Here is a 142,119-nt window from a genome sequence, read left to right as displayed (position 1 = left end):
GTGACACATGGCTCTCACACATTCCTGCGCCGGCAGGCTCGGCCGCGCTTGGCCGGCAGTCAAGGCGGGAGGGAGGGAAGGGAGGCTGGGAGGCTTGAGGGAGGCTGCGGCTGCTGTAGCTACTGATTAGCAGGTTCCGACGTTGGCACCAGCCCTGCCCGCAGAGGGAGAAGGCAGCGGTGGGGGCAGAGCCAGCCTGGGAGCTTTGTGCGGGACACACAACACTCTGGGACAGGCTCTGATCCAAGACTTCCCTGGGGGTTTGGCTCCCCTTTGTCTGCCTGGCTTTGCCCAGCCTGCGGCGCGGTGCCCAGCAGCCCACGCTCCCTGCCCGCGGCACCAGCATCTGCCCACACTGCCCCAGCAGCCCTCGTGTCCCTCGGCATTCCCCCGAGCACAGGTGGGGTGTGCATGGGGCCAGTGTTGGTGCTTGGGGGAAGCACTGGAGCCAGGAGAGCAGCACAGTTGCTCCTGCCAAACAGCAGCCTCACTTCCCAGGCAAGCTGGCCAGCTTGCCCAGCGAGCCAGGCAGGGAGTGCAGAGGATTGGCAGTGTCCCAGTGCACCGGTGGGTGCTGGGGCAGCCTGACAGAGCACCCAAAGAGGTGTCAAATGAGATCCTGGTGCAGGAAAAGAAGGGTCTTCCCACATGCTCCCCAGGATGGCAGTGGAGGAGCAGCTGCCCAGGGTCTGGGCCCTCTTTGCAGGCAATGTTTTCCCTCACATAAGCTTTTATTCACATGCATTGGGTATTTTTTCTGAATTTGTGCCGACTGCAGAACCTCATTCCACACATGAGGGAAGGCTGGGGGTCTGAGCTTCCAAGCCCATGGAAACATTTTGCAGGTTCCCAGGAGGCCCAGGCAAGCATCTCCCAGGGCTTCAGCAGTCCAGTTGCTCCCAGCCCTGCCTTGCATCCAGGAGACTGTACAGCCCCTGCCCTGGCTCAGGGAAAGGCCCCTGTGTCGGGAAGCGAGAGATGTACCCGGGTGTACCCAGCCGCTGCCAGGTGAAGGATCCGACTGTGTGCCGGGGCTGGTGATTCACAGTGTGCTGCAGCCGGCATTGGCCCCGTCTGCTGGAGCGGCCCTGGTGGTTCCCAGCCCGCCCCCGCCGGGGCCTCCATCCCGCAGAGCTGGCAGAGGGCCTGGGGCAGTGGCTGTGGGGCTGGGCTGGGGGGCTGCTCCTCACCTCCCTGCTGAGGTGAACCCTCCCTTGTGATAACATCAGTTTCCCAACCCTGCACAGGCTGCAGTGCTCATTCCCATGGAGCACCTGTGGCTTTAGTCCCTTTTATTTGGGAGCCCAAAGCAAGGACAGGCACATCCTGGTTCCTGCTGCATTCCACCCCTGCCCAGCTTGGTGGGAGGAAGGAAGAGGCTGAGGATGACCTTGCCTTTGCCTGCCACCCCTTTCCTCTGTCCTGGGGGATACTCCCAGGCTGAGGTTTAAGAAGGACTGCAGTGTTCCACATCCCAAGGTACTCTGCTTGGCAGCAAGGACAAGGACTTGAGTGAGCTGGTAGTGACACTACGCTGCCCAGATGTCTCTGCCCTACTGTCATGTCTCAAAGCCCTGCTAGGCTCCCACTGACATGGCACACTGAGCTCCCAAAAATTCCTTGGGCTCATCCAGCTCTTGCCCAGGTCCCCACAAGTTTACACAGCTGAGCCCTGAGCTTGCCCCCAGGATAAGGCAGCTGGTGGCCGTGGCCTTAACTGGGACGATGGCAGCTCCAGCTCTGCCCCACTCTGCCTGTGGGAAAGTCATCTCTTGCCTGTTTCCACTCCTGTTTTGTGTATTCAGGCCATGGGTTCTTCTCTCCAGAGCCTGGAGCAGCTCCAGCCTTAGGTGGGGTCTCAGTACTGTCATGCAAAAGCTGTGGCAATCTAAGTGCTACACCACCACAAGCAACTGAATTTACAAGTTTCCCAGTCCTCCCAAAAGTCCAAGGAGCTGGTTTCATGCCTTCCTCCCTGCCTCTTGCCTTCGCTTGCTCATTTTGTTTGATTCCGGGCTAACCATGACCTTCTCAAAGGCTGGAAAGGGCTTTTCACCAAACAGCTGGAGGCAAATCTGGGATGGCCTGGGGATTCCAGACAATGCAAACATTCTCTTTTATCTTACCTATGTATTTTTGCTCCTCCCAATTAGCTGCCTGCTCTGTCTGATCCCTATTTCCCTGCGGTTCCTTCCAGCAGCCCTGCCTCAGAAACATTTTGGCAGAGAAGCACATCCCCGGCCCTGCAGCTCTTCCAACAGCTCTCTGGTGGGTGCGGGTGCTGGCCCTACACTCAGACACCAGCGAGGCTCAGCAGGCACTGGTGCTGCAGCTCATGACAGCCTGGGCATCTCTTCTGCAGCATTCCCTGGAGGAGTTTCTTCCCCTGTCCTCATTACGGGTGACAGGAACCAAACACGTGACTGGAGGCTGCTTAGACATCCTCCAGGGAAGAAGCATTTGCTTTCAGAGCTTTGTCTCTTCTTTGTGCTCATCTTCACACAAGAAAAGCTGAGGAGAAAAGAAGTTGAGCAAGACCATGTGTCACAGTTGGCTGTAAGGACCAAGTCTCTAGCACTGATATTTGGAGTGGATAGGCTCCTCCAAGTCTTGGGGATAGAGCCCGACTTTGCATTTTTCTGTACTGGGAGGAGGGAAGATCATCCACCTCTTCTTTCAAAAGGATACATACAAAAGCAATTAAAATGTAGGCTTCAATGGCACCACTAATTGGATCTCAGAAAGGGTTTATTTGTTTGCCATGTGTGATCCCCAGGTCAGGGAAACCATAGCAAAGAAGACCACAATTTTCAAAATTCTCAAAATATTCTCAAAATTGTGAAGGAAGCAGAACAGCCTAAGACCCTTTAAAGTATTTGCTTTTACAGGAAACCAGATAGCTGGATCACTGCTATACAAGTGCTGCTGATATGTCCTCTCCCTGCACTTGGCTGTTACCTGGCCATTTTAAATATTATTTTTTGAAAACCACTTCCATAAATCAACACACACAGCCCAGCACCATCAGAACAGCCTACACGGCGGGAGAGCTGGTGGCCACCGCCAGTCACTGAAGTAGAACAAACCAGCAAGAATGCAAAAAAATGTGATTAATGAAAGACCGACCACAAAGCCTATAAAAACACATTTCTTGCTTTTATTAGACCGAAGCAACTGTATAAAAAGGGCATGTGAGCCCAAGATGCTCAGACAGAGGACAGCGAGGATTGCCACTGCCTTGTAAACTTGAGGTGTGCGGATCCTCTGCCTGCCTCTCATGCTTCCTGCTGCCCTATGGAGAGGGGGGAGAGGAGGCTCCACCACAGCATGCCTGGCTAGCAGGGACATGCATCCCTGCTGGAGCCAGCTGGGATGGGGAGTGGGTATGGAGGAGAGAGGCACAGCAGGGTGGTGGCACTCTGAAAGGATGGGTGTTGCTGAGTGTCCAGCACTGATGTGTTGGCATCACACAGCTGAGGGGAGGATGCAGCATTTCATCACTTGTCTTAAGCTCACTGGGGCCTCCCACCTGGGGAAATGTTATTTTTGCCTTCCCAGACACTTCTTTTCATGTTAAAAATAAAATGTGGAAGGGAAATATTTGTTGTCACCCCTCATTCAGCTTGGTGGAAACCGTAACAACAGTGGGAGCTCAAGGAGGAGAGCAGCATGGCATCCTCCCTTCCCAAGGAAAATAAAAGCTACTCTACATCCCTGCCACTGGCACAGCCTGGGCACAGATATTAAAAAAAAAAAAAAAAAAAAAAAAAAGAAAGAAAAAGAAAGCCCCTTTTTCTGCTCTTCAAGGCAAAATCTCCTCAGCGAGTGCTGGCAAAGAAAGGCATCTTGTTCAGGGGCTCTGAAAGGCAAGATGAAAGGGGAAACCTACATTTTTCAGCCCAGCCTGTTTCTGACATGGGAAAATAGCGCAGACAAGAATAGATAGCTTGTTGGCTCATTTTTTCCTTGACAGATTATCTGTGTGAATGCACCGTATTAAGCCGGGAGTAAGACGCCAGGACCCCCCCACTGTGGCTCTCCCCCTTCCCCAGCTACCTTGAGAGCAGCGAGGAGTGAGGAGCTGTGATTTGTGAGTGTGCAGGGCTCTGGAGGAGCACAGGGCAGCCGTCCATCACCAGCCACCTATTTTGCCACCCCTCGTGTGCTCAGCAGCCTTCTGCCCCCACACTCAGGCTCCTTCATGCCCTAAAATACAACTGCAACCTTGTCAAAAGCTAAGCTTGGGTTAGGAGGAGCTGTGCTGAGATTAATTTAGTGATGCACGGAGCAGGACATGCTGCCATGATGGGACAGGAAAGGGTGACCATGGCCATCGACAGCCCATGGGGGCCTGGGCTGGTGCCAGCGCTGCTCTGGGGTGGCACTTGACTCCCCGAGGGAGCCCGTTTTGGCTCCAAATGCTGCTGCTGCTGCCGTGGCAGCTTCCTCCCACGGTGGCTTTCGCTGCACTCTCAGTAGCTCAGAGCCATTGTTCCCGCCCCAGCACATGGGTCATTAGCTGTGGCTGGCTGTGTGACCCACCAGCACCGTGACCCATGACGGTGGCTCTCCGCTGCCAGCTACGGATTGCCAGGCACCACATCATTAAAATAAATGTGCAGGTGCCACACTTAGAGCTTGAGGGAGGCTCACGCCTGCTGTCTCCCGGCTGAATCAGGTTTGCACACTGCAAAGAAAGCAAAAATGGTTCAAGTGAGGGCTCTGTGGATGCCTGGGGGGAGGCTGGTGCTGCCTCCATGGGCAGCAGGAGCACGGCACCATCAGTCCTGCTGCTCCCATCAGTGGGGTCATGCTCTTGGCTTCTCTTTAGAAATGAATCCCTGTCAGAGGGCAGAATATGTGGCTGCTTTGCTCAGCCCTGGGCATGTGTACCAAAAAGCCTCACTTAGGTCCAAAACAACACAACAGCTAAAAGAATGCAAATAAAAGTCCTGTGCATTTTGGATCATCTTTGTCACCTTCTGAGCCATTTGAGTCCTATTTCCAGGTTTTACTCCACAGGTGGAAGAAAGAACTAGTCAAGTTATTAGACAATGATTTTCCTTTCCTCACAAGGCTCCTGTAGGGTGTGCAAGCCACCATGTCCCAGATGCAGCAAGAACGTGGTCACCAGCAGCACCAAAAAGAAGCCACTGAGGCATGACAGGATGATCAGGGAATGTGCCTGGCCAGACCATGGCTCATTGGGAAGATCTCCCCTCCTCCAGCACCTGGGATCCTGCATCCCCCTGCATTCCCCTGCATCCTGCCAGCCCTGCAGCCATGTGCATGCGTGTGCAGGTGCGTCTGCCTGGGCGTGCAGCAAGGTGCTGCCTCCTGCCCGGGCAGTGCCTGTGTGTGTGTGTGTGTGTGTGTGTGTGCACAGGGAGGCCTGTTTGCATACGAAAGTGGCCGTGTGCTCCGGAGGGCTGTATCATTTATTGTATGATCTTATCTGGCGCGTGCCTCAGCCGCCCTTTCCCACACTCTGCATGCTCTGCTGCCAAGGCCCCGGGCTTAGCCTGTCAGCATTACCCGGGCTCAGCAGGCAGGCAGTAATTCCCTGAATAAAGAAAACATTTTAAGGTTTGACAAGTCCAGCATTTGCATGTCTGTTTTCAGAGAAATAACCATCTCAGGGGATTAAGCCCTTTTTTTTCCCATCCAGCCCAAAGTATGAAAACATTCTTGACATAGTTGCCTGAAAAAAGGATTTCTATAGAGTAAAATACCTTGCATCCTGCGTGAGTCCAATGATTTGCTTTGGGCGGAAGGGAAAAAAAACAGAAAAGGAAAAAAAGAAAGAAAAGAGGCGCTCCAGTCCAATAGGTTGTTGGTTTTAAAGTGGGTGAAACGCGCCAGCAAGCACCATGGATCCCAGGCGCTGCACACCCCGGGAAGGATTTGCATCCCTCCCTCACTGCCCACCTCTTTGTGCCACACCGGCAGTGCCTGTCCACTGGGCTCCCCGTGGGGCTCAGGCCGTGCTGGAGCTCAGCATCAGCATTGCTGCTGAGCTGAATGAATCCCCCCCGCTCAGCAGACCCACAGGGGCAGGCAGCTGCCCAGGGAGGAGGGCCAGGAGCTCTGGGGGGCTCAGCTTGCTTGAGGCATGTCCCAACACAGGGACTTTGTCCGCCCTTGCCGTGTGTGTCCTGGAGAATCGCTTGCCTGCTGCCAGGTCAAGACAGGTGACATGCTGCCACAGGAAAGCACTGGTCCCTGAAGGGTTGGGAGCAGGTTATGGCAGAGGAGTGTAGCCAGGTTGGCTAAATGCCAATTTTATTTACTTAGAATAAATCGGATTTACAAAGGGCTTGTCACCCTCTGACTCCAAGGAGGAGCTCTCACTTTGCCAAATTCAGCCTCCCCAGGATTTGGCCCTCTGGTGCACTACTAGGGGTACTGGGAGAGACCAGTCTTTGCCCCAGTACTGTCTGGCAGCTCCTGTGCTGGCAGCTGCCTTTGGAGCCCTCAAGCAAGAAGGTGCATGTGGGAATTACACACACATGCCAGCCTCGGGCCCGGGCTGGTGATGAGCATCGTTCACTCCTCTGGGCTCTCCACCACGGTGCTGCTCTGCACACCCGGGATGCTCCCAGCTGTGCTGGCCGCCGGCTCCCATCCCGCCAGGGCTGGTGGTGGAGCCTGGCGCGGCTGTTTGCAATTTGTCAGGGTGCTTTGCCTTCCTCCCCCCACCTCCCCCCGCAAGCACACTGGCTTTCTTCACAGCTAAATGAGGCTTTAAACCGGGGGATAATACAGCTTTAACACGGAGAGGCTTAAAAAGCAAAAGTGAATCATTTCTCAGTTCTCCTTCCCATAATCTCTCCTGGTAACATTAATTATGAGTTTGCGCAGAGTGCCCCAAGGCAAGTGCTGCTTTCCCAGGACAATTAAAGTTACTTAATTATTAAAAACCATGTGTGCTGTTCCTGTGTGCTCCCCAAAGCACCGTGAGGCAGGCCGCCTGCCTCAGCTCACACACTTTCTCAGAGCAGCGATTGAAGCATCTGTGGGAAAGTCTGGTCCTTTGTAATTCCTCCGGCATAATCTCCGCAAATCCCACCCCAGGCCCGCGCCCTGGAGGGCGAGCGATGCCGGCGGCCAGCCCCTGCCCCCGGCCCTCGCGTGCAGGATGGCAGCACTGGGGCAGGTGGCAGGGTGCCAGGCACGGGTGCTGGCCAGGCTGCTCACTACGGGAGGAAGGGACCTTAGGGGTACTGGATTTTGGTGTGGAGCTGTGGAGGATGCTGAGCTCTCTTGCCACTGCTCCAGGGTCACAGCAGGGCTGGCCAGATAGGCAGCAAATGGCTTTGCACAAAAAAAAACCCCACTTGCCAAAGGCCAAGTGTTGCCCTGACAGATGAGTCCTGCTGCCCCAGTGCCTCCTTCTCCTTACAGGAGCACCAGGCTGTGCACCCAGCATCTGCCACCCAGATAGCCGTAACACTTCCCTATCTCTGGAAATGTTTAAGGTCAGGCTAGATGGGGCTTTGAGCAACCTGATCTAGTGGGTAACATCCCTGCCTGTGGCAGAGGAGTTGGAACTAGATGATCTTCAAGGTTCCTTCCAACCCAAACCATTGATTGTATGATCCTATGACATCACCCCAGTGTGCAATGCAGAGACAGGTTCAGCTTCTTTTTCTTCCTGACTCAAGATATTTGTCAATGTGACAGAGGAAAACTTGGTCAATCCTTGCTCATAAAAGTCAGGGAGGGGTGAAGGTGCTGCACAGTGGAGAGAGCAGTAGCAGGCAGGGCAGAATTTCTGGCTGGCAGCTCAAAGCTAGTGCGGCCCATGGAAAACAAAGCACCAGGGCGCAGCTTCCTGCCTGGCCCTTTGCATCTCAGAAAGTGCCTCTGTTTGCTCAGCTCAGCCTTATGGTCTGGTATCCTGCTTCCTTCACCCTTTTTCCAGGCCAAGAATTGCCAGCTCACAGTGCAGGAGGAGCCCCAGGCCCTGCTGTGAAGGTGGCAGGTACTGGGGGGAGCAGAGGAGCTCGGGTGTGGGTAAGCTCTGTCTCACCCACTGCTGATGTGTCAGACTGACTCAGCATCAGTGGGTGCAGCTTTCCCCACTTAGTGCTTTTGGCTGCCACCACAGCCTGTGGCCGAGGGTTTCACAGCTGGGCAGTGCCTGATGAAGGCAAAGGCTTCCTCCTCCTTGTTTTGGACATATTCTCAACATGATTTCACTGTTCCAGTTTGATGCCAGCTCTCTCTCCACCTCATACTCTGACTCCTGGGACCTTTATGACCTTCCTTCAGCTTTTCCAAGCTTATGTGACCATGACATCTGATCTTTACTGATCTTTCCTCACCATGCCTCCAGACTCTACTCCCAGGCATCCTTAAGGCCTTTCTTCATATTTCTTTATTCCCCTTATATCCTTTTTGAGAAAAAAACGCTGCACATACTACTCCAAAAGAGGATATATTTAGTTGTCCTCTCTTCTTTCCCTAATCATATATCATGCTTGCTGTCCTGACTCTCTCCCAGCATCACTGAAGAGGGGGTCAGCATTCTGCATGGCTATTGAGGGCTGCTTGTCTGTGGGTTGTTGCTTTGCCTTTATCAATACTGAATTTCATCTGCCATTTTACCAAGAAGTTTAATACTGTGTGCTCCCACTCAGCAGCCAGCTTTACTTCTGCTATCTGTAAGTCTTTTAATCAGTTGTTTTCCTGTGCAAGGCAACTGTCCCTTCAGTCCATTGGGCATTCAGGGTCTTTTGGAGAGGTGCCAAGGCAAAAATACCATTTTGGAAGTGTCACTGCTCCATGACCAGCGCATTGTTCTGCTCCCCATGCTTGGTGACCTGGCTGATTTGTGAGGCATGGCTTCCTCCTGCAAGGTGGTGTTGAGTCTCCCCTAAGTGCTGCATTGCCCCAGATCTGTTATAGATCAGTTCTCCCAAATTAAGATCCCCTGAGTCCCTCTGGCTGTGGCTCATGTTTCCTTCCCCACCCTCTGCCCTAGGCTGGCAGGAGCAGCAGGGTACCACCAACCCCAGTTGGGCTGGCATTGCCTCGTCTCACATGTGTGCCACCTGTAGCCCCTTGTTTTGTTGGAAGGTGTCTCCAGCAGGCCCCTCTGTGGGGCAGGCCCCTGGCACAGCCCTGCAGGAAGGGTGACACAGGCACTGCCTGAGCATCTTCAAGCCACCACTCAGCTTTTCTGCTGAGGCTTTGCCTTCCCTAGGTGCTCTGTTCATGCCTCCATCATCCACAACCTGCACCAGCTTGTTGGCTGGTTTCCTGCCCCTAGCATTCATGCAAATATGTTTATTTTCAGGTTTTAATACCCTAAGCAAGTTCTTCCCCAGACTTGTAAATTCCTTTTATTGTGACTTTACTTTTAACTTGCCAAGGTTTCACGTTCACTTTTAAAGGCTGTCTCCACCACTAACTGGTTTGCTTCCCTCCACAATCACTGGGCTGCTTATAGGTCCTTCCTGAGTGACCAAGTGTGCTGGAGGCTGCCCAAGCCCCAAGTGCTGCTCAGTGGCAGTGGCAGAACAGGGCAGCTGTCCCCGGGGCAGCCTCCTGCCCCGCAAACACCCGGCCACCCTCTGACTTTTGCCCTTCGTACAGCAGAGGCTCTTTCACCCCCGCCGCATGCCCAAGCACTTCTTTCTTTCCCTTCGACAAAGCCAAACGCGAAACAAAGATTTTCCCCAGCGCTGCCGGCAGCCGGTTTGACTCCTTGAAGTAATCGCTGTAATTGACCCTTGCAGGCGCCCAGGGAGCGGGGCCGCTCATCAGGCTGACGGGGTGTGAAAACCAGCAACTCTCTGGCTGGGCTGGCTCCTGCCCCGCCAGCCTCTGTCGGGCGGCCAGCGAGCCCCACGTCTGTCCTCTTCCCACGGACCCCACTCCCGGTTCAGTGGGGGCTGGAGGGGTTCCCGGGCTGCAGTAGGGAGAAAGTGAGCAGTACCCCTGTTCCCACTGGGCATCCCTATGACACGCAGGGAGCAGAGCTGAAGCACCTTTAAAAATAGCCTGCTTTCACCCAAAATCTGCCAAGTTTGGGTCAGCAACTCTGGAGCCCCAGGATGTGGGGACAGGCCCAGCTCAGTGCTGAGGCTCTGCACTACCAGCAGCATCAGAGGGTGGGGTGGCATCTCTGTGCACCATCCCTTCAGTGCACCCGCACTCGAGTCCAGGGTCGCTGCCATTCACTGTCCTGCATCTGGAGCCTGTAAGAAGCTTTTCCTTAGGCAAAGGACATCTTCAAGGCACAGAGCTGATGTCAGAGGTGACAAGCACGACACGTACCCAGTGATAAACCCCATGGGGCTGGCTGCTCCTCACCTCTGCCTCCAGTGCCTCCTCCTCCAGCTCATGGCAAGGAGCAGGCTTGTGCTCCTCTGTGAGCAGTGGTGAAATGAGGCCATGGAGACACAGTGCAAGGGATGCCTGTTCCTGCCAGTCCATGCTGGCTCATCCCTCTCACATGTGGCTCATGTTTCAACAAGCAATGAGGTTATTTTCTGACTGTGACTGCTCTGGCTGGGAGTTGCTCTGGACCCCCTTGGTCCCAGTGATCATTTCAGTCCCGTTTGTCTTGCCAGCAGTTTTGCCATTCTCTTCTAATGTTTTCTTCCTCTGACTCAGCCATGCACGTGTAGGAAGCATGTTGTCCAACCACCCACCAATGCCAGGGGACTGGGCAGGAGCTCCTGGCCCCACGCCGGCCTCCACATCTCACTTTCCTGTCTGGGGAAACACATTTTGCAAGCAAATGCTCCCTTTTTGTGTCCAAGTCACTGGTGAAAGGAGAGTATAGCCACCAGCATCCTCTTCCAACCCTCCAAGCACAACTGGCTGCCATCCTTGCTCCTGTCCCTCCCTGTGCTGCAGCTTCTCGGTGAATTCTCACACCTCCTTTTCAAGGAGCATCTTCCCACAGTGCACCAGTGCTGCCATGCATCACAGCAGGCAACAATCAGCTGGCATTGCCAGGTCTAAAAACGGTGTCTTAAAAAGCAGATCTGGATAAACAAGACAGAACCCTCCAATCCCTGTCCACCCTTCAAGCTTATTTTCCATTTACATCTCCTTTCACTACCCTTCTTTCAACAGGCATTGAATGTGTTGCATGTGAGAGAGAGTAATTTAAAGGACTGGCACATTTTGGGCTGGGATTTCATGGGATTATGGCTTCCTCCCTTCCTGTTTCTCCCAGAGACACAATATTTAGGATCTCTGGCTGTGGTGTGACTGTGGGAAGGCTGTGGGAGGAAGGCTTCAGGTGGGACCTGCCTCTTCTGACCTGTGAGTGCATCTCCTCCCAGGAGAACATCAGTTAGTGGGGCCAGCCTGGGAACTGGTGCTTGCTTTCCCTTGCTGCTTGCAGCTTCTGCTCATGGTATCCAAGTGTCCAAGACAGAGGTTATAGACCTTGGCAAATCCCTGTGTCCCAGATTCCAGTGCTAGCAGCTGCCAGCTGCAGTGCCATGTTTGCCACCCAGCATCCCAAGGCAGATGTGTGTTCTCTTCCCCTGGCTGCCAGCTGCCAGGGGGAGCCTGTCGTGCACCAAGCATGTCAGCCTGTCCTCTGCTGTCACCCTGGGAGAGATCTGCCCTCCCTGTTCTCCAGAGGCCGTTTGCTTTACAATCTGTGAACATCAGGAAGAAATGAAATAGCAGTGGAGAATTCCCTTCAGCAAAGCTTTGATGGTGAAAAATGTGCTGTTGGGTTGTCTGTTTCGTGGAATTCAGGGGAAAAAAAAAAAAAAAAAGACAAGGAAAAGAAGGAGGAAGGAAAGAGAGAAACCATCTGCTATTTTCAGAAGTCCTTCACCCACACATTCAATTGCTGCTTCCCAGAAAGGCTTTTTCTCCTCTCCCCTCCACTGCGGTGCAATCAGATAGTCCCCAAACTGCCCCTGGGTTAATTGGAACCAGAAGCTGCTGTCACTTCCAAGTGTTATGAGCACAGGGACCACAAGGAGCTCAGGTGTTTTGGAAAGGCTGATGTCAGAAGGGGCTGTGATGAAAGGCTTGCTGACAGCCTGCGAGGCGATGCCGCGGGAATGGCTGCAGGCAGGGGTTCAGCCCCTCTGTGGGTACCAGCTCTGCTCCATCAGCCACACACTGGATGTGACCAGGGCCACCCTGTGCCGCTGGCTAACCCACAACAGACATGGCAAGGCGGGACACCAGCTCAGGGACTTTGTCTGCTTTGCGCCCTCACTCCCATGCTGCCATTTTTAGGGCAAAAACAGTTAGATTTTTGTAAAGAAAAAAGACCAGAGTGAAAAAGCCTCTGGAGCCGTTCCTGACAGGGGACAGCCGGTGACAGTGTGTGCCCAGCCTCCCTCCAAAGTGCGAGTGGCTAATCTTGTCTCAATAAAACCAGCATCATGTCAGGGTAATCAGCAGATGTCAACACTTTAATGACACTGGCAGAGACCCAGCGAGGTCCGGGGGTTATCTTGGCTGCATCGTATTCCCACGGGAAAGGTAGATAGCAAGCTCCCTCCCTCAGGTACCCACCCGATGGCTGTCAGGCACGGTGGGGCAGGCGCAGCACTGCCGGCGCCTCTGCTGCAGCTCCCACTGGGCTGCTCTTGCTCTGCTGCCTGCAGCCAGCCCTCCTGGGCAACCTGCCTGTCTGCACTGGGAGGGGACAGGGTGAGACCGCATGGGATGGGGCGGGAGGGGATGGGATGCCTCGTTCACCAGTAGACAGCGTAAATCTCAGCTTCCCAGGTGGAGCAGCTCTGTAAACCACAGAGGCTTCAGCACCAGGTTTAGGCACTTACTTTTACAGCAGGCAAATTGACAGATTAGGCTGTGTACACAGATTGTGTAAACTGCTGTCGGGTGCTGCCCTGTGCCCCTCGGCGGGCGTCGGCGGGTGCCCAGTCCTCCCTGTGGGAACAAGAGGGAAACAGGGGAGACCTGCCAGCACCACAGCCCAGGGTGAGCCTGGTGTGCTCCCACATACCCTGCTCCCTCAGCTTCCAGAGCAGGCCTGGAGGAAAGCGAGAGGAGGGGGGGGGCATTGATTTAAGATGTGAGAAGGTCAGAAGTTTTCTCAAGCAGAGTTGCTATCACAACACTGAACACTTCATCCCCCTTTTTATCTGCCCCAGTATTTATTGTCCATGAGCAAATACTTGTGTTTTTATAAATTCCTTTAGAGTGAATCACCCTTCTCCTGTTTAAACCAGCAAAGACCACATCAAACAGTATCACTCCATCTAGAATTAATCATTAATTTGAAGTATTTGACAATATTTTGCCAGCATTATTTCTTCCTTTCCCCAATTAATAAAGGTTAAGCCTCAATACTGGCACTTTTGCAGGACACTTGCTACAGAGTGGTGTCACTGGGAGCTCACAGTCCCTAACCCACTGTGGGCAGCAAGGAGAGAGAGAGGCAAGTCTGCACCAGGCTTTCAGGCAGGTGGAAGTGGCCTCACTGCTGCCTACACATAGTGTGGAGCAAGCAGCTGAGCACCCCTGGGACGCTCCATGCCACACCTGGGCAGCCTACCTACATAGGGGTTGGTGTCAGAAATCTTTTCACTTGGAAAGTGCAGAAAGGCTGATCTTGTCTATAGGATTGTAGGAGGAGATGAAGACTTCCTTTGCCTGCTCTCACTGCAGCCTCTGTGAGTACAACTTCAGATCATGCCAATAACTGATGTCAGATGAATGCATGTGGCTTCTATTCACTTGAGACAGAACCCACCCTTTAAATACCACATTTTGTACTTTGGTTTTCGTTTAAGTCTCAGGCATGTGTTTTGCTAGGACACTGCATTTCATTTAAAAATTAGTTTTGACAAGGCCTTATGGTTCATGAATTCCTGCACACCAAGTCCTGCAACATGCGTCCCAGTTCTGCTGGTCTCTTCAGAGGCACCAAATTGGGGTGGTTTTGCTTCCTGCTCACAAATAAGCCATGAAACAACCTTGATTTTCCAATGTCTTTGTAACAGGGCATTTTCCTGAGACTTTTCTGCCATTCTATTGCAGTCCTTGGATGGTTTGCAATGCAGCTTGCTTGGATGCTCTGCTAAAGAGCATGGCTGGTTGGTAAGTCCAGTGGCATTGGTTCCTGCATTCAAATGGGTGGGTAAAATGTATAAACACACAATGGCACATGATGAAGGCAGAAGACAGCCTGCTAAAAACAAATAACACACAGGAGAAGGACAGATCAGGTCCTTCAGATGGTAAGCTCGCCATACTGACGCCACTCAGGCAGGCTGAAGGCGCTCTGGGTCCCTGGCATTTCATGAGCACATTTGGCTTTGAATCTGGTACTAAAGGAAGATAAACAGGAGCAGGCTTGGGACCTTTTGGCATAGTTTTCACATTGTAACACTTCACAAGCTGTTCTCCAGGTGCCTACAGAAGACCCTCCTGATCCACAGGTGTCTTCGGCTCTGAGAAAACAGGGACAAGCTCCTGGGCATGCAGCACAAGCTGTCTCTCCTAGCTCTTTCCTTGTTCTCTCCTGTCAGTGGCATCCAGGGTGTTTATATCCCAGGGGACAGGGAAGCCACCACCATGTACTGCACTCCTGGCTGCAGCTTGTGCTACTCAAGAGTGTGATCAAGATGGTGCTGGGCAAGGCAGAAGAGCTATTTTTTTACCTCTCCAGCAGCAAGATTGCAGAGGCTGGATGACCTGTCATAAAGCCAGGGGCAAGGGTTGCTTCTTGCCTTGGAGCCAGTCACCTGCCAAACACTCCCCAGATTTACACCAGAAGAACCCTCTTTTATTGTGGTGCAGCAGCAGAGAGAGCAGAGCAAAGCGCTCTGTAACAAGGGGCTGGGCCACCACAGCATCCCTGCAGGGAGCATCCCTGCCCACTCTGGCTGCTGGCATTTCTCCACCAGGTTTATCACTGTATCAGCCATGTGAATACACCTTTTTTATGGCATGAGCCTTTCAGTGGACTTTTTGAAAGACAATGATGGGCCTTTGAAGGTTTGGCCGATCCTGTTTCCTGTATGCTCCTGAGCCTTGTATACATTTAAATTTGACTTGTTAACTTTATAAGGTACTTCAGACTTGTATTGTACTGAAATTGGCTGGGATCTCAGTATCTCCCTTATTCCCACGTACTTTATTCTTAGAAATGCTTTGTAGTCATGTTATTGCTGTTGGGAGGTTAGGCTTTAACAGCCTCCAATAAAGATATGGGCCTGCAAAAGGGCACCAGTAGCCCAAGATTATTCAATATCAGCAACTGAAGCACAGGTGCCTTCTGTTTGCAGGGCCTCTTATTCTGGGCAGCAGCAGCAGCCGGCCCCGGCTCCAGCAGCATGCAGCAGGCAGGGCTCCTCACTCCCTGGAGAACAGGACACAATCCTGCACAGATTCCTGCAGCCTCTCACGGTGCAAGCAGCAGCCACTGGGCACACGTGGCCAGCAGCAGGCTGCAAAACCCCCCTTTGCTGTGTTTATTTGCTGCTGCTTCTGCTTGCATCCTCACACTGGGCCCAGGCCTCACCAGCGCCCAGGCAGCAGCACTAATGCCTCCCCTTCATCACCCATACTCCCAGCTCACCTCCTCAGGTACTCCCCAGGCTTTTCACAACCCCACAGCCATCCTGCCATCAGTTAGCACTGATGTGAAGCCTCCCAGCCTACTGTAGACGTTCCCCCATTTTTGACTCTATATTCTCTCTTTGCATTTTGTAATATTAAAAACTTGCACCTGCATAAACCTAGGTTTGATGCTCTTCTCTCTGTGTCACTCCTGGGGGATTCTTGCCTTCCCCTGTGTTCCCAGGCAGCCTGGGCACATTTCTGAGGCAGCCAATGACAACACTGCCCTTCATTGCATGGAAGGAAGGACAAGGACCTTGAAATCTCATTTCAGGATATTTCATCATGTGAGAATAAATGTCATTTCATACGACATTCTAGATTACTTATCAAATAATGATCTGCCTCTTAATGTCTGGACTTCTGGAATCTGTGCAAATTAAATGTTGTACTTACAAATGTATTTATTCATTGCAGTTAGCAATTAACACATGATTTAAGCAATTGAGCTGTAAATTATCCCCTTGTTTATAAAACAACAACATCCTCTGAAGGATAATATTTTCTATTACAACAATTAGTAACACATCAATTCTTGACTAGCTCGCAAGAGATCTCATATTAGCCCATATGAGGATGATTCTCCAGCATGATTTCTGGCACCAGGGCATGCACACAGCTCTGGACCAGCACATGTGCAGCCGTGCACAACCAAAGCAAATGGAAAATGCACAGGAGTTTTCCAAAAATCCCACCCCTTGCTAACACCTGTCAATGGCCAAAGGGCTAATGGAGAGTTTTGGCTCCAAATCAGCAAGCAGAAAAAAGAAAAATAAGGGAGAAACCACTCCATTCTAGCACACACCCTGCGCTGCTGTCAAAGTGTGCTAATTGAGGATTTCAAATCCCCTCCTCTCACTGACTGCCCAGGGCAGAAGAACAAACAGAAATCCACCGTCCTTGTGTCCCCCTGGCACGCCGCCCCGGATCACCTCACCTGCCGCCAAGGCTGAACTCTGGCGCAATTCAGGTGGCTCCCCAGGACTGCCGCAGGCAGGAGGCAGGGCAGGATCTGGCTCCACGGATCCTCCTGGCCACGCACCTTAGCACCATGCCCTGCTGCCCTACCCACGTGTGTGAAACCATGTGTCTGCATGAGGTCGCTAATCCAAATAACATGTGATCATTCTGATACTCTTGATATAGCTAAAGGACTAATTTGAGCTCTGTTGTCACCTTGAATAATGAATATTGCTTTTAGGAATACAGGATTCAAATTATGTATACATTTCAATATTAGCAAGATAAGCGAATTCTCTCCATAACGCTGTGAAACTTAAACAAAACTGAAGACACCAGGGAGATCAGGCACCAAGTGCAAATGATTCATTGTACCCTAGATTTATCAGAGTCCATCTACTTACACATCAAGAAAGACGCTGGCTCTGCAAAGGCTCTGTTCTGCAGTAGGAAAGCACTGCACCATGAAGTATCCTGTGTTTTCTTGAATAAATGGACACAGGAATAATGGAAATGGGAGGGCTGGCAAGTTGTGACCAATCCCATCTGTCAAGGGGAAATGCCTGGTGTCCCAAGGGCTCCGGGACCAGGTCAGACCAGGCAGGCTGAGACCTCTGTCCCCACCCTTGGTGGCACACAGCCCCTGGCCTGCCCGTCCTGCCCACACTGCCTTCAGCAGAGCCTCCCAGCGTGAGGCAGAGCTGCCTGTCACAGCACCTCCCAAAGGTTCCAGATATTTTCTTGCTGCATCATCGTGGTTGCCAGGGTTTTGAGGATAACATGAAGTTTACACAACACACTTCCTGCTGCCAGTTCATGGCATGAAGAGAAGAGATGGTGGTCAGCTGGTAAATTTAGCAGAAAGCGCAATGGTAGTGATCAGTCCAGGCTGCTTTCTTGGACTGATTAATACCAAGGAGAAGGAACTGTGTTGGAAAATATGATTGATCACTCTGCAGAGGAGCACAGACACTGTGGCCAAGGGCCGGCCCTGTGGGATTCATGAGTCTGCAGTCGGTGAAGGTTGAGTCCCCAGAGAGCCACATGCCAAGGCTCCCACGTGCCCTTGGCTGCAGGCACCAGGAGGGCCAGGGGAAGAGGGCAGAGGAGGCACAGAAAAGGGCTTGTGTGCTGGGAATTTGAGGGCAGGCTGACGCACCCAGCCACAGGCTCCCTGTGCTGAGGACAGCTGGCGAGATTCCCCCCTCGCCACGCTCCCACCCACGTCTTCCCACCCCCTGGCTGTGCCGAGCCAGCTGTGCACAGCTGGGCTGCAAACCGCACTGCTGGTCTGATCTGACTTAAAAGCCGTGTTCTGGAAAAGCCTGCGGGGCTTCCTGCAGCCACAGCATGTCAGGGATCCCAGTCGGCTCAGCACACCAGTGCTGCAGCCACACGGCTGGAGACTGGACTCAGGATGTGGAGCTGATGCTCCACCTTCACCTAGCTCTCAAGAGGGTTCCTTCTGCTCAGTGTTTGGGACAGGGACATCTTCTGTGCCAATGAGCCCTCATGCCTTCTCCAGCTCCACCACTGCCAAACTCACAGTATTTTCATATACGTACCCCTGCTTCATAGCTTGCAGTCTTTCTATTCCCTGCGAGCACGCAAGCACCACAGCTCCAGCACAGAGACCAGCAGCCTCAGGCAGCAACACAAGTGGGATCTTAATAAATAAATAACTCGGCTCTCACTGCCAACACCTCCCACCACAGAGGGAGAGAACGAGAGCCGTGATGCTCCTTCCCCCCTCTGGAGCATGGCAGTGACTGCGCATTTATTTCTGGTTCTCAGAGGGCTGCAGGCTCAGCTGTCTGTCCCTCTGCCTGGAGCTCCTATATCTTGCCAAGGATACTGGCTGTTGTACTGGAGTGGGACTGCCCTGTCATGGTCAGCGGACTGCAAATCAGTGGTCCGGTGAACTCTGGGCATGTTGCATGAAAAGAGCATCTCTAAAAGAAGGATATAAGGCAGCTCGCAGCCTCTGGCTGGTAGTGGCAGTGCCAGATACAGGTCCAAGCCCCACAAGCAATTTAGGGATATTCCTAGAGCTTGTTCCCAGAGCTTGTTCCCAGCTGCTTTGCCTGCCAACACCCAGCTTTGGCTGCCAGCAGAGGACCAGGCTGGAGCTGGGGCTCTAGAAAGGCATGCAGGGGAAATCTGGGGCTGCACCATCTCATGCCCATGAGCACGTGGCTGCTCTAGACAAACCAGCAACCTCTGAAGTAACGCCATGGGTATCAGGAAGGGAATTCTCATCCACATGGGTGGCATTTCACAGCTGCCAAAATGCCCTCCCCACCGGCTCCCCAGCAGCGTTTCCTTGGTTCAGCAGGATAGGAGCCTGCCAAGAGGAATCAGCTTAGCAAGAGATCCAGGTATCCTGGCTCTTGTCCCAGAGCCTTTCTCAGCACAGAGCTGTGCTACAGCCTGGGATGGGATGGGATGGGATGGGATGGGATGGGATGGGATGGGATGGGATGGGATGGGATGGGATGGGATGGGATGGGACGGGGAGGTGAAAATGGTTCTTCACTGTCTGTACTTAGTGACTCTTGAGTTTCTCAGACTGGCACTTTGCTACTCAAGCAAAGCTTTGGCCTCTTCATCCCACAGTTTCCTGCACCATTCCCAGGGATGCCTCCTTGGTTGTGGGGGAACAGAACGAAGGGTACCAGTTCCTGGAGGCCAGGATGCTCCCTCCACACAAGGGGGTGTCACTGCAGAATAGCCAGAGCTGCCCCACACACACCCAGCCTGACTCACACAGTGAGGAGTAAAATGAATAAACACTTCAGCCTCTCCTCTGCAGTGGCAGCCAGGGAACAGCTGGAAGAGCCCAGATCCTGGGGAGCAGCTGCCACACAAGCACCCCGAGGCCCATGTGACATAGCTGGGACCTTGGGTCTCAGCAGGTCTTTGGCAAATGGGTCCCCAGTGGAATAAGAGGGCAGGACCTGCCACAAAACCAGGCTGCTGCCTTAAAATGAGCTACTCCTGCCATCGAGGGGGCCAGGCAGTGACACAGCTGCACAAAAGCTGCCCTCTTTACCACAAATGCCTGGTGTGTAGGGAAGCGACATCCATGAAGGCTTTGCTTCATCTAGGGGGCTTTGTCAGGAAGTCAGTTTGAAAGTGACCTTGTTCCAAAGACCTGGCAAACGTTTATAGAGGGGAAATAAATCCTGAAACCTGCACCCAAAGCTTCTGAGATCACCCCTCCCGGGGGAGCCGGTTGGATATGGATTGCACAACAGCTTCTGGGACGGGAACTACGAGCAGAGGCATGTGTGCAGGGCTGTCCAGAGGAGACACCTGTGCCAAGGACATGTCCCTGAGACACAGCACTTGTTTTCCAGCCTTCAGGGGGGTGACAACTCTGAGCTGTGGCCAGGCTAGGTTTTCAGCCTGTGACCCAAAGAGGAAAGGCTTGGTGTGCCATTCCTGGGATCCAGCTTGCAACCCAGTTCTTACAAGCAACTTGGTTTCTATTTTCTGTATTTCCTAGGATCTTTCAAGCTTTGGATATTAAAACACTTGGATAGCTAGAAGCACATTTTGCTCATCTTGGCTGCTTCCTAAAGGACCATAGAGCAGGCACGGCCAACCCTGCCACCTCCTCACCTCCTGCGTGCTGCACCAGCAGCAGCATCCTATTTTATTCCTTCCCACCCCTGGGCCCGTGCCCAGGACTAGTCTAAATTTTCTTGCCAACACATTTTTCCTCCAAGACGTTCTGCCAGTCAGTAAAGCCCTAATGCGTCATCTAAAGGTTCTTCCCAAATCTGTTTTGGACAATTCCCAATTTGTAATCCAAGACGACTGCTGGAGCAAAGCAAAAAAACATTTTGAGAGGACTGTGGGACAAGGGACATCCCAGTCCCTGGGACAGTCCCTTATCTCAGGGTTTCACCTCCCCCTTGACACCTCTTTCACAAGAGAAGGCAGGGCTTGGAGATGCCCAGAGGATATGTTCCAGATCCTTTCAGTAGTTACAAACCCCTTCACTACCTCCTTCCAGCCTAAACCTGGCCTCAGCCATTTCATTTCCAGAGACATCCTTCCATGCAAATCCTCCCCTTCCTCTCCTGATCCCTGGGGAATTCACAAGTATATGTGCTTCCGCTTGGAGATCACAACCCTTGCACATGAAGGCATTTCACAGCAGCAGGCAGGCGGAGCAGGAGATTTGGAGCAGGGACACACCAGTGTCGCTGCCTCCCACTGCCCCGTGCAGCACTCGCTGATGGATCCAAGAAGCCTCCACCGAAGCAGACGCTTTTAGAGGCCCAGTCCCCACAGCCCGGCTCCTCACACACCCCAGAAGCCAAAGGCACCCGGCAGGCTCTGCAGTGGCCAGGGGCTGAGCTGCGGCGAGGTGGGAGCGCAGCAAGGGGAGCTGCTGCCAGGTCCCGGTGTGGGCGAGAGCTGGCAACTCCTAATGACAGCCTGTTCTTGCTGCCTGCCCCGCTCGTTCCACAGAGACACCGACCTGTTGCCGGCAATTACAGGCGGTTTACAGCTCCTCGGCTACCACAAACATAGACAGAATTGCAGCCTGTTCTCACTCCGGCCGGGAGGGACCGGGCTGCCCAGCGCTGCATTTCCTCAGCCCTTTGCAAACCCCTGCAGAAGGGAGAGCACCAGCTCAGTAATTGTCATAACTTTCTTCCCCACCAATATATGCAAATATCAGCACAAGAAGAAATAGTGACCCAGTGGAGAACTTTTTAAGCTCTCCAAAAACATACTGCAGTTTTGTGCTAATCTGTTGTCTCCAATTTCCCCACGAACATGACTGTGAAAGTGCTTTTCAGCACTGACTTCCCAGTGCAGTCTCGGTCTTTTCCTCACTCAAGTTTGTCCAGCTGCCTAGATGATTGAAACTTACATCAAATAGTGTTCATCTGAAGTTAAACCTTAACACGCTGAGGGCTGCCTTTTTTTTTTTTTTTTTTTTTTTTTAATCAAAAGACTTGTGGCTCCATCAAGGAGCTAAAAGAAAGCCTTGATTTGTACTGTTCCACAGTTTTAAACATGACACCCTCCCTTTTATTTATTTTCCTTTTTTTTAACTCTGAAGGCTCAGCAGGCAAGCCTCTGCAGGGACAAGGGCTTTGCACCGGTGAGATCTGCAAACATCTCTCTTCTTTCTTGAACTTTATTTTTCTCACGGTCTCTGAAAAGGCAAGATCGGGTGATATGTGTGGGATTGGCCCTGTACAGGTGCAGATCAGGTACAAGAGGAGGTGGAAAAACATTACTGTGTATACTCAAAAAAAAAAAAAAAGAGAGAGAGACAGAGAGAAAGAGCAAGTGAGCACATTTTTGAATAGGCCAGGTCTAGTTCTTGGCAGGATGACTCAGGCCTAGCTGGCAGACTATGGGAATACGAGTGTGAGAAAGTCAGTCAAGCGGAGGGGAGAAAAAAAGGATTCAAGTCCCCAGGCAAAATACTTTTTTTTTTTTTTTTTTTTTTTTTTTAAAGTAACCCACAAACTGTCCAAACCAGCCGGAGGTGGCAGCAGGGCGGCTGGGCCAGGGCCGAGGGACAGGCACCTCCCTCCCTGCGGTTCTGCCTGCTGTGCCCCGCGATGTCAGCGCACGCACCACCGCATCTGTGCCCGCGCCGCCAGCCTGGCGTGCGAGCCGGGGAGCAGAACCCACGGGGGCCACTGACCCCGGCCCTGCGTGTGCCACCGCGCACCTGCCCCGCGCCCCGCGCTCCTCCGGGCACCGGCCCTGCCCAGCTCCATCCACACTTGCGGGGGGCAAGGGCAGCACCACGTGGCATTGCCCGGGCGGGCGTGGAGAGAGCCGGGCGACCGGGGGGAGACGCGGTCTGCTGTGCGGAGACCGGGGTTGCCTCGGGGAGATCCGGGCGACCGCGGCAATGCTGCGGGCACCGTGGGAGGACGCAGCCACCGCGGCGCGCCCCGCGGTTCGCCGCAGCTCCCGCACACAGTAGCTCCGCTCCGGCCACCGCAGCTAGGCCCGGCCCGCCGCGACCCGCCCATCACCCCGGAGGGCCGCGGCCCCCCACAGCGCAGCCCGCCCCGAGGCCGGCAGTCCCCGAGGGGAGCGGGCGGGGCCGCGCCTGCCACGGGCGCCAATTAACCCGGTAATTAGCGCGGCGCTCCCCGCGCCACCGCCCCTCCCCGCCGCGGGCGGTGCCCAAGGGGTTAAACCGCGGCCGCCCGCCCCGCGCCATTGGCCGGCGGCCGCCGCGCGGCGTGCAGCCAATGGGCGGGCGCCGTCCACGAGCGGGGCCGCGTGCGGGCGGCGCCCATTGGCTGGGCGCGAGTGTGGGAACGGCGGCGGGGGACGTTTCACACGAGCCGCGCGCGTGCGGCGCGCGCTATATAAGTACGGGCGGCCAAGGGCGCGCGGCACCCGCGCCCCGCCGGCCCCGCCGCCGCCCGCCCCGAGCGCTCCCGCACGGCCCGGCCCGGCCCGGCCCGGCCCCTCCCTCCCTCCGTCCCTCCCTCCGTCCCTACCGCCGCCGCGGCGCCTCTTCCCGGCGGCGCACGATGCCGGCCGACCTGATGGAGAAGAGCAGCGCCTCGCCGGTGGCCGCCACCCCTGCCAGCGTCAATGCGACGCCCGACAAGCCGAAGACGGCGGCGGAGCACCGCAAGGTAAGGTCGGCCGGGACGGCACGGGACGGAACGGGCAGCGCCGTGCGGAGCCGCGCCGGACGCTGACCGCTGCCTCTCTTGCAGTCTTCCAAGCCCATTATGGAGAAGCGGCGGCGAGCGCGCATCAATGAGAGCCTGGGGCAGCTGAAGACGCTCATCCTGGATGCGCTGAAGAAGGATGTAAGCGCAGGGGGGCCGGGGCGGGGGGTGTGGGGGCAAACGGCGCTGCCGGGCCGGTCTGAGCCCCGCCTGTTCCCGCAGAGCTCCCGGCACTCCAAGCTGGAGAAGGCCGACATCCTGGAGATGACCGTCAAGCACCTGCGGAGCCTCCAGCGAGCCCAGATGACTGGTGAGTCCTGGGGGAGAACCGGAGAGGGGTGGAGCTGCCTGCGCCCCGGGGGCTGGGGACATCACACACTTTGCCTGTATGCTCGGTAGAGAGGGTAGCAGGAGCACCAGGCTCTGCACCTGCATCCCCGGGGAGTGAAGGATAGAGCGTACTGTGTTCTGTACCTGTATTCCTGGTGCCAGCAGCCCGTGGCTCTGCACCTGTATCTTGTGTACTGGAGAGTTATGGGGGACTCAGTGCTTTATCCCTGCTTCTGGGGGGTGGTGAGGGGCATCATGCTCTGTGCTTGTATCCCCAATAAGGAGATGCTGGGAGGTCACTGTGTTCTTTCTCCATCCCTGGTACTGGAGGGCACTGGGAGGACTACACTTCCATCCTGAGTTCCATGTACTAGCAGAGCTGTGCTCCCCGCATGGATCTGTTTTGGGGGTGTAAGAGGCACAAGAGCCACTGGAGGGACTGTTCCCGACCTGGGTCCCCAGTATATGGGACATAGGGGAGATTCTTGGGAATTATCTGTTCCCCACCTGAGTCCCTGGTGCTGGTGGACTTGATAGCAAAGGGGCTGTGCTCACCATCCAAATTCTTGGCACCTGGGAACACAAGACTTACTGCCAGAGGGGCTTCTTTCCCTGCCTGGATTGCTGCCTCAGAGGGACTGTAGGATGCAGTGCTGGTGGGCTGTGCACCCCTGTTCCCTGTGGAGCCTACTGACTGCCGTGTGCCTCTCTCCGCCCACAGCTGCCCTGAGTACAGACCCCACAGTACTGGGCAAGTACCGAGCTGGCTTCAGCGAGTGCATGAACGAGGTGACACGGTTCCTCTCCACCTGCGAGGGCGTCAACACTGAGGTGCGCACCCGGCTCCTGGGCCACCTGGCCAGCTGCATGACCCAGATCAACACCATGAACTACCCTGCGCCCCCCCCACCGCCCCCGCTGCCACCAGCTGCAGCCTTCGGGCCACCCCTGGTTCCTCCAGGCAGTGGTGCGGGGCCGCTCCCGGGCATGCCCTGTAAGCCGGGTGCTGATGCAGCCAAGGTGTACGGTGGTTTCCAGCTGCTGCCGGCCTCCGATGGGCAGTTTGCCTTCCTCATCCCCAGCACTGCCTTTGCTCCTGGTGGAGCTGTGCTGCCTCTGTATGGTGGCCCACCCACAGCTGCCACTGCTGCCTCGCCGCCAGGCCCGCCACCCGGCACAGCCGACTCAGTCTGGAGACCCTGGTGAGGGTGGCGGGCACCGGACTGGACTTGGCACTGCACCCCGTGCTGCTGGCACGGCTGTACATAGATTATATGTTCATATTGGATTGTGCCTTTGTACCATAGCACTCCCTTGACAGTGTTTCGTGTTTTACACGAGATCTTTTTTTTTCTTCCTGTCTTCCCCTTCCTTATGTGACACCAAAGATTGGGGGTTTGTTTTTTGGTTGGGATTTTTTTTTTTTTTTTGAATGCTCTTAAAATAAAAGTTTCCCTTCCATTTTGGAAGGCCTTTGGAGAAAGTTGGAGCTCTGGCATGTGTGCATAGCAGGGAGCCCAGTTCCTGGCTGCCTGTGGATCTTGCTGCTGCAGGGCTGCCTTGTCCTGCTCACCAGGCTGGAGCTGTCACTCAGACCCTCTGTCCCCTCCATCTTGTGAAATCACCTGGCCCCTCTCCCTGCCCTGGGGCAGGTGTAATTACTGCTTCTTTGGGAGCAGCTCAATTTATCAGACTTCTTAAAAGGAGCTTGTATTTGTAGAGTTGTTGAATGTACTGTGGGAGGCACCTCTGCTCTGTTCTGGCACCTCGGGCTGATGGAGTTGGTGTAGCCGTGGTAAAGCGAGACATTGAGCTGCCTGGGTGAGCCTCCTGCCCTGGACCCGGAGGAGCCTGCTTCCCAGGCTGTAGTGTAAACTGCAAGTGACTCAGTCAGTTGATTGAGAGAGCCGTGCCTGCCAGCTTCTCGTGTTACAAAAGCAGTGGCTCTCTGCAGGACAAGCCTGACACGAGTGCTCCTGTCTCCTGGCTGACAGGCTGCAGCAGGCGCTGGGCACCACCTCCACCTGGACTTAAAAGCATAGAGCTGTTCCCAACCCTGAGCACCAGCCAAGCTCTGCTTGATGATTAATGCTTTGCATGTGGTTTTGATAGAGTTGGGCATTTCCTCTGCTGTTATATGGAAAACACGTGGTTGAGGGAGTGATGTGGGGCTGCAAGGACTCTCTATAATCATGAGCTGAAGCTGACCCCTGTGACTTGGGGATGCCCTGTTTCCAGGCAAGATGCAAGCCTTAGATAATGGCGAGCAGCAGTCTCAGGTTACAGCTTGCATGGCCCTTCTTAACAAGTCCTAACTCAGAGCGGACAGCTTTAAGATGTGCCAGGATCCACTGGGGTTTCCATCCAAATCCTGCTGCAAGAGCTTGTTGGATTTTGTCTGGATCAGCCAGGTGCTTGACTGTATCCAGGTGCTGGGGAAATTAAAGCTGGAGAGAGTGAGACCAGATGGATTAAACCTGCTGGGGTTTGACTCCCCAGCTTTGCTCCCGGTAAAGAAACATACTCACCTGATCTGAAAATACATCCTGGGATGTATTTTGGAAGCGGGGGTGGTGTGTGCCTGGGATATCTCTCTTTGCAGGGTGTGCTGACAAGGCTGGAGGCAATGCAGCTCTTTCTTTTTTTTTTTTTTTTTTTTTTTTTTTTTTTTTTTTTTTAAAGGACCTGGTCTCCCTGGGATGAGGTTTCCCTTCTCTCCTCTAACACCTTGCTGGCCTGCCTGCATTGCCACTTTGACAGGGGCATCTCACAGCCAGGTTTCATGTGCAAGGTTTGGGACTATCACATTTGCTGTGCCAAGGCAGGTGTGTAGCTGTACAGGCTGAGCTTTCCTTCCCTTCCTCCAGCCAGAGTGTCACCTTTTAGCACTGGAGATACTGAGGGTAGGACTGAGCCTACCTTGTGATCAGAGAAGTGCTCACAGGACCTGTCTCGGAATTGCATCAGACCAACTCCTGTTGCTGGATGGCTTGTGTGGAGCTGATGTAGACCAGTAATGCATCACCTATAAGATTGAATGCTGTTCCAGCTGAGCAGAGTCTTCTTTTTCTGCTGAAGCAGTTGGTTTGGAAAGCACATTAGAAAAAAGAGACTTTGCTGTAGGCTAATGGAGAACATAGAGCAGATCCAGGAGTGAAAGACAAGATGAACCTATTTGCTAATGGAGTTTAAATAGCCTAGTATAAAGCAGATATGGCATGCTTGGACCGGTTTCTCCAAAGCTTTCTGTGTTTACTCTATCCCACAGCCTGTTGACGTGAGAGATCTGCTTGAGTTTGTGAGCTTTAAGGGGATCAGAGCAATTCCCAAGAGCTGTGCTCTTGGTGCCAGTTCACTGAGCCCGTGACAAATTGGGATGACAAATGCAGGCTGTGGGTCTGTGGATCATTGTGTGTGGGAATTCTCCTTCAGGTGCAGCAAATGCCTATGAACTGATGCTGTGGGATGAGCAGGTAAGAGAAGGGTGGGGAGTGCCAGAGAAGGTACAGGGCTGAGCTATGACCCTGCATGGGGACTATGCAGGACAGGCAGGAAAAAGGACTGGACTTAGTGCTGCCGGGTGGGATGCAGCTCCTGTTTGTTGGCTTCCCTGGGCACCTTGCTGAGCCCTGCCTTCCAGCGGAGAGGACCCTGGGAAGGGCTGGAGCCAGATCTGTCCCTCTCATGACCACTCTTGGGTTGGTCAGCGCTTTGCCACAATCCTGTGGGTGCATTTGCAGCCCGGAGGGTGCTGAGCTGGAAGGAGCAGTGCTCTACTCCCTGCCTGCAGTGCACCTGCACGGGGGTCCGTGAGCAGGGGGCTTTTCCTGCCTCCCCCAGCACCCTACCTTGCCCCCCACCCACCACGGACTTTACAGCGCCGCCTGCCCCTCGCATCCCCGCAGCTCCCTTCCATCTGCCGCTGCTGCCGTCCCGGGAAACCTGTCATTAAAGTCAATTAACTTTTCCCACACTCCTCGTGAGCGGTGCAAAAGCCCCTCCTTGCTTCCTCCTTGGCTCTTAAGTGCTACCATATGGCACAGGCCCCCGCTCCCCCCCCCCCCCCCACTCCCCCCACGCCCGCCCTGCCTTTGATTCCAGCCAGACAGCCGGAGCTTTATGATTTAAGCCGGGAGAGCCCTCGTACCAAGCCCTGGGCCGCTCTGCGGCCAAGGTGGTTTTTTTAGCAGGCAAGGCTGTTTTCTGGCAGGAAATGAATAGCTCCCAGATGAGCTCAGGAACCTGAGAGGTCGTGAGAAAGGAGCGAACCCCCGGCGCGGTGGCGGGCTGCCAGCGGTGTGGGGAGCGCGGGAGGGAGCGCGCCGCTGCCGCCGCACACGAGCGCGCCCGGCCTCCGCTGGCAGACGGCGGGGCCGGACGCCGGCAGCCCGCGGCCGCACGCCGCCCGCACGCCGCGGCCCAGACCCGGCCCCGCGGCGGCACAGCCCCCGGCCGGCTGTCCCCAGCCACCGGCCGCGCTCGTGCCAAGGGCCCGCGGCCGACGGCTGACCTTGGGCTGGCATCCAGGCGTCCGGCCCGCGGGGAGCGCGCGGTGGTGAAAAAGCAGCCTGGCAGCCGGGTTGGGATTTGGGGGAGCCAGGACGAGAGTCCCCCGGGACCAGCACGGCAAACCTGCCTGGGGCTGCGTGCAAGCGGGTTGGGGTGGCTGTGTGCTGCGGGGCCCGGGATGCTCCAGCCCCGTAGCTCCCGGCTGGGACACACAGCCCGATGGTGCGTCCAGACTTGCCAGCCCGTGGCTCTGGCTTGCACCGGCACCTCTAGGCCAGCACCCGCCTTTGCTCTGCCGCTGCCCCTGGGGCAGGCAAGGGACCTGTGATTTACAGGGGTGACATGTGTTTTACTTAAGTCAAACAAAAGCCCAGTTTGTTTTGCAGAGCACAGACTTCCTGAGGGGATCAGCCCAGACAAATGACTCCACTCCCATTTATTAAACATTTGTGGCCATGCGATCAGCTGGTGCTGGGAATGGCTGGGACAATCTTCTCCCCTTCCCAGCTCCTGCAGCAGGACTGATTTTTGACGTCTCTGCTGGAGCAGAGCTGTGCCCCAGGGCCACCGTCTCCCCATTCCAGTGCCTTGCAGGTATCCAAGGACAGTGGTACCACCCACACAGGCCATAGCCTCTGGACCGTTTTCCTGTACAGTCATGGCTCAGCCCTGCAGCAGCATCCACACTGAGTGCTGGGAGCAGGCTGGGGGCACATGTCCTTTGTGCCAGCACTGTAGTGAGGGTTACAAGGGGGCTGTGTGCCACTGAAGGGGTGCGGGGTTGGAGGGGGCCTGCTCCCCGTGTGTTTGCCAAGGGGAGTGCAGGGGCAGCAGGGCAGAAGTGCTGTTGCTGAAGGACAGCCATGGAGGTAGGGCCACCTGTAATCTGTAATGATTAGGAAGCTGCTCCCAGAAGGGGTTTATTGCCAATAGAGCTAGCTCAGCACAACTGCTGGGGCATTAACCCTTATCTGCCTGGTGCGATAAGAGCCCTGGGCTTTGCCTTCCGGCCCAAAGAGAGCAAACACACGCCACAGGGCATGGTACAGACTGCACCGTGCCCTGTCACCCTGGGGACACAGCCAACATCCTGTGTGGGTGGGACGCACCGCCCCAGCACGTGCTCCCAAAGCCCCTGGCCCCAGCTCCCCCTGCCTGCTGCCCGGCACACAGGGGTTAGCAGCAGGGGTGAAGGCTCTGTACACGAGCTCCCGAGGGGTTCAGCTGTACAAAAGCAGTATCCTGCTTAATTAAAAGCAGACCTGCTGTAATGAGCCTCCCAGCACAACTGCATGGCTCAGGCAGTGTTGCTAGAACAGAGGCTGGGATTCAGCCTCACTACAGGACTGAGACATGAGGTGGCTCAGGGGCTGGGAGCTGGGGCTGGGAGCCAGGGCTGGGTCACCCTGTGACTGCCTGCAAAGCCGTGTCTCCCTCCATGTCCTCCCAGCCCCACCAAGGAAACAGCCTGTCTGATCCAGCCTGCTGCTGCACAGCACCTCATCAAAACTCATGCCTAAAATTGCTCCTGGAGCGGGGCCTCTGCTGGGTTCTTCCCCCCAGGTGGGGGTCTCACACCATCCCTAGGCTATTGGCTCAGCTGTGCTGGTACTGGGGCCAGCAGTGATCATGCCTGCCCTGCAAGGGGGACATCCCCCAGGCTGTGCCAGGAGGAGGCTGCTCCCTGCTCGGGACTGGGATGGCACACACCACTCTGGATATGGGTGCACTGGGGTGCCTCACAAGACCCTTTCCAATGGTGACCTGCTTTTTTTCTGTTGTTGTTTTGTCAGCTTTTTCTTGCTGCTGAGGAGGTCAGAAGTGTTGAGGAACATACTTAGTGCAGGTAGCTTGGTGTGCAAGATGCAGGTTGTGCCCCACGCAGGGGTAAATGACTGGAGCCTCAGAACAGGAGGTGTGAACTGGCACCAATCCTTTGCCTAATAAAGGACATGGGAACCTGTGGCGCAGCCCAGCAGGGAGGTGGCCAGTCACCCAGGGACTCTGCAGGACCCGATGAACAGCAAGGAGACCCCAGACTAAATATCACCATTGGACCAAGAGGCACATACAGCACGGACTGTGAGGGTATAAAACCCCAGGGATTGCTGTGTTCAGGTCCCTCCCTGGCAGCACACAGCTTGACCTGTTATCATGTCACTGCACCACGATTAAATTAGGAACCAGAGGTCTGGACTCTGTTATGGTAAACATGGAGTTGAGTCAGGGAATGAAACCTGTCTGACTTTATGAGTGTGGGATGTGCAGGGAGTCAAAGCGGGTACCCATCGGCTCACGGGAGCCACCCACTGCAAAGGGGCTTTGTTCTCAGCAGTGAAAATGCAGGGTGGTGTGAGTGTGACCCCCAGAGTGGCTCCTCAATGCTCAGACAGGAATATCCCTTTAACAAGAGGGCTGTCAGCAATGACTGGAGGCTCCCACAGCTTGTCCCACTGCAGACAATGGGCTGTAGCACTGTTCTCTGGAAAACATTATGAGTTCTCGAAACCGTAAAACAATCTGGCTGGTGTTTCTCCCTCTGACGCTGGAAATCTGGACAGTGTTTGTACCAAGAGAGGGAGCAGGGTATAGAGACACATGCCGAACCTCAGTTACGTATCTTGCCTGGCTCTGGCCCTCACAGCCCTGCTGCAGCCCAGGAACAGATAAACCCCCATCTCATTTGGCTGTGCTGACACATGTGGGGCGTCTGCCAAAGAGAGGAAGTGGTACTGGGCCCCAGGACCCCCAGGCCAGCACCATCCTCACTGATGCTATGACTAGTATAAAGCAAGACCAACACAAGCTGATCCTGCCAGGCTTGGGAAACATTTGGCTTTGTTTGCATCTCCAGTATCAGGCTGAGCCTCATCCCTGCCTCCATCAGCAACAGGCTTGTGTCCGGACCTGGAAGACAACCTGCCTTTGTTCCAGCAGTGAAATGAATCCTGTTTATGGCAGGGGAGAGCAAATGGTCCATTGCACTCAGGCGTTCGACAGCAACATGTAAATGCAAAGGAATACTGGACACCTGCATGGCTGCGGAAACAGGGCCAGAACATCCTTCAGGGCTGCATCACAGTGTCTGCTGGAGGAGATGATGAGCCTGGAAGGGAAGGGGGAGCTTTGGGATGATGGTGCACCAGGACAAACCCTTCCACTAAGCAGGGTTTCCAACCAAACCAGTCCACTGCATGGTGCATGGGGAAATCAGAGCACTCATCCCTAGCTCTGCATCTGGGAGGGCTCTGGCTGGTTATCAGCTGCACAAGGGTCTCACAACAAGGACTCCGACAGGGCTGGTGGATGCTTCCCTTCTCCCTGCAGCCAAGCCTCTCTGTGGGATCAGTGCTGGTGTGTCCCACAGTACAGAGCTCTGCACTTCCCTTCCCACAGGACATTTGCTTTCAGCCATCCTTCAGCTTTTATTGTGCTTCGAAACAGAGAGGCTGGCAGCTGGACAGCCTGAGCTGGTGTTTCTGAGCAGGCTCCAAGCAGATGTTTGTGCTCACAGACGGGGCTGGCGCTCAGTGCCTTCCCCACTGGGCTCAGCTGCATGCAGGCAGGCTGCAGGCAGAGTCTGTGGGCAGCCCCCTGCCTGCAGTGCTGCTTGTTCAGGGCAGCTGCCCCCAGAGGCTTGAGAGTGGGTCTGGTGCTGAGTGGGGTCATGTCTCCTCAAAGGGACAAGGAGCTGGACCACCATGGCCACCCACTGCTGAAGTAATGGATGAGGGCTGTGGGATGAGAACCCAAAAACAGGCAAAGGGGAGAGGGGCATGGCTGAGAGCTGCCTTGTACTTGCTCAGCCAGTGTCACGGTGAGCATGAGGGTCACAGAGAACCTCTTGAGGAAGCTCCTCCTAGGCTGGGTCAGCCCACAGCACAGCCACCACTCCCTGTTCTCTCATCCTCGCCCCCACGGCAGATCTTGCATGGGGTGAGGGGTTCTCTTATCGCTCAGTGTTTGCCAATCTGGAGGAGCACAGTGTAGTTGTGGCTGGTTAACCATCACCCATGTGACAAGGACAGGAAAAAGTCTGACAGGACGGACTGTCCATGGCCTCCCATCCTTCTCAGGGGAGGCTCGGACCCAGCTGGTCCCATGTATGTGCTGGCGGCTGCAGGTTGCCCCAGCCATGGCTCTGGTGTCAGCCACATTTCACAGCTCAGAGCTGTCCCTCTTGTGTTAAAGCCTGATGAGACACCCTTCTCAAAGGAAACAGGAGCCAGTTTATGGCTTGCTGGAGTCGTTTCCCAGGAAGGTCAGGAGGGCTTTCCTTGGGACTTGAGACAGCCTGCTAAGCTCCTGCTAACGCTGAGCAAAGGTGTTACAAGAGCACCATGGACTGGGAAGAACACCACTGGGCCCTAGGGATGCCTGTAGCCTACTCTAAACCTTGGAATATAGTCCTGTTTGTCTTCTCTTGCTCTTCAGGGTGCTGTGCTCTGGGTTCCCCCTCCCACTTGTTTATGGCACCGATGCAGAAAATTGTGGTGGCTGTAATTGCCAGCGGTTTGCTGACTGCATGTTCACCTGGTTTGCTGGGCTGGAGACAAAAGACCTAAATCTCCTTCCAAGGTCTGAAGCTGTGTCATCCCAATGGGCAAGAAGGAGAAGGGAGTTACTTATGCATTTGCTTAAAGAGCATCTGGATGTAAAATAAGACTGATGCACCTCAGGGCAGGGGCAACACCAGCATCTGTGGGGACTGCCCTGTGACATCAGCTTACTGTCCCCATGTGTCTGTCCGCACCAGGGAGGCAGCTGGGCACTCCCTCATCCCCTCCAGGCTTCTTGTGCAGGAGACCAACCCCTGCACAGATCTTCTGCCACCAATCCCTCTGCAGCTCGGGCAAACTGACAGAAAGCTTTCCTCAAGGGCTCAGGCACCACGGACCCAGCTGTATGCCGGAGCCAGCCCAGCATCCCTGGGGACTGCTCCTGGCAGTGTCCCTGCTTCCAGCCAGATGCTGCCAGGAGGCTTTTGGGAAGGGGGAACCTCACCCTGAGTGTGAGACCCCAGCAGGAGGTCGGCTGCAGCTGTGGCAGGGCTGAGCAAAGCGATGCAAGATGTCTGGAGACGGCCAGCTACCGACAGGAGCATGTGGGAGAGGAGCTGCCCTCCACGGGGCTCTGCCTGCACGGGAGGGACCACACAGATGCTTTGCCATCCAGCCCTTCACAGCCTCAGGATGCCTGGAGAGAGGAGCACAGATTTTCCATCCACCTGCAAACTGGGTAACCCCTCCAGGGCTGCTCTGTCACCCCCTGGCAGGGGTCTGGGGGAGCTGTGCTTGTGCTGCTGGGTTCTGGGGTGGGTATTGGTCCCTGGGGTCACTGTGGCTGAGGAAGTTTTGCACGGGACCCCAGGGATGAGTGAATGAATACTTGGCAGAGCCCACGAGGGCAGCCTGGGGAGAAGGGCAGCCGAGCTGAGGCTGGTGTCAGCAGAACACAGTGATGGGGACACCCTGACACCTCGCTGGGTGAGCCGGGAAGTACCAACGGCTGCAGCCCTGCCAAGCCCACAGGGAAGGACCCCGTGCGCAGCCATGTCAGAGCACATTCGCACAGAAAGAGTAAAACTTCAGATGCCGGGTGTTGTTTCAACCCAGAGCCTCCTCAATAGCGAGTTGCCCTCCGGAGACCTCCCCTCCGGACACAGAATGGAAGTAGCAGCCTCAGCACTTTGTCAGGAGCAGCAAGCTTTCTGCCTCCCAGCCCTGTTGAATAGCTGCAGAATTCATTACAGCCCCGTTTCACTTCTCCCTCCAATTATCCCTCTGGACAATGGGCTGGGGCTGCAGCGGAAGGTCCCTTTCAGGAGGTGCCGGTGGCAGGACATGCTGCTGGGGCTCGGCCGCAAGCTTCTTTGCTGGGGGGCAGTGACCTGAGTCCAGAAAATGCCACTTTTTGGCCGAGGCAGTGAGCATGCACAGGGTGGCAGGGCCAGCTTAGCACCAGGGACTGCGAGATGCTCCCTGCAGGGCAGGAAGCACTTGATAACAAGAACTAGCCCCAGTCTTCGAAACACCTGCAATATGGGGGTATTTCAGTCACAAGCAATGTACTGAAGATTAATTAAGTACCAGAGTGTCATTTTATCTTTACAAACACAATGGTGATTTGTCCTATTTGGCACTTCTCTGCACCATGACTGTGAAGCCACCGAAGACCACAGGCACTGCTTGCACTGTGGCTCAAGGGGCTGGGCTCCTGCAGGTGACACCTTGTATCCAAGGTCCCGGATGTCATCCTTGCTGCACTGGCCATGCAGGTCACCACTCTGCAGCCAGGCCCATCAGCTGCTAAGGTGAAGAAACAGGCAGCAATCGCCACCAGAGCCATTGGGGTTCTCTGAGAGCCTGGGGCTCCTGTTGGGGATCACGGAATGGATGTGATACCCAGGTAAGGCCTGGCCTTCACTGGTCCATCCCTGACAGCTTGGATCATCACTTCCTGAGATGCTCAGCCCCAGCCACGCTCATTACAGCACAGCTCCCCGGAGCCTTCCTCCTGCCCGGCAGAGCAGAACTCACTGAAGGGAGATTTGAGGGGGGGTTATGCTCAGAGTAAACTTCGTTGTGTAGAAGGGTAAAAGGGGCAGATGCCCAAAGTCTTCAGGCTTCATGGGGGGATTTTCAGCTGTGCAGGCAGGGAGGTTTGTGTAGCCTTTTGTTTGTGTGTTCCTTCCTTGTTTTTATTGTTCCTTCCACTGCTGGCTCTGCAAGACTTAAGGGCTGTCTTGGAGGAGCTGACACAGGAGAGTGACTTTGCACTGACCGGTCTAATCCTGACACACTTGAAGCCATCACCAAAGCAGGCTGTGCCCAAGCTGGAGAGCCTGCAGAGAAACCCTGGGAGTTCGAGACAAGGGCTGAGGACGTTTCCGATGGAGGCAGACAGGACACTCAGCCTACTTAGTTTATCAGGAAGAAGATCAAGAGGCGGCTTGATTACAGTCACAAGGACCTTGGTGCGCAAGTATCCTGGCAGAAATAACAAACCAGGTACTTAAGAGCTCTTTAATCTAGCAGAGAAAGGCAAAACAAGGGCCAATTGCTCCACATTCCCTGCAGTCCAGGTGATTAACTCCAGAAGGTGAGGCAGGAACACAGGCTGCCCTCCCCAGGCTGCTGTGGGGCTTGCTGGGAAGTCACACCTCGGTATCACCTGAAGCAATGTATTTTACCTTAATATAAGGTACAAGAAATTTTTGGGGATGGCAGAAAGGCTCAGAGCTGGGACAGCTTTGGATGCCTCCTGCTTGGGCTGCAGGGGGCACATCTTCTCGTCTGGTGAGGTGGCCACCACTGGTCCTTGGGACAAGGCAGAGAGCTTGTGGCACTGTTCAGGAGCAGTGGATAGTGTGACCTGGGGTGCATGGTTCTAGCCAGGGAATCTGAAAAATGGTGTTTGCATTGAGATTGTAGCTTTTGGTGCCCAAGGGATCTCCAGTACTGACCTTCCAACTCCTGAGCAGAGGGACAATTGATCCTTCTCTGCAAACTCACAAACCTGACCAAAAGCTCCTGAGGCCACAGAGGACCTGGATCACCCAGCAGCCAGCAGCACCCAGAGCTGATCCTGATAATATGCTCCTGGGGTCTTCCAGTGGACACAGCTAACAGGTACTGAGCAGCTGCGTCTCCATCATGCCAAAAGCACAGTGAAGCAGATGGAGGAACAGAGACCTTATCTCATGGAGCCATTCATATTGCTCTTTAAGTCCTATTATCCCCTTATTTTTGCAACTTTTCTGGTTAAAAATCAACAGGCTGGACAAGGCCTTGTTGTAAAGCATTGGGAAGAGCCCTGGTCCGAGGTGGTGGCGTGGGACCCCGCGTGCAGTCCTGATGCCCGGCGTGCTGCCAGTGGGGCTAACAAAAGGCCAGCAGCGGGGCCAGCCCGTGCTGGGAACACAGCGGTGCCGCTGTTGAATAGCTCTTCCTGCACAGAGGAAGGCATGAAGAGGCGTAATCAAATAAGGGTATCAGCACGGTGCTCCTTGAACGATGCTCCCAGCGTGAGCCGGCGGCGGGGCCGGGTGGGGGTGACAGGTATCTTTATCCCACCACGCAGGAGAGCTCCAGCATCCCGCTGGCAGGAATTTGTCTGCAAATTTTCCCCCATTGAAAGAAGAGAGGGGGCCAGCGAGGCACGGGCTGAGATGATCGCTTGATTAAGGCCAGGGCAGGCGAGGTGGAGAGACGGGGCAGCTCCCAGGGAGCCGTGCTCCCAGTCCTTAACCTCTCCTCGGGAGACCACAAATTATATCTGTTAATGTATCAGCCCCCTGGTATCCTACAAATAAGTCGTCTGGCTAAGTGTGTGTCAGACGTTCACAGGAGGAGTTGTTACCTTTTCATCACTTAATCATTTTCATCATCATAATTTAATTTATCTTGCAATAAGCTTTAACCCGGTGAGTCCCGGGGAAGGTAGGTGAAGAGGCTTACCAAACCAGCTGGACTGTAAACACAAGCAGGAGGCACTGGCTTGCAAAGAGAGTTTGAAGAACAGAGGGAAACGGTTTTATCAGCTCTCCCATGGAAATGGGAAACCCTTTGCCATGGAGACAGGAGTATTCCCAGCCCTACTTCGCATCCTGCTCCCCTGGCAGCTTGCGACGTGGTGATGTGCAGAGCTGGGGTCCACTCTGCCGGGGACCGGGAGCGGCCGGAGGGAGGATGCTCCCCGGGTGTACTGGGACTGGGGAAGGAGGGGGGCACGTCACACACTCCCCTGGGTGCCAGAAGTGATTTACAGAGTGCACCCGAGAGCAGAGTCAATTAAGGTCACATTTCTGTGTTGCTAAACAACAGGCGGCTCTGGGTTCAGGCCCGCTGAAAAGGAAACAAAAGCCACCCCTTGAAACGGGGGCTTTGAGCGGGTTCAAAGGAGCACGGAACAAAAGGCGGGCTTTGTGGCTGCCCTCGCCCGCGCCTTCCCGGGCCCTTCCGCCACCAGAGACACCGTTCATGTGGCAAGGGGGAGCTTTTAATTGTCCGGCACAAACAATGCTGGCATATTTAGGCCGGCCTCATTACAGAGCTGTCCGAAATGCTTGAGAAGCATTCCCACCGCTTAGCATAAATAGCAGAAACACTCTTTCACCAGCAGAGCAGGTCCCATCTGCTCCCAGCCCGGTCTCACCTTGACTTGCAATGGAGAGCCCGCAGGGTCGACCCTTCTGCCCCACTGCTCCAAAACTCTGGTGCAGAAACCTGCCTCCCTGCCCTCACCCCCCCACCAAAGGGTGATCCCTGCACCCCACAGGAGCAGAGGGCAGGATCTCTAGGGATTTACAGTAAGGAGTGCTCAACTGAATTGGCTGCTGTGGCAGCCCTGGCTGAGGTTTGCTCTGCCCACCTCTCTCCAGCAGCTTGGCCATGGTTGCTGGGGGCTTGAGGGGCATAATTCACACCTCCTGACCAGAAAAGGCAGTTTGCATGTGGCCCCACTGGGTGCTGGCTGATGTCCCCCATGGGGAATGAGATAAGGAAGGTCTTGGAGGCCTTCTTCAGCTGGGCTGAGAATAACAGACATTTCCCAGAGAGACCGAAACCTGACTGAACCAGGGTCTGGGCTCTTCATGGCTATGGCTGTTTCAGGTTTACACCCCATTACACTTATCAAAGTTCCCTACCAGCTTCCCAGCTGGTGTGTGGGTGCCCTGGAGCGAGCCGCCCCAGCAGCCGCAGGCTCCCGGAGCAGGGCAGCCGGGGCAGGCAGCCTGTTTCCACAGCGTGGGTCCTGGCACAGAGCCTCGTCAGCCCACAGAGATCAAAGCAAGCAGCGTTTCCCGGCCGATACCTGATCCTGGCGCTGGAAGGGAGCCGGGAGACTGCCGAGTGCCTCCTTCACTGTTCCCACCACCACGCAGGACCAAGCGCACCGTGGGCTCCGCACCTCTGGGCTGCATTTTATGGTACCGCAGTTCCTGCCAGCTCACTCTTCCTCCTCTTTTGCCTGCCTTTTCTTGCAGGCAACCAGCTCTCCACACCCCACAGTTTATTAAAAATCCTGGGTACCTTGGAAGAGACAACACAATAGTGTACTTGTTACAGCTGCCTGGTATTAATGGACTGCCCCTTTTGATTTTAGAGTGGAACTTTTGGCAGAAAACCAGCATCCAAAAGGGAAAACTGCTGTAAAGCTCAGCAAAAAGGGGGTGGGGAGGGAGGAGAAACAGCCCCTAGCTTTGATCAGAAAAGCTTGAAGATGAATCATGGTGATGCCCAAAGCAGATTTGCTGAAGTTTGGTTGCAAAGAGGGGAGCCAGGACTGGTGTGTAGAGGGGTGGCCGGAGTGGTGATGGGGCTGGGGTGGAAGGCAGCCCTGGCAGCCAGAGGTTCAAAGGCTTCTGCAGTGAAGAGCAGAATTGGAGGATTATTCACTTTCTATATTTCCACTCCTGCAGCACACATGGGAATCTAATTGGCCAGGATGAGAAATACAGCTAGACAGCTTACAAGTGGACTTGGGAAGACAAAAATATTTGCAGCTGCAAGCCATTAAAGGCAAACGCAGCCTCACTCTTACACTTTAATTACCCTGCTGTATGCTTTCCTCTGCTTACCAGAGCTAGTGTCAGCCCAAAAACCTTTCTGATCTTAAAAGGACAAGCACAATGCCTGGCTGCACCAGGGCAGCAGCACTCCAGCACAGCAGCACTCCAGAGCAGCGAGGGCTGAACACCTCGCAAGGTGTCAGGCATCAGCTCTTGCCCACTGCTCCAGTGCAGACCCTAACACTGCCCCTGCAAGGCTGGTGGCAGCCCTGAGTCCCGTCAAAGAGATTAGCTTGGCTTTTTGCAGAGGAAGGGCATCCAGCCTTGTAGATCTGGAGTTTCCCATGCACCCTGTGCTCTGTAAAATCCACCCAAGCTCATCCCAACATTGCCTTCCTGTGACAGCAAGTGGCAAAAGCCTTGGCAGGGATCACCCCTGCCCTCCCACAGCCTTCCCAGTCCTCCCTGCTGCTGCTGTATTTCAGCTGAGATGCTAATTTCCCAGGGTCCGAAAGCACTGGCAGGGAGATTTCCCCTTTATTGGCACCTGGACCCACCCCGATGGCTGGAGGGAAAGGGTGACAGAATGACCTCATCTCCTCATCTCCACCCCAACAGCCACATGTCCAGGTGAGTCTTGGCAGTGCTCTGGGCCAGAGGGCCATGCTGCCCCTGGCCGCAGTGCAGCCACCCTGGGGTGCTGGCCGCGCAGCACTGCCTGCAGGGGGCTCTGAATTTGAGGGATGGTGCAATGACCATCGCAGCCCAGCCTGTCCGGCCACCACCGTGCTGCTCCCAGCTCTTTGACTGCTCATTTCCTTTTCCGCTCCTGCACCAACACCAAAAATGTTATTCCAGGTGCTGGCCCCAGCCCTGCTCACTCCCCCACATGCTTCGCCCTGCTTCTCCTGAAACCTGAGGAGAGCTGAACTCATTTTATGCCATTTTATTTCAATGCTCTGAGGGTTAACCTTGTGCCAGGCATTTTAGCTCTGCCATAAACACAGGAGAGGAGAGGGCCCACAACTTTACTTAATGAGCAATTTTTTACTGACTATTTTGAAGCTTTGATGCAATGTCCTTTCAAATGCATGAGCTTGGGGAGAGAGGGTGTTTGAGTCTGGGCTCATTTTAAATTGAGCCTAAAGTTGCTTGGCAGCACTGAAGGGGCATTGCAGGACATAGGCAAGGACCCCAAAAGATAAGGAAGGACCCTCAGGTGGAAGACCTGAAGTGAATATATGTTGTTTTTACTAGTTTGAGAGGTTAAACCCAGGTGCATGCATGGGACAAGGGGAAGACCTGCCTGGAAATGCTGGTGCTGGGACTGTGCACCAGGGCACAGATTGGGATTTCCCTGGTCCTGAGTCCCCACAACACCTCTGCTGGGGGGCTGAAAGAGCTGCTCTGCTCCTGACGGAGACATTTCTGGGGAAAACAAAGTCCAGCAAGGAACTGCAGGAGCAGGAGGGCCCAGGAGCCCATTGCTGCCCTGGGACATCACTGCCGGAGCCATCGTGAGAGGGGTGCACGGGGTGACACTGTGTCCCCGGCACTGCCAAAGGCTGATGGGCGCAGCACAGCAGAGCCAGGATAGAGCAGGGACAGGGACTCAGCCCTGGCAGCAGCCAGAAGGACCCAGCTTATCTCTCTACTGCCCCAACCCTGCAGAGCCCACCTGTGCCCGAGGACAGCAACAGGGCAGCCACAGCCATGAACGACAGAACGACAGCTGGGGAGGGTGAAGTGAAGGCTAAATTAGGATGCTGGGCACTGCTGGCTGCCAGCCCAGTGCCGCCTGCCAATAGCCCACTGGCAGATGAAAATCAAACCCCGATGGGAAGATGATGCCTGGGTCTGGGCTAAGGGCAAAGGAGTGATGTTAGTCCCTCCACAGGGTGCAGGCTAGTGAGGACCATTCCGGACATTGTGTCCCCAGCAGGAATTTTCTGTGAACTTCTCTCACACCTTGGTAGGGTGGAGGTTCCCTGTGACCCCCAGGAGATAACTGGCTGGGAGACACATCCTGGGGTCAGGGAGCCAAGGAGGCTGCTGCGTGCCCGGGCCAGCACTGTGCTGCTGCCGGCTCTGCCCTGTGTAGCTTCTCCCGGCCCCTGCCGAACCCTGGGGGGCAGCACAGGGGGAGCAGGGGCTCCAGATTGGAACCACATGGAAGCACATTTGCAATGAATTAGGCTGGGAGCCAGCAGCTCTTGCTTGGCTGGGTGTGCAGCCAATCTTTGGGGATTGTCAGCTCCTCCCAGGTTTCCACAGCGGATGTTCCCTGGCCAGAGTGCAGCTGGGCTCTGCGCAGAGCCGCGGCCAAGGCAGCCCAGAAGGAGATGAGCACATGCGCAGGCAGGGACCCCCGCCCACACACACAACCCCGCTGGCTCAAGTGGGCCCCCACACACTCCTGGCCTGGGCTCAGCAAGGTTTCAGGGGCTGAGGATGCTCTGGGGGCAAGGAGGTGGCGGTGCACAGGAGGGATTATTTGGCCACTTCCCAGCCTGTCAGCCCCAGGGTGAGGGGGCAGCTGCAATGGGCATCATGTCTCCCTGCCTGCCCTGGCTCACCAGCCCCTCAAGCTGCACCCAAAATTAAGCAGATGGGGAGCTCTGGCTCAGGCATTGGTGTGAAATCATGTCTCAGGATACCTGAGAAAAGGGCAGATCCAAAAGGCGGGGAAGAAAAGCTCCACCTGGCAGCCCTCTCAAGGGGTGAGAGGGTTAAGGCACTGGTGCAGAAAGGCTTTGAGTGTGCATGTCAAAGAATGACACTAACAACTCATGTGACAACCTGCCAGGAAAACTTTTCAGATCATAATTCGCACAGCGTTTGTATCATGTTCCCTTCCTGTTTAAAAAGGCAATATGGAAACCGTGCAAGGGGTTATTTGCTGGTCAGGCCGATCTGCTGGTTATGCTCCCTGTCACGCGCGTCCCTTTAGGAAGTGATGCCACCACGACAGACATAATTTCTAAAAATAACACCATCCCACACATTAGTCTCTAGTACCATTTGTTCTAATTATTCATTCCCAACTAAAGAATAATGTCTGATCATTAGCACTGGGTGCATACCAAGCCTCTGGCAGAGCAAGAAGTTGGGCTACCCCCCCCACGCCACCTGAGCATCTTCCATGGTGGCATGCCCTACTGATGGCAGAGGACATAGAGGGGACGCTGCCTTCCTGAGCTCAGCCCAGCCATTTCAGCCCTCACAAACCAGTCAGAAGCATTCCACTGACCCTGTTCCACCCATAAAGGACAAATCCAGAGTTCCTGTGCAGCCACAGAGCCACAGCATGGTGCCCAGCTGGGTGTGTGTGGGCCCCAGCAGCACTGTGGCTCTCTGATAAGGCCATGTCTGTCTCTTGTTTCGCGGGTGAGGGTATTTACGAAATGACAGGCTGCAGTGTTAATCTCTGGTTGGCAAGGGAGCACGCCAGCAGCGTGGCAGCTGGGCACAGCCAGCAAAAGCCTTTTGCTGTGTTTGAGGCAGGGAGGTGCTGGGGGAGGTTCTGGAGATCAGCCCATCTGCCAGTTGCTTTCACCTCCTGCACTTTGCATAGCCCCTGCTCCCTGACACCCCTGTTGCTTGTGCCCAGCTCCTGGTTCAGAGGGGCTGGGGCAGGAGCTGCCCATGTGTGGGCATCCCTGCTGGGTTAGCTGACCTGCAAGCCCTCCACGTGCTCCTAGAATGGCCCTGGAAAAACAGCGGCCAAAACGAGACTCCCCCTTGGATTTTTTTATCACCCACATAACACTGGTGAAGGAAGGGAGGCCACCACCGGGGAACATCTGGGCTCCATTGCTCATTGTCTGGCAATTAATGTCAGCACTGAAGACAGAAGGGACGTCAGATATTAAATAAACACGACCGCACTCTGCAGACCAAGCCAGTCCCCTGGGGAAGGCGCACATGCACCCGCACCCACACGCTCCCCCGGCACGGCCCCAGCCAGGGCCGGCACACAGGCGGCTCACCGCACACACGTGTGAGCACAGCCACAGGCTTGCCCGCTCCCACACAGCTCCGGTTTCATGTCAGCGAAGGCAGAGCAGGGTAAAAAATAGTTCTCCTTTTCCTTTTTGGTTTTCCAGCAGGCAGATTATCTGCAAGTGCAGAAATCGCCAAAAAAACTCTGTCCTGTGAAACAGGGGGATGTGTGGAAGGGGGGTCAGAGCCCCCCAAGGTTTGGGCTGGCTGGTACCCCATCCAAAGTTGCTGCTTGGGGTCCCACCCCTGGCCTGGACACATGCCTCTGGCAAGGAGCAGCTGCGTGCCAGTCCCCATGGGTGTGCACACTCCACGTGTGGGGCTGTGAGGGCTGTCTCCTACCTTTACTGGTGCACCCAGCCCCTCCCGCTGCCCCCACAGTCCCGGCACAGCCCGGTATCCCACGGGGCTCTGCATCCTGTCGGTCCAGCCAGCAGGAATGGACAGTCCCACCCTCACCTCCACCAGGCTGTAAAAGGCTGTGTTTCCCCCATTCCAACTTCTGTGGGCACCCAAAGTCTTTTCTCCTGCCCTTCCCTGCCTGTGCTCTGATGAAGAGCAAGTGTGGGAGCAGCCTGACCTCCGGAGGGCTGGGAGGCTGCCTGGCCACTGCATGCTGATGGACACATGCTGCAGGGCTGCTCCAGTGACTGCCAGCCCAGGGGCTGAGCGACCCCATGCAGAGTTTAGTTCACAGGCCAGGGCAGCTCTGCCCCACAGCCTGCCTGCTGCCAGGCACAGGATGCACAGTTGGGCCACTGGTCCAGCCCCAGCTCACAGAGCCGGGTCTGGAGCAGGACCTGGGTGCAGCATTACCCAGAGGGCAGCATTACCCTGGGGGCAGGCTGTGGCACTAAGCTGCTTTGATGTGTGTTTTTGAGTCACACCACAGCACCCACATAAGGCACAGACCAGTGCATGCCGTGCAGGTGTGCAGGATGCTCCTGATCTCTGTCCACTGCTGCTGCATTGCTGCATTGCTGAAGCCAAGTTTCCTCCATCCTGTGGCATCTTCCATCGAACAGGACACACTTCAACAAGATGCATTCACCCTGCACAAGTGCGGGGGAAAAGCAGCCCCAGCAGGCTGGTAGGTGCCCAGGCTCAGCCAGGGTGGTCTCCCATCCCTCATGACATAAAACTCGTGGGTCCTGTAAAGGGCAGCGGGGAAAGGCATGGTCAGTGAAACGTGTCCTGTCACACAGGAGCACAGCACCAGCCAAGGGCAGCACACAGGGCTTCCTGCCCCTGCATGCAGCAGGGACTCATTAGCTCAGGGCTGGCTGTGCCTACTTTATTCTCTGGCAGCTTTTGTTCCCTTACAGAAATGTAGTCTCTCTCTCCCTCGCCCTTAGCCCCTTTTAATATTAAGGTCAATAGGTTGACGATTAAGCAGGAAAAGGGCATGAAGAATCAACCAAATTAAATCTTGTGTGCAAACAGGTGGGTGTGAAATTTCAATCAATGGCTGGTGTTAGCAGGGACCCCTGGGATCACGATTTCCCAGGGGAAGACTGGGAAGCCCCAGAGGGATTTGGGTACAAAAACTCCAGACATGGGAGAATAGAAAAAAGTCTTCTCAAAAACCAATATTGACAAGGTCCCTGTGTTTGCACCCCGGCTTTCCCCGGCAGCACAAAGGGAGATGATTATCCCGGGTCCACTGGGGAGGGGATGACGGGAGCTCAAAGGTGAGCCAGGCCCCCACCTCCTGGCTCCCCTGGCCCCAGCTTCTCCACTTAATCCCCCTCTCGCCCAGGCTTTGAAGTCGCCAGAGGTCGAATATGGGATGTAAATCACGTTAGACGCAGTGTGTGATCACAACGCCGCTGCCAGACAATGCCGTGCTTCCCCCGGTGCCCGGGCATCCCGCCGAGCCGCGGCCGGCACTGGGCTATAAACATCCCCAACATCCCCGAGCTGCGGGCGACAGTGGGAACCGAGGGTGGGCTGCGGCCGGGGACACCCACTCCGGGCGGGACAGAGCCTTGCGCTGGGCCGCGGGGCCGGGAGCCGCAATGGGCACTGGCGCCCAGCGGCCGCGGGGCTGCCGAGAGCAGAAGGCTCGTCCCTGGGATTAATTAGCGAAGGCTGAGGCTGCCGAGCAATGTAAAACAAGAGCGGTTCGCTGGGCGTTGGTTCCTGGGGCTGTCCCGCAGCGCTGCACATCTTGTAAGCATTAGCATCACGTAAGGGGAGCCTGCACAGAAGGACCTGGGGTTTATTGGGCTGTAAACTGCGTTGTTCCCGTTACAGTAACGACGTTGCTGGTGAAGAAATGTGCCTTTAGCACATGAGGCTCGGGAACCAGGTGCGCCGGAAGGAAACAGAGCAGGGTTTGGAGGCTCTGCTGTCACCACTGGGATAATAGAGAAACAAAGCAGACGTGGGAGGAAGCAAGGGGAGGCACCAAGGATAAGCTACCCCTGCCCCCAGGGCTGCTGTGCTTTTCAGCCCTTTGCATCTATCTGCCCCAGACCCGACTGGCCGGTGCTCGGCTTGCCTGCTCCCCGACATGGGGCTGCACACCCTGCCCTCCACCTGGGAAGTTCAGACCCGGGTGCGAGGGGTGACAGGGAGACAGCAAGTGACGGCTGGCTTCTTGGTTCTGTTTTGATGGACTTCGCTCTGCCTTGCTCCAGCACTTCCTCTGCCTCCTGTGGCACCCGGGATGATGCGACACGTACAGTTTGCTGCCCAGAGCAGAACAAGGGCACTGTTGCCCATCGGAGCAGGCCTGAGCACCAAGAGCTTCCTTGCCCTGTGGAAAAACCAACAGGTGCCTGGCAGGAAACATAGAACCTGTCATTCTCCCCACCCGGTGACAAGTGACAGAGAGGGTGATGGTTGATGCCAGGGGCCTGAACACCATGGCATCAAACCTCTGCACATACCCACTAACAGCAGCCAGGCGCAGGTACCAACCCAGCTCACCCTCCCACCCCCAGGCTCCCCTCTGCTGCTCCATCCCTGCTCACTGCTGCAGTGCCCAAGCACACACCCTGGCAGTCAAAAACTATCTGATTTCAAAGCCTTTTTTGTTTCTTCTTAACTGGGAGACCGGACGATTTTTTTTAACAAAAATATGTTGTTATTGTGGAAAATATCTGCTTTCCACAGAAAATGCCTTGCATTTGTTGTACACGTTGTGGACCATACCAGAAAACATCTGATGTGCTTCCAAAACCGCTGGGACATTTCTTTTCTTATTAGAGTGGAAATTTTCTTCAGGAAACAAGTTTTACCTAGTTTGCACTGACATTTGCTGCAGAAGAAAACAAGCAGCCCTGTCCCCATGTCACCCCTTCATCTCCAGGAGGTGGCATCATAGGGGCATCGTGGTGTGACCAAAACCTGCAGCACAAACCCTGGCATCGATTCAAGATTTTCCCTAAGTCCTGTAAGCCACCAACCACCAGCAGCCAACCAGGCTGGCCCAAGGGGGAACCACAGTTTCCTGGGGCAAGATGATATCTGTGTGAGAAACACTGAGGAAAACACATTATTTCACTGGTTTCTGGCTTTCAGTTAGTGTTGATGCTGTACAGTTGTACTGGCTAATGTTAAATAGATGTTTATCAAGCAAAGTCAAATCCAAACATTGACATTTCAGTTTAGTATTTTCTATGATTATTCTACAGAAAAGAAAAAAAAAAGAGAAAAAACATGCAATATTTCGTTCATGTCTTTCAAATTCATCTGTGATTAATGTAGATGTTAGGATGGTGATTACAACAACTCCACCCATTGGTTTTCCCACTGTGACCACAGCACAAGGTGGGATGCACCTGAGGACAACTGTTATGATCCCTCCACAACTGCTCTGGCTGGGTCTGAGTCTGACTCTGCACGATTTCCAGCTGGGGACTACTCCTTAATTCTCTTTCCCCCAACAAAGCTTCTGGACACAGCAAAGAGAATTGCCTGTGCCTCCTCACCTGAAACCTGCCTTACCAACCACTCCCCACCAAGTGTTTTTAGCTTCAACCCCCAGTGGCTCCCCTTGCACCCTGGAGAGCCTGGGGCTCCTTAGGCAAGGGCTCCCTTCTCCAGAGACCAACCCAGGAAGCTGCTGGTGGTGCTGGGAGGCGCCGTGTGACACAGCCAGCCGGGACACAACCATATTCTCCGTTTCTTTCTTTTTTTTCCAAACAGATTTCTGAGAAAACATCTGCTGTGCCCCAAGCCCGCACCGGATCTGAAGATCAAAATAAAGGACTTTTGTCTTTTTATTAAGCATTTTAGCAAACGTGACTATTACATTCATATTATATTTCCCTGTTTTGTACAAACACGTTTAAGTCAGCACTAAGAGGATTAAGTTTATGGCACACCAATCTCTGCTCAAATGGGTTGACTAAAGAAACTCTTGTTAAACAGTATTTTCTCTAATGCCTGTTGCTTTTCTTCCTTGCTTTAGTGCTCAGACGTCTATCCAGGCTCCCTAAATCCACCCTCCCCATAAGCTTTCAGATCAAGACTCTTCCCCCCTCTGCCCCCCTCCACACTCTTTAATACAGCTGAAGATGAACATTAGTGCTTGGTTCAACTGCACTGGAAAGGGAAAGGGCAGATTCATCAAAATCTTTATACCTCCATAGAAAAATGTAGCCTTTTGCCTTTCCTCGAGTGAATGTCTTCTCTAGAGGGTATTCATTAGGGGTTTGGTCTGTTTTTGCAGACAGCTCCACAGATGTTGACATTTTTTTTCTTCACTGGGTTAAGACGCCTTCTATAGGCTTTCAGTCTTCATTTGTTACTTCTTTATTATCCAAGAGGGGTTTTTCTTTTTTTTTTTCCCCTTCTTTTTTTCTTTCCTTTCTTCCCAAGGAGTTGACTCAGTTTTCTGAAGAGAGCAGTGGTAGTCAGGCTCATTATTATCTCGGGCCCTTTTTCATCGCCCCGGCAGGCCGGCCGGGGCCGCAGGGCCATTGTGGCAGAGCAGCAGGTAGCTGTGGCACGGCGGGGTCAGTGCTCCGGCCGGCGCAGCGCCTTTGTGTGCCCGCCTCGTGCTGCTGGCTCCGTTTGTCCGGCGGTGGGAAAGGTCAGGAGCATGCTGCTGCTCCGTACCTGAGGTTTTGTCTCCAGCCGCTGCTGAGAACTTATGTAAATAATTCATTGGAAAGCAATCGCCGGACGCGGGGGGAGGGAACAGAGGGAAGGGGTGGAGATGTGATGTGCTGGCAGGGTGGTACCAGAGGTACCTGGCCCATCAAACACACTTACCAGAGTCTTGGCCAGAGCTGCTGTGTGCTCAGGAAGCCATGGGCTTGCCACGTTCCATGAGGCTTCAAATCATCACTTCTGTGCACCAAGATAGCTGGTTTCCCACTACAAACTTTGCCAAGAGACCCATTTGACTTGGTGTGGAGGCTTAAAGCACGATGCAGGCTGCAACCTGCACTGAAATCCCCATCTCTGAGACCCAGTGCACCGCAGTTTGCCCAGGACTCATTACCCTTGCCTGCAGACATACACCATCCAAATACTCATCTCACTGCCAGTACCTCTACCTCAGCTCCCACAGAAAATTTGCTGTGTATCTCAAGATTTTTCCACAAAAAAGATTGGCAGTACAGACATGGGGACTGGAAAAGGCATCATAATTCAAGTGGTGCTTCAGGACCTGCTGTAACAGAACCCCTAGGGAAGGACTCCAGCTAATTCACAGCAGGGCTCAGTGCCACCCCGTCAATGTGGGCCATGCATTATCTCAGGGAAAGCTAAAGCCTTCCTGCTCCTCCTGGGAGCCCTCCCAACCCATTCCCACACTGCCTGGAGTCTCCAGCCCCGTGGAGAGCATGGAGCTCCCCAGCCGTGCTCCCAGCATGAGTCGGTGTTGGGGACAGGGCAGAGGTGACAGGTATCTTTATCCCACCATGCAGGAGAGCTTGAACGTCCTGCTGGCAGGAATTTGTTTGCAAATTTTCCCCCATTGAAAGGAGTGAAGGGGCTGATATGACTGCTTGATTATGGCAGGGGCAGGCAAGGCAAAGGGATGGGACAGCTCCTGGGGAGCCGTGCTCCCAGTCCTTAACCTCTCTTCCACAGCTGGATGATTTAGTACCTTAGTGGGGCATGTTGGCTTCAGCCATGGGGCAGGGGGTGGGCATTAAGGGTGATGTGGTCCCAGTTAGCAGTCACTGTCTGAAAGACACCACCTGTGGTTGGGAAGGAAGGTGCCTGGCCAGCAGGCATGGCTCCCTCCTGCCCTGGAGAGCTGCAGGACTGTACCAATGCTGGGTGCCCACACTGGGTGCCCAAGCACTCCCCAGCTGCCCTTGCCCAGCCAAAAGTGGAGCAGGAGGGGAGCAGCTCCCCCCTGCCTGCTGCAGCCCCATGCCCAGCCTAGGTCACTGAGCTTGACTGGAGTCCACATGAGAATATTGATGGGGAGGCCAAAATCCATCACATTCAGCCCCCACCAGTATGCTAAAAGCTCTTGCCATTTTCTCTTTTTATCATAGCTTTAGCAGGAGAGCTCCCATTAGCTTTACACATCAGCCCTGGGGAAAGAGTGCTGATAGATGTGTGAGATCAGGCAGGTGGATTTTCTTTTCATCATGTGCGCTGGAAAAGCCTTCCACTGCTAAAAGCAAGAGGAGACTGAGCCAGCTCTTGCAGACTGCTAATGATTCACCTGGAGGGTCATGGCTGTATTTCAGGCCCCTTGCTCTGCGCTGGTGCCTGGGTGCTGCCTGGCCAAGCAGGTAGGGCAGGATCTGGCCTAGAACAGCACTGACTCAGGAGGACTTTCCTTTCAGCTGGACCCCCCATTTTCCCCTGAATGGAGACTGGTCCTCTCCCAGCACAGCATTTCACCCCAGCAAATTCCCAGCACAACCACAGGCTGAAAGCAGCTTTTCTATAACAGTGGAGTGATGGCATCTCTGGCAGTGCCTGCCCTTTCTCACTCTGCTCTGTTTGTGCTGACCATTGCTCCTCCTGAACACGCCAAACTCGGTGGTGCTCACTCTGCATCAGGGATACGAAGGAGCCCTGGGCACAGGATCCCCAGCAGCTTCTGCATGAACATTACAAGTGCTGAGGTTTATAACCCAGAAAATCTGGGCTCTGAAGGGCTCTATCTGGTGGGGCGGGAGGTGTGCCGCCCTGCCCAGAGCCACTTTTATGCCATTGTGCCTTTTCAGCACTGCATTAAGGCAGCCAAAGAAGGGGGATTTTTAATGGTTCCAGGGGAACAAAGTGGAAACATTTGACCCAACTTCTTTACAGAATCATCTGAAATGCTTGAGGAACGTTTCCCACTAATTATCATAAATAGCCGAAAAAAATCTTTCCCTCCCAAAGCAGGTTCTAGCTGCCCCTCTGTGTTTTCTCACCTCCACTTCCAATAGCCTGACCCTGCCCCTGCACAAAGGGGAGACCCCATCTCTTCTCCCCCCACAATCAGGGGCTCTAAAGAAATACAAACAGGCAGCAGATTAACAGCACTTGTTTGCACCTTAAACAAACAGGAATTTCCTCCCCTCCAGGCTCTCTCACTCCCCAAGGGAGGATACACCAGCTTGTTTTTCTTGCTCTTGCTCTCATGCCCTGCCCAAACCCTGGAGAAAAGCCTGGACAGCCCAAAGCATGAGGCAGGCAGGATGAGAACACCAGGGGTGTCAGCCCCCCATCTGCTTGAGCTTCGTCCCCCATGCTGTGTGTCCTCTTGCTGCCCCATCTGTCCCTGGGGCAGTCAGGCCTCTGCTGCAGTAGGGTTGTGAGATGCCAGGGGCAAAGCAGATGTAGGAATGTCCCAGATCAGCTCTTGCCCCATGTGTGTCACAGGGTTCCTTGCAAGAGGCAGCCTGACGTGGCTGGACAGGTACTGTGAGTGGGTGTGGAGAGGGATGCTGAAGGTGAAGGATGGAGAGGGAGAGAAAAACCACACACAGAGGAGTGGTGCTGGTGTTCAAAACCACCACCAGCATCGAGGGGGCACAGCAGCACACTGAGCAATGACTGCCAGCCCACAAGCCGTCTCTGCTGACTGCAGTAGGGGATGGATGAGTGCTGCACATGTGCAGCCAGGCCTGGGGCTGATCCTAGCAGCTGCCTCCTCTGCCAGGGAGCTGCCCCAGCTCGGGTCCTCAACCTGCAGGTCCTGTGTCACCCATCCCACCTCTCCAGTGGCATTGCCAGCATCTCTCTGCTCCTACAGGACCGGGTGCCAAACCAGCCCCTTCTTGCTCTGCCCACAGCGCACAGAGCTGTCAGCCCCCAGCTCACCATGCCTCTCAAACCACACCAGCAGCTGGTGAGACACTGCTCCCAGCACAGTTCTGCACATGTCTGGGACTGGCACACGAGGCAGGCACACAGGGAGGAAGCTGTGGCAGCGCGGCCACGAGCTGGGACAGATTCCCATCACAAGCCAGCAGTGAGACTTGCCCAGCAGAGGCCCAGGCTTGCTCCTTGCCCGGGTTATTGTGCAAATCCCCTCATGCAGGTGTTCATTGCCCCCCTACCCATGAGCCACAAAAAAGAGCTTTGCTTGCAAACCCCCTTCCTGCCCATGAGGTGCCCCAGAGACAGGAAAGGGAACTGAGGCAAGTGGCAGGGACAGGCCACCACACTCGCAGCATGGGTGGCTCCCAGCAGGGCTGACAAGCAGAGGGTTACAGGTCAGTGCTGCAGCATGAGTGACAGTGCTGTGGGAACTGCTTCTCACCTGCACAGGGCAGGAAGAGAGCCAGCAGCAGCTGCAGGACTCCCAGGCCATGCTGGAGACCTCTGGTTCCAGCACTACTCAAGGACACGTGTATGGTGTCCTGTCTCTGCTTCCAACAGCTGGCCACCTGAGGCTGTGAGGACCTCAGGCAGCTACAGCAACTGGAAAGAGGTGCAGAGTGTCACAAGCAGCCTGGAGACACCACATAGGGACGCTCAACTTTTTTTTTCCAAAGCAAGAACCAGGGGCATCCTGTTAAGGGAGCAGCAAGCAGAGGAAGACCAAAGCGAGGTGATGTCTCATTCAGTGCATGGGCAATCCTGGGCACTCCTCACCACATGGTGCTGTGAATGCTAAAATCTTACCTGAGTTCAGAGAAACCAGAGAAATTCACAGACTAAAAACTACCAACCACTACCCAGTGCAGCAGCGTGCTGCTAAGGGATGCCTGGGCTGCCCACAGAGGAGTGGAGAGGGTGTGCTGGGGACTGTGCACTCTACAGCACCTGCCCCAGCCACTCACCTTCATTGCAGTGAGCTGGAGCCCTGAAGCAGCAAACATAGATCTCCCTGGTGCAGATCCCTCATGCTCTGCCCCATCTCCATGAGCTCTCCAGCTGCTCTTGCTCAGCAAGCAGGAAACCCCAGGGTGCTGCCCTGCAGGCTGCTCAGGCACATCGCCCCCAGGACGATGCATCCCTCTCAGCTCCTTCCCTCCTGGTGTACGCTGGAGCCAACAGGGGCAAATGGGAACAGCTGCTAATTCCTCCCAGCCCAGCCGTAATCCTCCAAGGATCGGCCCTAAAGTGGTGCAGGGAGCCGAGCCTTGCCTGTGAGCCAGCTGCACCAGCCTGGCCCTGGGAACACGCACGCTGTATTTTCATTGCAAATTACAAATCGATCATAGCAGGAAATTCCCGTGCTGAGAACACCCTTGGCTGTTATTATTTTACAGCACTCTGAGGCACTTAGAGGTGTTCTGGGCACTTAGAAAGACGTGGCCCTTTCAGGGTATTATGGGGCAAATTAGTTTTAAAAGCAGCTGTAGGAATGTTGGCCATTTGGCTTCCAGAGCCGGATGGGCACAGGTGGAGGCTGTGGGGCTTTGTGCTGCTTTCGGATACAGCACCGCCCTGCAAAGCGGGAACCAGCGCGCTCCGGAGCGAACACCTCACGCCTGACCCCAGCTTTATTAATAACCAGTAATTAATAGGAGAGCGGACGTGCCTTGTGTCTCTGAAGACCTTTTAAGATGTGATTATGTTGTGCTAATCTCACCCCGAAGTACTTCCCTGTTTAGACTGTGCTGGGCCATTAAATATCTGAAAAGCCAGCAGAGACCCCCCCTCATCACCTCGGGAAGTGCTCGGGGTCTGTTCCCCAGCAGCCAGGCCCCGCTTTCAAACTCTCTAAATCAAGTATTAAGCCGAGTCCATCTGGATTGCCAGAAAAAACACTCCCTCTCCCTCATCTGTATCTCATTACCTGCTGTGCCAGCCCTGGCCCTGGAGCAGCTTGCTCCATCCCGCCCAGATATGCTGCCCCACGCTCGCCTCCCGTATTTCACAGCCGTCAGCAGCACTTCAAGGAGTAGCTGAAGGGCCTGTAACACTGCGCAGGTTCTTAGCAAGGATGTATATCCTGCTCCCTAATGCATAGCTGCAGGCACGCACTCTAGCACAAAGCCCCTTTCCCCCTCCCCTGCTCTTGCACCAGGCAGGGGAGCTGGGGAGCTCAGGGCTCACTAGCTAGGAGGTTTCTGAGTTGCTTTCCCACTTTTCCTTGTGAAACACATGTCCAAACTATTGCTTTTCAGGGACTCTTTCCTTGGGACACCTCCAAGCCAGGCAGCCCCTATGCCACATAACTGGGGAAGGCCACCCAAAGGCAGGACAAGACAGAGCAGGCGCCAGCCTGCAATGGCAAGGAGTTGAAGACAGACACCTGCAACCCTGTAGAAAATGGGATCCAATTTGGGACCAGCTTACCTTGCACAGGGCAAAATTAAGACTGAACCTAAAGCAAAAAAAAGGTACCCAGAGACCTGAATCAAAGAACAACCCTTGTGTTCATCAGCTCCAATTCTCCAGGAATAAAGCTTCCCAGGGAAGGTTTCAACACTTTTTGTGATGGCAGAAGCTGCAGAGGAATGGCTGCCTTTGTTTAAGTTTGGCATTTCCCTGGGCCTGGCAGGAGCCCAAGACCGCAGAGGTGAAGGCTCACATCAACCCTTCCTCCCAAGCTCTCCAAGAGACCTGCAGCCAGGTCTCAGCATCAGGTGAGATTTAAGAGTGGGAAGAAAAGCTTATCTATTGTCTTACAGTGCCACTGCCTGCGGAGAGTCAGCCCTTGTCCTACACCAGTCCCTAATGGCCAGCACTGACTGGGGACCCCACAGTCCAGCAAGCAACAGGAATCCTCAAAAGCAGGTCACGGCAAGAAAAGCCCCAGGATGGAAACAGTCTTCTCACCAGCCCATCAGACATGCGGTGAGGGGGGGCTTTAATATCAGGGAGGAGGAAAGGGAGAGGGAGAGGGGAAGAGATCTGTGTATGATGGTGGTACAGACACATCCCATAACGTGGCACAGGGAGGAAGACAGGGTTCGGGGCAGGGAGCCTTGCGATATCTTTCCCCAAGAACTACAAGCACCTTCCAGGAATGGGAGGAGATTCGGGTAGCGGCTCCTGACCCTACGAGCAAAGAGCGGCCATGTCCGCGGTGCGGCGGGGTCGCGGCCGGCGGGTGCGGGGGCTCCGGCGTTTCGGTGGCCGCGGTCAGGCGGTGGCAGCCACTGCCTGTGTCGGGATGCCATCTAGTGTCCCTTGGCAGGAGGGCCGTCAGGCAGCGAGGCTTGCAGGCTCCCAGCACCGCCAGGAGTCAGCCGGAAAGCATCCCAAAACAGCCTGGGTGCTGGGACTGCTACATTGGGATCGGCCTGGGTGCCGGGACCCCCATCCGAGGGACAGCGCACCCTGCGGCCAGCACGGCTGCAGACCCCAAAGGAGGACAGCTGGCACAGCCCAGGTCATACAGGGGCAGCAAAGCTCATGGCAGTGCTAAGGCTGGCTCGGGCATCCCCGGAGCAGCCAGGGCCTGAAGACTCAGCAGCCTCACAGGTGGCCTGGGGTGGTGGCGGGTGTCCTGGTGAAGGAGAAGGACGACCACCCCCCCCAGCAGTGTGCAGGCTGCCTGCAGCGCCAGCGCAGCCAGCCCTAGGGCCAGGGACACCCGGCACTGCCATGGGCTGGTCCACAGGGACAAGCCCCAGCCACGATGACCACTGGGGTCCAGGGGTGGGGAGGCTGGACAGGGGCTCGTGCAGTCTGATGGTGGGGGGACAGGAGGTGTGGGGAGCAGGACAGTGCCTGCCGGGGCAGGAGCGTGTTGGGGGGCACTGGGGGTGGGCGGGGCACCAGCTGTGGACAAGTCACGTGTGGTGGAATGGTCCCATTCCCTGTCTGGTGCAGGAGCATGGTGCGATGGTGAATGTGAGGCCAGCGGGACTGTGCCCAAAGCAGCAGTCCTGGGGAATGGCCAGAGTGCCACCGAGGAAGCTGAGACAAGGGAGGTTACGGGTGTTCCCTGTGGGGTGGTGGCTGGCCTCTCCCTCGGCACTGAAAGAGCAGGAGGCTCTTGTCTGGTGGTGACTGCCAGTGAGCTTGCTGGCACCGGTGTGGTGGCAGAAGCTAGAGTGGGTGGCACAGGTTCTGGGTGGCTGGCCCCAGGAGACTGTAGCCTTACGATGGCTGAAGTTGAAACAGCTGGTGATGGGGTGGTGATGGAAGCCTTAGGCATCTCAGCTGATGATGATGGTGTGGCAGTGGAGGCCTTTGGCAGCACAGCTGGTGATGAGATGGTGATGGAGGTCTCTGGCAGCACAGCTGGTGATGAGGTGGTGATGAAGGCTTTTGGCAGCATAGTTGTTGATGGTGTGGTGATGAAGGACCTGGGCACACTGGTTGTTGATGGTGTGGTGATGGAGGCCTTTGGCAGCACAGTTGTTGATGGTATGGTGATGGAGGTCTTGGGCTTATTGTTTGTTGATGGGCTGGTGATGAGGACCTTCTGCAGAACAGCTGGTGGTGGGGTGGTGACAAAGGCCTTAGATGGCTTGGTTGGTGACAGAGTGGTGAAGGCAGCCTCCACTGGCATGGTTGGCAACACGGCAGAGGTGACCACAGGTAAAAGAGTGGTTGGCAGTGTCCTGATGGGAAAGGCTGCCAATGACAGGATGGTTGGTGCTGCTGGGGACACAGCTCCACGTGACAGCAGTGTTGACATCCTTTGTGATGGTGTGGTGTTAAACGGTAGAGTACCTGGGCAAGTCAGGTGTTCGTCCCTCAGCAATGTTACTGCTTGCCCTGCCAGGTGGGGTGGGCTCTTGCAGGAGACTTGGGTGGACAATTTGACCTTCTCCCTGTTGGCCAGGATCCAGCAGTGCAGGTAGCAGAGGTTGCAGTCACATCTCCATGGGTTACCACTCAGATACACTGAGCTGAGCTTCTTCAGGGGGTCTAGGAGCCCACGGGGAACACTCTCCAGCTGGTTCTTTCGAAGGTTCAGGGTTTTCAGATTTGGGAGAGAGGCAAAGACCCCTTCATCGAGAGCAGAGAGCTGATTTGTGTCCATCTGGAGATCCAAGAGCTTGCTGAGCCCAGTGAAGACTCCTCTTGGCAGGGCTGATAGCTGGTTGTGGGACAAGATGAGTTTGCCAAGGGATGTGAGGTTGACAAAGATGCCATCTGGAAGTGTGGCCAAACTGTTCCTACTCAGATCCAGCTCCCGCAAGTGTGGCATGGTGTCAAAAAGGCAGCAGGGGAGCTCCGTAATATGGTTTGAACCCAGAGTCAGCAACTTCAGTTTGTTTAAACCAAAAAAGCCCTGAAGTGGGAGAACCCTGATGAGGTTGTTGTCCAAGAGGAGTTTCTCCAGGTGAGGCAGGCTCCTCAGAAGCATAGGTGGCAGTGCCCTGAGCCTGTTCCTCTGGAGGCTGAGCTCCAGCAGTTCCAGCTGACTGTCTAGCAGTGCCTCTGGGAGGTCCTGCAACTCATTTTCATACAGCCGGAGGACCTGCAGCTGGGTGAGTTTGCTAAAGGCATTCACAGGAAGAGTTGTGATCCTGTTTCTAGACAGGTCCAAAAAAGTTAGATTGACAAGAGAATCAAAAATGCCTTCTGGAAGAGAAGGGATTGCATTGATGTGCAGGGAGAGCTCTCTCAAACTTTCCAGCCCATCAAACAGGCCTTTGGGGATGGATCTGAGCTGGCTGTCTCTCAGCTCCAGTCTCTGTAAGCTTGGGAGGTTTTGGAAAGTGTCCACAGACAGTTCTTCTAAAGAGGCACCAGAGATGTCCAAGTCCCTTAGCTTGTCCAAATTATCAAAGGCTCCAGGTTCGACAGTCTTGATTTTGTTGCCAATAAACAAAATCTTGATCAGGTTGGGCATGTAGCTGAAGGCACCTTTCCTTATAGCAGTGATGCTGGTTTGCACAAAGATCATCTCAGAAACAAAGGGTTTTGCAATCTTTGGGATCTCTTTGACATCATTTTTTGTCCCTCTGTAGACCTCCTGGTGGTCTTTGGGCATTTCATATGGATCTTCACCCAGGATTTGATCTTGGCATTTATAGGGATTGAAGGAGAGGAGGAGAAGGAAAAGGAAATGCCAGTACATCATCCTGAAAAAAAAAGTTTCAAAAATCAGTTATGAAGAACAAGAAATCTCTGTCCACAGCTCATGAACTGTGGTATCACACTGTTGTTCAGCTCTCAGGACTCTTCTATTCATGTATCATGACTCATTTCATCAGAAAAGAGAGACTGGACAAGCAAAGATACACTGCATTGACACGAGTTCACTGCTGTTGGTACCAAGGGATGGAGAGGCGAAGCAAGCCAGCTCATGGCTTGCCCTGGGAGATGCTCCAGGAGGGACAAGGGCTGGACAGCCTGTTCTCTGGCCCTCCTTCTCACATGTTTGAACTGTAGGCTCAGTCTGCCTGGGTGAAGAAGGCAAAGTGCTGCTGCCCATTAGTGCTGCCCCAGTGGGTCCAGTTAGTCAGCAGGGCAACAGGCCATTCATGAAACAACAGAAGCAGTCAGCTCTGCCCTTGCTAATGAGGGATCAGCAAGGCTCCCAGGAGCCAGCCAAGACCAGAGGACATTGTGTCCTCAGAATTTCCACACTGTGCTGGGTAGACTTGCTATTTCATTGCTGCTTCTTTGAGTTCAGGGGGCTGATTTAAAACATGGTTTCTAAGCATCTCTTTTTCAGGGCTCTTGCTGATTGCACCGTATTTTGGCCTGGTTATACAGCTCTGTCAGACAGAAATAGTTAACCTGTGAACAGCAACCAAGCTTAAGAGCAAGGCTCATTGAAACCTTGGAATGTCCACAGATTAACTCTTTAATACCTAACATTTGGGGCTCTGATCTTGCGGGTAGGAAGTGAAGTCACTGATGCACACCTAGCAGAGCCCACTACTTCCATGGAAACATTTGGAAACACTCAGCTAACACATTAACTGGGGTTTAACTGCCATGACCGTATTTCCAACTTTTGATTCACAGACCTGGGTGGGAGCAGGGAAAAGACATATGGGTTTCTTCTTGGGTGTCCATCAAAGCTGACCATGCAAAAAAACTCATTCTGGGAGGGTAAATTTGCTATGAAAAGTTATTTTTTTTAAATGTTGAGATGTCAGCAAATACAGGAGAATAAAAGCCACTGAGTTTGAAGAAAAATGGATGGGAGGTGACATCGGTTGTGCAGGCTGCCCCCATGGTTCCCAGGGCAGAAGCCACTGCTGATCCCTGCCTATCCTCTCCCCAGGGAGACTCAGATGGAGGAGCTGAGGCTGTGGTTGTAGAAGTGCCTGCTTCACTTCTGCTGCAGGGGCAGTGCAGTGGGTGAAATGTGCAGGTGGAAACATCTGGGTGTGTGGAGATGAAAATAGACAGTTTTGAATTGCAAAGCCCTTTTAAAACCCTCACTGTGGTCCCTTGTTTGTCCCCCAATCCAGCCAGGCAGAGTCATGGAGGGATGGTCCCAGTTCATGGCACTGCATCCTCCCCTGCTCCTTGCTGCAAGGAAACAACCAACAGCCCTCCACACCACCCCTCACAGAACATTTTATAGAGCAAACAAAAGCATTTTGCATCACTTACCTGGTTGAGCACTTGCAAACGAGTTCAGCCACTGGAGTGAGCCATGCCATGCGAGGAGTGAGGACACTGGATGGGGGTCTCATCACCTGGCCAGCCCTTTATCCACGTCCCAGGCACAGGGCTCGGTTTCACGTGAGGTCAGGACACAGGCCTGTGTGGAGAGATAAGGGACGGCCAGGGAGCCAACGGAGGAGCTGTGTCCCCAGTGCAGGGGGCCACGGCAGAAACCCCTTGGAGGGGACGCAGTCACGTACTCCCCAGGCGTTATCTGCTGGCACCACTTGACTCGTAACATCCAGGGAAACCTGAAGATCTCCAGGCCAGCCTGTTTTGCAGGCAATGGTCTCTGTGGTCCCATATCTCCACCAGGGTAACTCCCCAGTTTCACAAACACCACCCCCATCGACACAACAGACAGCTGTTTTGTTCCTCAGTATTCGCCTTATGCAGCTAAAAGAGCAGTTCTGAAACCATTTTTTAATGCTTATAAACAGTGAAACATCTGTGGCTGGACAGATAAGACAACACCTGAGCTCTGTGCTCAGCCCCACAGCTCCGCACCTTGCTGGCCCTGGTGTTGTGTGCTGCACCCCAGCGCAAGCCAAAGACCCTCCCACGGTGACACCCAGAGCTCCTGGCTGGTGCAGGGCATCTTGTGGGATGCTCTTTTTGATGCAAAGACTTAAACTGACAGGATATTGCTTCCCCATGGGTAATTGCACTGATTGCATTTAAACATCTTCTGTTTTCCTGCTCCTGCAAAAGCTCAGCTTCTGCTTGCTGGGTTTCATTGCACTTTTCCTGGCAAATCTGAAAACGAACTACTGCACATTTTCAGCAGCCTTACCTCTTTCCAACATCAACGTCGGACGCACCCATGTCCCCACCGGGTGCTCCCCCGGCTCTGCCGGGCCCGTGGAGCTCTGTCCCGATGGCCACGAGATGGTGCCGCAACACCGCCGCACCAACACGCACGGACACAGACAGACACAGGGACACTCACAGACATACGTGGGCACGGACAGACACAGGGACACTCACAGACATGCACGGACAGACACACGGACACTCACAGACACACGTGGGCACAGACAGGGGGACACTCACAGACATGCACGGACAGACACAGGGACACTCAGACACACGTGGGCACGGACAGACACACACGGACACGGACAGACACAGGGACACTCACAGACATGCACGGACAGACACAGGGACACTCACAGACACAGGGACACTCAGAGACATGCATGGACAGACACAGGGACACTCACAGACATATGGGCACAGACACAGGGACACTCACAGACATGCACGGACAGACACAGGGACACTCACAGACACAGGGACACTCACAGACATGAACGGACAGACACAGGGACACTCACAGACATATGGACACAGACACAGGGACACTCACAGACATGCATGGACATGGACAGACACGGACAGGCACACACTGACACACAGAGACACAGGGACGCTGACAGGCACACACAGACACGGACAGGCACACACAGACACGGACAGACACACGTATACGCTTACACCCCCGGGTGTGCACCCACACTCACCCTGCCAGGGGAGCACACGCCTTACCTGTCACCCCCTGGGTGGGCAGCGCTGCCAGGACTTTGTGCCTCGTCTCCACAGGTCACAGAATCAGAATCCCAGGATGGGTGAGGTCGGAAGGGACCAGTGGAACTCATCTAGTCCAACCTCCCCACTGAAGTAGGGTTCTCTGGGTACCCAGGGCTCTGTACAGATGGCTTTTGAGTATATTTAGAGAAGGAGACTCTACAAACTCGCTGGCCAACCTGTTCCACTCACCCTCACAGGAAAGTTCTTCCTCTTGTTTATGTGAAACTTCCCACATTCCATTTTCAGGCTGCAGGGCTGCAGACTAAGCCCTGACAAGGTAGGGGGGACCCTGCCGGTGCACACCTGGGCTGGAGCTCACCCTGCAGCCAGGCAGCTCGTGCCCCTTGCTGGGCAATCAGCAGCACTCACCCACACCTCCGCTGGACAACACAAATCCATGTCCTGAGGGTTTGCCAGGCTGCAGCTGGGCCTCTCTTCCCTCTGCAGTGCCAAGGGATGGTGGCTGCAGTGGGCAGACATAAGCACACCGTGTCCATGCCAGAGTGGCACCTACTCACCACCAGGCACTCGCACCTACGCCACGCTATGCAGAGCCCCTGACAAGATCCCAATGTACCACACTGACCTTCACTGCCTCTCCCAGACACACAGACAGTGGTGGAGGAACAGAACGATTCCTCTCTCTGCCATGGGAACTGGTAGCACAGAAGTCATAGATACATTTTAATTATATTTGAAATACACAGGAAGCACATAGCTGAGAGGATAAATACCAGCAGGCCAGCTGTTGTGGAGAGCTCGGTGACAGCTGGTGACCATGGCAGCGGTAGCAGAGCGAGATGGAGAGCTGCTTGTTTCCAAGCTGGTTCAGAGGTCTCCAGTGCAGAAGCAAACGCCTGCCCAAGCTCTAGGGCACTGCGGGGAGACCTGGGGATGTGGCCTCGTTGCCGCTCTGTGCTGTGACAAGGACACTGACCTGCAGCGTGCCACAGCGGGAGCGCAGCACCCAGGCACCCTGGTACGCTGGCCCCAAGCCCTGCTCCTGCCCAGGAGGAGGCAGGCGAAGGCTGAGCTGCTGGCAGGCTGTGGCATTGCAGGCCATGCTTACAGTGCCCTCGGGGTTGGTGTAGGTGCACTGCCCCGGGGCGTCTCTGTCCCAGCCTTCCTCTGGTGGGACACCGTGTGCTCCTGGGCACTCCAGCTGCCTGCGGGGGACCTCCAGCAGGGACTGGCCCTGGAAAGCAGCTGGACTGGTGCAGAAGGCTTGGCCATGGATGAGGGGCTCAGCAAAGCTCTGGAGCCAGCGCAGGAGGTAGGAGAGGTGGCAGTCACAGACCCAGGGGTTGTCAGACAGCCCCACACGCACCAGTTCATTGTTGGCATCGAAGAGCCCCGGGGGCAGGCGGGCCAGGCGGTTATGGTCCAGCACCAGGGCGGTGAGGAGGGGCAGCTCAGCCAGCAGGCCCGCTGGCAGGCTGGAGAGGTGGTTGTGGCTCAGCCGTAGCTCTATCAGCCGTGCCAGCCCCTGGAACACCCCAGTGGGCAGGTGATCAATGGCGTTGTGTGAGAGCGCCAGTGTTTCCAGCACTGACAGGTTAGCAAAGAGCTCCTGGGGCACTGTTTGCAGCTGGTTGAGAGCCAGTGAGAGGTGGAGGAGGACAGGGGTGCCAGTGAAGAGGGTGGCAGGCAGGGTGGCCAGGTGGTTGCCCTCCAGGCTGAGGACAGTGAGGTTGAGGAGACCTGCAAAGATGTCAGGGGCCAGGCTGCCCAGGGTGTTGTGTTGCAGCTGTAGCCTCCGCAGACCCCCTAGCCCAGCGAAGATGCCGGCTGGCAGCTCCTTCAGCCGGTTGCCATCCAGGTGGAGCTCAGTCAGCTGGCCAAGTGCCCTGAAAGCACCAGGAGGCAACCGTGCCAGCAGGTTGTCACTGAGCTTGAGGACACGAAGGGCAACAAGTGGGGCCAGCAGCCCATCCGGCAGCTCAGCCAGGGCATTCTGTGAGAGGTCCAGGGCCTGCAGCTGCCGGAGCGGGCGGAAGATGCCTGGGGGCACTGCCTCGATCCTGTTCCCCGACAAGCGCAGGTCCTGCAGGCGGCATGAGGCCGTGAAGAGCCCCGGCTGCAGAGTGCGGATGGCGTTGGCACTGAGGGAGAGCTTGCTGAGGCTGGTCAATCCTGCCAGCACCCCAAGGCTGACGGCTGGCAAGGGGTTGCCTGATACCTCCAGCTCGGTGAGGCTGGGCAGCCCCTGAAAGGCACCGGCCTCCAGCTCTTGGATGTTGTTGTTGATGAAGACCAGCTTGGTGAGGGTGGTGCTGGAGCCCAAAGCCCTGCTGTGGATGCTGCTTAGGGCTGTCTCCACGAAGAAGAGCTGGGTGGCAGTTCCCGGCAGGCCCTCCGGGATCTCCTGCATCCTTTCGTTTGAGCAGAAGACTTTGGAGGTGTCATAGCACTGGCAGGTAGGGGGGCAGGATGGGGGCAGCCCCCCCACCAGCAGGGACCCCAGCCCCAGCAGCATGTAGATCACCAGCCTGCACTGGAGAAGGAACCAAGCCTCACCCTATGCCCTGACATGGCAGAAATCTGCACCCACAGGCGGGCACTGCTGGGGAAAGGGCTTCTGCAGCCAGAAATGCAGCAGGATCAACCTCTGGGACACCACCAGCACAGGCAGCTGCCCTGGGCATGTGGCATCCCTCCAGCCCCAGCTGCCAGCACCTCCCCAGCACTCCCCTTGCAGGAATGGGGAGCACTTCCCTGCCAGATGTCGCCCTGGGGTTTTTACTCTGTGCCCCAGCCCACCCTATGAAAACCGGAGTGGTGCCACCCTCACCAAAGGTGGCGAGCAGCCACATCCTGCAGAGCAGCAGCTGAGGTGGGACCTGTGTGAGGTCCGTGGAAGTCTTGGGGGGAATCTGTATCCTCATCAGATGTCTCCACAGGCACAAAGCCAGGCTCTGGGGCAGGAGAATATGTGAAACACAGGGCTGTGCTGCAGACGCTGGGTAATAGGCAGGACCCTGCAGGGCTGCTCTGAGCTCAGTAGCAATAGGAGTGGGCTCCACCACTCGTATTTCTAATTACCTGTCAGGTGCTTCTTTTTCCACAAGCAATCAGAGCAGCATCAAACCTGCTGGAGGCATATTCAGCCTGACCAAACACCTATTCCCAGCCCACAGAGGCACTTTTTGAGGCAGTGGCCTCCAGACCTCTGCCAGTCCCTCCCTAGCTGGGATACATGCTGGTGCTGCCTTGTGATGGGGGATATTGCCCGCCCCACAGCAATGCCCACCTGCAGACACCCTGTGTCAGCGGAGCTCTCCTGGACTCACACCGGCACTTGAGAGCAGCACTGGGCTTGGCATTTCCTTTCCTCTATCTCGCTTGTGTTCACCAGAGCTGACAGTAGCTCCCATCCATCCCAGGCCCCCGAACTACCCGAGCAGCGTGGGGACCACTTACCAAGCGTGACATCACAGGGACGGTCGCCGAACCTGCAGCAGACTTGCAGGGATGCTGCTTGCTGGGACAGTGTTTTCTGGGGCGGATGGGAAGCCAGCCGAAGCCAGGACAAGCTGTTCCTGCTGGGGCGGAGCTGCCCCTCACTGCTTATCGGCAACAACAACCCGTGTCCTTGGAGCACTTTGAAAAATAACCCTGCCCCAGGAGGACTAGAGGTGAGGCCAGAGGCAGCTGCCTGTGAGCATCCTGGCAAGGAAGTGGGGTCCTGGCCCCGGACATCCACTGGTGCAGGGATGGTAGCAGGGTGCTGCTGTCACGGGTGGCTCCTGTCCCACACCAAGGTCAGCATGTTTGCTTCCAGAAGCCCCCTAAGAGAGCCCCAGGTCTTTATTAAATCTCACTGGGAAATACTGCTCAAAATATCTCTGCCATGAGAGAAGAGACCAGGTGCATCTTAGCAAGGCAGATGAAGGTTGAACTTGATGTTAGAGGTGTTTTCCAACCTTATGATTCTATGGGGAGGGGACTACTGTGGGACCATCATGGTGGCCACCAGGGGTTTTACATCCCAGCCAGCAGTGGGATGGTGAGGATGACTCATGGGTCAGCTGAACTCCCTAGGAGTTTCAACCTGCCTGGAGGAGCAGCACACACTGTCATAAGAGCTGCATTGCAAAGGCCTGCGTTGAAACAAGCTGGGCTGGCAGCAGCTATGGAGGCACCCCCAGGGGCAGGAGGAGGGATACTTTACTGCACTCAGTCAGCCTCATGGAGCAGATGGTGACACATGGAAAATCTCAGCTGACACAATCCAGTGGCAGCCAGCTCTGAAGGGAGCCAAGCAAGTTCCCTACCACCCCAGCAGGGGACTGTGCAGGAGGCAGTCAGTGTCTCCATCGAGAAGCTCGCTGAGGTCTCAGCTCATTCTCCAAAAGCCCACCCACTGCTGTTGTATGGCTTAGCCCTCCTTGGTCCATCATCCCAGGCTGGAGTCCAGGGACCAGCAAGGGTCTGCAAAGACAGCCCACTAACCCTCTCCCAGCCTCACCAACCCTCAGTCAACAGGCTTTTCCTCAACATGGTAAAAATCTCTGAGGAGTGGAAATCAAGTGCAGCCCCTGTCCCTACTGGGCCATTCCCTGCTGCACACCAGGAAGGAGTGAAAAACAGCTCTTGGCACTTGGAGTGGACAATGTCATTTTAATGGGAAGGTCACACATCAGCACCCAACAGCCCCGAGACACAGTCCTGTGTCTTCTGTTATCATGCAGGCCCCAGCCCAGAGGAGTGACCCATCATGTGCACCAGCATAGAGCTGCTTGTGCCAGCACTGGCTACTGAGGTGCTGTGAGCAGCCAGCACTGCAGGGTGGACACTAAACATGCACCTTGTCCCACAGCAGCAGTCCTCAGGCCGCCTGGTGCCACCACGCCACACATGGAGATGAGCTGAATCCCCCCATGGCCGTGCTACAGCTGGAGAAGGCAGCTGGATATAGGTGCTGAGGGGGGATGGCATGGCACCCATTTGCAAACTGCAGAGCACCCAGCACTTGCTGAACCCCCACTCTATGCTGCCAGCATCCGCCTGCCCAAGGGCTGCCACCAGGCAGGGGCACTGGGCACACACAGGAGGGCACTCAAGGGAGCACGAAGAGGATGAAAAAGCTTTGCCAAGCAGAGCAGGACCAGGTTGCTCACTAGCTGGTGGAGGGTACTAAGGAAATGAGAACCAGGGATGGGGAGGAGTAGAAGCAGCCCCAACATGCTCCAGCAGCCCAGGGGCACAAGCACAGGAGCTTCTCCCAGCCCCTGCAGACACTTCACACCCATTGTCCCACTCCTCTAACTACCCTCGCAGTGGGGCCAGTGCAAGCCCCTGGCACCCTGTGGGGTTGAGGCAGGGCGCTGCAGGCAGGGGCACGGCCACAGCAGGGTCAGCACCAGCATGCAGTGAGGGCTGGGGGGCTGCTCCTGCCCGTCCCCGATGCCAGCACCCTGTCCCGTGGCTCTCCTGACTGCAGGTGCACGAGGGGAGCAGGCAGATGCCGGGAGCAGGGGACGGTGCTGGCTGTGCTCTGGCCTGCCCTGCCTGCAGGCAGGGAGGGCAGCTGGGACGAAGCTGAGACACTCAGGGTGTGCCAGCCTGGCAGCAACCCAGCCCGGCGGGGAGCCCTGCCCAGGCACCCGTGAGTGACGGAGCAGCACGACGACATGCAGCTCTCCTGGGGCCAAGGTGCTCGCTCGGCTCCCGGCCCAGCATGATGGCTCACACTGCCTGCCCAGGCAGGGGCAAGGGGGGAGGCATGGCGGGGGCAGAAGGTGGGGAAGAGGGGCTGGACAGGGGTGAGGGTGGCAGGCAACACGAGGGCAGCAGCACTGCAGGGAATGATGCAAGGTGAAGGATGGGGAAGTCCTGTTATTTGGGGTAAGCACCATCATGGCCAGGCTGTGGCTCCTTGGCTCTGCATCCCACACCTCAGCTGCTGGACCCGGGCAGGGAATGAGCACAGAGGCTGCACTGGAGGCAGTAAAGGCTGGGGATAGTGGGCAGCCATGGGAGGTCACTCGGTGGGGAGGTCCTGCTGCAGACCAGGGACAGAGCAAAGCAGAGCAGGACAGGGGTACACGCAGCACACACGGTGATGTTGTCCCATCCCAGTCAGCAAGGGCAGCAGATGCAGAGCCACTGTCATGTCCTTGACCCCACAAGCACCTCTGCTCTCAGGGTCTGCCAGACACTCAGGCTTCATTCGGAGCCTTCATCCTCATGAGCACAACGTGGCTCTTCTTCCTACAGCCGTAGACCACCAGTGCCACCAGAGCAGCCAGCAGGGCCACGCACACCAGCACAACGACTGCTATCACCACCCCGCTCTGCAGGCGTGTCAGCCCCCATTGCCCCCTCTCTTCCTCCTCCTTCTTCTCCTCCTCCTCCTGTGGGGAGGCCGGCAGCCCCATGGGGGGCTCCATCGAGGCATCCTCTGGGGATGCTGCCTCAGAGGTGTGAGCAGGGAGCAGGGTGCTGGGATAGGGAGCAGCAGTGGGGGGCTGGGTGTCAACGAACTGGTCCCGTGGCAGCCCGGCAATGGGGATGCCCTGCAGGGCAGGAGGCTGGGCACACAGCGGGGGTATCTCACCCACCTTGTGAGGGTTCTCCTCCAGCCAGCCCTGCAAGGGCAGGATGCCCTTGTCACAGCGCCAGGAGTTGTTGTGCAGCCTCACCTCTCGCAGGGCAGTCAGCGGGGAGAAGACACCACCAGGCAGGTACTCCAGGGCATTGGAGTGCAGCTGCACATGCCGCAGCCCAGGGGTGGCCCCGAAGAGGCCCCGTGGCAGTGCCTGCAGCTGGTTATGGTGCAGAGAGATGTTCTGCAGCTTGGGCAGCCCCTCCAGTGCCCGGGCATCCAGGCGGCGCAGGGCATTGGAGTGCAGCGACAGCTCCAGCAGCTCCCCCAAGCCCTGGAAAGCCCCTGGTGCCACCAACCGCAGACGGTTCTTGCTGAGAACCAGGAGCTGCAGCTGGGTGAGGTTGCTGAAGACGGCAGTGGGGAGGGTGGAAAGCTCATTCTCGTAGAGCCAGAGCTCCTGCAGGTTGGGCATGGGCCCAAAGGCACTGGGGGAGATGTCCCGCAGGCGGTTGACATGCAGGGTGATCTTGGCAAGGGCATGCAGAGGCAAGAAGACGCCGCTCGGCAGAGTGGTGAGGAGGTTGTTGGACAGGTAGAGCTTCTGCAGATTGGTGTTGTGTACAAAGAGCTCTGGGGACAGTGTCTCCAGCTGGTTCTGGTGCAGCCCCAGCTCCTGCAGCTCTGGCAGCCCATCAAAGGTGCCCACCGGGATGTGCCGGAGCCGGTTCTCGTAGAGCCGCAGCACCTGCAGCCGCGCCAGCCGCTCGAAGGCCCGGGGCGGCAGGCGGTCGATGTTGTTCCTGGCCAGGTTGAGCTTGGTGAGGCTGGTCAGCTGGTCAAACACCCCCTCCTGCAGCTCCTTCAGGTTGTTCCCGTGCAGCTGCAGCTCCTTGAGGTTGCTCAGATGGGCAAAGTGGGAAGGCTCGACCTGGAGGATCTGGTTGCTGGAGAGGAGCAGAGACTCCAGCTTGTCCAGAGGCTCAAAGACCTGCACAGGAAGCTCCTGCAGCTTGTTGCTGGCCAGGCTGAGGTAGCGTAGGTCGGGCAGGTTCTGGAAGGCCCTGGGGCTGATGCGCGACAGGACGTTCTTCTCGACGCGCAGCCCAATCAGCAAGGAGGCGTTGCCGAAGGCGGCGTCGCCCAGCTCGGCGATGCGCGTGTTGATGATCTGCAGGGTCATGGCATTGGCGGGGATGGGGCTGGGGACTGTGGTGATGTCAGCACCAAAGCACTCGACCTGGGCGCTACGGACACACTGGCACTGCTCTGGGCACTGGCTACTGGCCAGCTGGATGCCCACTAGCAGCAGCAGCCACCGCTGCCAGCCTCCCTGCTCCATTGGGCCTGCAGAAAAAACAAAGGAGAGGGGTTCAACCCCTGAGATTTCCCGGCTGCCAGGGCCACTGCCAGGGATGGATGCTGCTTTTCCTCTGGAAAAAGCCACTGAGGCTGTGGCCATCCTGCTCCCAACATGGCAACGAGGCAGAGGAGGACAGGCGAGGAAGGCTGGGGGCAGGCAAGGCTTGGCACAGCCCAGGCAGGAGCTCAGAGCAAGACAGAGCTGGGGACCATGGTGCCTGGCTGCCATACCACAGCTATTAGTGGCATCCCTGGCATCCCAGCTCTCTTGGCTCCTCTGGCAGCCGGGAGTGTGGTTTCCTGTTTTACAGAGTATGGCGAGCTGCTACCAGCAGCACTGGCCTCCTGGCACCACCAAAGAGCCAAGACCTTCACCAGAGCTGGCTTGTGGCACCCACAGTGGGTCCCAGCATTGCCCCAGCACCCCAAGCACCCTCCTAGCTCTGAGCTCCTGTTGCAAAGCCAAGAGCAGTGCCTAGGGATGCTTTAGCTCCAGTCCTGCAGGAGCCTGGGTCAACAGGACCCTTGCCAGCTCCCAGCAAAGGCTGGGTACTGGGTGGCCCTGTGTTCCCCCCATCCCCAGCCGGAGGTCTCAGCCTGGCCTATTTTTGCCATCAGTGGGGTGTCTGATGTGGGCACGTGTACACAGGCTGGTCCCAGGGCTGGTGCCCAGGGAAGGGAGAGCCTTACAGCACAGTTCTCCATTACCCCACAAGCACAGATACCGTGGACACCCTCTCCTCCCTCCTCTGGCCTGGGAGCTTACTCCCTCCCTAGATTAAAGCAGCAGCCTTGTGCCAGGCGGGCAGGGAGCAGCCCCCCTTAACAGCTTCATGTGGCACAAGGGTGGGAGAAAACCTGCAACTCCTTCTGCTCTGAGCACAGCTCAGCCAGACAGGCGAGTCAGGCAGCAGAGGAGTGTGGCCACAGTGCCCCAGCTGGCACCCAGGGTGTTGGGGCACAGCCCCTGCCCTCCTCCCCACCCTCCCCCCAGGGAACCCTCTTGCTCTCAGACAGGGAGGGAGGAGTCCTCCACAAGCCAGCATAGTTTATGTTTCCCATATGGAAACAATCTGCATCCAAGAACAGCTTTGTTTATAGCAAGACATTTATAAACTTCCCCAAAAGCTTGGCACATCAAAAGCCCTGCTCATGTCACTCCCTGCTAAGGCAGCACTGAGAGCACCCACACTGGAGCAACCTTCAGGAAAGGCAGCTGGAAACAATTGATCTCTCTTTTTCTTCTAGGGACAAGAAACTTACAGACCAAGAGGCTGAACATTCTCTACTGCTCAGCCCCTCAGCATCCCACTGCTCCTAACATTAGACCCCAAAATGTTCCCGTGCCCCACTTAATTTTCTCTATTGATCGTTGTCTGGGATACATTGCCTATGTAACTCTTTCAGCTCCCACAGCATCCAAGTGGTCTCACTTTTTCAGAGAGCTCTTGCAAAATAAACATCTCCATCAAATAAAAAAATGCTGAACATGCAGATCCCACCACTCCACCACCAACCCTCGGGGCTGCCCTGGGAGTCCCCGGGATCTGTGTCCACTCACAGGGGCAGTAGGAGAAGGAGACTTACCCGAGTGTCCTGCAGTCATGAGCGCTGAGTGAGCACAGCCCCGTGCTGGCAAGAGAGCAGAGTGTGGTTCATTCTTCCCCTCCCAGTATATAACCCGTCCAAATCAATGAATCAGCACAGGGGCAGTGGCGGGGTTAGGGAAAGCGCTGGAGCAGAGCTGCTTCCAACTCCTATTTCCTCAGCAGAGCAAGCATCTCAAGGATGGAGTTTTGGGTTTCCCCCTCCTGAACCCCAGTGCTCTTGTAAGAGGACAAGCAGAGGGTCCCTGTGAACATGCTGCTCATGTCAGCCAGTGCCCAGGCAGCAGCTTGGCCCTGGGAGCCCCTCTGGTCCCCAGTGGGACACAGCCAGGTGCCCTGACCCATGGGGGCAGACAAGGCAAAGCCAGAGCCCTGGGCACAACCCTGTCCTTCCCTGGCACGAGTTTGCACCGGGGCTGTTCCACGGCACTTCCTCGGCACAGGCACAGCTCTTGTGTCCCTGTCTATGGCTCCTGTAAGTGTCAGGACCTCTGGCTGTGCCCTAGCCCAGGGCCACCAGCGCAGGCAGACCCCTGGTGCACTGACACCTCTCATCCTCCCCAAAGCCACAGATGCCAACGGGCCACAAACCCACTAGCAGCCACTGTGGGCTTTATCCTTTGGGCACCACAACCACCGCTGCCAGGAAGAGGGCACCACGCCAGGGTCAGCAGTTGCGTGAGTGCCAGCCACAGGCCAGGCTGTTTCAGAGAGCCCTCAGTAAGCCAGAGCATTGCCCATGAGCCATGAGGAACACCTGGATGCTGAGGAACCCCCATTGCAGGCATCCCTGCAACCCCAGAGCAGCACAATGGCTGTCTCCCAGTGGGTGCCACTGCTCTGCCCCCTCAGCACTCCTGACACACAAGTGATGGAGCCTGCTACCCAGGGGTGTTTGGAAAGCATCCATCGACTTGTTCAGGGGCACATGCTGCCACCCCTCCCTTGCCCCCTCCAGCCCACATCGGTGCATTGGGGTGTCCTTGGGTCCCACCACCCAGCCCAGGTCTCCCCAGCTCATCCACCTCCTCAGGGATGTCCCAGTCCAGCAGCAACTGGGAACAGATATTCGGGAGGAAGCAGCTACGGACAGTCAGCGTGTGTGGCCCCTTTGGGCTTCCTGGAGAGCCACTGCAGTTGCCTGCTAAGCACGGAGCAGCTGGAACTTCCCTGAAGGCATCTAATCCTGTCTCAGCCCACCCGTGTTTCCGCTGGTTGCAGCAACCTCTGCTCACGTTCCGGATGGTACTGATGAGCTGCTCAGGATGGGAACAGCGTGGGGCTGCTCCTGGAAAAGGGAGAGGAAATGTGTCATGCTGTGAGAGGTGGGAGCGTGCAGGGCAGTGGAAGGGACAGCTACCTTGTTCAGAGAGGGGGCCAGACTAGAATAAACAGCAAACTGCAGGGATGGAGAGCAGAGTTCCCAGACAATCTCAAAGGAAGGAGACAGGGATCGTGGGAACATGGTAGGGAATGGGACCTCAGCTAGAGGCCACGGCCACCACTGTGTGAGATTGCATGGGAGGCTCATCTGCCATAGGACATGCTGGATGGCCGCAGACCCCTCTCTGGCTGGAGAGTGAGTGCAGAGGCTGAAACTACCCCTAGCCGTGCTTCCTGCCTGCTCTGGGGCAACACCCAGGCATTTGGGCACAGAGAATGGGCATTTTGAAAACACCACTCACCAATTGCTCTAGTTCTTACTCTATTGACACAGCAGTTCCCCAGAACCATTCTTCCCAAAACAATCTCCCCACTTCTGTGACAGCAGTGCAGCTGGAGGTCAGGCACTGCGCTTGGGAGCTGTGTGCTCCCTGCAGCCCTGGGACAAGAGCAGTGCTCTCACAGCCTCATCACCAGCTCTGTCTGCCCACTGCCAGTGCTGCTGGGCTCCTGCCTGCTCTGACTCACTCAGAAGCTCACAGCTTTTCAGCGAGGCAACACAGAAACTAAACCTCAGCACTTCCGATAAACCACTGCCCCAAGCCCAGTTCGTCAGAGGAATGTCAGACTTGCCTCTTTCCAAGCAGTGCTGCCCCAGGGTGGACAGGGAGGCAGTGGTGGGTACCTCAAACACCCTGCCCCAAGAGGGGCGGTCATCAGATTATGGCCCCTACCACAATGCAAAGTTTCAGAGCAGTAGAGGTAACAGTCCTGACAAAAACCCACCTGCCTCTACCCAGGCCTCAGGAAACTGGCTTTGTCTCCTGGCCAGAAAAGATTATTATTTTCAAGACATCGCTAAAAATAAAGAAGGGCTGGGTAACAAATGGCACAAGCCTGTGCACCATTTCTGCAGCTACTCCCAGAGGTGAGCGCATGGGAGCTCGCCCCAGGCTCCTTACAACGGAGAGAAACACAGTGCGAGAGCTTGGGACAGCAGCATGTATACACCCCGCACATCTGGAGGGGAGAGGCAGCTCCTGAGACAGCAAACGGATGTGATTGAGGGTGATAAGTATTTTGCAGGGAGAGGCTGCTCTGCAGAGCCAGGAGCTCACACGGTGCTGGATGGAGTGGGCTGGGTCTCATGCTGCAGGAAAGCCCCAGGTTCAGCATTGCTTGGTGGACCTTTCCCACCTCCAGCTGTACCAGCCAGAGGCTGAAGCCCCCCTGACCAAGCCCTGGATGGTGTGGAACCACTGTTGTACCCCTGCACCTTCAAGGAGACGATGGAGCCCCAGAACAGCAGCATCACTTATTGATGGAGATGTCTGCCTTGCTACAGGACAGCAGGGCAGTCCCGTGTCTGTCTGTCCATTCTGGCACACCTCCAGCACATCTCCACAGCCAGGGTGGTGGATGCAGCAAAGCTGAGTGGCTCTGAATCACCAAGAGACTCGAGACTGCTTGGAAAAATTCATGTAATCACTAAAATTAGCAGCTTGTGGGCTTGGCTGGGAGAGCACATTGTTCATCTGCCAAGCAGCTGAGTATGCTCACCCACGCCATGCAGACTCAGCTCCCCCCTCAGCCCCTGCTCCCTGCACACCTCCAGCTCCTGCCTGAATTGGCACCCTGGGCAGGATGGGACCTCCCCATGGCCTGCTGCTCCCTGCAGTGCAGTGCTGGGATGCCTCCAGGTACTTTGCACTGCTGCAAAGTGCCCACCCTGCTATGAGAAACCTCCCCGGTGCTCACAGAGACCAGCTGGTCCCAGGCACCAGGCCAAACACCTCCAAAGCAGAGAAGGAGGGTGGAGGGCTGGGCTAGGGGCCACAGAGGGGGTCCTCCCCATCTTCCAGCACAGGGGGACACCTCTGGGCCTGAGCCCTGCAGCAGGAGCCACAGGCTCAAGGCACAGCTGAGGGGTGAAGGAAGGGGTAGTAGTCACTTAGGGACTGGTGCTGGGGCCACCTCCACCCTTAGAGAAGCACCAGCAGCCCCTGCCTCACCACGGGCCAGCCCTAGTCCTTTGAGGAGCCCAAATGAGAGAGCTCCTCCATAGGGCCAGTGATCCAGCCACAGAGACATTTTCCTGTGGAAAATACAGGGCCAGGGCTGCCTCACTGCTCATGGCTAGATGATGCCATCATCCGCCCCAAGGGATGGGGACATGTCCTGCCTTCCCTGGGAAAGTGCTTATGCAAAGTGGGAACTTTGGGAGGGAGCAGCAGCAGCTTTGGTCCATCGAGGACGGTCAGCAGGGAAGGCCATCAGGCTAACCTCCATTCAAACACCAGCACCAGGCCCACCACAACCCTCCTGGAGCTCAAGGAAAATGGCATTTAGGATCTCAGGCTCCAGTGGGGCTCACCCCAGCAGCAGAACAGCCTCCAGGCTCGGCCCTGGCCTGAGCGATAGCAGCAGCACGCAGGGCTTGGCCCAGGCTCAGGGCAGCGCTAGGCTGGAAGGAATGTGGGGCCCACAGCCAAGTCCGCCTGCAGAGATAATCCGAAGCGGAAAGAGCTTGTCCTATGTGTGCTGTGAAAGGGGGGAAGGACCAGCTGGGGCGGGAGGCAATGGCATGGGGCTCACACATTGTGAGGTATTTCCTGGATCAGCTTCATCTCTGTAAAGCTACCTCTGGCACCGTGAAATGCCCCAAGCACCTCTTCCCAACACACAAAGGGGGAAGGGGCCTCATTTCTTCCCAGAAGAAGCCAGCAGAGGAGTGAACAGCAGGCTGCAGAGCTACTGCCAGCCATAGCTGGCTCTCTGCCCTGAGCTTTTTCCATCCAGAGAGACACAAAGGCACAGCTGGAAGTCTGGCATGCCAGTCCTACAGCAGCAGCAATTGCACAAGGGCTGAGCCCAGTAGTGGATGGCTCCGGGTGCTGCTGGAACAGAAGCCCCCACCCTGTAGTGAAGTGGGACTCACCCCCCTTGGCCCAAGTAAGAGACATGAACATCCACAAGGGAGTGTAAACCCAGAATTTGACTACAAAAATGGAGGCATTACACCTCCCTAGTTTGCCGCTCCCTAGCAGGGACAAAGCAGGAGCTTCAGGCCTTCCCCTCACTGTGAGCCTGTAAAGAAGCCTTGTCCAGCGGGTATGTGCCTTTGGCTGCGTCTCCTCCCAGCTCTTCTGTCATCCCTAGGAAATGCTCCGATATCCGGGCTGCCAGATCAGCAGCCCCAGGCAAGCAGTACTGGTTGGAGGCCCGGAGGAGACACAGCCAACGCTCCTAACGTCAGGCAGAGGTTCCCAGGGCTCCTGTCTCGCAGCCAGCAGCCACATGCACTCCTGAACCACGGAGCACTGCTGGGGGCCTTCTCCAAGCACATCTGCCATTGCCCTACTTCTCTTTGCCATCAGGAGAGGGAAGATCCAAGGTGCAGGCTCTGATCTTGCTGCTGTGCGCTGGAGGACTGAACTGCATTTCACAGGCAGCAGCCTGAGCTCACTGCCCTCTACAAGCAGTGACAAGGGCAGGCCCTCCATCTGTTCCTGGTCTCACAGGGCAGAGGTGGTGGGATGGCAAGGACCAGGACAGCAGGGACACAAGGAAGGGATGCGTGTGCTGCTGGCTTGGAAGTGCTTGCTGCAGCAGTTGTGAAACAGGCAGAGCTGCCAGTGTTTATGGCAGCAGTGCATTCATTCTCCCCCTCACCACCCTGTGCTTTGGGGACTCTCTGGATTCAAATCCCAATGAGCAAAGAAGAATGGCATTTGTAGTGACATCAAGGTGGAAGCACAATGAATACTCCCATGGCTTGGCACAAGGTAAGTCAGAGCTCCCGCTCCTCCAGGATTTCCTTCTCAGAGAGAACAGGAGCAACTGCTACAGCAACAAGCATTGGCAAGGACTTGAGTGAGCTATGGCTGGGCTGGCACAGCTGGCCTAGTGGTGATGTACCCAAGCACTCTCAGCTAGAATGCGGTCCCGGAAGCAGGTCCTGGACTTGGAGGCCTGGATAACATGCAGGGCTGTTAACCATGACTCTGCACCCCAATCAGGCGCCAAGAGAGCAGAACCAACCCCTTCAGCCACGGTGTGCAGACGTGCTTTGCATTCACCCCTTCCCCAGTATCCAGGACCCGCTGGACCAGGAATTAAGTACCTCCAGTTTCTTCCAGGCCACTGTGTCTTCAGCCCAGGCTGGTTACAATGGCTGAGCAGTAGATGATGCAAGCGTGGGCTGCAGGGACCGAAAAAATCCTTGCACACAAGAGAACAGTGATTTGAGGCAGCAGCGAGGCAGAGCTGCCCAGAGAGGGTCTGGGGACGAGCCTGCTGCCTTCCTGCTGGCCACAGCTGCATCATGCTGACCTGGAAGACTATCCCTTCTCCAGGAAAAACAGAAACGGGGTATAAATAAGGATATCCTTGGATTTCTCAGGCCATGGAGTTTTTCAGGAAGGGCAGAGCTCTGTTGGGCAAGAAGCAATGAATCAGAGGCAGCTCCAAACAGTACACCTCAGAGGAAGAGTTAGTAAACCATCCCAGGCACTCATTGCTCCAGCCTTTTGTTGTCTGATGACTTCACTTCCCCCGTCTGGCTCAAGTGTGGGGAAAGCCCGATGACAGCATGTGAAGAGGAATCATCCTCGTCTTAGCACTTGACTGTACACAGCTCTGTGCCAGAGCCCCCACGTGCCAGAGCTGGAGCTCAGCGACTGCACTGGAAGCCAAGGAGCAGCATGGGGGCTCAGCTGGCTCCACTGCAGGGCTGGGGCAGCCAGAGCAGGGTTCAGAAAGGCAGCAGCTGGTGCTGCCCCCGGGTTGGACATCAAGGTGCTGTACCCATGCCATGAGCAAACAGGTGCTTTTCCTTAGAAATCACACACTGTGCAGCCAAGTGCCCGGAGCACACTTCCTTCACTGAGGGGAAGGATCACCAGCATGGTTTGTAGAACCATTTCCTCACTAGTCCTGATTATACTGATCTGCCTGTTGAGAGCAGATGCCTGCGTGGCACCGTGTGACAGCGCTGCAGCTGGCACAGCACAAAGTGGTCATTACAGCTGTCCAACCAAGAACCTAAATTTGTAACAAATGTCTCTTCTTAAATACTACATGCAGCCACCCAGAACCACCACCGAGAAAGCTCCCTGTTGGTTTTGTGCTTCTCTCAAATATATTGCAATAAATATTCTGGAACATCTATTTATGAATCCAGTCACAGTTTGCTTCGCACCACTTGCAGTGCCTTGCATTTCTGCTTCTTTAGAGATGGCTCTAACTCCCATTTAGCCAGGTTTGCTAAATTTTGTTAAACCTCACCAGCAAGACAATGATCATTTAACACTACAGAAGCACATAACTTTCTTTTCACAGTCTGGAAGAGGATTTAGGCCCCACAGTAGAGCACCCTGGAACAAAGCAGTCACAATTTATTCTCAATGCCTAGAGTAACACACAGCAGGGAACCAACCATAAACCTGAAGGAAATGCAAGCTTTCTTCACCTCAAGTCTGTCACGTGTGTTTAAAGGACATCCAGGAAAGTCCTTAATAGTTAGAAAGTCACTAAGGTTACAAAATGACTCCTGGAGTAGAGGTTCTCCGGCCCAAGGAGCCAAGGAACCACACCCAGAGGTTTTAAAGCATGTCAGAGCTTTAAAGAGCAAATGAAGTCCCGTAATGTAGATAAAAGCTGACAGTTAAATCCAGGAGCTACTAAAGCACACACAGTCTGACAGCTACCAGTCTACTTATGAACTAAAATATCCACACAATTCAAAATATTAATAGAATGTCAGTATAAAGACCAAAACCCACACTGTTGCCTTGCAGTTGCCTTTGCACATCAACACTTGAAAGGGCTGGAAGTCAGGGAATAGCACTATGTAATAAGGTAAAAAACAGTGAGACTGAAAATGCGACTGAACACTCCAAGCTGATGGAGTTGTGTATGTTCCCCAGCCAGCTTCAAAATTGAGGTGACACTTTGTGGCCCTCAGTTCAGGTACTCCCTGCCCCTCAGCTGCATGCTGCTGTTTTGCTAGCCAAGCCCAGGAGAGACCATTCCTTTTCTCTCCCAGCTCAGTCAAGACCAGGTCTCAAAGCAATTCACCCCTGTGGAGCCCATCCTCAGTCCTGGGCATCCGCCTGGTACTGCGGTTTCAAGATTCCCTGTATCATGCAGCCAGGAACACCTTATTTATTCAGACCACTGGCCAAAGCTTAAAGATCAAAGTGTTTACTTAAAATTCAGAGTTGTAGCAACTTTACAAAGTTTCCAGAAAACCTCCAAGCAACCAATAAAATACATCAAGATTATACTTCCTAGCTCAGCATCTTCCTCTGCTGTTAGCTTTAACTGGTAGCCCTTCCTCATGCCACATCCTGGAAAGGGGCTGGGGACAGAAAGCAAAAGTTAAGACACTTGCACCACACTATTCTGCCCACATCTCCATTGTTTAAAGGTCCTTCCCAGCATCTCCTCCCAAAAATACCATTTGTTTTCTCAGTAAGGAGACAAAACATTGCAGGCAGTATAGGGCATAATAGTATTGGAGTACTTTGGGCAATCTCTAAAGCACAGTTGAAGCCATGTTCCTTATGTGAGAGTACCTACATTGATGGCACTGCATCTGAGCAGTGAACACTCAGCAGGCAGCAGCCTCTGGCAGGGACAGGGCTGCCCTTCAAAGCAGGAAACCCACGGTGCACGTGTAGAGGTGACCACAGATACTTTCATCTTGCCCTCTGGGTTCATGCACCGAATGCTGCAGCAACTCACAGTGATTACAGCCACTCTTGGCAAATGCTGTGAGGTGCATAAAACTAATTTCCATTATGTTGTAAAGACAAGGTCTTTATGGTCTTTGCTATGAAGATTTGTAATCCAGATCTGAATCGAGTATTAAGTGCTGAAATGTTTAAAAAGCATCCAAAGCAACACTTCTAGTTCTTTTTTGGGCTAGATTTCTCTATCTTCTTAATATGCTTATCAGAACTACAGGCTGAGCAGGAATATTTCTGGTGTGCAAGAGTTGCCTGGTTTTACCCATCACATACAGACTGAGCACAATGACTACAGTCTGGAGTGTTAAAATCAAACTGTGAAGGCACAAGAATATCTGGCAATAAGTCACTCTGGTATTAAAATAGGGTTTAGCACTGCTGCAGGCTGGAAACTCATTCCACCAGACAAGAGTAGTTAAATCTGTCCCTCTGACACTGTTGGTTTGCGCTATGATGCTAGGAGAAGTTTGGACTGGAACATCTGAGAAATGTAACCCAGGTTGTCCAACATCTTCAACAGGGGAGGAGGTAAAACATGGAGTTGCAGGAGGAAGCAGCGTGGGTACGCTGATGACTTCCGTGTCGGACACTACTGTTTCAGCAGTCTGCCAAGATGATGTGAAGTGCTCTGTCACAGGAGATGTCAAAGTCTGGGAATATGTTGAGCCGAATGTCTGATATGTCATGGCTGTGGCTGGCAGGCACTCTGGGTCATCAATGCTTAGAGACACAAGAGAAATATTCTGCAGTGCCATTGGGCTGTGGCACATTAGAGACGGCACATTTCTAACTATTGTTGTGCTCTTTTGGAGCCATTCTCGGAAGCCAAGAATTTGGCAATCGCATTTCCAAGGGTTGTCATCAAGGACAACTTCTTCCAGCTCAGGTAAAGCAGTAAAGAAGTTTGCAGGAAGAGACTGCAGGTTAGTACTATTCAGGTAAACTTTCTGGAGGTGCTTGAGATTATGAAAGAGGTTTCTAGGAAGAACCCCAAGTCTTGTATCAAAGAGGGAAATGTTCTGCAGTTTCTGAAGGCTCAGAAAGATTCCCTCTGGCAAACTGGAAATATTACTTGTATGGAGAGAAAGGCCCCGCAGTTCATTCAGGCCACTGAACACATTCCTAGGAAGAACCGTAAGCTCTGGGTTAAAACTCAGCACAAGAAGCTCTAAGTTTGTCAAGTTACTGAACACAAAATCTGGTATTGTTGAGAGCTTTGTGTGATACAGCCATAGGCTACTAAGATGCCTCATTTCTCCAAACAATACCTCTGGAAGAGACTTCAGTGGGTTCCTGTACAAGGTCAGTTTAGACAGGCCATGCAAGTGCAAAAAAAGCCCAGAAGGCAAAACCTGAAGCCTGTTTCTGGAGAGTGTCAGGGTTCTCAGTTTCCGAAGACAATGAAATGCATCAGGGGCAATGGAATGGATGTTATTGGAATGCAGGAAAAGCTCCTGCAGCTCCTTCAGGCTATCAAACATACCAGACTCTATTGAAGACAGCCTGTTAATATACAGCATCAACCTCTCAAGCCTGGCTAATGCACTAAATATATTTCTAGGCAGTGCTGCTAAGTAATTTCTTGACAAGTTCAGTACTCTGAGTTTGGCGAGTTTCTTCATCACACCACTGGGAAGTGCTGTTAGTTGGTTTTTGTTCAAGTAAAGCTCCTGCAAACTAGCCAGTTTGTCAAACAGATTTTCCTCAATAGATTTCAACCTGTTACTTTCAATGATCAGTTGCTGAAGCTGCACCATGTCATCAAATGCTTCTGGGGGAAGTTCAACCAGCTTATTATCCAGCAGTTTGAGGACTTTTAGCCTTCCCAAGCCTTTAAAAGCCATTGGTGAAACCAGAGCGATGTTGTTTGAAGACAGGATGAGATGCTGCAGTTCCACCATCCTAGCAAAAACATCCTGCAAGTATGATATATTAGCGTTTGTTATGTGAATTTCTGTCATGTTGCAAGGCAGATTTAACAACTCCAGGTCTTTTATGTGGGGGCCAGAGCAATGAATTGCATTTTTTGAAGAGCAGTCACACTTCTCAGGGCAAACAGATGCATCCAACTGGAAGAAAAGCTTGATCATCACTGACAAACGAAACACCAACATCCTTGCTGAAGTGCCAGAAACATTAGCTGTTACAAGACATAAGAGAGAATCAGGATTTGATCATAGGTAACTTAGCAGCTCACAAAGAAGTGTGATTATATCATAAAACCTGCAAATGTGTGCAAAATTGCCCTTGCCTTGAAAGCAAACTTCAAAATCTCTTTTATTGTTGACTGCCAATAGTTCTAAAGTGCTCAGCTTACACTGAGAAGTACAGATAAATTTACTTTTGTAAATCAAGTATTTCGTGTTTGTATTTGTACTAGTTAACTATAATAAAAGTATACAAAAATCATGATGAAACAAGTAGTCAAAAGACATGTATTTATTTGAACAGAAAAGCGTTACAGAAGGGTTTGGGTTGGAAGGAACCTTAAGGATCATCTATTTCCAGCTGACAGGGACATCATCCACTAGACAAGATTTAGTATATTATACTAAATTACATGCCAAAAATATTTTCAAAAATTATCAAAAGGTCTTGCACTCACAGTGTTTTTCCATTGTAAGTTATCTGAGGTTTAAAAATAAAGTTTAGCCTGCAAAAATAGACAATGGAGGTAAAAAGGTTGTCCTGTACTTTAAGTGGTGAAAAGCAAAACAGCACTGTCCAGTTAAATCGTGCCTCAGCATTTTCAAGTGATGGCTTCTTGAACCATCCCAAGAACACACAAGAAGGAACAGGCTATTTTTGACACAGCCTGAAATAACACAGAAGACCCCATGTGGCACGGGACAGTAGTGAGCCTCTGATAACCAACAAGTCTCATTTCAACAGCTTAACACAATACTGTGCTATCAGCAGTGGCATTAAAAGTACAGTGAAATGAGAGGAAAGAAGTGCACAGAATTACCTGGGAAGTTGTAGCAATAAAGATACATCTGCATGAAAAACACCACAAAGCTGGAAAGTTGCATACATTTCTAAAGAAATAGGAAAGCAATCATTGTAGGTATAAATGGTAATATTTAAAAGAGAAAATCAAACAGAAACCCATAGTCTAGAAATACTTTCTCAATGAAATCAACAAGTCTAAGTGTATCAGAAACCTGGAGGCCAAGGACCTGGCTGAGCAGCAGAATAAGCAGCAGCTGGACAGCTGGAATAGCTACACAACTTCCACAGACATAACTGGAACAGCTGACACCATCAGTCTTCTGCACCAGGAACATGGGGGAGAGGAAGGCTCCATCCCCACCTACCCTTTTTCAGGGGCAAGGATGAAGCTCTCCATACCAACCCCACAGACAGACATGGGTGCAACCCCCATCACTTAAAGAGAAGTCAGGAGGGATAGCAGAGCTTCTCATGAACCTGAACTGCTGACAAGAAGACACCACAATTGAACCAAAACTGCTGTATGCTCAAACCAGCTACTGCATTAAAAAAAAAATAATAAAAAAGCAAAAGTGAGTGCTTTAGAAAATATCGAAAATTTTATTTAGGTTCAGAGTACTGAAGTCTGGTAAAATCTCCATCTCTCCCTCAGCAAGGGAAGGACATGGCATTTAGTGCTATCAATGACCAGCAACACGGTGCCACAAAGCAAGATCTCAGTGGGCTTTCCACAACTCACTGAGACATATGCATCACCAAAAAACAGCGAGGTATCACTCTTCCAAAGGTCTTTTACACGTCAAACAAGAACCTTTCAGAGAACCTCACCCACCTAGTAATCCTCCCCACCCCTAAACTCTCTCTCATAAGCCAGTGATGCTTTTACCTCCATAAATTTCTAGCTCAGCCTGTCCCTGATCCTACATATCCCCATGAGCAGTCCTCCATCCAGAAACACATTTAAGAAATTTCTGTTTCATGCCCTGACTGGCATCTCAACCTGCACCAGATTACCTCAAGACCACAGCAGAACTACAGGATTCAGTGAGACAAGAGAAGTAAGGATCTAGAGAACCAAATGGGGGGAAAACCCCCCAATTTATTATGCTAGAAACAGCACAAGCAGGTCCCTTGGAAGGTATGACTACAGGCCAGTCTGTAAAATCAGAAACACATTAACACTAGTTTGTAGGTTAGTGATGTCTGTTTTCCTGGTCTTATTGCAAAAGATAAGAGAGTATACAAGAAGACAAGGTTAGATGCTCCGAAGTGCTAGAAAGCACTAGTTTTGACAAACAAGCAACAAAATGGTAGAAATTCTTTGCAAGATATGAAGGCTACAAGTGCTGGCACAAGAACTGGATAAGCTTATGGGTCTCAAACACCTAGAGCTGCTAACAGTATTTTTTGAAGAAATATTTAAAGATTTTAACAGTACAGAATACAGTAATACCCACAATAAAGATTGTAATTATATATTGTCATGCATTAAAATTTTCTTGAATGCTTTCCGTGAGACACCTGGCATTCCAGAAAAGGCACCAGTCTGTCTGGTCATTTACCATGGTCTGGTCTACAGCCTCTTTCCCTTTCAGCCACCCCTTAATATTTCTCAACTACAAAAGGATGCCAGAAGCAATGCATTAATACTGTTACTATATTAAAAGCCACAAATCAGTTTTGAACTTAGTTTTATAGAACACTGAGTACATGTAATTGCTTACAGTGGTGCTTACCTCTTTTACTGTCTTGCAAGCTCCTAAACTCATACAAGCATGAAAAAGGAATTTTGAGCAGTACCTTAGAAACTTATCTGCTTTTTAAAGGAACTTACTATGAGCAGAGCAGGCAATCAGGCTTCACCATGACACTGCACTTTAAATGGGAAGTAAAACAGCAAAACGCATCCTCTAGATAACACTTTCACCCATTTTTCCCCAGTTACTGAGACAGGCTAAAGGCCAAACATTATTGTAAGCTTCAGAGCAGATTTTTGCCTACAATTGTGCAAGCAACCAACTCCCACAGGTTGTATGTAACTCCAAAAGCACAGTTTGAAGCTGCTCACATAACAGGAGAAAGTTTTAAGTCACACACACAGCAGCACAAAACCCATTTGTAGCTTCTTTGGCAGTGATATTGGAGTATGTGCTTCAGCCAACCTGAAGCAAATCTGGGAGAAGTCAGAAATCCACATTTCAATGTGAGATGTGATCAGAAATTTCAAATTTGTTAAGATCGTTTCACCAGTCTGCTACATAGATTTTGAAGGAGTGGACACCTCCACTCTAAACAACCAAGTGCTCGTACCTTCACAAAGCTGCTACGACTTTTACTTTCTTGCAGAATTGGAGTCAAAGCAATTTCAGTAGTGAATGAAGGGGATTTTTATTTAGTGCTTTGGCTAAGCATTCCAAGGTTGACACATGTAGTTTCTGTTTCTCCTCAAAGTCTTCTGGACTGGCAGGCCAACAAAACCTAAAACCTGTAAGATTCTGAAAGAGAAAAGCTAAGTTTTTAAAACAGAAGCTGAAATTGAAAGATTAAGTTTTTGTTATTAAGTAAAAAGGTATTTTAAGTATCTTGTCTTCAAGTTTAAAATAATGTGCTCTGCCAATGACTGTTTTGATGGAAGGTGAGCCACAGGATGGAAAAGATGTCCTCATTTCCACGTGATTTTTCTGAAGATGACTGTGACAATGGTGACAGCTCAGATCATGCCTCCCACGTGCCCAAACAGAAGGAACATCTGAATAACTGAAGGCAGAAACAAGCTGCTGTCACATGTACAAGGTCTGGCTGTAGCATGGCTCCCAAAAGCCACCAGGTAAAGCTGCAGTCAGTGTGATTCCCCTGCAGAACACCAGCACAGCATCCACCCTTCTCCACCCCCATCTGCAAAACATATCCATGCCATCAGAGGGAGTAAGTCTGTGTTCTTCAACAAACTTTGGATCTAATTCTATAAAGAATATTTAAAAACAATTTCATGAAACTAATGAGAAGAGTTAAAATATCTGTTCATTTTAATTTTATTTTCAAAGAGCTTCAGTCACAAAAATGATTTACAAGTCTATTTACAATTCTATTGTACAGTTATTTATGTATGCCTCTTGACAACAGGGTACCATTCTAGAGCAGCAATACATATTTTAAATACAAAGATGTAGTATCATTTCAGATTTAAAAATAAAAGGAAGCTGAGCTTCTAGAGAGCGCTGTTATGATGAACATTTTAATCTGTTAGGCTTGAGGAATTCATGACAAACTAAGTAGTTTCTGGTTCACATAATTATTAAACAAGCTGCAGTTTGTTGAAAATAGTTTTAAAAACCTGAAGCTTTACTGTATATAAAATCAACATATTCAAGACTCTAAAAATTGTCAAAAACCCACAGCTTTCCCTTAGACATACAAAACCCTAAGTTTACAATTCAGAATTTCACGGGAGAAATCCTACAGGACTTGAGCTCTCTCATTTTGTGATGACCAACATAAGCATTTAAAAATTTGCAGCATAAAAAGGACTCCACATCTGCTTAGTACTATACTGCATACACATATACAGTACAGGATTATTTACCCAATTTGGGATGACTGTTCAGCACAACCTTCATGAAGAAAGAAAAAATAAATAGAATTAAAAATCCAACAACTTTTTAAAAAGTGCAACAGTAATAGTTTCCAATTTAAAGTTAAGATGAATATGGACAGTTCTGTGGGTTTTTTTAGCTGCTTCTATTCAAGCATTATTTGCAGCATTTTCTTTTTACAGTAGATTTAGCTCTATAGTACATGAAACTAGAGTTACTGCTAATTGAATCTGAAGGGAAAGGGAAAAAAACTTTAAAAATAACCCTGAGGGATATACAATTTCATGATCTTGTAATTTATTTCTAAAAAGTAACATTTATTATTTAGCAATTGCTTTTCTGGATAGACCAGTCCTTTAAGTATGTGCATAAATAATATTTAAAAATCAGTAATATTTACAAATCCTAATACATCAAAATAAAATACATACAGATTAAAGTCTGCATACACAAATAATTTAATAATAAATCAAACTCCTCAACATAAGGCCAAAATATACAGCAGGAAGAAAATGTCTACCCAGTATCTAGTGGAGCTCACTAACTTGGTCTGTTCATCTGAATCTAGATTTCCAAGATGAACTCTAAAAGAGATTTTTTTCACTACGAAATGAATTTTATCTTACTTCAAAACAGAAACTGAATACACTAGTGCAGATCTAGTTTGCTGCATTTCTGAAAACCAGAAAAACTAAACTGCTCAAAATGAGAAAAATGATAGGTGGTCAAATTCAGCTCTTGGGCAGGAAGGCATAAATCCCAATAATTGCAGAAAATGCAAAAGCTTATTTTGTGGCTGAACTTGCAACAACAAGACAGATTCTCAGAAAAGCTGATTTATTATTCTTGACTAAGCGTCAGAGCTCAAGCACGCAACCTCAGGAACATTTACCAACCCTGGACGCAGACCTGGAGGAAACAAAGCTCCCATTTGCAAAACATTCAAGTTGACTGTGCTCATGAGCCATCAGTCACTCGGTTAAGTGGAGACACTTGGCAATTTCTGTTTTAGTAAGAGTTCCCTAAAATGTTCTCCAAAGACAAGCCCACTTTAATAAGCTGTTTCCTCCTCACTTTCTAGGTAAGTCTAATAAACTAGAATAAGACTGAAAAACTAGCTTCAGAAACCAAACAAGCTGAGAGAAGTTATCAGGGAAATTATTAAGCAAAAGCATTTAAAAGGGGAAGACAAGTATTTTCTTTCAGTTCTCCCGGAACAGCAAATCTAAAATGGTCAGTGAAATGGAAAGCAGAAGCTTATGCGTTTAAGGATAAGTCACAGCTCCCAGGTCCAAGATGCATAGCTTCACAACATTTTTCAACTAAAGTATTATTTTTGTTTAGATTTGAATACTACTTACGCAGCTAAGAATTATTCTTCATCAGTTATTTCATGCTACAAAGGTTTTGTAAAATCAACATCGGCAGAAATTAGCCAACTGACTCAGGTTCATGACTAATTAATATATCCAAGCCCACAGTTGCAGACCCTTTAAAAGCTACCAATGTTGTTCAATGTTTATGACTGTACGAAGCCAGGATAATAAGAACATTGCTCTGTTGAACGAGTGCTAAGAAAACCACTTCCCCCTTTCCCCCTGCTCCACTCCTCAAAAACAAACAACAACAACAACAACAACAACAGAAATCAGGAAAAGAGCTGACAGCTGGACTGGAAGATAGTACACCATATGCATACTATTTAGGAGGAGCAATAACTTCAACAACCAAGTTCTAGGAAAAGGTCTTCCAAACCATTTAGCACCACTTTTAAATTCCCTGTTGGCACAGTATATTCAACACTGCAGAAACCACAACATGATTGACATTAACATGGTTAATGGTTGGACTTCATGATCTTAAAGGTCTTTTCCAACCTTAATGATTCTATGAGCAGCAGGGCACTGTCCATACTGCCTTACAGAACAGCACAAGGGAATAAGGCCTGATCTGAAAAGTTCTGCTGATTAAAACAAGGCTGGAATGGAATTGTCTCCACAGGAATTTAAAAGAACAAAACAAAACAACTCAGGAAAAAAAAAAAGAAAAGGAAACAAAAAAAAAATCATTAACATCAAAACCTCAAATTCCATCATCAGAATATACACACTTCAAAACAATCCCAGCCAGCCAGTGAGTTTGGGGCCCTCATTCCACAACTACTCTAAAGGACCCGACTTCCTTCTCTAAAGGTTCTCTATAGAATCATGACTTCTTCAGACCCCAGATCCTCTCCCAAAGCTTGGAGGTGTCTGGACCAGTCATTTGCCTCTGGTCAAAACCAGACTGATCAAGACTTAATATTTATAATCTTCCCAAAGACACAAAAGAAGACTTTTCCAAACATTTACAAAGTTGACAATGGTTTGGAGATCAGTAATTTGTGGGTTAAAAAAACCCAAAAAACCAAAACAATAAAAAAGTTTTAAGCCTTGCAAGTCAAAGCATTGTCTGCCTCTACTTCTTTGCAGACCTATTTTTCTAGTGATCTTGTGTTCTGATACTGCCTCATGGCAAAATGATATATGGCTACCCCTAATGCTTAAGCAGCGTTAGTGGTGATACAAGCTTTTATTTTTTCTTTTTTTCTTTTTCTTTTTTTTTTTTTTTTTAATAAATAAAATCTGCATAAGCCTTACAGTTCTGCAGCAAGACAGACTTTAGCTCAATTTTCTCTTAATTTTGTTTCATACAGCTACATGTAGCACTTAAGATACTGGCAGACTCTTTGAAAGGCCTGTGTCCTTAACGTGCACAAATCCCAAGCGTGGGCATGTGACAATAGACCTCCCTCCCACTCCTGTGTCACTTGCAGCAGTAACTCTGGTCTTACTACTTCAAGGAATATAGGAAAATTACCTTTAGATTTACAAATAAAACATGGTCCACAAAGGGATAATCCAACCCTTCTGCTGGAAAAAGCAAGGTCTATGGAGAAATGCATAGCTAAATGTAATAAAACATGACATAGAAGAAAGTGTTTAGATTCTCCATCCTTCTTTCTCCAAAAACTTTAGAGTGTAGCCAAATGGCTCCTCCTTTGGAGGCCACCTAAGCCCTTCCTTGTGGTTAGCTAGAAAAGAAGTCAAGAACCCACATGAAAGCAATGTGCTTATTTCTTAAGGACAGAGCATATTGCTTCTACAGCATTCCCAATTCCTGCTGTGGCAGACTAAACAACTGAAATTAGAACCCAAACATTACACCTGGAAACACTCCTTACGAATAGGGACAAACTTAGAGGTACACACACACAAATTTTAGAACCGTTTGGAAACACAAAACTTTTCATCAGTCATATAAAAACCAACCAACCAAACAAAATAACCCCAACCAACCAAAAAAAAAACAAACACAAAAAAACCCAAAACCATGACAAGGCTATTATGCACCTCTAGTACAGCCATGAAACCATTACATCATAAGGTTTACATGAACACATGCCCAGATAAGCAGGTTAGAACAACTATTAAGATACTCCAGGCAAATAATGTGAACCTGTTTTAACTGCCCTGCAGTTTAAACCTTCAAATGCATCTCATTTAGGAACAATGAAATCTGAAAGAAGGTGGAAGGAAACACAATCATTTTTGTTCTGCCTAAGGTGACCTACATTTTTAAAATGTATAGCCATAAGACACCTGGCTCTGAATTTTGTATTCAGAGAGACGAAACAGTTGGAAATATCTGCATTAGAATTTGACATTTAGCACACTGCAGTTTCAAATAAAGCCTTAAAATTACATTCTTCTGAATACTACTAAAGATACATGCCACCAAGATCCACTGCTACGTTACAGTGATGATTTGATATGAACCATTTTCTTGGGATGGTACTTTCGCTTCTGTTGTTGTCCTGGGTTTTGGTGGCCATTCTGGATCAACCAGCAGTTCCTGAGCTAGGTGCATATACTTGGCTTTTGGTGTCTTCTCTCTACAACCAAATAGGGAAGAAAGGAAACAGACTCCACAGCGGTCCCCAGCCTCCTGCAGAAGTGAACAGATTTGAAAACTGGATTACTGTAAGAAGAAAATAATGTCAGTAACAATACAGTAAATCACTAGAAGAAAAACTATTATTTCAGTCTTTAATTTACTGTTTCATTACCACATTGGATTGGACCTGTAGTACAGAAACTCTTCTGCTGTGTCATCTCTTCTATACTATTGTAGCAATGACATTCAAAAAACATTAAGAAAAAGCAAGTGTTCAATATTATCATAACATCTAAGACCACCAACAGTTTTTATGCATATTTTATAATCATTTCAATAATCACAGATAGAACAGGCAACATTAAATGATTTTACTATTGGAGAATAAAATCCTGGTCTAGAAAAAGCAAATTCCCCAAATCTCAAAACACTTCTTAAGCCATGAATTGTTAAACTGAAGGCAGCCAGTCAGACAAAAGTAGCAGAATTTAATTTGCTGATACTACGAAATCTAAATAGTGCAGGTATTAATAGCTACTTAAAAATACACAAGTTACTGAACTTAAGTCTTCCTTCCTATGTTTCCTCTCCCAGTCTAATGCATGTAATTTAATTAGCTGGGGAGGAGAAACACTACTCCTCATTCTCGAGACTGAATCCCTATAATGTCTCAGAGAACACCTATAGTCTGCAGGGCTGACATCTTAATGGTAATATATTCTGTAGTTTTCATCATGCTCTAAATTTCAATTGGTGAACTGAACCAAATGTGAGCCTTGAGAACAATTTCCACTCTTCAGTGAACACAAAACAATTTGTTCTACGACAGCCTCAAAATGACAACGGTAATTCTGAACTGAATACATTTAATAAAATTTAGTGCTGAGAAATAAACCATTGTAATTCTAGCAAGCACAAATGTACAATCACCCAAAAGTAATAAGCCAACAGGCTTAAAGCTAGTTTTTATGGGATTCACATAGATTTCCTTCATCTATTAACAGCAGAGGGGCAGACCAGGCCAAAATTCATGGCCACCTGAAAAATCTTTCAGTGTCCTAAACCATCTGAAGTAGTAATAGTGTGTTTTTGTTTGCCATCTTGTTTTGTTTCATTTGTACATGCTAAAAATTACTGCTCTCAGACAATGACCTAAAACTCTAAACCAAATTAATTTAATTGCTTCTAAGCAAATCAAGATGTTCCCAGTCCTAACATGCTAACTTGTGACACCACAAATAAAATTTGCTGAAGTGGAAACTAAAGATAAAGTGAGAAAAGTCTTAAAGCAATACTCTAGGTTTGTGTCACAGTTCTTGCACACACACTAAACTCCGTAAGTGTCAATAAGGAAAAGAATATAAACCCAAAACCCTTTCCTTTCAATATTTTAGTTACAGAAATCTAATTTAAGCAGACTTAAGCTAAAGATAAGGCAACAGACACTTATAGATAATTAAGAGACAAAACTAAATTAATCCACATGCACTCAAATGATGACAGCAAAATACTCGTCTCCAACCTGAGGCGGCTGGGGTATGGTGAGGCGAGATTCTCCTTGTTTGTCTCGATTGAACACAACCTTCCAAAGGATCATATCAAGGAGGACATTCTGTGAGACATTACAGTGAGTGGGAAGAGTTAAAGAAACTAATGATCATTTGTTGTTAGTGTGCACATTACAAATAAAACCTGAAATAGTGCTTTAGGCATAACTAATTCTGTGGCAAGCAAAACTGAGTTTATGCTGCTTGCTGGTACTTTTGTGATAAACATTTTCATTCTTAAGTGCTCACACAAAATTTAAGAATATGAATGTGTACTTTAAATCAACAGCAAACTAAAACTGCATCCAGTGATATGGGTAAAATCATAAAGACACATTCTTAATGTGTTTCAGTACTCTAAAAACCTGTAAAGCATCACAGGAATATACGAGTGCTTAGAGCAGTTTCCCCATAAACCATCTTTAACATTACAATGTATTTAATTTTGGAGCTATGCTTTGTTCATAGTCTGTTTTAAACCAGTGACATTCTCAGAAAAGCAGCAGTGGGGTAGCAAAGCTGAGCCACCAGCAGGAATGAAGGAATTTGGTAGGCATAGTTCCAGGTTTTTAAAAGAGGGCAGAACTTGAGTAGTATGTTGAGCCCATCTGGTTATCCTCATACAGCTGCATGGGCAGACTCAAGAGCTTTGAGCAAATCTGACAACACAGGTGTGAACCTGTACCTTCCATGGCCTCAAGCCTACAACTCTGATCCTTGGACAGATGCCACTTCTAACATCTGACTAACCTCTGCCATTGAAAATGGGGAGCTGATTAGTCAAGACTTTTGTAACAGATTTTTATAATGCTTATGATTTTGTAATATACCAGAATTTGATAGTGCTTTTATAAAGCATTGGCCAACAAATCTTCAGCTTGTTAGATGTTCATTTTTGAAGGCGGTCTGGTTTAAGCATGTCTATACCAGGCATCAGGGGTAAGGAGGAACAGCTGCTAGGATCTGCCTAGCATCTGGTAGAAAGAATCTGCATGCTTTGTGAATCTAGTCTGGCACCCACACAGAAAGAGCAAAAGCATTTCAGACAACATGTTTGGGACAACCGCAGTCGGAAACTATTCCTGTTGTAGAAGCAATGACAAAACTACATAGGACCATAGCATGACACAAAAGTGTCATACTGGCAGGTGTGACTAAAGAAGATCCAATTCTTCATGTATCTCAAAATCATGAGACTTAAAAGAGGCAATTCCTGAGGGACAGCTCTCAGCAGAACAAACTCTAGGTGAAATAGAGTACCTTGTTAAAAGATGGAAGGAGCTGCCACCAGCAGCCTCTCCCGGATACTCAGAATGTAACGTGTGGCACCAAGTCTGTAGTGAAAAGTGAAGGAAGCAGAAAATCCAGCCAGGCACACAAGGAGAAAAAAACAATGAGATACTGGAAGTGAAGGAAAGAAATAGTCTGGGATTTTCACACAACACACCGGACCCAAGGAGTTGGCAGAGCTTTAGGAAGTGTGGAGTAACACTGCTGGAATTGGACAAATGCAGTTCAAGAGTTGGGCTGAAGTCATGGAAGGTGTATTGTAAAACAAGGTTTGGGGTTTGAGGATCTCTAAACAACAGTCCTGCTGGGACCCTGCTGTACAGTAAAACAACTCATCTGCCGTAACAAAGCATTCAACTTACACTTACAAAGTGGAAGAAACTTGGTTTAAGACAAAGCGTAACAGCCCAAACAATTAGGACCAAGAACTAGGTACTTCTGTTTTATTACTAAAGTACAGGCAACAAGATAAATAGGGAAGTCTGTTTAAAAGAAATGTGCCAAATCACCCCTGCAGTTTTGGTAATGAAAGTTAAATGACTGCAAGTGTAAAAAAGATGCTAACTCCAACCTGCATAGGAAAAAGAGTGGGGTGAGGTTTGAAATACTGGGTGAAAGAAAACAGTCTCCAGGTAATTATACTGCTTAGGTGATGCTTAGTAGAAATTCACAAGTTTTCAGGCTGATGTGACAACCAGCAAGGCCCACAAGTGGAACTTTATGAACACGTATTTAAACCAGAGGAGAACCATTTGTCCTCAAGAGTCACGTGCTGAAACGTGGATTGGCACACTGTACAGACTTTCTACTGGAGCCCTTACGCACCCAGAACAGAAACAACACCAGACTCTATAGAAGTTGCAAGATCATCTGCACAACGAAGAAATTTTTCAGCAGATGGTAAGCTTATTTCTCTCAGTAATGTTTATCATTGGACTGAAAATTGAAGTTGCACAGGAAAAAAGTACTTCTGTCTAGTAGGTTTGTTTTAAATTTATCAGAAGACAAAGAAAGCCATGATTCTGAACCTTCAGAATAACTATTTTGTTTCAGTGGTAAAGACAGCAATATACATAAAATTTGACTTTTCACAAATAAAAGGAAGCAAAAAAAACCCCCACTATTAAGTATTCACTAATACAAAAAAATGAAAGAATTCAAGGGCATAAAGGAAAAACATCACAAGAAGGGTTGGAGTGCATACAGGACAATGTAAGAAAGGCACAGGAGCTTTAATAGTGGATAAACTTGTTAACAACAAGACAGAGGCCAAGAAAATTAGTATCTACTGCCATGTTTTGGAAAAGACACGTTGTCGTCTGTCATGTGAAAACACTGAAAAACATGTTCCAATAGGCAGCAACATAAGAACACATTTTGCAAATTCTATTTGGAACAACATTTTAAACACAAAGGCTTGATAATTTTCATTCAAGTATCTGAAAAAAACCTTTGAGGTAATTTTTACTAGGTCACAAATAAAAGGGAAAAACATGTTAATTGGACAGAATATTAATGCTGTAGTACTCTTTGAAGGCCAAAATTATATGATCCAAGCAAATATTATGCTGGTTACATTGATAGCAATCCCTCACATTGTAATGGAAATATTGATTAGAAGCTGTAGAAAATGTTACACAGTAAAAACAGATAATTGTAGTGTGCAAGCACTACATAATGTTGGAAGGCTTTTTCATCTTGTAGGAACAAAATGTGACTCATGACTGCAACCAAAACCCAAATATATTCAGGTTGGAAATGCCACCTCAGTTAACAGGGAGAAGAAATAACCACAGGAATAAAAACTGACTGTGAATCCAGACTTCTTCTGGAAGATTTATCTGTCAAACTTTGATTCTTGGAAACAAAACAAGGCACCCGGATGAAAGGTAGGGCATGTTTCTGCACACATTAACTCTGGAATTACAGCAGAAGAGGTCAACATCCAGAGTGACTGACTTTGGACAAGCTCAGTGATGGAAAAAGCAGATTTGCATGAACATCTCTACTTCAGAACTTTGATCATATCAGACAACTGAGTTACACAGACCTGCATTATTCTGAACAATAAGCTATGTGTACAATCCAAATGGAGTACAGGGGGCTCCCCTAGGGATTTTATATAGTTCTCTAGTACACTGCTATTCTGAAGTAACACAGAAAATAAAAATGGAGTATTTTAATATGAAATAGTTGAATTATTAAGTCTTTCAGCTCCCTCCCTGCTCCCATTTTTTAATAAAAAAAGATTTTTAAATTACACTTTTAACACAGAAAATCTTGACACCTTAAATCTAGCCAACAAGGACATTTGCATGTGCTTAAGAAATACACACTTAACAAGAAAACAGCAGCCACTCAGAGTGGCCTGCTGTGAAGAGAGACCTTCTAAATAAAAGATGAACACGCACCCTGAAAAAATAAACACTTAGAAGCATTTTTTCCATTTGGATTTCTTACCTCTGTCAGCACAGATACAACAGCATTTAGAATAACGATGATGACAATTCTTAGGCGCCACTCAGGTGGCACACACACAAGCTGTGGAAACAAGTTGCCAGAGGTTAGAAACACACATGTGAAATAAACACACATCCAAAACAGACCAGACTCAGCATTATAAATTCTCCCTCCCCACCCAGTGATGTGATGCTAAAGTTCTGCAGGGGTCACGCCTGCCCCAAAGGCAACCCATCAGCTCCCCCAGGAAGCTGACACACCCACAGATCTGCTGGCTCTCACCTCAAGAAATGAGTCAATAGGTTCAACAGGATGCAACATGATGAAAAATATGAAGACATAAAGAACTATAACAGATAAAACAAACAGAACTGTAAAAGAAGAAAAAAATATTTTAATTGGACCATCTCACAATCAAGAGTTTTAGACAGTTTTAACAAGTATCATGAGTTCATCACTCTCTGGACGCAACCTCTCTTCACCCTCTAAACCCCTTCCAGGCAAATTTGGCAATACTAGTTGTGCTGATAGCCATAAAGAGACAGAAGGCCTGAGCTTTTCTCACTGGCTCACTTTGAAATGTATATACACATATACTTCTACAAACAAAGCAACTATTAACACAAATTCCTCCATACAGTTTAGTATTTCATTATTTCTAGCTGTGATGATCAGAGGATAATTGCACTATGATCTCCTAGCAACACTACTGCTGCTGAAGCGGCACAACAGAATTGTCAACAAATGCACAGTCACTTGGGAGTTCTATTTGGAACTCTATATACCAAGAAAGGACTTACAATTTTTGTAGCATGGTTGTCTAAAGGGCTTTCCTTTAGAAAATACAATTGCCACTATGAGGTACTGAAAGCTGGATATAAAAAACAAAGTTGTGTTTTCATAATTTTTAATGTAATGTTCATCATGAATAGTCTCATTCCCATGGTGTGCAGAGCTGGTGTTCTTGGTGTCCAACACATTACATGCACTACAACACAAAAGCATTGAACACTGAGCTATGGAGAAGAGGCAAATAAGGTCCACTTATTTACAAAAAGTAACGACAGAACAAATTGCTACAGTAGCAAAAAAGCTTAAACTTGAGAACATATTACAGGTACTAAGAAATAACTCAAAACTGTGGCAGGGAGGTAGCAATTTTTTTGAATTCAGAGCTTGGAGTTCTGTTATGCTTCCAGTTTGTAAATTTTCCACGTGAACTGTTTAAAAACTGTCATTGTAGACAAACTTCAGAAACAGGCAAGAAAATATTGCAATCTAAAAAAAAATTAAAACATGTCTTCATTTTCAAAAAAATGAATTTGATTTACTGTAACTCTAACAGTAAAACAAAGCTTTATAATAGGACAGAGATAAAATAGATCTGAACCATTAATTTCAAATTTCTACCTCATCTGTCCCAAAGTTGAAGAGTCATTAGACCAAGCCATCTGACTGACCCAATTTTGCTTTTCAGCCACTGGGTAGCTCCCATATATTAGTATGCTTTTCAGAAGAAATCAGCAGAGTAAAAAGCTGCCATACAGAAGCTTTATTTTCAAAGTCCCCAAAGAGGGACTAGAAAGAAGAGAGCAACTATCGCCTATAGCTTTCCAATTACTACTGTATCCTGCACAGAGCCACTGAAACACTTACTCAGAGTCTTCTGTCCAAGGCTCATACCAGGACTGCTGTTTGACCCAAAAGAACCCAAAGGTTTGGAAAGCAAGGCAGATGATGATCTGAGACAACACAGAACACAGAAGTGGACCTGAGATAAGACCTGATGGAGGCCTTTGTGCAACAAGCTCTGTCCAAGCAGGGTTCAGACTCACTGCAAAGAGAACAAAAAACAAATGACACATTACATCATTATGGTTTTCAAGAGTTATCCTGTTCACATTCTGTGGAATTAGAATGTCTTGCTCATGACATCACTTTAAAATTTAGTCCAGAACTGCAAATGTGAAACCACCTTGTAAAGATCATAAAGCCCTAGAACAATGCCACAGTGCCTTCTACAGGCTGCTTCCCCAGCAGCACAGCATAGCAGGGGACAGTAGCAGCCATGAGACTTAAGGAATTAGTATGTCTGGCCAAATTCCCTTTGTCTGGCACAAGGACTTACAGCTTGCCTCCTCAGTTTTGGACTGCCATTGCTTCAATGAAGAGGTTTTTATTAAAACTTGAAAATAGAATTCTACTGCTAGCCAGTGAATTGAAGGCTAGGCTCGTATGTAGGATCAAATGTTTCCATAGGCAATACTTTGAATGTAACATTTTGTGGACAGAAGTTCAAAGTAAGAATGCAAGGAATCAAAACATTTGAGCAAGATATTGCAGTAACTCCTGTTTTGATTCCCAAACCAGCTTCCTGTACTGTGAAGACTTAGTTGCCCAAGATCGTGCCCATGTCCTGCTTCTTGTATGAGGACATTTCACAAATTTCATATGAGTTTAATTCAGTACACAGTGGTGGTTTGGGTTTCTTAATGCACAGATGTAATAGTCATAACATCTTCACTGTATGTCACAGTGTTTTCTCAAAACCACATGTAATTAGGTATTGAAGAAAATCTGACCAAGCAAAAAGTGGCTCACAGAAGCCAGCAATAGTAATTCAGTACAATACTTACTAGTGAAGACAACCACCAAAATGATTGCCAAATCAATGAAGAGAAACTGGAAATCTCCCAAATTGCTCAGGATCTAGAGAGAAATCACAACTGAAACATTGGTAATTTCTTCACACCCCAAAAAATTTACAGTGACACTCTTACGGCATTAATTCTTTGAATTTCACTCTATAAACAAGACAGTGTCCTGTCAAACTGGCTTCCTTTACCTGCAGGAACCCTCAATACTCTACAATTCACAGAACAATTCCTGAAGTATCACTGTATGAAACAATTTCAAGATGGATAAGCTATTTGTAATTGAAATTTGTTTGTAATCAAAATTACATTATTGAATCTTACATACCAATGCAATAGCAGCTTAGGCCCACAGTTCTTTAAGCACCATAGCCTCACTAGGTACTCATACAGCTGTCAACATTTCCACCTCAAAGGTCCTTTAATACTTTGCACCTTTAACTGACTCAGAATGCAAATTAAAATACAAGATTTCTACCATATGCCATTATTATGAATCCAATCATATTAACAGGAAATACTCCACTTTGCTTCACTCCCCTCCCCCCCAAAAATCAGTACTTCCAATTTCTTTCAATTCTAACATAAAAGGAATGCATTGCCCTTGAAAAAATGTTAGGCTATTTCAAACTGCTGAAAGTTTTTACATAATTGAAATTTGTATTTTTGCTTTGTTTATATGCTTATCTGGACTTCCCACTGTAGAGACTTTCTTTTCACAGCCATTGGTTATTGTCTTTTCTAAATAGATACTACCATGTATTTTGTACAGTTAATATAAAAAAAAAAACCCAAAATACTAACAATACTTTTAGTCTAAATGTATTTTTGAATGCATGTGTTGTACTCAAAGGGACTTGCAACAATTTCCATTAAATATCTATCAACTTTCAAATTTCTGAATTGTGCTGACACTGCATAAGTACTTAGAGAATACTTACAGAATACAGCAAAGTAACAGTGATGTACTGGATGATGCTGTATAATGCCATGAATTTAAACACACAGAAGGAAGTTATTAAAGCAGCACGGCCTTCCCTGTCAAAATAGATGCAATCATGTAACTACAAAGCTTTCTGTGCAAGCAGTTCAGTTCTGCCTACCAAAATGTTAGCTGCAATTAAACACACCAGAAAACCCTTTGAGGGACATTAGGCTGCAGACAGAGAGAGAAACAGGAGTCAGAATGACACACTTCCACCAACATCAAAGTTGTGGGCATGTCTTCTGAACTCAACCACCACCTAACTTCAGTCCTCTTTGGACTTCATGTGGCTTTCTAACAGAGGTTTTAAAATGAAGGTCTTTCTACAAAAACATCTATGAAGCATTAGTTTACTGCATGATTGAATGAACACACAGTCAGCCACAGAGCTGCTGACTTCAGAAATGTTTCTGATAATGCATTAGTTCATTAGTTCCCCACAGATCCCCAGATTCTTCTTTGGCTGACCTTTATCCAAAATCATTACCTAACTTCCAATTCGAGAATAAAAAATTGGTCAAAACCTGTTTAGAAATTGTCTTCTACTTTGTATGGTGCTGAGCAATCACCTGAAGATTTTTAGTGTTTGCAATTATAACAGCCTTTATGGAAACTAGCAAAGTCACTATGACAAAATTAAAGACTAATGTGTAGAAGTTTGGTCATGCTTTGAAAAATTAACTTTACATGGACAAAGGATTTTATAACAAAATAGTAAATCATACTATGGCAGGGTTATGCTCAGAGTACCTTCAGTACAGAAACAGAACCACTATAAATGTATGGATTGTTCTGTAATTCACACTGGTTTCCTACAACATCAAATATATACTAAAATAGAGCATGCAAAAGGAATTACACAGACACACTGAAGTTCACGGTCAGTGGCATTACCTGATCAGCTTTGGCACACAGGAAATACTGGGTGTCCTGGAAGTGAATGGTGATGCCACAGAAGCCTCAAGTTCAGACAGAGATATACCACCATGTGCCCTCTTTAGTGCCTGCCAGGTAACATTGAAATAGAGACCATTTTAGAACTTGCTTTCAGCTGTACAATTTAACTGAACAGTTCTGTATGGAAAATAAAAATATACTTACCCCACAGTCATTTGCTCCATCTCCACACATGCCCACATAGTAACTACAAAAACCGAACAGACATCAGCATTCTGGACCATTCTCCAACCATAGCCCACTTAGCTTATTTCATTAATTACTTCTATATTACTTTGAGTTATTCAGGGTTTGCATAACAATGCGTGACCATTAATGCTGAAATCAATTACTGTTGCTGTTATACATATAAGGAAGTAGACAGAAAAGTAACATGACAATGACACGTCAATCAAAGCAATAATGGTGAATTAGCTCTCTATCATCCCAAGGTGGTCTAAAGAACAGAACCTTTGCTCTAGGCAATGACACTTCTGTAGTATCTTGTAGAGCTGCAAGGCCTGACACCAACAGTCACATATTGATCAATGTGAACAGAAAACATCCTGATAATACTTCTGGTAATACACAGAAGACATTTGATGAGTTTATTTCATAAACCAAGCAACTGCATTAAAAAAAATATGTTAGTCACTTTATGCACATAATCCTCATTTAAAACCTCATGAAAAGTCTGCAACTTTCACAACTAGCCAGCAGATGGTACTACTCTCATTCTGTTGGATCAGCTAATAGGCTGATCTACCAACACAAGGAAGTTCCATCAGCCCAACCTTTTTCTTCAGGCACAACAGCTAGCAGCATGCATAACTTTTGTCTCCTATCACACCAAACACAGTCAACCCTCTCGCTTTCTATGCTTAAGCAAATACTTACTCTACATTTTGTAAAGCTTCCACCAACTGCGTTTTCTGATCAGGCGCCATGCGAGCAAACACGGTGCCATGCAGCACGAGCTGGAAGAGAGGAGAGTTCTTAATGCTCACAGGGCAAAGTCTGTTCACCATTGAAAGTACCCATACTCAAGTAAAATGCTCACCTTGGGTACCAGGTCCTGAAAATGCTCCAAAATCACCGCAAATGACTTCCCATTCATTGCAAAATGGTATTTTGTCATCTGGAGATCCTCAAGGCTTTCATGGACCAATTTAACTGGAATATCCTATCAAAAGTAGTTTAATACACCAGCTGTAATGCATTACACAGATACCTTGCCATTTCAAGCTAATACTCAGAGGGGTATTCCTACAGATCCCACACAAGCGAAGGTTTGTAAGAATGTCACTTGAAAAAATCCTCATATAATGAAAACACTTACTTATTACTAAGAAAATGTGGTTAAATGTTTCAACTACAAGCAGCTAGAAAAGTCTTAACAGATTGAAATGTTGGGAAAAAGCCCTGTCTCCTGCACAAGTGAAATGTCAAATGTCATATCACAGTTGAAAAACTACCTCCCTCAGCTGCTTTACTAGTCTTTGGTATTTGAACATCTGAAAGTTAACTACTATATCAATTCTGAATTGACACTTAACAGAAGATTTATTTAATGGAATAACATAAAAAGAACACTAACTGCTTACACTCTAAGGGCAAAATATAGTCATGTTACCTCTGAGTTTATGGCTGGTGATGAACTAGTGCATTTTGCGAGGGTATCTGCATAATGCCAGTTGATCCTGGCAGCCTGCCCATCCTTTGGAGGTAGTGCTTCAGCAATAATGACCTTATCCTGAGGTAGAATCATTCCACAGTCTCTGGCCACAGAGATAGCAGTTAACATGTTATCCCCTGTTAAACAATTGCATTTAAAAGGGTTTCAGTCAGAAAAGAATCAATCATACACTGATATTCCCCATAAGAGAAAAGCTAACAAAGCCAGTTTAGAACTAGGAGGAGGACTGCCCCACGTACCAGTGACAACCTCAGAGCAAACCAAGCCTACAGACAACAATCAAAGCCTACCAGGCAAACCCCCTACCCTAGAAATTTTGTGTGCTGCTTGGAGTCATAAAGATCTCTTATTGACCAAATCTTAGTGTATATGGAAAATCAGGCAGAAAACATGCAGCCATTTAAAATACTGCTTTTTACACAGTCACAGAACATGCAAACACAGAGTTGTATTGCTAGCCTAGCAAAACACTCCAAAATCACACCACCTGTGATTTAAAAAGCCAACACATATTGTATGGAAAACACTGAGCACAGACACCTAGCACACTTACAAGGACCTAAGTCATTCTCCCCAAAAAAATCCAATGCAAAGTGACTTTTCATAGTATAAATCAAAATGGTAGGGACCCTCAGGACATCCAGTCCAACCTCCTGCTCAAAGCGAGTTCAATCATAAAATTAGAGCAGGACTTTCCCTTAGCCTAATTTGGAAGACTTCTAAGGGTTTTCATCCTCCAATTCAGTATCAAGTAGCTTGTTAACAGAGCTAGGGAGCAGAAACTATGAAGTGGAATTAGAGCCTCTTCTGGTTTCTCTGACGTACCAAGCAACTTGCACCCAAAAAGAAATAAATTAGTGTCTGAATACTTTCGTAAGTTTCTAAACTTCCCTGTTGCTATAAACACAGTGTAAGCCTACTGACCCTAAAATTTGACTTCATACACCATAATTAGAACAAGACCAAGAAGAGATTGACCTTTGAGTATGTTTACATGCTAACCTGTAACCATGACAGTGCGAATGTTGGCTTTATGCAAATCTTCAAGTACAGCAGGGGTTTCTTGCTTTAACTTGTTTTGCATTATTATTAACCCCATAAAATCCATGTTGCTTTCAATAGCATCTCTGATGAAAAAGAGACAAGGAAGAGATTATAAGATTTACAATTATTAGATGAAGCCTTAAAAGCCTGATTTTCTGCTTATTAAAGAGGAATGTGTGGTTTTTTACCCATGAAGTAATTTGCTTTATAAAAAGTGATGTGAGAGATACCATCACAATAATTTACACTTATTTCCCTTGTTTTAATTGAAAACCAGTGTGAGAAAATGTTGTTTCCTCTCAAGCAAAATTTTCAGTTTCTTCCACGAGAATGCCTTCTAAAGGAAATGACAGTCTCAAAAAGGTTATAGCTAGAAAACATGCTCTGAAACTAACTGCATTCACAGGCCAAATATTAAGATATGTTTAGAGTGCACATCTTTGTTTTCCAAATTAGCTGAACCTTAACATAAAAGCCACCACATTATGTTACAAAGGCATGTAAGATTAACAGGCACTAGCTAATTAAACAGAGAAACTACTTAACTTTGGTTTACATTAAGAAGTTGGCGTATTTACAGGTCTTGGGTATTCTACTGCTACTGTAAATTTTCACACCTGAAACTGGAAAACTCATTTCTCTACTTTGCCAAATGTTCACCTCATACACAGGGCTGATACAAAAGAATACAGTCAAAGCTGGCATTTTCATAGCTATGCTACATATTCAAACACTGTGGGAAAGATTACATTATTCACAAAACTAGGCTCAGCTGAAAAATAACTAACAGGAGGTACTACTCTTTGAAGGAAGAAACCTTTCTACCTCCCAAACCTCTGATAAGCTCTGCAATGTGAAAATGGACATGCTGCCTTTAGAAGACAAAGAAACTGCATCAAACATGCACAGGAGGATTTCACCTACTTGCTGTTATCCTTAATAAACAAAGATGACATAAGTATGTGCAAGTAAAGAAATCAGATGAGGTTTACTGCCACAATAGTGTACATTGGACATAATGAAAATAATATTCCAGTTCATTTCCAGCTTAAAGATCATCCTCTGAATTCACTTTATTGCAGAAAAAAACTTCCGTATCTTAAATGTCCAGGCCACAACTAAAGGATGCACAGAACTATGTATGTCAAGACAGAAGAAAGCTAAACAAGAGTAGTAATTAATTTAAACAAAAATACACATTACATATTAATTCAAAGCATGCAGCTTTTAAAGCCTGTTACTTATTAAAAAAGTGAAGTCACTCTTACCTGCTAATAGTCTGGACTTTGTGCCACGTAAGCTTAGACTCCAGTTTTCTGTGAGCAAGAGCAATAACTCGGAAGCCCTGCTTAGTATATTCTTCCAGGACATGCTCAAAGTCAACAGGAACTTTAGAAAGATCAAGTTTAGAGTTATTAAAGTATTCATCTTTCAGCTGAGCTATAGAAGAAATAAAAATAGTTTGTCCCTTTACCTGTTTCCTGCTTACACAAGCTGGCAATCACTTCTGGGGCACCTTTCATGTAAGCATCCATTCTCTTTTCCCCTAGAACCCTGGCTATTACACACATGCGCTGCAACACGGAGGAAAACGGAAACTGGCGCACAATTCCAATTTCATACCCAGTCTGTGTCACACAGGAAGGAAGGAAGAAAAGGGTTACATCCACATACATCTTAAGAAAAATAGGTATGTTCCTAATGGAAAAGTGTACTTACCGACAGCTCAAACAATTCCTGAAAAAAAAAAAAATACAGTCACCCTAAATATCAATTTTAAGTATTTCTTAGGCTACAAATTATTTCAACATAAATCAGTAAATGAACCTGCACAGCATTCTTGGTATCAAGTCCTATTGTATTTTCAATGGATTTCATAAAAGCTAAACATAAATATGCAGCATCTGTTTAATATCCTTTACTTTAAGTGAGACACAGTAGAACTGCAGAGCTTGATTTCTTTATTAGAATTTGCAAGACCCTTCATAGTCCAAACCATCTGTTTAGCCTTTGTGAAAGACTGAAGTACAATGGTGTTTCAGAATGAGGCCACGATTATTAAGTATATTCCCCCAAAAATCATGTAGTAAGTTTCAAGAATGTTCAGATGTCAACTACTGCACAGTAATTGCTGCTGTGCATGTGACACTGACCTCTGAACAAAAGAAAGACATTTTTATGTACTACAAAATATGACTCATACAGATGAACTGACCTGTTATACTCTCCCACTACCCTGTGATAATCTGGATATACATTCACATGCTTAAAATTCCCCTTCGTGAAATATTTAAAAATACTTCAAAATACAGTAGAAGGAACTTTTAAATCTGCTAAGTACATTTTGTTTTTTTTACTCAGCACTTAATATATCTCTAAGGTACAAAAGTGGCAGAATTCCACACCACACAGTGACGTTAACAAATGACTGTTTTAACTGAAACTGCAAGGTGAGCACACCTAAGCACCCCATTAACACAGTAGGAATTTGGTAACAACACCAATATTAAAAGGTGTAAGCTCAAAAAGCATTACTGTACTTTATAACCAGTCTGTAAAGGTAATAATGCTGACACTGTTTGCTCACCTTGAAAGTGGCATATACTGATCCACTACCTTCAACAACAATTTAAACATGTTTGTGTCTTTGCCATCAAAACCCTCACAGTTCTGATCCTGTTTCAGTTTTATCAGCCAGAACCACAGCATACAGTAAAATGTGTTTCTTTAAATCAATTGTTTTGAGTTTTTATACCATTTCTTGATCTGTGGCTTGCTTGGATTCTGGGGAAAGTTGTTTTGAAGGTCGAACCACTGTCGGCATGATTCGATTATGAAGGGCTGTTTCCTCTTCAGTTGCTTCTTCTAAAATCTGTATTTTAAAAAAAAAATCAACTAATTTATACATTCATTAACTTTGACTTGCTCATAATGCAATTTTCAGGGAAAAAACCAGCACTTACCCATCCTATTGCTTCAAACATCTTCAAATCAAGTGGATCCCCAGAAAGTACCCCTTCAATTTTTGTAAGGGAATGACAAGTTGCCATGCAAGCAACAAACTCTGACTTCAGCAAGCTCTCACTGCAAGCCCTCTCTTCCGGCAAAAGGAAACTGAAACAATGAAGTAATAACATACTTAGCACTGTAATTATTTATTATGAGCCATTTCAAAAGGTTTGTTTAGATTAACAGAAGAAAATTGACTGCACAAGTCCCTTCACTTGTATTTTCACACATCACAGAAAACAAATTAGGACTCTGGGCTGGAATCTTCAGAAACCATCACAACTTCTTCCTCCTTCAAACACTGAGTGTTCATTCCCTGTCTAGTTTGATCTCTCATACAAAGCCCTCTTATCACTTTGTACTTAACTTAATTAGCTAATTCAGCTAATAAGATAATTCATTTTAGCAGCCTGAAAAGTCATCGCTTAGGAGGACAGGATTAAAGAAACATGCAACAGTATCTGCAACAGTTTTGCAGTATGACCCTAATGAGGTCTCAGACGCTAACAAATAAAATTCTACTTCAGCTTTGCTGGGGAGTTGTAACTCGCACTACACCTAAACCACAGTTTAAGTGGCATTCCTACAGCTCATTACAGAAATGTAAACATATATGAGCTCACACTGAATTTTCTATTCTATTCTGCTGAAGCTGTTACACTACAACTGAGTATCATATTTACTATCAGCTCTGAGCTCATCCTTACCGAGCATTTTCCACCCGCTGAATTCCCCAAAGATCCAAGCCATCCTCAGTAAGTGTGCCAGTCTGCAAAAGAGACCAAGGGGCATGGCATGAAGAAAAAGCCTACAGAAATAAATTATCTTCAGGCAAAGCAAAAATTAACAGCTATTTAAGCTAATTGCACTTGAACAATATATTTTCTTTTGTTTTCACATACAAATCAAGACTACGGGACAGAAAATACAGTATAATACTTGCTTTTTGCTAGTAACTAAGTTCCAAGCTTGTTAAATAACTTTAAAAAACATTCAAAGCAGTCATGCCCCTCACTAGAGACAGGACAAATTAAAATCCCAAGATTTTAAGGGTCTATTTAATCACCAATATACATCATCTCAATATCCAGGGACTGGGAACAATGGAAAACAGGGACTAAACCATTAGTACTACCTTACATAGTTAGAACAGTAACTGAAATGTATTTACAAATGAAATAATACATTTAGTATCAGATTTTATCTCAAATAATAAGTATAAGGAGGAAAATAAATTTTATCTAGGAAACAGCCAACAGCAAAGAATCCTGACTAGCAGCATTACTCTTTCACTCATGTTTTGTTGAGGAATATTAACAAAATGTGCTCACTCAGCTTTTCATTGAAATGAGTAAAAATGAGAAAAAGTCTGACTCCACACTGAGCTCTTCAGAAGCTTGTGCTCTAAATAAAGCTGTTAGTAAGCCTCTACTCTCACATTTCTGACGTGCCAGTAGTTAAGATGAGACTTGGAAGTCTTAAGGTAAGAAAGCAGCTCTATTACAACTTTTTAGAGAAGATTAAATTAAGAGACTTAACAGATGGTAAACACTGAATATTTGGAAGCTAACAGATCACAAATGATCTAACTTATATGAAAAGTAATGCATTTTCCTTTTTTGCCTACACAAATTCCCTTTTCTAAGACAATGCCCCTCCAGGTGGCAAGTTTTCAAAATTCACCTAACCTTATCAAAACACACAAGGTTCAGCTGGCCACAAATATTTATCCTTTGTGGGCTGATGCAGAAGATGCCAATTTTTTTCAACCTTCTTTGTGCATAAACGATGCCAGCAGTCATAGCAGCAGGGAGTGCTGGAGGCACCGTGATAGTGATAATGTCAAGAGACTCGATGATGATGGTACGAGCTGGAACCTGCAACAGAGGTCAGAGTTAAAGAACAAGAACTCACTGCTTACAGATTCACTATCCCACTGAAGTGCTACCAAGAGCAAAACCCACACATTGTTCTAGACTGCCCAGAAATTTAGCACAATCTTCACCCACCATCAGCAACCACAATAATCCAGTCCTAAATTATCCACAATGCATAACTTCAAATTTGCACTTTATCCCCTGGAAATATATTACTTTAAAACATTAGCTGAATAATGCAGAATTTTTTGAGAGGAAAAAAAAACAAACCAAAAAAGTTAACAGTTATCAGGTTATTTTTTGATAAGGATTTTTTTGCCTGCAGTATGTTTTAGATGTGCTGTATCCTATTTTTTCCAACTGTATATAAGTCAGATAGTAATCTTACATATAACAAAGATAAAAATCTAGTAACTGGATCAAGAGAAATCAAGGTAAACTCAAATTTCTCTGTAAGATATTCAAATTCTGCTTCTGTGCTGAATTTTATTCTCAGTAACCTCTCATTTCATTGATATAAAACAGAGCAAAAAAAATTCACTTTAAATCAAATTGCTTCTCATCATCTTAAGTGTGATGGAAGTCATGGTCACCCTTTTCTAAAATAAGGCAATTCTGGACCAGAAATGAAAACATACCTCATTTAAGATGCTATTGACAATTGTGTAAAGAAACCCAATGCCTGCCACCACCACCAGAGACAGGAGAAACAAATAGGCATCTCTGTAGAGCTTAAAATCAGTTGGCTTTGGATACAGTATGGAACGAACAAGCTGTCCTTTAGCAGTACTAAAGCCTAGAAATAAAAAAGGAGTTAAGTTATTAAAAGTATAAACAAAAGCAAAGCTATTCAAATATATTAAAAACCTCAATAAAACCCTCAAGCTACTAATTTCATTACAACTGTGTCTCAATATCCATAGCAGATGTTTTGCAATACTGTAATTAAGGTGCTTTAAAAATGTACATGCACATCCTACTAAAGAGCTTCTCTCCTATGGCAAGGACATGCAGCTGATACAACAAACCCCTCCTCAGCAGCAGCAAATCCTCACATGGTTTGGCCTGGCAGAGTTTGTTGTAGTGCATTTTCTCCCTCACAGTGCAGAGCTAGTGGGTATATTTATTATCTAATTAAGCTAGTCCTTGCAAAAAGAAAATTAAGATACTCAGAATCTAACACTACATGCTTAAATGGCAAGTCTCCATAAGGTCCCTTGACAGCCAGAATGAAAGATTCAAAAAATCTGCAATGCAGGGAGTCATCTTCTGGAGAAATCTACCTCTTGATGGCATTTTGACAACTAAACTAGGAGACTACCCTTCTAAAGGTCTTACAGTTGAACAACCAACAGATATCCCAAGGTCCTCCTTGAACCTTTGCCTCGATGTTTAAAGAGGCCAACATTAATGCCCAATTTTGTGTACCCAAAACATTTTCCATCTGCTTAGACTTCGAAGTCTATTACTACAACCCAACATCAATGCCAGGTCTTCTGGCATTAGTGACAGCTCCCTGACAGCTTCTCAGTCTGCAAGCCACCACTGCAAAGGCTGAGTCCTCCACTCTGACATTTGGCATACAGGATTTTACCAAAACAGAGCAACTAAGGCATCACTCTTCAAGTGGAAGAGAGGAAAATGCATGAAGCGTCCAGGTTTTGAATCTGCTACTGCAGAATACAAACCATGGGCCTGTTCAGAGCAGTTCACCGTGTCTGTATGTACTTGAGAATTTAGCAATGAGCATTTTGTAATTCAACATAGTGGTCAATAAAAAATCAGAACTATTTCTACTTTTTTTCACATGGTTTTGCAGAAGGTTCTGTAGCTACACAGGATAGAGCACATCAGGATAAAGCAAAATAATAAATGAAAACCTCATGGGATGTCTTTGGAACACACTGGATGTACAGATAACTTTAGTGGACAGTTCTGTTCTCTAAAGCAAAATAACCAGTTTTGAATTCTTTTCAATTACAAACAGGAGCTACAATGGCATCCATCAACTGAGTTTTAGGAGGAAAGAAATGAATACATTTTATGTGTATTTCAGCTGTAACATCAAACATGTCAAGTTAAAGGCTTAACTTGAAGAGTACTATGAGTATAGTCCCAGCAGCTCAATCTTATATCCTGGTTTATAAAAAGATTAGGACTACATGCCTCTGCACACAACCATATAGAGATCTGTTCTCCTAGATCTTTTAAGGACTAAATTTTAAAGTACCTTCAATTTTGTGGCATTTCCCTCCCTCATATAAAAAGGATTTTTTCTGGTATCTCAGTGTGAGAGTATTACTTTAGTTCTTACTATCAGACATCTTAGGAGCAAGAAGCTACAAGTGCTGTGACATCTATCCAGTTCTGTGGAGAGGGAAATTCCCTACTTGCCTAAAAACTGTTCCTGTAAACCAGACAGGAGAACAGAGGATGTTTTATCACTTTGCTCCTCTCTCTATACATAGCCACAGCAGGAAAAGCACGTTTGTGCATACATAAAACCTGAATAAAGTCCATAGAGCAGAATTCATCAAGTTTACAACAGGAGCTAACTCGGACCTGCCATGGGCAAAGAACAGTTTACCAACTTCCAATGTCAGGGCAGCAAGACTCAGTGTGCTGGGAGCAATTACAATGCTCCTTGTAAGAGTTACAGACCATGGTATCAGACTTAAAAAAAAAAGTACTATCCTTCCTGCAGAGCAGAAGTAACAGGCCTTCAGCAGCTCATTTCTGTTGCTGTTTGGGCTCACTTTGTTGTACATGCACACCAGGCTGGGCACAGGAAATTTATTTAAGAAACAAAACAAATTGAGATGGATATTATTAAAGGGCAGATGTGTTCAAGGGAAGGAAAATATCTCTTTGAAAGATAAGACTAATAAAAGCCTCAAGAAAGAGAATAAAACAAAAAGTCATAACTTTTACTTCTAAAGCAGAGTAACTGAAGGTGAAAAGAATACACCAGAGTTAAGAAGCAGCTAATTAGGATGAAGTTATTTGTTGGAAAATTTGCTTTAAGTAGCAGTCTAATCAATGCAGTCCAAATTCTTCTATCTAATTCTATTGTACCTAGATTATACCTTGCATTCATTTATTTTGTGGTAATTTTCTTAAGATGATCTTTGTAAAGCAGAATCCCACAATTGTACTGGCCTGTACAACTGGTTTTCATAAAATATCTGTATTAATTAACCCCAAATCTCTAACATATGAATTAGCATTTGTGTAGACAGATCAAATTCATTTTTTAAGCAAATGTTATGTACTTTGAAATAAGTATAGGCAAAGATAAACATTTGGCATGAATGACTGTTAAAACAGCTGTTCCCCACTACCCACCCAATCTGATGGTATGCCACACCTTTTCCAAGAGGCACACGCAGTTCAACCAACGCACTATAAAACAATATCAAAAGGACATGAAAACCTATTCAAATAAGTTTCAAATTGATGCTGAAGACTGGTTCACTTTCTTGCTTGCCAACTGTTAATCTTCAGACCATCATCCGGTTTTATTATGGTTTTAAGACTTTGATCAAGCTATTTGGGGTATATTCCTTTACCCAAGCTTAGCAGTATCAGCCAGTTGACACACACCAACAAACGGGAGTAGTTCATTAACAAGGGATAAACCCAACAATCAATACCTGTTCTCACTACCAGAGCTTTGACCAACTCTCCAGTGTAGAACCGGGTCTGAATGACATTGGTTCCACAGAACAGCGTGTGCCGCTTGTGCACTTCGGGACTGTAGATCTCATCTCCCACTGCTTTTGGATATTCCGAAGGATTTGGCAGATTAATCTTTGTCACAGGAACACTTTCACCTTAAGGGAAAGAAAGTCTCTAAGCAAGATCAAAGAAGAACAGACATTTTTTCATTCACAGCTGTGAGTAGAATAATATAATCTCACTCCACCAGCATGCAGGCAGACTTATGGAAGTAATCTTCCTTTCAGCATATTATTAGGTAGTCCCTCACCTATTAGCCTCAGCTCAGCAGAGTCCTTACCCAAATGCTATTTAACTCTATTCCTTATTCACCAATACAGCTTTTATGCCCCTTACTTCAAATCACACAGATGTAAAACAGAGTTCATTAAACAAAACCAAGACAAGCTTCCTTCTCTTGCTGAAAAACATCACCCCATCTTTACTCAGAAAAACTAGAAGCTGAAGAAAATTACTCTCACCTCCTTTGGTGACCAAGTGCACTCAAGCTAGGGCTGCAATCAATTTTTATCAGTTGCTAGCAGCAGCAAGAGGATCAAGTATATTCAAAAAAACTGAATATGACAGAACACAATCTCTGAACTACAATCTTCTAAAGGCTGTCAATTTGGACAGATTATCCTAAGAGTAACAAAAAGTCCATTCTAGTCACTGAAGCTGTCCTTTAAATATATCAGATCCCTGACTTCAGAGTATGCAGGCACAACTTGAGATAATAATTTGTGGTTTTAAATACAGCAGAACATTCCATTCACTACCTTCATTTTTGGAAGAAGCTAAAAAGTTTGGGCAAAAAATTTTCTGAAGAAGCAGGCTTCAGAACTCCATCTGCACTGAGAACACCAAGTCAAGAGGCAGGAAGACAAACTATCAAGGAGAAATCTTTTTAACAAGAAACCATCATTCATTTTTGAAGTTTCCAAGCAGTATTGGGGTAGCTGTTGCAGATAAGCAGGACACAAGTATGTAAGTTCTTAGGAACATGTCTAATTGTAAGAACATACACATCTCAAACAAAACAAACATATCCACTTCTGCTAAAACATACTTCAAGTAAGAAGCCACACTTATTTAGTATAAACTAATACATTTAGCCATGCAGCACTGTGTATGAAGTTTACTTTACCTGTTAGCATACTTTCATTTACAATGCAAGTCCCACTGAGCAGTACTGCATCACAGGGCATAATTGTCCCATTGGATGGAATCAACATGGTATCTCCAGGCACGAGGTCGGTGGAAAGGATTTCTTCTATTTCTGAATATTAAAACACAAACAAGTTTACTTGAAAACAGCCACCGTCTACAACACCTGATAAAGATCCTCACATCCAAGATCCAGGTGGTGACAAATAAGACTATACTTCATTTCATTAATGGCATGAAGTGATTTTAAACATATACAGAAAAAGCCATTGATTTGCTCCAATTCCACCACAGATTAAACTAAACTCCAGAGCACACAGATAGAGTTCATCATGACAAATGAAAGGAATCAAGCTTATACAAAAGATATTAACAATTAGCTACAGTGTAACTTCAGTATAAAGACATGAGTCCAACAGAAATGTATGTCTTAAAAAACAATACCATGCATCACAACCTTTTGGATACCACACCTTTAACTGCTGTGGTATCCAAATCAGCAGAAGTTCAGAAATCATCTTGCAGTCCTTGTTGGCTAACAAATTGTAATGGAGACCCAACACATGCACATCTTTAAGTCAAGAAAAAAACTAGAATGACAATTACATAAGTGGGATGGTAGAGAATGAGAAACAGCAAAAGGACAAGCACCTAATCTAGAACAAACCTGACACTCACTGAAAATACCATCTAGAAGACTAACCCTGAACACATTACACTAAATCCCACTTTGAACTCCTTTTCCCATGCAATTTTGCTAAGGAATGCAAGCATTTCAAGAAGAGATGCAGAACCACTTTACACTCACACTTCACGAACAATTTAAATTCAACCTTCCATGCCACCTGTGAAATTTACCTTGGTTTCCTCTGCAGACAGAGACCCTTACAATGCTGTGAGCTGCTACCATGTCATGTAACATAACATATTGCTGCAAAGGGGAGAAAAGTTCATTATTCAAAAGCACAGCTTGTCTTCTTCTAAATGCACATTCTAGCTCCACAGTTAAAAGTGATGAGATTCTCTACTAATGTTCTTTAACAACAAAATGCGACTCAAAACATTCACTTGAACACAGTTTAGAAAACTTATGGGCAAATAAAGTTTGAGTGCATCAACCTGTACAGGCTCCTATTTTTAACAGCATTCTGGAAGCAAATATACACTATCATGCAAAATCTTATAAAATCATTAACATAAAAAAGTAAAAGCTGCAGTGATTGTATGAACTTGAATTAAGGTAAAAGTTGTTTGGGTTTTTTTGGCTCTGGTCTGAATTCAGAGATTGCAATTTAAGGATAATTACTACTTTGATTTCCATCAGCTAAGTCTACAGAGAAAATCAAATCACCAATTTAACAATCCACACATTTCACTGGTGCTCAATTCTGCAGGGCCTTTTCAAACAAGAAAACAATGCAAGATGGAAACACTACTGTCAATAAAACTTGGTACATAAACTTGTGTCCGGGTTTTATTTAAGCAAGGTAGTGTTTCTGTTATCTGAGGCCAACCTATTGTCTGCAAAAGTCTCAAAGAAAACTAAAAATCTTTCAGCTCCAAGAGGAAAAATGCATAACAGTATTCTACCTGTATAGCTCTGGAAAATTCTTAAAGATTTGCAGGCAATTTCACAACAAAATAAGAAAATCAGTAAGAAACCAAAAAGATGCCTCTATTTTCTTTGAGCTTACCTTTCTAATGGTGTAGAGTGAGCTAACAATGGATATTACAGACATAATCACAATTGCTAATGCATAGTAGTGATACTCATCAGTGATCCACAGTATCACACTGAACAACTGGAAAATGTAAAAAGGGTTGAGAACCTAGAAGAGTGACAGAACATTCAAGTTAAACCAAAAGGTCACATGTGTTCTCCATCAGAACAAAGTTGAAATTATCCTCCTCCAGGGAGGAGACAGTTTCAGTTCCTTATACATAATTTTTGTTTGGTTTGCCAAAATGATCCTTTTTTTCACTACTTCCTCAAAAGCACAGTTCTCACTAAAATAATATACAAATACAGACTTTGAAGACTGCATGCATTTTCCCCTACACCTCAAAACAAGGAAATGGGAATATTGCATGCACCTTAAGTGACAATTCTTAAACCAACTGGGATGTTATTTTCTATTTCTTCTTAATAAATGCCCTGCTACCTTCAGTTCTTACTCTGCTTGATCAGATTAGAGAGTTTCTTTGTCCAAAAGTTCTACTGTGCATTATTATAGCACACAGATAACAAACCAGCTATTGAAATCCACCTAATACAAGGAAAATGGAACAAATCCAACAGAAGTATATACAACACCATATTTGATTTGCTGCATATGTTGTAATATATAATCCCTGAGCTCCTCATGGAGAACACAGTAATTTCATGTTTTAAATTAACTACAAAAAATAAATAAGATGCTGAGCCTTTCAAAGAATTCTGGCATGTTTTCTAATGTCTTTACTAAGGCACCAGGCAGTGAACTCTGGAGAGCTTGTAGCTGGGGCTTCTTTGATCCTTAGCTCTAAGGAGAGCTGGAGAGCTCAAAAAAATTGTCCATATGATTTTGTTTTACAATGCTGGGCTCTAGGGGAAGGTTTCCAATTGCACTTGAAGCAACTTTCAATGATATACCTTTTGTCTTTAATTTGTTAAAGAAAAGATTTTACCTCCTTAACCAGAAGCTTAAAAATGGAAGGCACTTTCACAGCAATTTCATTTACTCCATAGAATGCTTTCCTGCATTAAAAAAGAAAAATACAAAAAAAAGTTAAGATTTTTAATAGGAGTCTTACTGATGTCAAAGTAATTCCACTAATGATAAAGTATAACATGTCCTTAAATCTGTAACTCTCTTCTTATTTATCATAGTTTCAAAAAGTGCTTTTCAGAAAACATTTACCTAGTGAGATGTTCCAATACAAAGATAATCATTTTATACTTCCATTTAAACTGTATCTTATTTTTAGGTTCTTTCATAACAAGATTTCCCTGTAAACTCTGTATGGATCCAATGTTATTAAATATGTCATTCTGGAAGCCAGTATGTAATTCTCATTAACTTAACCTTAAACAAGTGTTAACTCTTACCCTGCAGTAAGACACTATTTTCAAGGTCCTGTATCTTAGCTTTATTCTTACAATGAAAAAAGGCAAATCATGAAAGGGGGAGCAAGAAACCAAGCTCTGATGGGATCTGAGCTGATTAAATGACAGTGACATGAAAAAGCCCTTAAAATTATCTGAGGGGAAGGTTTTTATTGTAGAAAACCACACAAATTGCCAGAAGATGAACTGATGAGCAAGCAGATGCTTCCACATTTGAACCTGCATGAAGGTCTTATTTTCAAAAAAATCAGACACTGATCACTCCATTGTCTTCTGGGCTTTTTAACACTCTGAGCACAGGTAACGAAACATAAACAATTCTTCCCTTTAAATATTACTACAATATTACCTGTAATCATGCATTCCCTTTGTCAGTCCTGTGCTGTGTTCATTATGAATTGCAGAGCAGAAGGTAGATTCATCTAGACCTCTAAGTAAAGGAAAAATCAGTAATTTATCTAAGAAACCTGATATTTAAAATTAAGTTTTCAGTGACTCAAAAGAGCTAGGTCTTTGTGAAGAGGTATACACTGTTTTACACGACAACTGCAGATACCAGTGAGACATTAAAAGCAGTCTTCTTGTTGATATATCTTACTCTGTAGGATAGTCATACCTATTTCAATCAAAATGGAGACACTTAAAAAATTAAGTAGAATACTAGCATAACCAGTATTCAAAGGCCTCTAAAAAGTGAGCAAGTTTTGTAAAACATTATATGAAATCAATATGGATTCACATTTCTTCAAATTATCTTTATTTGACTCTAAGTAGCAATGGAAGTATTTTAGAAATAATTATTAATCAATATATTAAATAAATCTATACCACAGCTATTTTGCAGCATCTTACTAACACAGTGTTATTCATGACTAGGAAAATACATTCTGTATTTTCAGTTCTTTCTTATCACCAGAAGACTGATTTTCACAGGACTTCTCCACATGCTGTGAAAGCCAATGCTGTGCTTCAGGAAATCTGCAGACATGCAGAAGCACCTGAAACATCATTATGTTTACAGCTATGGGATTGTGTTAACTATGAAACTCTGTAAATCAGATGTATGCTGCCCAATATCCAGGCATTTTCTTATGGACATACTCTGGAAGCACAGAAAAATATCATCACCTTCCAAAAGGCTTTCACAGATGCCCTGACAAAACCAGCACTATTCCACACAAATCTTTTTTTTATTGGATATCTATTACGTTATCTTTTAAAAATGATTCAGAGTTGTCCCAGTGGAAAGAAAAAAAACACCCAACTCTTTACTGTGCATATTTAGTAACAATTACTTCCATTCTCTGTAACACAAGGAAAGCTTTAAATATCCTCACTACTGCAAAGCCTAGGATCACATTTCCACCAACTGCATGTACAAGAACAGAAGACAAAAATTATGTGCCAACCTGGCCCTAGGTTTACAAAGTTTCCCTAAAACTTTTTAAGTTCAAGGATTGCAAAAATACTATCTTAGATTTAAAAATACACAAAACTCTGTTAATAGCTGTGTCTTTCCTCCCACTCTATCACAAAAAATTTTTCTTTTCCTGCAGGAAAAGAAATGTAACTGGATTTAAGGAGGGTCCCTAAATTTAAGTGCTTTATACACAAATATGCATACCTATGTGTGCAATGTCCATGTAAAGAGAGAGCTTCTAGCAGGACGTTCTCTGCTTTTTTTTTTAATTCAGTCTGCTACAGACTGAATTCCCAGGGCATTAATAAAAAAAAAAAAATCTCTGTGTGCAGAGTTTATTATATAAAGCACTCATCAACCCACTCAGAAATTCAGTTGACAGTAGCTAAAACAAAACAGACATCCAAGGTCAGAGTTGCATCCTCTTTGGCTATGTGACCAAGTCTGACTTAGTCCAAGAACAATTACACGTGCATTTCCTGTGTTTAAAACAGTGATCTTAATATTATGGTAATATAAAAAGAACAATGATATGAAACTCAAGCTCTCATAACTGAATTAGTTGCCCAAGAAATCTTAATTTGCCTCCCTTCTGTGTCGTGTTAAGCCTTTCATTATGTGATCAAACTGTTCTGTCTCTGGGTACTTGCGTAACCAGCTGCCCAAAGTGAATGTTCCTCATGCTGCAGTGTTGTGCTTAGACCACAACTACAGGCATGCTGCCTGCTTTAAGGGTTTTACTATAAAGCCTTCTGTCTCACAGACTCTTTCTTTACAAATATTAACTTGATTCTCTACCATGTTATTAGGTGATATCAATTTTTGGTTTATATATACAAACTGAAGAGCAGAATAAGAAAACGTATCTTGGAAAAGGACAAATTTTTTAAGACTTCAGAGCATTTATCATTCACAAGCTCAGATACTACTTTGCACATGGTATCTAGTACTTCACTACATAACCATTCCTTTAGAGAGAAGTTGTAACAAACTGGCATTTTTATCTGACCTTGTGGAAAAGTGACTTAGTGCTCTAACAGTATCCAGTATGTCTCGGATCCAGTTCTTTCTCCTCTTTATTATTCAATAGCTAAATAATCATGTCCAGCTCAGCTACTGTACCTGACTAAACAAGTGGCCAGGCTCAATCATGGCTAATACATCAAACAAATGAAAGTTTGACTTATCAGCAAGAATGTGATTGAATAAATGCTCACATAACTTCACAGGCATATCTGAGATTTTTCCAGGGCTTACAAATTGGCTGAGTTATCAGAAGAACATCAAAAGGCACAGTCAAACAGCCACAAATGCCAAGTTTCAAGTCACTGCTTTAATGCTGAGGAACAACACTTTTTTCTAAACACATGGAGTAGAATGATTTTTTTCCAATACCTGTTCTTAACATACAAATACAGGTTCTTAATCTCAGCTGTGGGAACTATTCCCTTTGAACAGTTTAAACTAGGAGCACTATAGGCAGGAAAACAGGAGCCCACAATGCAAAATGACAAGTGTTGCTATCCACACAACTGTATTTCATGGGAGGCTTAGCAAAAAAAATGCATACAAAGCTTTTAATGATTTACTCAAGAACTGAGACATTTCCGCCCTCCCAGATGAAGACTGTTCAGTTTTGTAATCGCTTGTGTTATAATCATTTCTTAAAATTGTTTTCATTGCAGATAACTTTCCATATTATTTGCACACACTTTTTTTGGAAAAAACAACATTGGCAAGTATGCTTCTTCTAAGAGAAACTTTGGCTGTTTTGCTTTCCTTCAGCCACAGTCATGAATTTTTTTTATATGTAATGCTTGAACTTCTCCACGTGATGGTTCAATGGAGTGAACACTGATTTAAGTTTAAAAGAGGTTATATTTCTGATCTGACTGTATCATTTTAATGTGCAGTTGCCAAAAGTGGACAAGCCTGTGCTCTTTTAACTTGTGGCACTATGAGAAGGCTTTATCACAGAAAGAAAAACCTTCTTCTTCAACACTAACATCATGCAACAGTGCTGCTGGATAAGAGAAAATACAGTGCAACACAAGCTAGTACTGCCCACTAAAAGACCTTTTTTATCAGCACAATAGACCTGTTTTTGTTACTAAAGAGTAACAAAAGATGGATCAGATCCAGCTCAACTGCACTAAAACATAGCAGCAGACCTACACAAAGATGAGCAAAAACGGTATTTGCTGAATTCCCCTTCTTCCTAGATACTCCTTACGGGTCTAGCTCACACCTTCTTTCCAAATTCACACCGAATTAAAATCACCCTGCACTCACTGTGGTTCAAACAAAGACTCAAAGAGCTAAAATAGCTGGTCAGGAAATAACACCAATTTTCAGCATATTCTTAGGCATGCTATTGTATTTTTTTTAAAAATGCAGTTTAAAGTACAATGTATAAGATAAAAGGATTTCTTACCGTACAACATCAAAACTTTGAACTGAATCATTCCAAAAGTACTTCACACTGTGATGTGTGAAGTAACGAATCTGTAAGGGCAACAAAACATAGATGTTAAACTGGTATCACTTAACACCTCTCTTCTGACTTTATTCTCAGAGGTGACAGAAAGTGAATTTAGAAAAGCTTCACTCAAAAATGAATACTTTTCTTTCAACATGATCTTTCAAGCTTTCCACAATTTCCAGAAACAGGTTATTGAGGAGATTTCTGTTCCATGAGTTAGCCTTTCAAACAAAAGTAGCAGCTCACATGTACTGCACTGTGTGTATTTATTCTCAGTAGTACTTGAGAATTAGCCAGCATAGTATGGCAGGTTTACTTACAGGCAAATATTTTTTCGAATCATTTTTATTCTCTTCTGCAGCAGATTCAGAGAAATGAACAGCATGGCCATTTGAAACCTTGTGCACTAGAGGGTTAGGATTCTGTAAAGGATTGGCTCCCAAAGAAGGCATAACACGAACCTTTGCACAAAACCATATCTTGAATTCATCCTTAAAAAGAGGGGGGAAAATGATCTAGTCAAAAGAGCATTTAAACAGCATTTTACTACAACAGCTGTAGCAAAATCACAGATAATAGATTAGCAGAGCCCATACAGAACTACAGAACATTATCTCCAAGTTAATATCAGCTACCTTAAGAATAACTCACTTTCTACAATTCTAAAAGCGTATTTTTTGCACTTGGGTCAGCAGTTACACCTTACTTCAACAAATGTATCTTTGCTGAACAAGGGAGGGGAAACCATGTTTCAGCTTATATGAACAAGGTATTTGTTCTGTAAGTTTTGATGACAACAGCATTCATGTATTTGATTCTTAAAACTGCAAGATAAACTATTTGCTATGCCCACTGCAAAAGCTGTCAGTCTTCCCACAGAAGCAGCAAAGCTACGCACAAGTCCCAGGGAGCAGAGTTCTGCAGTGCTGTAAAACACAACCATGTCTACACTGCAAGACAAGGACTGGAGTAGTCTAGCAAGCAGAAGGACCTGCAAACAGGGAGAAGCACATCCCTCTGCACACTTACAGTTGTTCTCAGCAGAACCACCTCACAGTCTTTAAGCGCAGTCCTTTTGCACGTTGCTTTCACGCGCCACTGGGGCATCCAGTAGAGGAGGAGGAGGAGAAAGCCACCAGAACAGATCACTCCTACAGTAACTAGCACCAACTTCCAGCGACACAGATCATAGCCATAGATCTCCTGCATGGAAGTAGAAACAAGTAATGATGACTCTCTTTAATTATTCTGGCTCAGGATGCCGACATTAGTTTTTCATAATGTGCAGTATTTAAAGCAAATCAAATTTCAAAGCCATTTCCTCTTTTTTCTTTTCTGGGGGAAGGAAAGATTTGAAACGCTTAATACATGATGAAGTGGAAGCAAAAAGGAACACTGTTTTGCTTAGTCAGAAATATAAACATCAATAAAAGCCTGACAGAAGCAGATCATCCACACTGTGTAAAACATTTCATGGCAGGACCTGTCTCCTCTCTGCACTGCTCCCTAAGGACTGACGTTGCAACACAACCTGCTGTAACTCTCAGAGAACAACATTTCTGACCATGACACAGCACAAGTCAGCTGAACATTTAAGAGCAAAAGCATGTGGTTTTGCCAAATGCTGATTTTATGACACAGCATTTGATTAGCTAGCATTCACAGTTTTGAATTATTACTGCAGGCTGAATTTTATACATTCTAAAAAAACCCATAAATACATCAAACACCACTTTTTAGTAGAGAATCTTGCTTATATTGCCTGCCATTTAACAAGAAATGCTACTTTACAAACTCCAAGCCACACTCAAAGGTTCTGTAACTTGCACCAGTTAGAAAAATCCGTCTCCCATTAAAAAAACCCCGAGTATTCAGCGTGCAAGCACCAACTTAACTTGATGACAACCAGGAACAGAAAATAATTTAGTGATTTACTGGATACTGTGTTACATTCCTGAGTTTCACATTACATCATCAGATTATATTTCCTGCTGTAAAAGGGTGATGAAGTTTCCCATTGAGTCCCACCCATTGTTCATATTGACATTAACTTCTTGGATTTTTTCACTTTTCATTAAACAGTGTTGGAAATTGTTTAAACTTCTTTCCTAAGAAAAGGCTTTTCAAAAGTTTGTTTAGCCACCTTCTCAGATGACAAAAAGCAGAGATAAAGTCCATTCTCTCTTGCCCCCAAAACATTCCTTAGCAATAAAAACAGGAGAGTGAAAGATGGTGAGAGAAGTTAATACTTCTTTTTAGGACAAAATAAAATTATTTCCTCAAAAAAAATTTATTTTAGTGATCAGGCCATAAGCATCTCCTGTTCTAAGATGCATTTGCTTACTCTCTGTATTAGAGCTGTCTAATGAAGAACTGCTTTTCCTAGCAGTGTGCACAAGGACAGAACAAGGACTTCAATTCACAGAAACCTACCATTTTAAAAACAAAAATCCCTATATATATCAAATGGGCTAGAAAAATCCCTATGAACCCCAAGTGGGCTAGAAATCAAAAGATTAGCTGCTAGTACTTCCCTATCAAAGCTTACTACTTTGAGTCACATTATGAAGCATTAACCTGTTTTAAAATACAACAAAAAATCTCCAGGATTTGGAAGGAAGAATCCCCGATTTACCAAACAACAACAAAGTAATAGTAATAATAAAAAAACCAAAACACAACCCATTTTGTTTCCACTTTCATGTTCAAAAAAAGAAATGTTAAGCATCAAAATGTGTTATCTATTGGACTACTGACCTCAACAGAAACCTTTCCTATCCCATGACTAATTTCTTAATATCAAAAAATATTGCCAAGGATAACCTTATAAAATTGCTAAATTGATTTAAACTGAGACAATCCACTTCCTGATGTAATATGCCCCCTTTAAACAGAAAACCCTGAAAATGTGTTTCTTTCATTGTATAAAAATAGATTAACAGAATTCATTACCATCTCATCTTCCTCTGCTTTATTGACATATTTCTTTTCTTCTTTCTCCATGTTTAGTATGATATGGAACTTCTCAACTTGAGATATGGAAGACCTTCAACAACAAAAGAATTAAAAATTGAAGCAACAGTACTGATTTTATACCTAAGTTTTAGGTTGTTTCAAGTTACTGTTGGTAAGTGCATGTACATAAAACACAACACTGACTAAGTATCAATATTTATCTTCAATTTGCACTGTTACTAGTTTCTGGAAGTAACTATCCAAGGAGTTCTATAAAGCTTTATGATTGAACATCAGATGAATACAAGTGAAATACTGCATAAACAGCAGGCTTTAAAAGAGGGGGAAGAAGCTTGAACTAAATTAACTTGGCTACATTCTACATGCAGCAAGCAGTTTTTGGTACATGCTACAAGCTTCATGATGGAAATGTAAATTAATCCTGTAAAAAAAAAGCTTAAAAGTAGGTCAATATTACACATTTGTATCACTCTATATGTAATAGCTCCAATCAGATGCTTTCAGAAGTCAGGCTATCCTTCAAGAGGAAAGGCACAGTACCCCTGAGATCTACACTTCTCATCTGAGCAGAAGAATAAATACATGCTTGAAAAAGTTTAGTCCCCAGTTTAAATCAAGAAATGCTTTTTGGTCAATCTTTTCCCCTCTTTCTAATTCCTCTACTATTCAATTTGCATCAAAATCTCTCAGAGTTGCTAATCTTGAGAGGTGCTTTGAGGACAGATTATGATCACAATTTTCATGAATAAGGAAAGGCATGGAAAAAGTCTACGAGATTAATGTAGTGCACATAGATCCTTATTCCAAAAGGGGAGAACTATGAACAAAGGCTACAACATACTATGAGGTTCATCAGAATTTTCCTCATCACATAAGCAAATAAAATCAAAAGTACCATGTCAAAAAGCCAAATTTTTGAAATTAAAACTGCATCTAACCTTCATTTGGGCACCCTTGTACATGTTAATTGTATACAATTCATAATTAATGCACAGGAACAAACAACTACCACAGTTAAAATCACTAAATAGCCAGTGCTCACCTGCCAAGACATGGATTAACTATAATTCTCTGCACTGACAAGGTACAGCCTTCAATTTTATTTACTACACACACATAGATCTCTTGGAAGACAGCACTTACTACCACAGCTTATAACCAGTCCTCAAGTATTAAGTCACAGCACAAGCAGCTACTCTGACTGTCATTTTTCAGGCCGTTATTAGTATTAAGTAGACAGTAAGTACGATTACTACCAACTTCTCTGTCATTAACTCCCCAACATTTTCACAAACCAAATCACTGGACTCCAAGTCAGATCCTCTCAAAGCCAGCCCCTGGATCCATGCACTTACAATCACCAGCAATGCCAGCTTCAAAGGGTCCCTCCTCCAAACTCCTGCAGCTTATCAACAGCATCACATCCCAGCTTATCAACAGCATCACATCCGCACGTGTTTTCTGCAACCTACCATCTCCTTTCCAGTTAACCCAATAAATGAAGCAGGAACCCAACAGGAAAGGTTTATTTTGCCACCCAGATCCGGATCTCCTCAGAAATCTATTCCCACTGCTGAATAAGGTCCTAGTAGAAGAAACACACACTCGGAGAGAACTGCATCACAGCACAGAACTGAGTCTCAGGTGAGAAGAAGCTCAGTACTTCATAAATTAAGTGCTTGATACAGTTGGCATTTTGTTCTGAATGGAAAGAAGCTAACTTGGCAACAACTGCCTCCTTTGATTGGAGCACCAGGTCACATTTCCCTTCCCTTGTTAAGCTGAAAATTTTCTATTGCTATACTATAATTTTACTGCAGATTTATTTGGAAATTAAGCCACACAAATCATTGAAGTTCCAAACCACACTTTTGTTTAAACTGCCACTTTTCTTAACTGAGCAGCTTTCTATTCTGGGAAAGATAGAGATAATATATAAAACCAGTTAAAATCTGTCCTAAATCTACACAGGACTGCTAAGAAAGCTCCTGAGGACAATCTTTCAATTAATCACATCAAACAACTTTATGTACACCATACAGATCACATTTTCAATCAAGAAGCCATGCAGCCAGAAAAAGTTCTGTGTATTTACAGAATTATACTTCTAATAGAGTTCACAGCTCCAGGAAAGAATTATTAGCTTAATCATACTTGAACTAGTCTGCTCTTAAACAAACACACACTTCCCCACTATAATGTACAGTAACATCAAAAAGGGTGCCTGCAGGCAACTCTCCAACCTTGATGGACATATGAAGCAGGAACTTGATACAGGAAAGCATCAGGTAGAAAAATAAATGCAAATAGCTTCCAGATCAATGGATCTCAACTGAGATTTCAATATGGCCAATATGTCAGCACAGAGACCTTATGGAACATCATGACAGTATGAGAGAGAAGTGCAATTGCCTTCATTTAGGGCTGTTCCACTGCCAGGAAGGAACATCAAGTTGTGGGTCTGAAGAAGTACGAAAGGAAATCTCAGCACTAGCAATAATGCCTGTGATTCAGTAAGCTCTTTGAACAGCTGGGTAGAATCAGACAGGGAATACATGAGGAGAATTAGGAGGCTATTTCTGACTCACATCATTAACTCCATCTGCATTATTTCATACAGACTCATTTACTGAACAACCTTCAACTAACACACATTCTCAACATGGCACATACTGCTGGTAATTTTCCATATTAAAACTCAAATTCAAATCTCTAAACTTAAAAAGCATTATAGAGATATTTTCTTTGTTGATGGGTCACGAAAATTATTCTTATTCCCCAGCAAAGAACTGCACTCTTCCTCCAATCTCATCCCTTCTGGCACACCATCAGCCCAAGCTTATCATCAAAAGCTCAAATGCATAACTGCTTTGGGTTTGTCTCCCATTGCCCTGCTGAAAGTTGGGGTTGAATACCACCACATGGACTCCCCAGGGCTGCCTCCTTGAGTGACTTCAGGCTGCTGGGTCAGACTGAAAAAACCTTACCAATGCAGAAGAGACTTTAACAATCTGCATTTGAGTTTTACTTCCTTTCTTCTATAATATGATGGGGAATTAAACATTTGTCTACTTTAACTTTTTAATTCAAGGTTTAAATATAAACCTTGGACTTTTCAGACCATGAGAGAGTAGGACATTTTGCTAGTACTCAAATTGAAGTGAGGTTGAAATCCACTTGCAATAAGCAATATGAACATGGGAATATCCAAATATAATGTGCCTCTGATGCACATTACAAGCCACCACTCAGCCTCTCCCCAAGCCAAGTTCCCTGGAGTGAATAGCCAGAGAAATCCTCTCCCCTTTTAACAAACTGAGAATAGGAACCTTTTAAGGAAAGAACTTTTAACCAATGGAAATGGTGAAAGTTACTATCATTCCACTCATAATTTTTACTTACTGAGTTGCTATTGTATAGCTAAGCATATTCTAGAGTCAGAGAAGTCAGAAATACCAAAAGGTCTGTAAAAGAAAATGCTGTTTGCCACTGAGATTAAGAGAATTAAATCACTTGCAACATTTTATAACAATGTAGGTATAAATTTAACAAATGGTCTAGAGATCAGCTGAACAGTGTCTGAACTGTAAGTACTTCTAAGAGCATACATTTGAGTCACAAGCTTAAACAGTAAATCTGCAACTTTACAAAATACAGTATATCAAAATTAAATAGCATTTGAACAGCATTTCCAATTTGTTACTGTCCTGAAGAGTATGCAGCTGTGAGCAGGACAGCACCTGCAGCTTCAGATTTAAGTTGATACTATTTTGGAGCTAAAATAAATCACAAATCTGATCACTGAAGAAATTACAGCAGAGTACAGAGCTTAAAACTATATGCATCCCTCACAGTGAAGACAATGCTGCACCTTTTCTCAATTACTGCACCACTCTGCATTTGTTCATCTATCCTGACTAAACAACCAGGATACCAAGCAACTGTACCAAAATATTTGTAAGTAACAAACATTTGTATCAATAGTATAAAAGGTGCAAGTGAACTCATGGCATATTCATTAAGGAAATTGTTCTAAAAGCACCAGAGCAAGTCTCCATCAGTACACCTGAAGAGTTCTGCAAACCACACTTTCAAAGGACTACTTACTGGCTTACCTCAAGTCAGTTTTCAAACAGCTGGCGTCATCAGCAAACTATTTCAGTGCACATTTTACCCTTAGAGTTTGATTTGGGGGGTGGGAAGCAAAGACAATCTTCCCTCGTTGTCCTCAACATTTGTCCCAATTCCACAATCCTTAAAAACTAATTCATACGCACATCGTTGCCATCTATTTATTCTTCCAGCTTTTCAACATAAGTGGAAGTTTCATAGCTTCAAGAGAAAATCTTTAAAGTATGGACAAATTACAACTACAAAAGAAGAAACTTTTGATATCTCCTGCAATCACTGGGTAATTTAAACCCCAAATTTTTCAGATTAAAATGTAATTTTTAAAGATGAAGTCTTTAATAAAATCCATGTATGGATACACATAAAAATTATCTGGTTATTACTTTTTCTTATGCTCTTGTCATCTGTCTGCTTAAAATGCATGAGTAAACTTACACATTTGTATCTTAAACACTCCCTATTTTATTCTTTTCAGATATTTGTAAAAAGTCCTGTGATAACTAATAGTTTCTCTTACCAACAAGCAGTCCAGCAGCTGTCCTCTGCACTTGCTTTTGTTACCATGAGTTAGCGAGGCAGTTCTTAATAACAGAGACCCTATCTACAAGGGAAGTCCTGACAAATGAACTATTTTGTCTAAAATCTAAAAAAAGTCTCCAAGGGCTTTTCAAACTGTTATCAAAAGATTAACATATCAAAGAAAATTTGGCACTGCTTGGAATGTTGCTTTTTTTTTCCCTCTTCCCTCCAGTGTGGCTGAACAATTGCAGGACTGTGGCCGGGCTGGCGCAGAGGCTGCGATTCCAAGCATCAGCCGCCCGGTCCAGCTCCTTCTATTCAAACAACAAATGCCTCCCCAGGAGCCTGCAGACACTTGCAGGGCTATGCACAAGCCCTGATACTATCTGCTCAGCTAAAAGCATCTATGCTTCTGACCAAACCCTTCCTTGTATTTACAGCGGTTGCGAGAGAAGACAACAACATCCACATTGAGGAGCTCAAGGCAGCAGGTCAGAAATGCGCACATTTCTCACTCAGCATTTTGCAGTTTATCACAGCGCATAATGAAGCGATCACACACACCAAATCAGACGACCTTTAGAGACTGAGTGCTACAAAGCTAAGAAAGTGAACTTTGTCACAACCTGAACATCACAGAAACAAGGTACTTTTCTATACAAGACAAGCCTCAACCAGCTCTGCTTTGACAAGAACACTAAAGGCAAATGAAGAGATGTAGCAAGGCAGACAGAAAAAGCAAGAGACACATATGAGAGAGGCCAAACTTCAAATTCACCTCTGTGCAAAGAGTCAATCTTCCTCAGCACCCTATGCAATCACTCTCAATAAATAAATCAAAGTAAACTAATACAGAAAGAAAATTAAGAAAAAAAAAAACCTGACTGACCTGTCTAGAAAACAATCAAACACGATTCCTATTCCTGATATCTGAGATATTGTCCTAGCAAGTGACTCTCCTGGGTCCAAACAGGCTACTAAAGCACTAAAACTCTTCTTCCAGAACTTATTTACAACAATTGCATCCTCCAATAAGAGACATCTTACACCTCTGTGGTTAAAAATTAAGCTTCTACATAGTTCAATGTCATTAAAAGCTTTTCATATTTCTGAATAAAAAACATCTTGAAAGTCATCATCTTCAACTGTATCCCAACTAGCTGCCAAAACACAGGAAAAAAAAGGGGGTTTTCTTCCAACTGGAAAGCCAAACATTATTTAGGTCGCTCAGAAATTCAAAATTTCTGCACTTTAGAGCTATACTTTCAACAATTTACCCCAAGAAGAAATCAACCCTACAAGGGAAAAGACTTTACAAAGGCAATGTTTACCACTAGGGTAAACCACTAGGGTAACCACTTATTCTTGTTACAGTACCATGAGATTCCCACACACTGAGATCAGTTACCAAACAATCTATTTTTTCCAAACATTATAGTAATAAAGTTTTCTTTGATTCATGCAATGGGCCTAAAATGGAGGTAAAAGAATTGCTTCACATACACAAAACACCAGCTAATGCTCAATCTCTGCCATACTGGCAGTAATGAAATTAAAACTGAAGAAATACTCAAACTGGAAGAGCCATAACAGGCCAGGAAGAGGAATGAATGTATCTTCTAAGAAAATATTCCATCTGAAATACATCCGACTTCTCAGGAAAGATGAAAACTCAGCCTGGGTGATAGCTGACCATTAGCAGAAGAGGATGGCAGTTCATTTTCCTAAGTGACTGACAGAATGATCAAAACTGTATCCTTTTGCCCTGCCATAGAAGCCACCTTTCTACATCACCTTACAAGGGCTGTGCATCAGGTGTTGCACAAGACCATTTGGCACATCCAAGGAGACGGTTCTGTACTCATACATACCTCAGGCCAAATGCCAAGATGCTCTGAATATTAAATGTATTTCGAAATTCAAATGCTATAATATGCCTATCTGCATAAAAAACACAGTACCTCTTACCTAAATACCAGCAGTAAAAAACAATGAAAATGCTTCTTCAAAATTATTCCAGAAGATTTAGAACTTCTTTTCCATGGGCCATGAAAACATTTCTAGGCACACTGAAAAAACCTGTTCTTGACCCAAGACCACCTCTGCCATTGTGCTAAAGAGACTTCTTGGTCTGTACAACATTTGGCAGCACTGGCCATGCAAAGTTGCATTCGATACATCTGCTTTCAATGCATCTGCAATATTTATCCTCATGTCAGAACTGCCAGCAGGCAAGGAAAGAAGTTCTAGGTATAGCTTAGGAGACCATGATTCAGAAAAAGCACACTTTTAAATGGAGCTATAAAAATAGAAGGAAAAGTCTTATCAGCTATTACTACTTGAGTCTGCAGCTCCTGCCCATGCCAACTGCCAATGAGTTCCACAGACAATACCTGAAAAGCTGAACCTAAAACACTAATTTCAATTAAAACATGCTGTAAAAATAAATAAATGGACGAGGACACAAGGTTAAGGAAATGTAAGGATCAGGAAAAAAATATTTACAAGCACATTCTTCTTAAAATGTATTTCATAATACATTGCACACGCTAAAAATCAATCACCAAAAAAGCAAATTTGAACACAACATTGCAAGGGATGGAACCAAAATTTCTGCCCACAGTGTCTTGGACATAAGTCCTATATTTATGTTTCAGTCCTTCTCCTTTACTTTTTTTTAGCATCTATAAAAATAATGTATTATTTCCTAAAATTTCTCCACTGGCAGCTTTTGAAACAGACGGGCAGAATTTGCAGCCACTCAGAATGAAAAAAGGACCATTTAATACACTTGCAATTAAAAATCTTGAAATCTATTTAAACAGCTATAATAAAGTCCTGCTAAAATGCACCTTATGACATCTTGTCATCAAACCATCTGTAATCAGGATTCATCATTAGTCTCTGTACCTCCTCAAAGGAAAGAGTTTCCACGTTGTTCTTTTTGGTTTCTGAGTCTCCAAGGAGATTCTGTATACAAGTATGCCTCCACCCCACATTATTTGCTTCTCTGATATGCACCACTGTTGCAGGTACCCAGGACACCATGGTGTGTACCATGTGCATTTTGCTACTGGACTTGGAAGGATCCATATGTCTGAGCTGCAGCACAATGCTAGAGATGTCTCACACCACCAGGCAAGCCTGACACCACACGTGAGAGCCTCTTTGCCAGTCCCCAAAACATAAAACGCATGTCAAAGACCACCTTGAAACTCAAACAGATCCCTTTACAGGTGATACACCACTTAGCCAAAGGCCTGGGGCTATCACACTTTTGTGACCATAAAGGTTATGATTTTTACTTCAACATGCACTACCGTGAGCTTACACACGTAGTTTAAATGCACCTGTAAAGCTTTCAGTATTATTTGAACATATCTGTATTTTTGTAAGCATGTGGTTTACAAACACAAGAGATACTCTACTTGAGAGGCACCCTCATCCTGAGAAATGCACCTTACAAATATGGGAACTGATGCAGTTTATGGCTCTCCAGTAACTTGCAGCTGAGCCCTTAAATACAAAGTTATCCACATAATGTACAACAGATGCTTGGGTAAGACATACAAACTAAAATAACTATGGAAGATCGAAAATCCTTCAACTGTATTTTGAAAGGAGTTAAGGTTATAATTTGTACTACAAACAAAGCTTAACACTTTAGTCAACTAACCAAGCTCTAACAATAAGAATGACATAATAGTTTAATGAATACATGGAAATTTTACAAGTACACGAGCTAAATTTTAACAAAGCCCTCCACTCAATACCTATTTTATCACTTCCCATCTTAGGCTTTCTGTTATAATACAAGCTTTTGTTTCTGTGTTTAGGCTTAAGGAAGACCATTGTATCCAACAATCACCAAACCAAAATTGTATTTACATTTGTAGAGTGTATTCTTTGTAAAGTATACTTTTTGCGGGCTGTAATAGCAATTGCAATGTTTACAGTAGAGTACAGGCTACATTAAGGAAAGATAATTCTACATCTAACAATAAACTCAGTATGTCAATTCATCATGATAACAAAGTGCTATAGCCAATACTACACTCAAAACTTACTTTCTAACTGCTCTTCAGATCATTATTTTCAGACCACTTAGAAATTTGTTTTTAATGTAGCAGCAATGCAGAGGTTGAAGATAGGTTGGAAGGGAATTAGGAAAGCTGTTGGTCATCTCAAGGACATTGAGTTAAGCATTTTACCACCTAACCTCAGCATCTCATTTATCTTACTTTAAGCAGCAGCTATGCACACTAATGAAAATTTTAAACTGAAAAACCAAGCACCAAAAATCACAATCACCCAAAGCTTGTTCTTACTCTCAGGCTCACAGAAGCAGTCTTTACCCGTTTCCTTTCAGATCTGGATCTCTTACCTAGCTGCCACAAGGGAATGAAGACATGTCCCACAGTCAGGAAATCCAACAAAGCATACATTTATTTTGGATGCTTGTTAGTTCTTTTCTCTCTTGGAAGAGTATACCAGACATTTGGGTTAGAATTCACAGACTGTGTTTTGTTTGTTCTTGGAAGAGAAAGTTAAACTGTTCCAAATACCTTGGGTAAGGCATGGCGCCATTACACCCAGCGTGAGTTCTCAATAGCTGAGCACTGAAGCTGTTTCCAAAGAAACGTTCCTTTCTCACTTGAGGCGTGAACTTTACTCAGCCCTTCTATGTGATTAAGTAACCAAGACTATTATGGTCAGATAATGGGGATGGCAAAGATGCCCCATCCCAGCACCAAGAGACCCGCAGCCATTCTAGAGGAGAACTGGGAGTCTGAAGACCTGGACCCAGCAACAATGGGTCCTTTCAAGGAAGCATTTCCCCTTAGGGGCCGTGCCAAGAGCCCAACCTTTCCTGTGTGGCTGCCGCCTTATTGTGTGATGTAGAGTATCTGTTTCCTGGGATATATTTGCTTTTGTAGTATGGATGCTCAATAAAAGGAGGCAATGACTTTTTTTCCTCTTCCTCTTATATTCTTGGAAAATACTTTTGAGGTTAACATAAGAACATTTGAATTAAATTTCTCTTCATCTGCAAGGAGATCATCAAGCACAACCAGACTAATCACAAGAGATGAACTTTCCTCTAAAGTTTATACATTTAACTTTTGTTTCCTCAGAAGCACATATAGTGGCATACAGCTATGACTACAGCAGTCATACTCATCGTAAGCTAGCAATTGGCTTTCACGTCTTCCTTTCCCAGACTAATTATGACTTAGTACCTTTCACTGCTTTCAGCCAAGCATGCTCAGACAAAGCAGCAGTATTTCTTCAGTTTCCTGAAGTCAAAATGTAAAACTAAGGGAGTTTTAAGTTCAACTATGTAACTACTAAATGTACATAACACAAGAGTATATTCCAGAATAATAGAAATAGCATCAAATTGTACTCATTTCTAAAAAAGTATTCGTAAGAGAATCTATATATTAAACCTGGGGTTTCTAATGCTTACTGAAGGTACAATTTTTTGAAGTAGTCAATAAATTGACAAAGTCTGAAGTATGTGGCACACTCACTTTACTTAGACCAGAAACACTTCAAGGAAAGAGCTCTTGTGTGCAAACAACTCGTCAATCAACAGAAATACTGTGCAAGACGGGAATCGCTAAAACTCTAATATCTAAATATCATATAACAACACTAAATATTCAAGTTAAAAGACTGTGTAAAAGAATTAAATTCAATTTAAGATGGCACATATGACAATTTATTTGTCTTGATCTCACAGTAACTGAAATAATTACCAGAAAAATCTGCAAAAAAGTTCCATTCCGAGACTGGACTGCTGTAGAGGACAATTTTCTTATGCACAGGAATTTATGGAACCTCACAGCTTAGCTCCTGAAGATGATTAATTTACTCTCAGAACTACCATATGAGGCAAGATGAGAAAACCAAGGGGGAAAAGTTGCGCTCCCTGTTTCCATGAAAAGAAGTTTGACAAAGACAAGAACAGAACAGACATACAGGACTGTAACATTTAACTCTATGCTTCCATGCCTGTAATGTAAACCTTGGCCCACATCCATCTAGCTACTACGTCCCAGTCATTCAGACCAGTCCTACAAATCCAGAAGAGCTTTAGAGATTTAGTAAACAGTTATATTTCAGAGAAGGACTTCTACAATCCATGAAATTCAAATAACTCCCCGCATTCTACTACATTTCATCACTACCTTAAACAGCTCAATTTAAATGACACTGTGCAGTGCTTCTGTGCCCCTTGGGAATGACTTCCACAGCATCAGCAGTGGGAGACATCTGTATAATGGAAATAGACTGCAGAAATCTGACAAGGAATATCCCTTCAACTGCTGCAATGTTCTCAGTCCTAATGACCATCAGTAAAGGTCTTGAGACTTGCTTCTCCCATAAGTAATAGCTTTTGCTTATCAGTCCATTTATAGTTAACTTTTATCCTGCACGCTTACCTTAAAGGAAAAATTCTGCCTTTAAATATCTTGTCTAGAGCAACATTATCTGTTTGAAATAACTTTTTCAGAACTTTTCTCTCTCTCCTAGCCTATAAAATTTTTTGTAACAGTACTAAGAGGTGTAACTGTATCCATCTTCTCTTTGTGGAGGAGGAAAGTTAGTTTCCTAAAAGCAAGACTGAAATGTTTCAGGTACATGAAGTGTATCAAGGAGTGCTTTTTCCTCAAGCATTGACCTCACTAACTGAAATATCATCACTGTCTAGCCAAATATTCTGAAGTAGCCTCTTCCCAGATAGCTCTAATCCAGATGCTCGACTCAGCTTTCCCCCTTCAGCCTTGCTTTTTCATAAATGTTAGGTGAAAGCAGAGGTCAGCTTCCTAAAGCACCACTGAGGACTTGCCACTTACATTAAATGCCCAAGTAGCTTTAACTCCATACCCTTTGTATCAAAGGCACAGAAGAACAGAAAGCTGGGCTGAAGGCTAATAGAGCAACAAAACAATAGGCCAGAAAGGTCAGATAAAACGTGCATTTCCCCTGCTGTCAAGGAGACAGCACAAAGAGAGTCACGTAATGATGCTCCCCAGTGCACAGTCTCCAGTCCCAGGGACTTTTAGTTCAAGAGCTTTATGGGCCAAATACCCTATCACCTTATTTAGTACTAACTGGACTTTTCCTGGGGTTTTTTAAATTATTTTGTGGCACATTTTAAGCCTGCCAACATTATACACAGAACTCCTGAGTTCATAGAGAAGGATTCATTTTTCCCTTATTTTGACCCTCAATCTATTAACTTTATGAACGTGCACTTCGGTTTCTCCTTGGCTACAGCATTCAGAAAAGGAAATTGCCAAACAACTACTTAATCTGAATATAAGCAAAATAATCAAAAATGCTTTGAAAAAGACTGAAGCTCTGAACATTACCTTACTTCTATGGGAAATTAAGAAAAGAATCAAGCACAAGTCACTGTATTTTTACTATCTTTCAGGTTGATATTATAGGTACCAAGCCCTTTTTCATAGCTGTATATACTACCACACTTTCAAAATTAAAAAAACACTAACCCAGCTAAAATCAAAATTAGTATCCAAAGATCCAGGCTGTCACTGATAGAGGGATGCAGAGATATAAAACACACTCTTCAGGAAACTAACATAGGTAAGACAGGAGGATAGAGCAAAACACCATGCAGATGATTCACCACAAAATACTGCCTCACAAGCTTAGCAAACTCAAGTGCCTGGGTATAGCTCAATGTCTGCACTACCAAAAATTACAAGTCTCCAAGAAAAGTGAGCTTTACAAAAGGTGAACTACTTCCATTAAGCTAGGCCAACAGAAAGTATTTTCTTAGGGTGCACACTAAAATATTCTCAACCCAATGCATTCTTCTTTTGACAGTACCTCATCAACCAGCACTACTGTTTGACTATAGGCTGTGTGAGTTCTTCCACCACACCCATCCATGTTACATACAAGTGTTATCACACTTCAGCTACACAGACAATTATGGCATTTAAGATACTGTTTCTTCACAGACATTACGCCAGCAGAGGATGACAGCAAGCAGGAAACTGAGAATATACATTTGTTTTAAATGTAAGGTGCAGACTACACTAATTCAAAACACCTTGCACTGAAACCAGAGCCAGATTCCTATGACCTGTTCCAGAAATGGACTTATGTGGAACAGCATCTCCAGCAAAGAGACAGCTGCTAGTTAACACAGCAGACAGTCACTACTGAAATAAGCACAGGCTAAGAACTGGGATTACAAATGCTAGCAGCGTACCAGTACCATCTTAAGGCATAAAAATCCTCCACAGTACATGCTCAGAATACAATTATGCCAACAGTCTTCCTACTGAAAAAACCTGTCTCTCTCTGGGGAAGGGATTTTGCTGGATAATGGAAAGGGTGGCAGAAGGAAGAGTTCTATAAGGACACCTCCATCTGCACACTACTGAGTAAGGACTCTGTCAGGCTAACAAGACCATAAGCTATTTTTCATTGTGCTCTTGCCCTACAAAAGGCATGCAATGTGCATGGTGAAATTTGTGTGTTCCTACATTTTTGCCTGTTCATTACTAAAGTTATTTCTGCTGGAGAAGTTATAAAAAACTGCAACCTATATTGCTAACAAAAATTAAAATTTGTAGACGAACTAAGGAAAATTAAGCAATTAGGAACACAAGCAGACTTTCAACCAACATTGAAATGCAACAACAGTTTTCCAAGTGCTTCACTTCACTCAGACACATTACATGTGCCTCTGCTCCAGACACATGCCCTTCACCACAGGTTGATCTCACCCAAGGGGTAGAAAGCCATCACAGCAGTACAACTGTAACAAACAGGCAGAAGCTGTGTTTCATCCATACACTGCTGGCATTTAAAGTCTGGCTGTCCGAACTGGACTCAACACCATTACTCCTTACCACAACACACATCTTCTATACTGCCAGCATTACAGCTCAGTAGGCTGCCTCTAGCAATAAAGCATGGCTATGATGCAGGGAAGCAATGTCGAGACCCTCTCTCAATGCACTACTTAAGGTTTTGAGGTCCTCACCAAATGGACCAACTGAAGATAGGGTTAATCTGAAGAATGCACTCTGCAAGACTGCACATTTGACAGCCCTTTTATGTTTCCATTTGAATTACCAGTTGGTCTGAAAAGAACTTTCTGCTGGCTTGTCAGATCAGGAGTACTGCTCTAGTGACAGAAGCACTGCTTCCAGACAGCAGCACCCTCAGCCAAAGACCACTCAAGCCAGTGGAACAACCCTTTAAATTCACTGGGCTTTGGATCAAGCCTTCACAACTTAGTGACAACTGCAGATATGTTAAGAACCCTCCATGCCTCTAAGATAGAAATAGTTCCCCTGATTGAGAAACAGACGTAAGAAAAATTATCCCTCTGCTCAAAGAAAAAAAAATTTCTAGCAAACAGTAACAGGACTTTTCAGGAAATGAACCTGTACACAAAAGTTCTACAGTTCAATAAATATTATTATGGGGTAAAGGTAAGGTCAGGCAGGTAGTGTAACTTAACTGTACAATCTCCCTATTGGAGGCCAACCATTATCCCTGTCATCGACCTTTCAGCTCCTGCTATCTACTGCTGCATTAAATGTAGCCAGCAGAAAATAAACTCTTGCTATTGTTGACATGAAACACCATGGCAGATCTTAAGGGCAGAGTTCATAAGGGCAACTGTACTTTTCTTCAATGATTTGGAGACGTGGTATGACAGCAAAATGCACAGGATTAATTGAAGTGTTTTCACACATTCCAGTTATGTTACAAATCAATTGCTGAAATAGAAGGAATAGCTGGATCCTTTGTTTTGTCATGCAGTCTACTGCAGACAATCAAAAGCAATTATAACAGTGCATAAAAATAATTATATATAAAATAGCATGGCTATACTTGCAGTTGGACTTTTGAGTTTGCAATGGGTCCATCCTCAGTTAGGCTCCCTGTAGTGGTGAATATACCACAGTAGGGGAACTGCAAAGAGATCTTCAAAGCCAAAGGCAGATCTTTGTCACTATGGATGAGAAATATTATAAGATTATCACCTGAGTCTAAAGCAATAATCTGAAAGCTACTAAGACTACTAAAATGAATGGAAACTCATCAGTGCTCTGCTAGGCTTAACTCACACAGACATTGTGACCATGTAGTACCTTCACCATGGAGGTTTAGAACATCCTGACAGCACAATAAAACTTGCTCCGTCTGCAGGAGGCAGCATCCAAGAGAAGGAGGTAACATCCAGTACACCATATGTTTCCAAACCAATACAAGCACCACAGTTCTAACCATTTGAACCTGTACAAGATCTAAACACACATGATACTACCAAGAGATTGACAAAAAGAATCCTGTGTATTTCCCCCTCATTGGCTCAAACTTGACATCAACTAAAACTAGAATCCTATAAAATGAGACGAAAGGGACATTAATAGTGAGTTTTGTCTATTCTCCAACCTAAACCATATACCATTCTTTCTAAACACACAAACTTGTTCTTCATGGCCACAAGTAAAGACATCTTAAAGTACTATTTTTACTGTGAGGAATGTTAAAAGTATAATTGGTGTTTTCCATGATGAAACTTAATCCCATTTCAACCTGTCCATCATGGTCACTGAAAATAGCATTTCCTTCTTACAAATCTTTTAAATACTTGAAATCTCTTACATTCTCCCTAAACTCCTCATCTCTTGCCAAAATAACTTGGATTTTTTTCCACATTTATGAAGTTGTTTCCTCGAACTCTGATCACTCACTTTCTCTACTCTGAACTCCTTCCAAGTGGTCCAAATGCTTCTTGAATCTTGGCACCCAAAACAGATGCTGTCTGCACAGACTGTACATCAACAGCAAATAAAGCCAACGGATTTAAACTTTACATCTCTCAGACAATACTCCTGTTTAAACTTCCCAGTAAGATATTTGTCTTCTCTGAAAACAGCATGACACTGACTCATGTTCAACTTGTGATCCAGTACACCCCCAGGTCCTTTTTCTAGTAGCTAACCCGTTATTCCTCACCCTGCATTTCCACAGCTGGTAATTTCTGCCTAAGTGCAGTACTCTGCATTTGCCCCTATTGAATGTCACACGATGTTTCAGGTTATTTTGAACTCTCATCATGTCCTCCAACACACAGTCCCTGAGAATTTAGTAAGCACATTTAATCAGCCAGTTGACTAATGTTTTCATTAAAGGCAACCATACCCAGGACACAATCCTTTAAGATAACCTCTCACTTTAACATTGGATTGTTAATTACAGTTCTCCAGATAGGATCATCTACCCCCAGATCATGCCTTCATTTACTTATGAGGCCATTAAAATGAGGAAAACCTTATTAAATCAATCAATTAATTCAGGAGACAAAACCTCCATTGCCTCTGCTACAGCCACAGCGCCTGCTGCTCTGCAGTAAAAAGGTATTAAGACTTCAGACACAATTACTTTTCCCACAAATCAGTTCATGCTGCTGTATCTTCCAAGCACTTGAAAACAGAATGTTTGCTTATTAATCTCAACTGATGGAAAAAACTGAGACAAACTGAACTGTCAGACTGCAACTCATCTTCCTCAGCTCTTTTCCCTTGTAACTGTCTGAAGACTCACCCTTTCCCAGTCTTCTAGTACTTCTGCATAGTTCTAGATAATATTTTTGAGCTGTTTTGAGAATTGTACAGTGAAACTTATCAGGGCTAGTAGACACAAACATCTAGTGGAAGTATGCTGTATAAATACTAAATACTAAAATACTACCTTGTCACAAATATTCATAAAATTAAGCACCTGCATGACACTGTGAAAGAAGACAAGCAAAATAGGCCCTAAGCACTTCAGATGTTCTGCAGCTTCTGTAGATACATGTGCTCCCCACTGAATCAAGTGAGACACTTCCCAGTCTTACTACTACTACTACTACTAACATGCTTTTACAGGTAGCTGGCTTTTATGTCTCTTGCTACTTGCAATTTCATTTGCACTTCAGCCTTTGTGATATCTGCCTCTACCACTCTTTTACACATGTTCTTCACAATGTGACTCACTTTCACACTCTACATGTATTTTCTTCTTGCATCCCAAGTCAGTAAAAGCTTGCAATATAAGCTGCTCTTACTACTCTCTCTCTCAAAAGCCTTCCCATTACACTGTTCTGTCTCCTACCCTTTAAAAGAATCAGCTCTGATTTCACAGCCATTGCCATTTATCACCTTCCATTTTGACATCTTCTAGATAGAATAAAATCTAAAGGAGCTGCCATTTTTGTTGCTGCATGTACCCTCTAAACTGAAAATATCACTGCCATATAACTTGGCTAAAGGTCAAAAAAGAAAGAGTTGGGTATTTTGATTTTGAAGGATCACCTTTTAGTCTTAAATACCACACAAAAAAAATCTCAATCCAACTAAAAAGTAATGGACTTGCTACCAGTTCTACTACCACATCCTCTTCCAAAGAGCTGCTTTAAGATGAACCATGCAATGTCACAATTCTAATAAAGCAGAACCACACCAAAAAAAGGGCTAAATTCTTTCAAATTAAAAACACACAATGACAAAATGAAAATACAGAATGAACGCAAATGCAGCTAATTCTGGTAAATTTGACAGGATTACAAATGTGATTGATACTGCACCACTTCAGAGCAAGCAGCAAGATTCCATGGCCAGGGAGAATCCTTCCCAATCCCATCCATGCCACAGCGCTCCATGAAGATGGTGCTGAAATGATACATTTTAAAAAAGGAGCAGCAAGACACAGCACTTCAGCTTTTTGTGCAGATCACATCCATAGCTCCTGAACAGAGACTGTGAATCACCCATCCTTTTGTATTTAAGCCTGCTTTTCAGCCACCATAAATTAAAGTTTACAGTCTTATTTCAATCAGGAATAAAGATGTCAGACTTGGAGCTATAATACAACTACAGTTTACTACAAAATGAACTTTTGTTCTCTCCTATGCAGATTATTTAACAAAGGAAGCAGCTTTTTTATGAATGAAAACTATTTTTAGCTCATTGTGTAACAGTGAAAGGGAAACATTTTAGCATTACAGTTATTTAAAACCTTTTTTTTCAAGTTTTATTGTGAAAGTAGGATTTTTGAGCTAGGATTTGTCTTGTATGAACCCTCTCATGCTAAACATAACCAGATCCAAGCACTAGTCAAAATGTTGTGGTTTTTTTCACCACTGAAAGTCCACAAAACCTACTCATCTGCACAACAGCATGACTCCAAACCCAAAGCAGGTTTGCCCATAGTAGATGCCATGCTGTGGAGACTAGTAATCCCTGCCCAAAAAACATGCACTTAAATACAAGATCTGTTCTCCAAGGCAATTCTTGAAGACATTCAAAAGATGAGCCTGAACACCCATGGCAGAACCACGTATTTTCATGTTATGTTGATAAGGCTTGGGCACTGACTAAATCTAAGGAAACCTTGTATTTCTAATTTCCAGAACTCAAGAGTTTCAGAAGATTTAACTAAAGGACTTTGTTTCACAAGGCAATAAAGGAATGAAACATCTTCTCTCCATGCTAGCTACCATCAGGTCCATACCACACAGACATTAAGTAAGAAAAGTGTTACAACCATGCTCCCTGGTCTGCAGTTAAAGATGCCTGAGCACAACACTCAACAGAGACATTTATCACAACAGAAGTAATAATTTCTACAACAGACCTTGGACAAGCTAAGTCAAAGTAATCCCCTGTTGCAGATTTCTGTTGTTTACAGAAATAAAGCAAACGCTATCTGAAGGTTTCCAGAAAAAGGAACAAGGGTGCAATGGTCAAAATGCTTAATGAAAACCTGACCTTTCCATGCCAGTTCCCAGTTCTAGTACAGATTTCCTCTACAGCCTGGACAATCAACTTGGATCTGGCTTTAACAATAAAAAGTTATTTTACTTCCACAGAATAAAAGGAATTTGTCTTCATCCCACAGAAAATTAATGTCTTGTTGGCTGTTTTATACTCCACATAGAAAACAGTAGGATACTACCTCCTCAAAGCAAATGAGAAGAAATAATCTGAGGGTTCCATGTCAATACAGAATTTTTTTAAATTTCCTTTTTCAGAATAATTTATTAGGAACCCAGCAAAATAGCTTGTCTGACGACCCATGCCTGTCACATGGCACAGGAGCAGAACAGGCCTGAATCATGAAGTTTCTCAATCACTCAGACATCATGATGCAACTTCCCTTCCTGCTAGGCAGCCCCCACGCTCCCTTGCAGACACTGCAAGCTTCCTGACCAGGCAGCTAGGACCTTTCACCCCTCTCTCTCCAGGTTATGGATGAATCAGTGCCTAACAATGCCATGAGGTCCTCCCCAGACTAGAATGAAATGAAAAAGAAATACAGGAACAGATCCATGCTCTAGAAGACAACTAACAAAAAAATGTAAGGGGGGAGAGCAAAACGAGCTCAAAGTCTAGAGAGCACTACTGGAAGACACCAAACAGAGCTTGGAACAGCACCACTGCTCTTGGGAGGTATTTGGGAAGGCAGTAGCTGCTGTCCAGCAGCTCTGCTGGAGTCTGCAGAACTGCTCAGACCCTTCCACTGCTTATACCTCCTTGTGTCATGAACAGTCAGCCTTGGTCAAAACCAAAGTTAACCAAAAGATCTCTCTTACTCATTTTCTGAAGCACTTTAAAAACTGATAACCTTGCAGCACATCACTTTTTCATAGCTGCCCTAGGTGCCCACACTAGAACACTCCATGTAGCCAAAAGCTAGTGTTCTTTCCCACAGGTGAGTACACCAACAACAGATGACATTTTTGTTTCACTAAGTCATGTTAATGATATGCTTCTTAGAAGTCAGGAGAGTTAGATCAGTACCAATAAATTTCCAAGTCAATTGTACAGTTCCAAGTTGGCACAGCATATTTTCTTTAAAATTTGTGGAACTGTAATTAACCAACAAGAAAAAGCAGCTAACAAAAGCAGCAGTACATAGCCATCAGTGTCATGCCAAATACCAAGACAAACATTTCCTCAGTATATTTGTAATAAAGATGCACTGCTTCACCCATGACACTGATACAGGGACATTAAGTTTATGAGGACCACACTTATACCACAGAGTAAATTTAAATAATGCCAAAAAAGCTGTTTCTCCACAACATCAAGAAAATCAATACTCTACAGGATATAACAGTGTTGTATATAATTTTAAAAAAAGGTAAAAGTGGCAATTCTTTCAAACATGATGGAACTGATGGCTGAAAAATATTGCTAACCTGTCTGAAGAGCCAGTGTGTGGACAAATCTCATACATACAACAGCTGAGTCACCTACAACAACAACAACAACAAAAAACCGACAAAAAAACCAGAGTAATGAATAGGCTAAATGGAACATAATCTTGATTGCCCTTGCTAAGAAAACACCATACAATTCCAGTGACTGCATACAGCAAAGAAAACACATTAATGAATTCTAAAGCTGGTACAAAACTCAGCAACCTCACAAGAGAAAGCAGTCAGACAGCGTGGCCAGACAACTACCATCACTCATGTTAGAACAGTTTAGAGTTAACCATCTCCCACTGCTGGAGGCGATGCTGTGTCAGCTTCTTGAAGGGCTCCAAAAGTATCTTCCAACTACAGCACCTGCAGGGATACACTGATCCCAGCAGGCAAGCCAGAGCACTGATGGTAGTAGCAAGCTTTCAGAGCCAATACTGTAGATACTCAAGTTTTTCTTCACCTTAAGTATCAATTCTGTTTAAATTCTCAATGTTTAATTCACCTAGTAGCTGTTTATCCCTGAAAAAGCATAAACAGGCCTCCTCTTAGGGATGACGCAGTGGTTGTCAGAGGCGCTCGCACTGCGAGATCCCCGTCCCCGTAGCTCAGCTGATAGAAAGTGCTCTATAACCTTCATCAGCATCAGGACAACGCACTGACTCATGTGCTGAATAAAGGATGAGACGCATTGAGTCCTCGTCTTGGGATTCGAAAGTTTCTCTTTGGTATACGATCACCAGCATTCCCCACCGACCGCGCCACTGCAGAACACGCTGACGTGTGCCCAGGCAGCGGAACGCGCGGTGCTCGGTAACCGGGACCGCCGGCAGAGCAGGGGGCTGGGCTGAGAGGACAGAGAAAGCGGCACGGGAGAGCTGCCCGAGCTGCCGAGGGTGCCCCGACAGCCCGGGGCGGCCCCTGGGCAGCGCGGAGGGGCGGCCGGGCCGCTGGGCCAGCGCCGCACGTGTCCGGACACCGGCGGCCCGCACTCGCCGGCGGCCCGCGCTCCCGGCCACGCGCGCCCCTTCCCCGGACGGCGGCGCTGCCCCGGCCGCGGGACCCGCTCCACGGCACCGGCCCCGCCACGACCCCCGCGCCCGCGCCGGGCCGCCCCGCGGGAGCTGCGGCGGGCGGAGAAGCGGCCGGCGCGGCTGAAGGGCGCTGCGGGCGGCCGAGACTGCGAGCGCCGCTGGAGGCCCGCGGACCCTCCCTCACCTGCCGGGCCGGGCCGTGCCGTGCAGTGCCCGCGGCCCCACTCACCGGCGGCCTCAGCGCAGCCCCATCGCCGGCGGGGCGGGCGCGGGACCGGCGCGGGACCGGCGCTCCCCCCCCACCCCGCCCGCCGCGCGCGCGGCTGCGGCTGCCTCGCGAGGCGCGAGCGGATCCGCCGCCAACCGGCTGCACGCGCCGGCCGCGCTGGGCGGGGCGGGGCGGGGCGGGAGCGGAAGTGACGGCGGCGCGGCACGCGCCAGCCCCGCCCCACGCCGGAAGCGCGGGGTGTCGCGCGGGGCCGGAGGGGCGGGGCCGAGGGGGCGGGGCTCCGGCGGGGGCGGGGCGGGGGAGCACGTGAGGACACGGCTGTGGGGACATGGATGTGGGGACACGGATGTGGGGACATGGATATGGGGACATGGATGTGGGGACATGGA

The 142,119-nt window shown here is 47.7% G+C and overlaps 6 protein-coding genes across 10 annotated transcripts; 1 reads left to right on the top strand and 5 right to left on the bottom strand.

Moving 5' to 3' along the window:
• The first annotated feature begins 23,002 nt into the window (after nt 1-23,002).
• Nucleotides 23,003-25,032, top strand: HES1 (hes family bHLH transcription factor 1). The gene is made up of 4 exons (XM_069024771.1): nt 23,003-23,180; nt 23,265-23,360; nt 23,442-23,529; nt 24,271-25,032. Exons 1-4 carry the CDS (start codon nt 23,073-23,075, stop codon nt 24,753-24,755), a joined length of 777 nt encoding a protein of 258 aa, XP_068880872.1. The 5' UTR covers nt 23,003-23,072; the 3' UTR covers nt 24,756-25,032.
• A 29,266-nt stretch (nt 25,033-54,298) lies between these two features.
• LOC138114860 (platelet glycoprotein Ib alpha chain-like) lies at nt 54,299-60,632 on the bottom strand. The gene is made up of 2 exons (XM_069024812.1): nt 58,420-60,632; nt 54,299-56,930 (listed from the first exon to the last, which is right to left on the bottom strand). Exons 1-2 carry the CDS (start codon nt 58,500-58,502, stop codon nt 54,299-54,301), a joined length of 2,715 nt encoding a protein of 904 aa, XP_068880913.1. The 5' UTR covers nt 58,503-60,632.
• A 102-nt stretch (nt 60,633-60,734) lies between these two features.
• On the bottom strand, nt 60,735-63,553 carry LOC138114592 (carboxypeptidase N subunit 2-like). 2 transcript variants are annotated; one of them, XM_069024230.1, is made up of 2 exons: nt 63,484-63,553; nt 60,735-62,557 (listed from the first exon to the last, which is right to left on the bottom strand). In XM_069024230.1, exons 1-2 carry the CDS (start codon nt 63,493-63,495, stop codon nt 60,932-60,934), a joined length of 1,638 nt encoding a protein of 545 aa, XP_068880331.1. In that variant the 5' UTR covers nt 63,496-63,553; the 3' UTR covers nt 60,735-60,931. The 2 variants fall into 2 exon arrangements, with proteins under 2 accessions (XP_068880331.1, XP_068880332.1); XM_069024231.1 differs by having other exon boundaries at nt 60,735-62,978; nt 63,484-63,515.
• Nucleotides 63,554-64,676: 1,123 nt separating this feature from the next.
• On the bottom strand, nt 64,677-69,580 carry LOC138114641 (leucine-rich repeat-containing protein 15-like). The gene is made up of 2 exons (XM_069024346.1): nt 69,560-69,580; nt 64,677-67,957 (listed from the first exon to the last, which is right to left on the bottom strand). Exons 1-2 carry the CDS (start codon nt 69,576-69,578, stop codon nt 66,225-66,227), a joined length of 1,752 nt encoding a protein of 583 aa, XP_068880447.1. The 5' UTR covers nt 69,579-69,580; the 3' UTR covers nt 64,677-66,224.
• A 7,573-nt stretch (nt 69,581-77,153) lies between these two features.
• Nucleotides 77,154-83,532, bottom strand: GP5 (glycoprotein V platelet). The gene is made up of 2 exons (XM_069024880.1): nt 82,403-83,532; nt 77,154-79,854 (listed from the first exon to the last, which is right to left on the bottom strand). The coding sequence occupies exon 2, from the start codon at nt 79,826-79,828 to the stop codon at nt 77,900-77,902; it is 1,929 nt and encodes a 642-aa protein (XP_068880981.1). The 5' UTR covers nt 79,829-79,854; nt 82,403-83,532; the 3' UTR covers nt 77,154-77,899.
• A 142-nt stretch (nt 83,533-83,674) lies between these two features.
• On the bottom strand, nt 83,675-141,809 carry ATP13A3 (ATPase 13A3). 4 transcript variants are annotated; one of them, XM_069023995.1, is made up of 33 exons: nt 141,731-141,809; nt 120,538-120,631; nt 118,615-118,788; nt 117,906-118,076; nt 117,538-117,608; nt 114,033-114,113; nt 113,245-113,314; nt 112,272-112,406; nt 111,436-111,508; nt 110,558-110,689; nt 109,347-109,526; nt 106,332-106,489; nt 105,505-105,693; nt 104,524-104,585; nt 103,771-103,921; nt 103,563-103,679; nt 102,527-102,544; nt 102,282-102,435; nt 102,076-102,196; nt 100,766-100,890; nt 99,701-99,879; nt 99,128-99,250; nt 98,965-99,044; nt 98,233-98,275; nt 98,026-98,135; nt 97,088-97,184; nt 96,129-96,201; nt 95,149-95,326; nt 94,293-94,480; nt 93,775-93,863; nt 93,493-93,573; nt 89,718-89,807; nt 83,675-88,246 (listed from the first exon to the last, which is right to left on the bottom strand). In XM_069023995.1, the coding sequence occupies exons 2-33, from the start codon at nt 120,586-120,588 to the stop codon at nt 88,049-88,051; spliced, it is 3,762 nt and encodes a 1,253-aa protein (XP_068880096.1). In that variant the 5' UTR covers nt 120,589-120,631; nt 141,731-141,809; the 3' UTR covers nt 83,675-88,048. The 4 variants fall into 4 exon arrangements, with proteins under 4 accessions (XP_068880096.1, XP_068880095.1, XP_068880097.1 ...); XM_069023994.1 differs by having other exon boundaries at nt 141,686-141,794; XM_069023996.1 differs by lacking the exons at nt 89,718-89,807; nt 141,731-141,809.
• Nucleotides 141,810-142,119: the final 310 nt, after the last annotated feature.

Source organism: Aphelocoma coerulescens, chromosome 9, assembly GCF_041296385.1.
Source record: "Aphelocoma coerulescens isolate FSJ_1873_10779 chromosome 9, UR_Acoe_1.0, whole genome shotgun sequence".
Classification (NCBI taxonomy): Eukaryota; Metazoa; Chordata; class Aves; order Passeriformes; family Corvidae; genus Aphelocoma; species Aphelocoma coerulescens.
This window is presented reverse-complemented; position numbering and strand designations above follow the sequence as displayed.

What these genes read in the sequence shown, in the direction of transcription:
- HES1 (XM_069024771.1), top strand. Translation starts at nt 23,073, where the DNA reads ATGCCGGCCGACCTGATGGAGAAGAGCAGCGCCTCGCCGGTGGCCGCC. An exon ending in CGGCGGCGGAGCACCGCAAG is followed by an intron (nt 23,181 to 23,264) that starts GTAAGGTCGGCC and finishes CCTCTCTTGCAG; the next exon opens with TCTTCCAAGCCCATTATGGA. An exon ending in TGGATGCGCTGAAGAAGGAT is followed by an intron (nt 23,361 to 23,441) that starts GTAAGCGCAGGG and finishes CTGTTCCCGCAG; the next exon opens with AGCTCCCGGCACTCCAAGCT.
- LOC138114860 (XM_069024812.1), bottom strand. Translation starts at nt 58,502, where the DNA reads ATGAGACCCCCATCCAGTGTCCTCACTCCTCGCATGGCATGGCTCACT. An exon ending in GTTTGCAAGTGCTCAACCAG is followed by an intron (nt 56,931 to 58,419) that starts GTAAGTGATGCA and finishes TTTTTTTTTCAG; the next exon opens with GATGATGTACTGGCATTTCC.
- GP5 (XM_069024880.1), bottom strand. Translation starts at nt 79,828, where the DNA reads ATGTTGGTGTTTCGTTTGTCAGTGATGATCAAGCTTTTCTTCCAGTTG.
- ATP13A3 (XM_069023995.1), bottom strand. Translation starts at nt 120,588, where the DNA reads ATGGAGAAAGAAGAAAAGAAATATGTCAATAAAGCAGAGGAAGATGAG. An exon ending in AGCTCTGGTAGTGAGAACAG is followed by an intron (nt 106,490 to 109,346) that starts GTATTGATTGTT and finishes TTTTATTTCTAG; the next exon opens with GCTTTAGTACTGCTAAAGGA. An exon ending in TCGCACTGTCATGGTTACAG is followed by an intron (nt 99,880 to 100,765) that starts GTTAGCATGTAA and finishes ATTGTTTAACAG; the next exon opens with GGGATAACATGTTAACTGCT.